General features: G+C 38.4%; 3 protein-coding genes across 5 annotated transcripts; all 3 read right to left on the reverse strand.

Moving 5' to 3' along the window:
* Nucleotides 1–7013: 7013 nt before the first annotated feature.
* Nucleotides 7014–38610, reverse strand: ANAPC4 (anaphase promoting complex subunit 4). Of its 2 annotated transcripts, XM_016218239.2 has the most exons (28): nucleotides 38467–38610; nucleotides 37269–37374; nucleotides 35459–35591; nucleotides 33796–33870; nucleotides 33629–33655; nucleotides 33491–33535; nucleotides 32752–32836; nucleotides 31918–32022; nucleotides 29475–29558; nucleotides 28293–28379; nucleotides 27816–27880; nucleotides 27013–27055; nucleotides 26838–26914; nucleotides 25315–25415; nucleotides 25184–25235; nucleotides 20892–20947; nucleotides 18423–18469; nucleotides 17271–17327; nucleotides 16870–16926; nucleotides 14888–14981; nucleotides 11204–11301; nucleotides 10701–10762; nucleotides 10580–10618; nucleotides 10385–10486; nucleotides 9545–9619; nucleotides 8543–8716; nucleotides 7736–7859; nucleotides 7014–7357 (listed from the first exon to the last, which is right to left on the reverse strand). In XM_016218239.2, exons 1-28 carry the CDS (start codon nucleotides 38593–38595, stop codon nucleotides 7133–7135), a joined length of 2424 nt encoding a protein of 807 aa, XP_016073725.2. In that variant the 5' UTR covers nucleotides 38596–38610; the 3' UTR covers nucleotides 7014–7132. The 2 variants fall into 2 exon arrangements, with proteins under 2 accessions (XP_016073725.2, XP_016073727.2); XM_016218241.2 differs by lacking the exon at nucleotides 33629–33655.
* A 9079-nt stretch (nucleotides 38611–47689) lies between these two features.
* Nucleotides 47690–89504, reverse strand: ZCCHC4 (zinc finger CCHC-type containing 4). The gene is given in 14 exon segments (XM_016218249.2): nucleotides 47690–48255; nucleotides 48257–48358; nucleotides 52464–52608; nucleotides 53122–53173; nucleotides 55691–55766; nucleotides 55991–56112; nucleotides 64625–64725; nucleotides 66083–66233; nucleotides 70043–70115; nucleotides 78549–78629; nucleotides 79046–79321; nucleotides 87788–87870; nucleotides 88561–88679; nucleotides 89378–89504. Coding segments are annotated over 14 exon segments (1539 nt in total). The 3' UTR covers nucleotides 47690–48224.
* An 8516-nt stretch (nucleotides 89505–98020) lies between these two features.
* Nucleotides 98021–125176, reverse strand: PI4K2B (phosphatidylinositol 4-kinase type 2 beta). Of its 2 annotated transcripts, none has more exons than XM_087827974.1 (10): nucleotides 124790–125176; nucleotides 118564–118735; nucleotides 116702–116902; nucleotides 115764–115895; nucleotides 114296–114449; nucleotides 112893–112954; nucleotides 110158–110257; nucleotides 106678–106811; nucleotides 106058–106117; nucleotides 98021–100261 (listed from the first exon to the last, which is right to left on the reverse strand). In XM_087827974.1, exons 1-10 carry the CDS (start codon nucleotides 125065–125067, stop codon nucleotides 100088–100090), a joined length of 1467 nt encoding a protein of 488 aa, XP_087684100.1. In that variant the 5' UTR covers nucleotides 125068–125176; the 3' UTR covers nucleotides 98021–100087. The 2 variants fall into 2 exon arrangements, with proteins under 2 accessions (XP_087684100.1, XP_087684096.1); XM_087827970.1 differs by having other exon boundaries at nucleotides 118564–118700; nucleotides 124776–125176.
* Nucleotides 125177–144179: the final 19003 nt, after the last annotated feature.

A 144179-nucleotide genomic window follows, 5' to 3' on the forward strand; every position in this document is an offset into this window, starting at 1 on the left:
CCTGGGAGAGCTTATGTTCTAGTGGGGAGCCAGGCAATTTACTGGTAAACAGTCACATCATATAACTGTAGGTGGAGGCCCATTCCAGGCAGAAACGCAAAGTAGGGGGTTGGGAGGTGTGACAAGGACAGGGGGAGACCAACACCTCATCCAGAGGATCCGGAGGCCTCTCTGGGGAAGTGACTTCTGAGCACAGAGGACATCTGAACACAGGGTGGGAGCCAGGCATGGAAACATCTGGGGGACAATGGATCCAAGGAGAGAAACCCACTTGGAGATGAGGCCGACCCTGATTTGAGCAGCACAAACAAGTGCGCTGCTGCCCCCTGCAGGGGGTTCCAACCATCCTTCAACTGGCAAGCAGGTAGCCCTCAGGAGCCCAGGAGCCCACAGGTCCCCCTCCCTGGGATGTCCTTCCCTGGCTGTGGAGCCTGGGAGAGTACTGCTGGGCAACTCAGCATCAGCCAGAAAGCCCATGTTGTGCCTGGGCTTTCTGGGTTGAGGAACGCCCTCAGGGCACCCTCAGAAAGCCACAAGGCTGCAGCCATGGGGGGCAGCTCCCTCCTACCTTGGGTGGCTCAGCTCTGCTGACCTGGCCTTGAGGGCTGGGAGCCTTCTGCAAAGGCCAGCTTGAGGCTGAAGTTAGACATCTTAGCCACCAGGGGCACCATGGCTTCCAAACAGGCTCCCAGACTCCGTCCATTTCACGGGTAGGGCTTCCTATAGGGCACAGAACTTCAGTGAGGCTTTACAACCAGACACCTCGGGGTGCCTGGCCTCAGAGTTCACGTGCCAGAAGGGAAATGTATACAATCCATAAGTAACGGGAGCAGGTGGTTACTGTCAGAGATGTACAGCATATTATAGAGAACTTGCCCCCCCACACACACACCAGCTGTGTGGCCTTGGGCAAGTTACCTAACCTCTCTGGGCCTCTCCATCCTCCTTGGTACGAAGGGACTGATAAGGCCTCCTTTCTTGTGGGCGATGGGGGGGCAGTTCAGAGAGTTAATACCCACAGAGCATTTATAAGCCCAGGTCCTCTGCGATAGTTAGTGCTCAGCAGACAGAATGGTTGTGGTGAGAATTCTGTTGCAGGCAGAGATGACAGCCAGCCTAGGGCGGAGGGGGTGGGGATGGGACGAGTGCAGGGAAGCTCTGAAACGCATCTGAGTTGGACTCAGGCAGATGCCGGGAAGGCAAGAGGCAAAATTCTTTAAGACACATTCCTTAGACTCCTTCCCCAGAATGGCACCACTTCTGTTTTGCTTCAAATCACGAAACATACTGACTTTGTTTTCTTTCCCAGTGATGCTGTGTAGTGTCATCTTCTCAACTGACTTCTGGCAGCAGACTATCACTCATCCCTCCAGCTTCTGGCAACGGGTTAAACCCGGTGGTGCGTGTCACATGCCTCTTGCACAGCCCAGAGCAAGAGTAGTTGTAAATTAGTGTTATATCTAAGGAAACACAGACAGTGCACTAAGTCTGGAACTAACGGGGAGGGGAAAGCACTAGTTTAGAAACCTGAGGAACTTAAGGGTCACGTTCTAATGGAATCGCTGAGCTGATTCGCAAATTCGTTCTGACTCCCATTTCTCAGATGGAAACTGCGTTATCACATTTCCTGCTCCACCCCAAGACCGTGACTCCCCATGAGGGCCCTTTCACGTGTTGGGTAAGTAACAGGATAATTGGCAGGTGATGCTCTGAGCTATTGTATAAAACCACAGACGTGACTGCTATTTTCTCAACACCGTGGTATCAGTTCCCAGCCCACAGGGAACAGGCCGCACGTGCCTCTCTAGTCTGGGTTGCCGGGAGTCATGTGGTCTTTCCTGCAGTGTTCACAACTCAACACTCTTGTGTTCTGAAGTTTCCAACTGCAAACTGAAAGTTTGCCCTCTGCTTGGCCAGTGTATCCACTCTGAAGATCATTTCTCTGCCTCTCCCCAAGCTCACCTGCTTTCAAATTTGGGGGGGGGGAGCTTTTACCCACTGGAAGTCTTCAGACCAATAAGCTGTCAAATACCCTGATCCCGGGGGTCAGACTTTGGAGTGCTGGTCCCATCTCCACCACATGCCATTCCCATGGGTGCAGAAAAGAAGCGTCGTTGCCTCACAGGCTTCCTCAGAGATAAGGGCAACTGTGCGTGAAGGAGCCCTGTGAAGAATGAAGCTCATCGCGTGTCATTATCGGAGCCACACAGACATTACAGTGGTCATGTCACTGCAGGAGGACTGCTTGGGGGGCAAGGAGGAAGTGCAGTAGAATGAAGCATACCCCAAAAAGGCACCACACGACTGCCTGGCTTCTTACCTCTGTCCTACCCTTGCTGCCTGTGTACAGGTTAGGAAATTGCCCCGTACCTCAGTTTCTTCCTCTGTGAAATGGAAGGATGCTAATAGCAGCACTTACCTCGTAGGATTGTGCTGAGGCCTAAATGAGTTAATGGTGGATGTGCTTACAATGGTGCCAGCTTGTTCCCCAGCCATAGCCCCGGACAGGCAGTTCTCCAAGGACAGGGCAGTTCCCCTTGAGGGATGCTTCAGACGCCCGAGGAGAGGCTCAGAACTGTGGCCACCCTGACCCAGAGCTGGGCAGGCCTGGACTATATCTCCTCTTCGGGGGCAAGACTGATGGTCCAGGTTGTGCTCCTCCAAGGCCAGAGCTGGGCCTCCGAGAGGCTCTCTCAAGCCCGCTCTCCTAAGCAGGTGCATCAGGCCACCTCCTCACTGCCACACACAACTGCTTCCAGGAACAGCAGTGCACTAAAAAGACAAATTAGCAGGACAGTAACCATAAACACACCCTTCCCAGAGCCAGGGGGAGAGCTGCCAAGTCCATCTTCAAAATCAAATCAGAACCGACCTGCACCCCCATGACGGCCTTTAGTCTATCTCCAGATGTAAGAAGTTCTAACCTATGGCTGGTACACAAACTAAACCACCACCCGTATGTTTTATCCCTCATACCTTCTGTAACAGCTGGGCAGGACAAAATCAGCGGTAGAAAGGAGGAAGTGATGTTATCAATGTTAGAAAGTCTCACAACATCACTTAAAATGTTGGCATCGCTGGTGTAGCTTACAGCAGCCATCTAGTTGGGATCCTAAATACCCAGCTCTACCACCAACAGTGGAACAAATGTAACTTGAAACTTAACAACACTCACTCTGCAACAGTAATCAGGAATACAGAAATGAATAAAAAGTCCCTAAAGTTTCCCGTCTGGTTGGGGGCATGTGAACATTGGAAGTTGGATAGCAGGCGGTACAAACTGTAAACTTGTCTTATTTTGACATTTAAAACATCTATCAAGTCAGTTCAGGTGTCCTTTAGTCATGCTGTGGGACACAGTACATTTCAGGTCTGGGTGTGCTGTGAGGTCAGTTCAACTGCATGCACCTGAGGAAAGGTGACGCTTATGAGCTGTAATGGCATATTCCCAACCCGCATGGCCCACGCACACCCGGCTGGGCCTCTGTCACTCAGCCAAACGTGACCTTCTGAAGGCTGAAGTGTGGCCCTGAGGTTCATGTCTACATGCCACGATGCACAGAGAACTGGGGTGCAATCTGCCCATCACACAGATTTACATGAGTGCGAGCATCTTGCATGTGAAATTAACTACCAGTTAAGGGACATTTTTAAAGAAAAAATACACCACTTTTCAATGCAGCTAAGGGAGCAACTTTTCACTTGCACAACTAAAAATGATAAACATCTAATTACTAAAAAATAACATCCATAAAAAATAATGGTTCTCGCCCTGGATGGTTTGGCTCAGTGGTTAGAGCGGTGGCCCATGGACCTGAGGGTCGCAGGTTTGATTCCCGGTCGAGGGAATGAACCTGGGTTGCAGGTTCGATCCCCAGCCCTGGTCGGGGAGATGTTGGAGTCAACCAATCGATATGTCTCTCTCACATCGATGTTTCTCTCTCTCTTCCCCCTCCCTCCCTTCCACTCTCTCTAAAAACCAATGGAAAAAGTATCCTTGGGTGATGATTAACCAAAAAAACCCAGTAATAATGGTTCTCAACCTCAGCGGGCGTAAGGTCGGTGAGCTGGTTTTTAAAATGCAGGCCGCGGCCCTACCTTCATATTCTGATTGAGGGCGCATGGGCTGCGCCCCCATCTGCATTTTTAATCACTGGCGCAGGCACTTTGATGAGACGGTGTGTGCTTCATGGGAAATCCTGTTCTAGTCACTGAAAGTGAAACACCGACTACCTACTACAGTAACAATTCATTTCTCAGAACCGCCCCTTATTAAAGGGCACTGAGAATTTCTGAACTGAATATTCCTCAGAAGAGTTCAAATACTATTTTCTTATGTAATCCACTCCCTGCTCTCACATTTGTGTGAACCTGACTTGATGGAATCTAAATACCATCAGCCTCTGCTCAGTGAGAACTAAAAATGATACGATAAACAGTCAAATGCAGATCTAATAAATGCAGACAGTCTGCAGATAATTGTCACGATTTCAAAGTGCCAAAGAAACTGGCTTGCCCCTGGTGACGTCACGCAAGCCGTGCTTTCGGTTACAGCATCCTCTAGAAGTACTTAGCACATGTCTGCTTGCTGAACTTCAAGAATGGGGACGTATTTAGATTAACTGAGATGTACATAGATTCCCAGAGTGGCATCATAAACTCGAGGCTACACCATAATAGTTTCTACACATTTATATTCAAATGCTCTAAAGACAGAATGTTCTAGCATTTTGCTGAGTATAAAATTTTTATTTTGGAAGAAAATCAATAACAAAACACCACCACTAGGAAGCCACAGAATTAGAAAGACTATTATTGTCATAGTCTTATTAAGTCTGGCACAAAAATAAAATGTTACATAAATTTCTAAAAAACCAACACAATTTATCCTGGAGAGCAGCAGAGAATATTGCAGTAAGTGCTAATCTTTACCAGGTGTCTCATATATGCCAGCCCCTGAGACAGGTACTTCATTATCCCCACTGAGCAGAGGTCAGGGCCCAGGTGCCCACACCTGTAGGTACCCGGGGGCGTCCCACTGCCAGGGTCCTCACCCTCGCTCTTCACTTTCTGTTCACTAAATTGAAAACACAAATCCAGCATCTGCTGCTAAATATCGTCTCTAATGATCAAACTGGTTCTAAATGTTAAAAGCAAGGTTTCTAATGGTGTAGAAACTATACAATGATAAAATTATCTGACCTACATTTAATTAAAACTTAAAAAAGAGATTCAGATACCAACTTAAAAAACTTTTTCACTTTGATATAATACAGGTCCAGTTCTTAAATATTTGATATATCATATATATTAAAAACATTAGTGAAATAACTATCTTCCTATAGTTAGGAATGATTCAAAATATTAATTCTCAGTGGTAAGGAAAAGCTAGGTGCAAGCCAGGTACATCAATATAACTATTTTTGATGCCTGGTTCAAGACAAGGGCTGAATCTGGAGTCTTGTTTTTTATTTACCCCTGTGCTGGAACCACAAATAGCAACCATGCACATATCAAAAAACCTTTATAAATTTAGTGCTGGAATCACATGACACAGATGACTGTCTAATAAAGAACAGGTTGATTATCGTGAAATTGGAATTCATTCTAAGAACAAGCTATAGTTATTTGTCTCCCAAATCCACTGAAGTTATTTACATGTGGTAAATTCTGCAATGCACTCTAAAATACTCCACATACCTACAACCTGTAATTTCTCCATATTGTCATCTGACAGTTCACCCTTCTCACTCACAAAAGCTAATTTAGACATTCTGCACTATGCCATGAACACCGACCAGCCATATAACCATTTATGTAAATTACATATTAATCATGTTTAAGGCCTGCTATGTGCAAGGCTGCATGGTCAGTCTCCTGCAGGTCCCAGATCTACATTCCCAAGTTCACCCACACAACAGTGGCTTCTCCGCAGCTTTCCCTTCAAAACCAGTAAAGATCAGACCAACTGAGGCACCTGGAGCACATACACAGTGATGTATCTATTTAGTCCAAGTGCAACAACTACCTATTAAAGAAGCAGACAAATGACACAGAGATACTGCAGTTACCCACTTACCTGGTTACAGTATATCTTCCTGCTCAAAGATACTCAAAGTTTTAAAAGTGTGGAGTCTTTCATTTATCAGTGAACCAATATTAGAATTCATATATAAAACGGAAACTCTTTGAAAGTCACATGAGAATACAATTCCACCTTAGGAACGAGCACTAATAAATCAAGAGTAGGTTGTGTGCACTAAACCTAAATTATGTTTACTTGATCCATATTTCTCACGTTCCCAAGGAGTTGACCGATGTCCTTGACCAATTCTAAAAAGAGGAAAAAGACACATAGAGCCCGGCTCAGTGGCTGAGTGTCAACCTATGAACCTGGGGGTCATGGTTTGATTCCCAGTCAGGGCACGTGCCCATGGGCTCGATCCCCAGTAGGGGTGTGCAGAAAGCAGCCAATCAATTGCTTTCTCATCATTGATGTTTCTATCTCTCTCTGCCTCTCCCTTCCGCTCTGAAATCAATAAAAACATATTTATAAAAAAAAAAAAGACACACAGAACCCTGCTGACTCAGAGCTCTAACACAGTACAGTGAGAAGAAATAATCATGTAGGTGTCAAGCAGTGTTTTGCTATTTAGATCATAAAGACAGTATCCATCTTTGGTTTATTTAGCATAATGGTAAATCAGTATATTTTGAAAACAAAATTTTGAAAGCATTCTAGAGATCTAAAATAAACTGGAAGAGGAAGATGGAAAAATAGGAACACATGTTGCCCATGTTTTTAAAATACTAAATGCATCAAAACTTTCAGTGAATGATTATTTAAATGTAATTTTTCCCTGATGTAGGAATGATTCCTGATACCTACTTTTTCCTTCACAATTTATGTTTTCTTTAAACACTAGTTCTGCACACAGTAATACAAAGAAATTTCAGCAAAAAGAAAGTCTATCACAGTGACTGTACCACTAAAAGATGAAGCAGAATGAGAATAAAATTTACTATTTATTTCTTTGTTACACAAAGAGATTAAAAGTGGTTCAAGACATCTTAGCCCATCTCCCATGTCCTTTCTGACATAATGAGAACATACAGCACGAGGACACCTGGCCTAGGAGTCCAGCTCAGGGCCCAGTTTTTCCACTGTGACGACTCCCTCCGGGGCCAAGGCAGAGGCACGGGCTGGCTGGCTCTCAGCCTCTGGCTCGGACAGCGCCTCCTCCTTTACTGTCACAGGCTTACTGGTCACCTCCTCGTCGTCGGAAGACTCGTCCAGCTCCCACTCATCGTCTATGTCCATTTCAAACACTCTCACGTGACGGAGGTTTGAGCTTAACTAAAGAAAACAGGCCAAAGACAGAATTTTTTAATTTAATGGCTTAACTTATACACTATATATAAGGAATCCGAAGTTCAAACAAAGAATGGTTTTATAGGAAAATTACTTATTTTCCCATCAATTTACAACAGAATCACTAAACTGAAGCCTTCAGTTTGCATAATGCATTACAACAGTAACAATTTCAGAATTAAAATGTAGAATTGTTATTAATTACTTAGTAAGCTTTCTCAGAACAAGAGAACTAAAGAGCTAAGGCTAGGAACAAGCTCATGATCAATAGAAGCAATTCATCACAAAATGCTTGCACTGGAAGGACCTCACAGATGCAGTCGCTTCCTCCTATAACTCTTAGTAACAATCTGTAACACTTACCACACAGGACACTTTTCGAAAACCATTCCCAGCAACATACTGGGCTTTCATACTTTCCAGCAATCTCCAGTGCTTCTCGAAATGCATGGTGCGTGTAGGAATAGCATCACACTGTTCATCTAGCCTAGAGGGAGAAAAACCAACCCACGAGTGAAACGGAGACCTTCTCCCTGATTTATCAGGGGGGGAGTCAGAGTCAACCACAGGCTCAATTTCTACCAATATTCCCATTTCCAATATAATTCTACCAGCCTCTGTATAAAAAAGCTGAGTACTATAGTCCATGAAAATATAATTACAAATAGGCAGAATATCATCTTAGTAAGGTTTTTTATTCCCTTTCAAGGAAAGCAAATGGACACATTTTTAAATTAGAGAAGGGATCTGCTTACTTAAATCTCTATAATGTAAAGCCATCTCTTGGAAATGGCCATTTACCCTCCATGTGGCTGCTGAGTTCCTAACTCAGGAAGGGAAACACTGAAGGCAATCTAGAATAATTCATTCTGCTACAAACTGCGGTTAACGCTACTCTTGAAAAAAGAACTAACAGAGTCCCATTCTCCACCCAAATAATTCTCAACCTTGTTCCAGCACATACTTATTGATTTTTTAATAAAGCAAAGGAACAAGAGAGCTGTTGAAGCCAGTATTTTTAAAATAAAAATAGTATTTCTGCTCAGTTGACTGTATGGTCATCCCTGGTAACTATTATCTAGCATACCTAAAGAACAGGAGTATATGACATACGTGAAAAACATTTTAACCGTTATATTAGAAAGATGAACTTACTAACGAGTTAGTTACCTTGTAGAGTAAGTCCCAGTGAACTGATATTCTGCAGAATCTTCACAGTTATATACTAAAGACAATGGCAACTGGACCAAGAGTCTATCTCTTCCCTCACGTCCTACAGTGTCCTTCAGAACTACCGTTACAGTTTCATCATCATAAAACTGTGCATCTAAACAACTGTAGGTGCTAGAATTGAAATAAGTTTTGTTATCTTAAGATGATCATAACTACTGAAACAATACTGTATGCATAACACACTTGTACCAAGCAAAACAAAACTGGTAATAAAATCAAGTGACATTCTGTACAATAACATTTAAAATATTTCATTAGTTTGCACTCAAGTCACAGTTACCTGATATACTGAATATTCAAACATAACTAGGCCCTAAAAATAGGTAATCGTGAAAAAAAATCTGTAAGGTTGGTTCACAGTCAGGCCTTAAGCCTGTTGAAAGTCCACAAATGATACCTTTTATGTATTTTGAGTTGACTAGACTGAAAGTAAAAATAAGATTTACATGTGAAGACACAACTTCAAAGACTTTATCATAAAATACTTTTATGTAAGAGGAGTGGGAAAAAGCTTGGCCTCTGAGTAGTGTCAATTCTGTCCCCTGCAAAGCCGCAGGGATGACTCAGGTATTGTTAACCTTTCGTATCCTTAAGAAAATCCCACTGCACTAAGAGTAATACCACCTCCCATTTCTGTTAGTCATAATGTGCTCCTTAGCCATCTGTCCCTGGAGCCACATTACTGTCTATTAACAGACAGGAACTCAGAGTATTAGTTACAGAGCCACGCTACATCAATTCCCACTGCAGGGTGGTAAGGTTCCAGTCAACTCTCTCTGTAAGCATACAACGTGTGACCAATCCTGCCCCCATGCTGTGAGCGAAGGGGGCCTTGCAGGTACATATCACTTAACTGAGTCCAGCCACATTCCTGTCATTTGCATGATTAAACATACACATACATATTTACAGATCATCCAAACAAAATTCAAGATTTACCTTCTTCTCACTTTCTCAGTCGTGGCATATGTAAAGCTCCCAAATTTAACAGCAATTAGTCCATTGCTTACAGATCTTGAAGAAAGAAGGGGGGAAAAGAGACTTGTGGATAACCTAGATAGCCAATAATCTAAATGCTTGAAAGAACATGATTGTCAGTGTCAGTACATTTGCCTAAACCCCAAATACCATTATGCTCACTCTAGAACACTGACAACTCATTTAAACACCTAGAGAGAAACCTAACATCAAAATTACAACTTGGTTTACAATCTTATAGTCACCAAAGTAGCTCAGTACCTTGTACAATTCAGGATATCTGAAACAACCAAATTATTTCACATCTTGGTCTCAAAATATGTCCTGAAATTCCAATTTAAAACCATTTAAATATGATTTACCTTCCAGAACTTTTCCCCTGGATTCTCAAAAGAATTTTCTGTAGGTGAGGCCTCTTGTTTAATGAAAGGCATACTTAACCTGAGGTGAAAGCCCTTTCTATAAGGAACCCAAAATACGGTTTTGAACTTTTACAAGTTCATGAGATGTAATCCTGAGTGTTCTGTTCTTGATTTTCCCTAAGCCTAAAAAACATCCTCCAGGTAACTGCTGTACACCAACACACAATTAGGTACTCTAGAGTCAGAGGGATCGCACAGCTTCCTAATTTGGCACTACCATCCAATGACATGGGACCTAAGACTGAGACCAGGTCAGCGACAAGCCTCAAGCCAAAAGGTAGCTTTAAGCAACACCTGAAGCAAAGGGGAGAGAAGCTGTATGTTTTATGGTTAAGAATAAAATCCTCTCTTCTGATTTGAACTTCACATGAATACTTACTGGGAAATATCAGTATGCCTCCTTAGGATGCACATTTTATGGAGCGAATCTTCTAACACAGTAAAAAGAAGGTAATGGAGATTTAAAGTCTTATTATTCCACCTAAGGAAAAAAATTTAATGTCAAACATGATACGCAGCTATCAACGCACAGAACAAAAGCATACTGTTCACAAACGGGAAGAAACACACTTACAGAAAAGGGAATTTGACCAATCTGCGTGTAGCGTCCTCACTGAAACAAAAGGGGGAAAAATCTTTAAGAGAAATTTAAATTGGCTGCTGAATTATACCACCCAAAAAGCAAACAGAGTTACCTTCTTGTATCTTTATATAATGGGATACAGATTGCTTGATTCATTGATTTTCCAATTACATCCTAAATAAAATGAGATTAAAAATATTATTAGAGTATTTACACAGTCTACAGAAAGTAAGGGGCATCACTGGGTAAGTCTAGTGAAAAGTCGTCTATGTCGTCAAACCTCTCACACAGCCCCCATCAGCCACCCTTCAGTAGTAAACAACAGATGCATCAGCTCTGTAACTAAGAACATTTATAACAAGTTTGTGCTGGGAACAAATACTAAAGATGCCAACACTTTCAATAATCTTTTTATTTTTAATTTATGTAAAAAACTAACAATAAGAGTAAATATCGGGTAAACCATATAAAACTGCCAGTTAGTCAAAACTGGCTGAATACAGCATTTTCATATGGTTCATCTTAATAACTATGACCATCTTAATAACTATGATCAATGAGCCACATCCTATAGATATACCTGCCCCTACATAAAGGCATGCATTTCAAACTTACTGCTGGCTTTTGCAAACATTGATCAATAATGTTCTCCATCCGCCTTTTCACAAAGTGCAATGATTTTCGAGGATAATAAGGGAACAGCAAAGGGCTTTCTGGTTTCAAACAAAAACAGAAACAAAAAAAGCTGTGGTCAACCAGATGATTAGAAGGACATGTTCTGCTATTAGCGCCAGCCCACAAGCTTACGTGATGGTGGAATTCTCCCCGGCCCCTTCATTACACCTCCACACAACCTCACTAAAAACAACCCACACTGGCTACCAGCTGAGTCCCATCAGCTTATTATTCTATATGCTATTTTCCCCACCAAAACCCAACAGTGTGAAGTCTGCTGGCTATAAGAAAAAAGGGAAGATTTGGGAACCATAAGACCTATGATGAAACAAAGTTCATTTTTCTCTCTTCTTAGCCACAATGGAGTGACAAAAGCTGTCCCGTGCTGGTTTGGAAGAGTATGATACTAAAAACAAAAACAGGAGACAAGGAACTAGTGCTATGAAGATAAGCTCTTTACTTGTAGAAAGGCTACTCTTTCAGTAAAAAGTAATATATCATTCAGCATTTACCAACACCAACTATGCTAGGTTCTTTTTGTATCTGTTATTTCTATTGCATCCAATAGTTGTACAAAGCAAGCATCATATTCTTCATTTTACAGATTTTTAAAAAAATGAGATGTAGCGGTTTAGGCAATTGCCAGCTATGAAGATGACCAAGTATCTTGGATCAAGCCCAAGTCCAACGCCCAAGCACATCCTGTTACATTGTGCGCTGTAGGCTCTCTCACTCCTTCCTCACAGCATCTCATGTGCCAGCTAAGCTGGATAAAACAAATGTTAATCATGTTAACATTTTTAACTTCCAACAGGTGACAGATGCTGTGTTATTGCAGGAAGATGTGTGCATTTTGTCCCTAGTTCCTGGCACACAGCTCCTAAAACCCTTGGAATTTCCTGAGTGATAATGCTGATATGATGAGGCCACAATGGCCAGGCCCCTAGATAGCTCCAGGATGGGGGCTGGACGCCATAGGGGCCATAAAGACCAAGCCTTGATTAAAAGCTTGAACTTTCAGCCCCATCCTCCATCCGGAAAGGGGATAGAAGCTCGAGTTAAGTTCAATCACCAGTGGTCAATCCCTTCATCGACCATTCCTACATAATGAAAACTCCATAAAACCCTCTCAACAGGATTCAGAGGACCACAGTAGGTGCACACCTTGAGGTTCTGGGAGAGCGCTGCACCTGGAGAGGGCTCCATGCCCCTCCCTCATTCTGTGCCCTGTGCATCATTTCTACTTGGCTGTTCCTTAGTTGTATCCCTTATAATAAACCACTAAACATAGGTGTTTTTCTGAATTTTGTGAGCCATTTTAGCAAATTATCAAACCTGAAGGGGGGGAGTTGAGGGAACCTGCAACTTTGTAGCTAAGTGGGACACAAACATGGGTAACTTGGGGTCCCAATACTTGCAAGTAAAGTTTGAAGTGGAGGCAGTCCTGTGGGACTGAGCCTTTACACCTATGTAGTCTGGTGCTAACTAAAGTAGTTAGTGCCAGGATTGAATTGTAGGACACCTACTTGTTGTCAAAATTGGTCTTGTGAGGAAAAACCCCTCTAATTTTGGTGTCCGATGTGTTCTGAGTAGAAACAGCTCAGATGCTAGCATACTGACTGCTTATGTGCTATGTGCCAGACACTATTCTAAGTGCTTTTCTCTAGATTAATTTAGTGAATCTTCATGACAGCTTTCCGAGGGAGGCACTATTATTATCCTTATTTTAAGATGAGAAAACTGGAGCACAGAGAGGTTAGGCCCCTGGCCACACTCCTGGGAAGTGGTAGAGTGAGATTCAATCCAGGCAGCCCAGCCCCTAGAACACCAACTTGGACCCATTATACAACACTGACTCTCCCACATGCCCTAACAAGGTACACGCACTGAGTATTTAGTACTTGATTTTTGCAAAGTGTTAGAAAGAAGTTTCATTAAAGTTTTCTTAATAGCTCCGCCATGACAAGTCAGTATTACTAGACTAAGAAGCTGGGGGATGAATGAGCTTGTCCAAATTCACTTACTAGCAAAACCTCAAGCATTTAAGAGATGGAATTAATCTGAAGTGTATCTTTGATCCACATGAGGCCTGTAGCTAAGATTAGGCCCTTCTATTCAGCCACAGAAGATGGAGGGAGGGGACAGGACCTCTTTTTAGCCCAATAATGTTTCCAGGATCAGTACTGGCCCAATATAGTGACATGGTCCAGGTGCCACCACTCCTGGCACACTGCCATCAGCCCTTCTCAGGCAGCCTTCCGAGAATGCCTGAGCTGAGTCAGCCGTGCCTTTATTCTCACTCCATTCAATAGCTAACTTGCATCAACGCACCTCTCTTCTCATCTTAAGACTCTCAAGCAATATGAAACACAGAGTTGTAGTATGTGAAACAGAGTTTATTTTTGTATTATGTATTAGTTATTGTATTATTTTCCATACAGACAACTGTAAACCTACTTTTGCCCCACCCTGTATGTGCTGCCCTGAAAAAGAATTTGGATTTCTAGGATTTTTTATCCTAGAAAAAATAAGCAAAGAGCAATAAGCAAAGTTCTGGACCTTAGAGAATTCCTTCCCTTCCTCCTCCTTCACTCATTCATTTGGAAAAGCAGCAACCAGATCAAAGTTTTTACTGAGCTCAGCTTAAAATTCAGGCTCTGTACTTAGCAGAATCCTAGCCTCATCACTTACTAGCTTGTGTGAGCCTGGGCCCTTCTAAGCTTCAGTTTCCTCATTAGCGAAATGGGGATAACAAGTACCTTCCTGACAGGTTCTTGTGAGAACTGAGGAGATAATATATGTATGTGGCCATTACCCTAAGGATCTAAGAAACAGCTAAACTGTGGTCAGATTACTCTTTCAGAGAGCAAAGAAATGCTTTAAAAATATTTTCATCTTGCCCAGCTGGGCGTGGCTCAGCAGTTGAGCATCGACCTAGGATCCAGGAGATAGTGGTTCGATTCCCCGTTAGGGGACATGTCTGGGTTGCAGGCTCGATCCCCAGTCAGGGACGTGTGGAAGGCAGCCAATCAATGACTCTCTCATCATTGATGTTTCTCTCTCTTTCTCTCTCCCTTCCTCTCTCTGAAATCAGTAAAGATGTATTTAAAAATATATATATTTTTTCATCTAAAATGGTGATGTTCTGACATATTGAATGGTTGCTATTTTGTGTTGCATCCCTAACAATGCTGGATAGGTCAAGTTTTACCACATCAACATTTTAAGACCCTAGCAAATGAAAGGCCTAATAAGTAAACAAAAAGCTACAACCTCAGGAGAATACACCGATACATCATTATACTTTTAGGAGTTAACAAACCGGAATTGGCCAAACAGACTCCTCTGACTAGTAGGTTCTTTAGTTTTCTTCACAACATCCTATTTCTTATAAAGTGCAAAACAGACAATTTAATACTTAAGAATAAGCAATCTTTCTATAGTGCAGTTAATAGTGTTTTGATCATGGTAATATCATACACTATTTGTTATTTTGCTGTTTCTCTAAATCAAATAAAATGGACACAGATAAGTACTCAGCAAGGGTTCCCCAAACCATCAGTGGATGTACTGGTCTCAAATAAATAAATGTACTATCCAAAATCTACTTGGTTCATGAAATACCTTTAAGGTGGCTGCTGTTTTGAAGAAAGTCATACCACTGGTTTCCTTCTGTGTTAGGGGGTGACACAAGATCGTCATCTTCATCTTTCAAGTACTAGAAATACAGAATTAAAAATGTAAATGTAGGAAACCAAAATACCAGGCTTCAAAATTATTTATATTGAACATTATTCTATTGAACAAGTTAGTCTGTTTCACTGCCAAGTCCTCTTAGAAAGTCCACTGCAGTTATTTCTAAGTGAGGTGACCAAAATCTGCTAAATACAAGCAACTAAAGAAACTGCTAACTACTAAAAGATTAGAACGCTGTAAACACAGAGACCATAAATTGAATTTAAATTTTGAGTTCCATTTTCATGAAGCATATTTTAAGCTTATACATGTAAATTCATGAATTAATTTGAAAAGTATCAACAGTCCATCTAATCTACGGCAGTTGTACTCAAAGTGTATGTAGTCCATGGACCCCTGGGAGTCCCCAAGATGCTTTCACGAATCAGTGAATTCAATACTATTTGTACAGTAATACCTAGATGTCATGTGCCCTTTCCACTGTAATGACATTTGCTCTGATGGTCACAAGCACAGGTTGGAAAATCTCTGGCACCATCACCAATAGTCATAGTGGTGGCACCAAACCTTACTAGCAGCCACTGTATTCCTCTTTGCCACACACTCAGTTCCACTAATCTCTGATGAAGCTATTAAAATTACTAATTTTATTAAAGCTCAACCACTGAGTACAAATCTTTTAAATGTCCTGTGTGACGGAACCGGGAAGCATACATAAAGAACATTTGTCGCACCCCAAAGCATGACGGTGACCATGAGGGGAAGCATTGATGACAATGTAGCTGTGACTGAAGCCAGGCACTTTTTTGATGTTAATGGAATTCCATTTTTACAGGAAAGAATGACTGGCAGAAAAACTATGATTATCCATCCTCGGGTATTGTGCAGATATTTTCTTGAAAATAAATAAAGTGAGCCTGTCATTTTAAGCAAAACAACTGCCAGTATTGGTTGCCAATGATAAAATTTAAGCATTTATGCAAAAATTAAAATTTTGAAAAACCAGTATCTGCCACTGTGAGCTTGACAGCTTCACAGGACTTAAAGACTGACAAGACAGGTGACGACTATAATGAAACCTGACTTTGGGATACTATATGAAGATCGGTGCTGGCATACGGAAGATCTGCATAACTCAGTGAATCCGTATTTTCCTAATGGCCAACACATGATATTACAAAATCACGCATGGGTAACAGGCCCATTCAAAGTGCCAGGCAGATGAATAGATTTTAATCTTATCAGAGTATGAAAAGTCCACCGATGCCATCCAGATTCCACATTGTAACTAAACTTAAAGATACTATCACTTGTCAGGATTGGTACAGTATAAAAGAATACCCACAAGTATCTAAAACGTTAAAATACTTCTCCCTTTCCAACCACACACCTGTATGAGGCCAGAAATTCTTTATATACATTAACCAAAACAACATATCACAAAAGATTAAATGCAGAAGCAGATATGTGAATCTAGCTGTCTAATAAGCCAGACATCAGAGACTTGTAAAATTATAAAACAATGTGACTCTCCACTAAGTTTTATTTCCTGAGATAGTTACTTTTTATTGAAATTATTTATATTAATGTGTAATGGAACTATTATTTTTAGTAATAATAGTTAATGTTATTTTTAAATGAATTAAGAAATATTTTATTGTTTAATTTCTAATTCCTAATATCTACCATTGATAGATACAAACCACGTAAAAGTTCTTTAGGGTCCTCAATAATTTTAAGAATGTAAAAGGATTCTGAGACCAAAAGTTTAAAAACTGCTACTCTTCTGTTATTTCACTAAAAGTTTTAGACAGGGCTACTATGTTAGCTGACCTTATATACTTTCCATAAACTTTTAAAATTAGTTTTTAAAAATTAAAAAAAAATTAAGTTAAATCCAAAGTCTATACCTGACCAACTTTTTCAACATTAAAGTATTTTCCTTTTCGATTATAAAGGTCTGGAGCCTAGAAAGAATAAATACAGTTTAGTTCATAAGTCAATTCATACACACACACACACGCACAGACAAAGTCTCATATTTAAAGCAAAAACTTTGAGAAGAGAGCTGTTAGTGGCAGTTATTCTTTTCCTTCATGGACTATAAGACACACATACAAACAGAAGTTCACCTTACAGGCTTTACGTTGAATAAATAAGCACTGCCATTAATTAGTTCAATATTTTGAAAAACATTAACTGCTAAGGACTTCAATTAAATTGGATTAAATTTGACCCCTTCTAACCACTGCCCAGGTTTACTGCAATTATTCAGAAGAAAAAACAGCATACAGAAATACCAATTTCCTACCTCATTGAAATGTTCAGTAAGAAATTCGGCAACAAATGTGATATCTTTTTGAGTCATCTATCGAAAACAAAGAGGAACAAAAGAGGACAAATCAAGACAAAAGTTTCCTAATAGAAGAAATGTCCTGTAATAATAAATGTAACCTTTTTACTATCTACTGAAAGCCACAGGACAAATATGCAAAGTTCCTTGGAAGAAATATCAATAGATTATGTAACTCTAAACGGGAAATCCCGGGGTCCTGAGAATCCTGTAATTAACCATTTGAACCCATTTTCCAATCAGAGACGCCAAGAGCTACAGAGCTCCTCGCGGCCTTAGGTTCCTTACCACGCTATACCTTCGCTGAGACCAGTGTGCAGTCCCTCCTTCGGGAGTGGGGACTGTAAGCCCAGATAAGTAACCCCAACCAGAGCTAAGGGCTGTGCTCAGCGTTGGCCTCTGCTTCTTGCAGTGACCCTTCCTTCACCTTACCCAGGTTCTTCAGCCCTCAAAAAGTACACATTTAGGTCCCTCCCAACAACTAACATATTTTATCTTCCAAAATAAAGGCAAGGGTGATGTCACAGAACAACTAACGTGAACTTTCCTGGTTTTCAAGTCTAGTCACCCACAGCACAAAACACCTACTTTGTGTTGAGTTGCAATCCCTTACTCCTTTACTCCACCAAGGCTAATTTTACTGCTCTCAGCTTTTCCAGGCTCAAAGTGACCTAATCGGTCTGAATCAGACAGTTTGGGCAGGGGTGAAGATGAGTGAGCCGCAGGAATCAAGTGGGAACTTTGCCCTATTCTGTAAAATCTTCCTGGAAAGAGATTGCATTGCTACTCATCACAATCCTTATAGTCGGAAAGAAACTGGGCTCACCAGGCATCAACATAGGTATGAATATCTAAGTACTATATTTCCCAGGAAAATAAAAGTGTGTTTAAGATTCAAAGAAGTTAAATCTTATAAAATTAGCCATGAAAGTATTCTGTGAGATAAAAAACAAAAGAATTATTAAGTTTTGCCTCATGTCTACAGCCTGACAATAATAATTAGTTATTATTAACTAATAACTTTATAATAAGAGCACCAAGATGACCAGCAAAGCTGAGCTCAACCAGGGCATAATTAACACATTAGAAAAATATACTATTATATACTACCTTATTCAGCTCAGGAAGCACGTGGTCTTCTGTCATTCTCAGCATTGCTGAAAATATAAATTTTAAAACTATCTTTAAAAAAAACCCCTACAAACATAATTTTAATTATAGATGCTTTTCCAAGACTAAATGTGTTTCACTGGACGAAATTTTCAATTTTCAACAGCTTCTTTTCATGAAGAAAAACTTGTTTTCTTCTAAAAACTACAAAGAAGGTAAAGGGGTCGAATATGGTGACGGAAGGAGACTTGGCTTTGGGGGATGAACACACAATGCAATATACAGATGATGTACTGTAGAATTGTACACTTGAAACTTACATAATCTTATTACCCAATGTCACACCAGTAAGTTTAAAAAATTTTTTAAAAACCCTCAAGGGTCAAGACTTTAAATTTGATTTATATTTTTAGATTCCAAACTGTTGGTCTAATCATCCTAAACTCTTATTTTTCATTTTCTCCTTCAACCCCACCCACTGCCACTCCACACCAATCTAACTGCTGCCTTGTGCTAAGACATTTGCTACGATTCCTCCTTCTAATCCGGTGATGTCTCTTAAAATCTGCAAGTAATTCTTTCCTCCAAAGGCCTTAGAATGCCAAAGAGATGTGTTTCTTTCACTTGGGCTTTTCACTACATAAAGATGTTTACAATAAAAGTTATGTGTGAATACATACATATGTTTATACAGTCTTTAATCTAGTATTTGTGGCTGACTCCTTCTGTGCCTTCCACAGGGCTGTCTTCATCAACACTGTTTTTTGTGTTACGTCCACCTAAGTAATGAATTATGCTGCAAGTGCTTTTGCAGTGTTTGAATGTGCTCCTTGTGTTTTGGTTAGGAAAAAGCATGTTGGAAATGCTTCTGCAAATACGGATTATTTTAAAAACCATTTTTAATTCATACTTCTTAATTATCGGCCATAATCTAGTTTCACTCATTCATTTATCCATCCAAAAATTACTTATTGACATTGTATAGGTGCAGGAACACAGCAGTATAAAAGAAGTCCCTGCCTTCACTAAGATGACATTTTACAAAAGAGCAAGCCAAGGTTACAGAGTTAATAGTGGCAGAGCCAGACTACAATGAGGTCTCCAGTACCCAATCCAGTGTGCTTTCTACAATGTCCTCCTCTAGAGATAAGGACTGAGCGGTAATTCATTTCTCTTCTAATCCCGCTTCTTATTACAGTTAGGACATGCAATAAGAATGTAAACTGCCTAAATTACCCCAATAATTGCAAGTAAAACCAAAGTCCTATTTCTGCAAAAGAAAATTATTTCTAGCTTTCTGGAGTGTATTCTAATTAACAACTCTGATCAATTAAGAGGCTGGCCTGAGAAACACTCTGGCTCCCCATTCTGGCTAGGATTGGTACAGTTTTGAGAAAAATCTTAAGAATTACAAAATGTCAACATTTGCAGACTGCATTCATTACTTTACCAAAAGTGATTATATTAGGCTGACAAGTATGAAGTCTGTTTTCAAAATATCAGAACTGAAGATTTGTGCATTTGTTTAAAGGATGCTAGCACAATACAGGTAATTTATTTTCTATTTTACTTTTTAGAATTTTAACAAATATGGGATAAACTCCATTTACAACTAAACTTTGCATATGTTGGAGGGAAATGTATGCTGGATTATTTCAAAGTTTTTAAGAGAGGCCACAAAAGTAATAGTACAAATGGACCTAAATAAAATACGCATCCACTGTAAAGCAAGCATTAAAATATTTAATAGCAAGTTAATAAGTATTTGTTAATTACCTACAAATGCAAAGATCCTGTGGAGATACAAAAAAAGGCCACAAGTGGTCGGCATTCTATTTAGCTATAGCAACACTGCTATCACTTCCAACAGAAGTGATAATGGAAATAAATGTTCTAGTTCTGTGCTGTCCAACATGGTAGTCCCTAACCACGTGCCTACTAAGCACTTCAAATGTGAATAAGGAACTGAATATATAATTTTATAAAACTTCAACTAATTCAAATAACCCGTGGCTACCATATGGACTGCATAGATCTAAAGACAGAAAACCAAAGTATAAAATAGGAAGCTACTCAGGGGCAGAGGCTGTGTCTTATTTTTTCCTCTCTCTATTAATTCTAACACCTACCAATGTCTAATACATAGTAGGGATTCAAAAATGTTATTTTAACCTAAGGAACATTACAAGGTAAAGGGTTAATTATTAGTGAGTGACAGAGACAACCAATTACATGTTATATCTGAGGGGAGGTGGGTATGGGTGGGTATATGGAAAAAATAAAGCGGGCCATGCTTTGAAAACAGTTGAAACTGGGTGAAGGGTAGAAGGGGGTTCATGTACAGTATTCTCTCTACTTTTATAGGTAATTTTGAAATTTTACTAGAGTAGTGAAATATTCTAAATTGATATTGCTAGAATTTTTTAGAAAGTGTTAAAATAACAAGAATGCTTTACTTAATTAACTTACCCACATAGAGCCACCGAAAAAATGCTTTGAAGTTTTTCATACTACTATCTATAACTCTAAAGAGATAAAAATAAATCAAAATGAAATTATTACATAGGTTCATGGAACATTTTTCAACTATGGAATATTATAATCCTTACTGTTCTGTTCTATCCTATGTGGATGACATGTAAGCCCTCAGAACAGATTTTACAAATCACACACACACTCACCTAAAATAAAATTTCAAAAGAGCAAATCCTGATTCTTTTCAAAAATAAAGCGAATAACTCCAATTCTAACTGGTCATAACAGCCTTGCCACAAATATAATAGTCTCTCCTAGCATTCAGTAAAAGTATGAAATCCTTTTCTAACTTTGCAAATCAAAGAAACCAGGAAAAAAGTTTTCAGAATTATTCTTTGTTTAAAAAAAAATACTGGTCAGTAAGAAAAAAGATCAACCCCACAGAAAATCATTATAAACTTGTACTATATCATGACCTTTGATATCACTGAACATTATTTTTGGAAGTCAATTTTTTGTCCTTATAACAAATTGCAAGAATTGAATTTCTTTGTGCTTAACACAAATGTACCCCCAAAATTAACTGTTACAAGTGGAAGTCATATTCATGATGATGGAATTGTTTCTGAATATATATATATATATCATTAAAAAAATCTAATCTTTAAGCTTACATCTGTAAGATAATTACTCTTAAGCAAATAATACCTGCACTTCCCATTCCTAAATCTCAGAGCCCCTTCCAAGCATTACGTTTCATAACTAGAGAGGATGGGTCACTATCATTAACCTTTCTGTGTCCAGTAAAACCTTTGACTTAAAAGACTGTCACATCTCTTATGTTACTAAGCAATATGATCAAAACTCTCTGGCAGCAAAAAGAAAAAAAGGAAAAAAAAGTTCCTTTGTGTCTTTCCCAATCGATACTTTTACCCTAACCCCAGGCAACCCTTGGCTAACATCAAAATTCTCACTGTCTCAGTTTTTCCATCTATAACATAATGCTTTATCTACTTGAAAGAAGTTAAATAATCATATGATTCATATTGAAAAGTGATCACAGAAAGCTTAATATTATATATTTACTCTCTGCAAATATGCTGAGCCAAAAAATAATTCAATATACACGAGAAGCAATGTCACCTTCCTCTCATTTTGTTTTCTGAGCATACGCATCTCTAACCTTTACCTTCTAAAACCCCATTAAAACGATAGCGATTGGTGGGCAAAAAATGTATGTGTTATAAACTCACACAAAGAGAGGGCAGGAGGAAAGAAATTAAATTTCAGAAACATCAAAAGCTTATGGACGACTGGTGGTGGGTGAAGCTCAAAAGAGGCAGCCACGTGCCAGACAATGCAGAGAGGTCAGCCAGGAGCCATGCACCCTGCAGAATCTCAAAGATGCTCAAATCTTCAGAAAAGTCAGGTTCAACAGAAGACATCAGGATATGCATGGGGCTGGACACACTGAAATGGAGTGGCCAATACGTTCTTTCCCAAAAAGCCTAGGGGTTTACCTTCCAGGCAAAGAACAAATACAGGGCTCTTCAAAGAAACAGAAAGAACTAGGAAGAGCCAAAGCAGTTCTGTATGGGCACTGGCTGCCCACAGCAAAGCTCTGCACACTCTGGCTCTCATGCTGGCTTTGGGCCAACCCCCACTCACGGATTCCAAGCAACTTCAACTTGCCTCATGAACAAAGACGAGTAAACCATCGGGCGTCAGCTATTGGAAGGAAGCTTGCAACAAGAGACTAAGCCAAAGAGAAGAGACCCAGGAAGTGAAAACTCAGGGAGCAGCAGACACTGTTAATTAATGTCCTTGAAGAGATTTGGGAAGGACACACCACTACTCTGGTCTTTCTGCCTCCCTAGTTTCCTTCGCTAGCTCCCCATCAAAACGATTTCTAAATGTTGGAATGACCACCACTCAGCTTCAGATCTCTCCTCTTCTCTAAGCACACTCATTACTTCCTCCAGGCTCATGGCTTGAAATAACAGCAATGTGCTGCTGGCTCCCAAATTTACATCTCCAGCCTGGACCCCTCCCTTGAATTTTAGTTTCATATCATCAACATGCACTGTATAGCTCCACCAGTTCATCTAACAGACACTTCAAATTTAATATGCCTAACACATTGACCAGGTGATCAAAATTAACATCACTCAAGAGAGGTAGACAGACATCATTTGCCTCTGGATGTGATACCTTGAGAGGGACACCAGCAATTTAGTACTCTGGCCTAGCTTGCACAGGCCTGAATCTAATCACGAAAATAATACCAGAAAAAAATATCAGATAAACCCAAATTGAAGAACATAAAATACATAACATATTTATATATACCCCCCTAAGTCTTCACCATTTCAGAAAGTCAATTCTACTCATCTATGTGCTCAGCACCTAAACTCATAATTATCCATGAATCCTCTATTTTACCATCCATTTATAGTCAATCAGTAAATTTTGTTATTTCTACTTTAAAAATATATCCAGATTCTAATCACTTCAGATTCTGACCACCATTTCTCCCTTGGCTTCTGTCCTTACCCTCCTATAATCTATTCACAACCCTAAGTAAATAACAAGAGGAATCTTGCCAAAATGTAACTCATATCCTGTCACTCCAATGCTCATAACTCCTGAAGAGCTTATTATACCCAGAATAAAAGTGAAAGTCCTTACAACTGCCTACAGGCTCCACACAACCTGGACCACCCTCCATGATCTCTCTCAGTTCACACTTTGTCATTCAATTCACTTTAGTTATGGTGCCTCCTTGAAGTCCCTCAAACGCATCAGAGAAGCTCCAAACTCAGGCCTTTACACTTGCTCTCTTTTGCCCTCAAATACCAACAAGGCTCCCTCCCTCCTATCCCTCTCCAACATCACCTTTTCAGTGAGGCCTTCCCTGACCACCTGTGTAAAATTGCACCCCGATCCCTAGCATACCCGAGGTCCTCCTTCCCTGCTTGGTTTTTCTCACCATTACCTATCAATATCTCACACACTAGATATTTTAATTATTTATTTTTTTACTGTCTCATCACATTATAATTTAACACCAGGAAGGCAAGAATTTTTATCAGTTTGCTCACTGCTATATCCTCAGGATCTAGCACAGTGTTTATAACACAGTTAAATGCTCAGCAAATGTTTATTGATGAATGATAGTGTTGGATAATTAAGCCAAGAAAATCTCTTGCAAAACGGAAAAGACAAAAGTATGAAAAATACGAGAGAAAAAAATTTTCACTTCTTTGTCTTTTTATAGAAGATGAATCCATGAAGTCTATTATCTGACCAATTAGATTTCTAGAACAAAAATCCAGTAAAAGAAAAGACAGTAGAAAAGAGGAAATTATCAAAATAATAATACAGTAGAATTCAGGTTGAAAATGGCCATTTTCTTATTATCAGCACAATGAATGAAAAGATCCACGTCTAAAAGTGCTACTGTGAAATTTCAAGAATAAATTTAGAGAGCCAAAGGAGTGAGAATCTGAAGCACCAGGACTTCATTTGCAACAGAACATACAGGATACAATGGAGCAGCACCTTCAAAGTTCATGAGAAAATGATCTCCCCTTCAAACTCCGAGACCAGTGGGTGCGATCAATCACGTGTGAAGGCGGAAGAAGACACACAAAGGACACAGAAAGCTTACCTCCCACACCCGCACTCCGAGCTACTGGAGGATGCTTTCCAGCAAAGTAATTAAATAACCAAGAAACACAGGAAATCCCGGCAGTGTGGATCTAACCCATGGAAGCAATGAAGTAGATGCCTGGGGGTGGATGGCAAGGAAGCTGGACCACAGCATCCAGACTGGAGCTGGGGATGGAAGGCTGAGGAGGCACCAGATGCAGAGGAGATCCTGGGGGTATATGATACTACCCTTGAGACAGGGAAAGAACCTAAGACGATGTGATAAGCACAGATGTGTAAAAACAAAAAGGATAATTTCTAAAAATTGACGAATAAAAGAAATGCAGTAGTCATACAATTTGGAAATAGGGAGGTAAGTTACAAAAGAACTAAAAATAAAAACAGTTACAGAGTGAAAAGGTCCTAGAGACGGGGCCTGGGATAAGGGTAGAGGGACAGGAAAATACTGCCTCATGTCATGAAACTACTGTGCTATTGGCTGGTTTTAATCAAGGTATTTTGACAAAACCTTTAAAACTCATTTTAAGAAAATCGTGACAATTTGCTACGTTCTTACTTGTAAGTGAAAGGGAAATACTCTCAAGTCAGTGACTCTAAGTGTCCCCAGTACTTACTGAAGAAGTTCATTTGCCTTGAGTATGAAAGAACCCACAGCAGTAATAGCATCTAAAAGGAAATAAATAAATATCATGTGTACATAAGTAAAGCGTGCTTAATGTACTCCATTGAAAAATAAAAGCAATACCTTCAATTCCTACAGCATCTAATCCAAGAGGTTCATATTTTTGCTTCCATGAAGCCATTCCTTTCAGCTCACTTAGATGGTACAATAGAGACTCTGAGCCACTAAAACAGAGCAGAAACAAATTAGCATCCTTACCATGAGCAAGGTGGCAGGCACCTACTACCTTGCCTAAACATTCCTAAATTTTCAGAAATAAAAACTGAAAGTAATTTTTTTCTATGAGAAATAATTATTTCTCAACATTATCTCCCAAAACTGCAGCAGAATCATTTGGTCATCAACTACTGAGATGAGTACATGACCACATGATTAAATTTTGTATGAAAATCAAATTATGTTCTCTAGTTAGTCACGGCACTTTTAAGACAGTCATATGGTCATCTTGTTCTCCCAACAGCTATGTAGTTAACATTCAACAAACATTTGCTACACTCCAGATTAGATCAGGCACTGTGCTTGATACTGGGAACACAGTGGTGAAGAAAACAAAAGGGTCCCTGGCAATCTAATGGGGAAGATGGTCAGTCATAACCACACAATCAGACATCCCATCATTCTAACGACCTTGAAGGAAACGCACAGGGTACAGGTATAACAGAAGAGACTACTCTAATCTGGGGGATTAGGGAAGGCCTCTCTGAACAAGTGATACTTGAGCTGAGAGCTAAAGAGTGCAGGTGAAGAGCAGGGTGGGGGTGTTACAGAAGGTGAGTGGGACGCATAGAAGCATTAGATAGGAGAAAAACGTCAAGTCTGAGAAGATCACCAGTATGGGTGACACAGAGGCAGGTGTGCTAAAGGCCATGCAAAGGTCTTGGGAATGAGAAGGTACTGGAAGTTTTTAAGCAAGAGTAGCATGATCAGAGCCACTGTGAAGAAGACATTTGAGGGGCACAGTTAGAACTGGGGAAAAACAGTCCAAAACTAACTGCAGTGATCCAAGGGAAAAGTGATGAAGACCTAGGGGAATCAGCGTAACGGGATTTATCAAAATTTAAGTCAAGCGCTGAGCTCATCCACCTGCCAACTGCTTCACTGAGGTAGCTGTGGAGAGCAACAGCATGAGACTTGAAGATCGGGGAGCGACTCTGGGCCAGACATATGACTATTCTGAACTTCAGTTTCTTCGTATGCAAAATGAGGATAATCATAACCAACACCTTTCCAAGGTATTAAATGCAAAAGTACATAACATGCTGAAAACTTAAAATGATACACAAACATACTTAAATTCACTGCTCAGAAAAGGGCATATGCCCTATTCAAAATATCCTTAATGTTGAGTGAGAAAAAAGCCCAGCAGAGCCTAGCCTGGTAAAATGTTGGAAAACAAGTTCATAAAGTAGAAATACAGGACTGATTTCTTATATCTTAGGTACTCCAAGATTCCCCTCAAATGCCAATGCAATAATTTTTGCTAGAAAGGCTCAAAAAGAGAATGAAGGGAAGGCTGTAGAAGAAGACCAATGCCCAGCCCAGTACATGCAAATGCAATACCGAAAAATTCTACATCGCCTTCATACCTCTGTAAGTGACTTATAACCAATTTTTGTATACTGGAATACGATGACTCTATAGACTGGCCAAGCTTTTTTAAGCCCTAATTAAGGGAAGAAAACATATTTAATATGCAAGTAAGATACTATATGAACTGTGTTCATAGCCACTGAAATACAAAGACACTTTAACCACACACACCTTCACTGTTAACTGGTTCATTAAGAGGGTCTGAAGTTCAGCACTACAATGAAAAAGAAAGCATTTTTAGCCTCCTCTATTCAAAATCTGAATGAATTAGGGGAAAAAGGGGATATCTGTAATACTTTCAACAATAAAGATAAATTAAATAATAAATCTAAATCACTTAAAACTTTTAAATTTCAAATTAAAAACAAGATTTTTAAACAAAAAGAAATAGCCCAACAAAAGTCAAGAGTCTGTTGTACTCACAAAGGAAACAATAAAGTCCAGAAACAGACTGAAGCATATATGAGGATGTACTGTATGCTAAAAGGCATTTCAAATCAGTGAGGAGAGGGTACAATACTCAATAAACTATACTAGGCAATTATCTAAACACTTTGGGAAAAAAGTTAGTCTTCCACAGCATATAACCAAATGAATCACATCCGGGACATGTAAATGAAATAAAAAATAAACAGAAGAAAATACGGATCAACCTTTGAATACTCTTAAGATGGGAAAGTCTTTTTTAAGAATAACACTGACAGATACTATTAAAGAAAAACATTTGGCTATATAAAAATTGTTAAATTTTATACATTTAAAAATACATATATAATACATATTATACACATACAAAATGATCACATTTGCATAAAAAATGTGTATGTGCATAGAAAAGCCCAGAAAGATATATACTATTTTTGTTGTTGTTATGTATCAGAATTTTAAAATTTTCTTACAATGAATAACTTTTGAAATAAAAAATTACTTTAAAAAAGAAGGAAAAGCAAAAGTGCCTAACATGAGGTTATTACCTAGCTTTCCCCCACAACAGCAAGTGCATGAATTCATCCTGCACTGACGTGGTTGTGTTCTTTTCCTAAACAAAATGGATAAAATTATACGTATCTTTTAAATTATAAGCATATTTATTCAAAATTACAGGAGCACAGCGCCCTTTCTTTTCCTTCCCTTCCCTCAAATCCGTATTTAAATTGATCATGTACATATCACTTACTAGGAAGCATCCAGGCAGCTCTTCCAACATCTGTCCTTATTCCCCAAGCCCCACCTTGCCCCACTTCACGATCCTGACCCCACTTAAGTTGTGCCAATGGAAAGAGAGTCCTTTCTCTTTGAGAAAATGGTCTGGTCTGAGGTTAAACCACAGCCTTTGAAAGAGATCCTGATATTAGCTTTTTTCAAATCAGACCGATTTTTCCCATGTACCTCATAATGTAAATAAGGACATCGTGCATTCTTCAATGGGTAGGAAAGCTCAGGTACATTACCTGCACAAACTTGGTGAGACGAGAGTCCATCTGCATCAGTATTTCCTCCCATGCTTCACACATACATGTTAGTGACAAATTTACATACTAACAACAAAAAGAAGGAAACATTAACATGGGGGGAAATGTTTAAATCAATATGCTAACTATATATGTGCTTCTTAGTGTCAATTGTCTCAGAGAAATCCAGAATTTACTTTCAATCACTTTTAACTCAGTTAAGCCCAAGGAAGAGAAGACCATAGCTAACACTTGAGAATCACTTAACTATCAAACATCCCTAAATTAAGTTTTTACCTGGTAAAACATATCCTTCAGCTTTTGACATATATGTTTTATGTACACAAACTGTCAAAATGCTGGTTTGGTCAGCTACTCAATTTTCAAACAGGATCTTTAAAAAGATTCTGATCCCCAGAAATCTTTGACATCAAGTAAATTAGTGACTGTGGTAGACTGGGGGGAAAAAGGCCACAATTCCATGTAGCAACTCTATCCAGACACAGGGTGGATTTCCCCATTCCCTGAATCTGGGCTGGCCTTGTGTCTTGCTATGACCAAAACAAAACAGAAGTGACACCATGGGTCCAAGGCCTTAAAGGGCTTTGTTCACGCCTACTTGTACTCTTGACAAGCCTGCCTCTGCCACCACTTCATGAACAAGCTAGCCCACTGGGAGATGAGAAGGGGAAGCCATCACAGCTAAGGAACACCTAGTTCAACCAGCCGACTACCCATGCATGACCAAGCCCAGCTGCAACAAGCTGAACCTGGTCCTGGTCAACAGAATCTTCCAGCTGAGCCCAGACCGAACAGTTGACTAAGATACAGAATCATGGCTAATTGGGATGGGTTTATTAAGCACAAAAGCTAACTGATAAGATGACTGTTTTCCATAATACTTTCTTTACAATAAAACTTTAAAATTCCAAATTATTATTTTATTTGTGGGAACTTTTAAAAAGACTTAAACTACTTTTTTCTCTCTTTTTTGGAGAAATAGACATGAGTGGGAGCTGACTGTCAATTAAATTTCTTTTGCTTACTTTAATGGACACTAAGATTATCTATCAGACTAGACACCTTTATGACAGATAACTTTACAAAATAAAATTTTCAAGTTTATTTATAGAACATTAGAAACTTATAAACATTCACATAAAACAAACTATAAATAAATACCTGTAAAAGAGCTGAAATGTGAGTAAACTTCCTGGCCATCCGAGTTACTTCAGGTAAGAAAGAGTACAATAGATTGGTTTCAAGCTATAAAATCATAATAATAAAGTGAGTCACAATTAGACACTCTTAACTTTTTTAACTTTCAAAAAATTTTGCAATTACAGCTGACATTCAATATTACATTAGTTTCAGGTGTACAACATAGTGGTTAGACATTTATATAACTTATGAAGTAATCACCCCAAGTCTAGTACTCACCTGGCATCATACACAGTTATTACAATATTACTGACTATATCCTATGCTGTACTTTACATCCCCATGACTATTTTTAAACGGCCAATTTGTACTTTTTAATCCCTTTACCTTTTTCATACTTACTTCTTTTAAAAGGTAAATCAGTCCTTCCCTGGTACAAACTTCCAGTTATAAAATAAATCAATCACAGGGACTTAATGTATAGCATGTTGACTATAGTCAATAATACTGTAATGAAAGAAAGTAAATCTTAAAAGCTCTCACCACACGACAAAAAACATATGCAGCCTGGCCGGGCGTGGCTCAGCAGTTGAGCATCGACCTAGGATCCAGATGATCGGGGTTCGATTCCCGGTCAGGGAACGTGCTCGGGTTGCGGGCTCGATCCTCAGTTGGGGACGTGCAGAAGGCAGCCAATCAATGACTCTCTCATTATTGATTTTTCTATCTCTCTCTCCCTCTCCCTCTCCTTTCCTCTCTCTGAAATCAATAAAGATGTATTTATAAAATAAAATAAAAAATGTAACTTTGTATAAGAATAGATAGTAACTAGACTTATTGTGATGATCATTTCCCAGGGTATACAAAAATCACATTATTACACTGTACACCTGAAACTAATGCTATATGCCAATTTTACCACAATAAAAAAATTTTTTAAACTTTTTAAAAATAAAGCAGTCCCTCCCAGTTCAAAGAACAAAATCCTATAATTCAGAAGAGTCAAGGTCAAATTCTGTATCACCAAAAAAACTATGTGAAAATTCTGATCCTTTTGAGCACAACAGTTTTTGAGACTAACAAAACCAAACCTTAGGATTTTCTACTCTGCCACATTTAACTGTGCACAGCTCACCTTTCCTAGGTTTAGCAATCCCCTCTACATAGCTAGAATAGCTGTAATAACCTATTTTGTAACACTATTATGAGGAATTTAAAGAATCATCATGAATATATGTAAAAATTTTTAAATAAATTATAGGCTATTGATAAAAACTGAATATTACAATGGTATGAGAAGTATATCTCAATAAAGCTGTTATTAAAAAATATTTATGACAAACTTCAAAGAAATAGTGAATCATTTTGTTACAGCACCAAATGTAATCCTGGAAATCATATTTCCACAGAACCTTAAGAGAAAGAGCAAATATTAACAACTGTTCAGGGAATTTTCTGGTGCTCTGAATACAACAAATGTTGGAAGGCTCACACATAGTATCTTGCCGCTCTTTTGTTCTACTTTTGTTTGAGAGCTCATGCATACTTTGGCTAATCGGCTGGGTTACTTGAGATGAAAATTTGGGGAAGATTTTCTTGAAGGCAAGACTAAATCTAAATACCCTACAGGAGCCCAGTCAGTTTCCACAATCTACAAACGGCACACAATAAAACAGTTTTTCCTGCCCTGGCCGGTGTGGCTCAGTTGGTTGAGCATTGTCCCGTGCACTGAAAAGCCGCAGGTTCGATTCCCAGTCAGGGCACACTCCCAGGTTTTGGGTTCAATTCCCAGTCAGGGTGCCTGTAGGAGGAAGCCAATCAATGTTTCTCACATTGATGTTTCCCACATTGATGTTTCTCTCTCTCTCTCCCTCTCCCTTCCTCTCTCTCTAAAATCAATAAAAAAAATTTTTTTAAAAAAGGTTTTTCCCAACATTAACATCATCTTACACCAGAGGGAATGTGCTAATTAAGAGCATCAACTCTGAAGCTAAACTGCCCAGCACCCCTTTAATTCTGTGACCGCCAGCAAGTTGCACAGTTACTCTGTGCACCCATTTACTCATCTCTAAAATGGGAACAACAGTACCTACCTATTAGGCTGCTACGAGGACTCAAATGAGTTATACTGAATTACTCAGTACTTGGCACATATTAAACGACAAATATTAGCTTTTACTATTTTTAGGGTCAGAGCTCTAAGAAAACACTGTACAAAGATGAACTGATATAGCAACCAATTAATATGGTCATTTATAAACCATCAAAACACTGTTTTTATGAAACTATCCTGGGCCATGGGAATAAGAATAAGGTATTCACCATAAGAAGATTCTACATGTAAGATTTAGAAGCCCCAAGTAAATTTGTTGCTTTTTGTTTTAATAACCATTAGTAAGATATGGACAATAAAACCCTATAAAACCTTCTAAAAATACATTTACTTTCTGCTATCAATACTCACCTGAAAGTATGAAACCTCTGAAGCACCTGTGGCAGATACCTCTGTGACCACGGATAATGATTTCAAGTCACTTGATAAACACAAGGCAAGACAAGTGCCAACAATCTGTAAGACAGTCAAATCCCCCCGTATATTTAGTATTACCACTAGACTGCATCTGCTTACAACACAGGATGCAAAAATTCACAGAGGTCTAAAATCAGAAGCACACTGCCTGGCTCCTGCCTCGCATGTGCAGCCAGCCGATGAAGGTATGCGTCCGCCCAGCTGCAAGAACTAGGACGGACACAACACATGGCCCCGCACATACCCATATGAAGGGTCCCAAGTTAGTGTTGAAGAACCAACATGTTCCACAGAGTCTACAATACTTTCTAGCCCTCTAAGGAAGAATAAGACAATTAAACTATGGAGGGGACAAAGCTAAAGACAGAGACTTAGAAACCATGGCACCGTGGAGACTCAGCACTGAGCGGAAAATAGCTTCTGATGGCATGCATCACATTCCTGTCACAAACTCTTACCCACCACAAGTCTGCAACAACATTAAATCACCACCAAGGGTATCCTATCAACCTTTTTGTTAAAAAGAAAAACTTGACTAATTCCACGAACAGTTCCAGATCTTCATAGACATCATAACACTATTTTTATCTTAGTAAGAAAATCATCCTCTTAACATTTAAGAACAATTCCAATAATTGAAACTGAGAAAAGAAGTGTTTTATTCTTGTTTCATATATCAGCTGCTGTATTCTAAGATAAAGAATATAGAAAATAATGTTAAAAATGCAAAAAAAAAAAGAACATAGCAACTATTAAAGGGAAACTTACCCCTGTGACTCGGGCAATTTTGAACATTCCGTAAGCATAAAGTTCAATAAAACCAGAGCTTCCTCCAAGGACAAGAATATTAAGCCTAATTAAAAATAATGCAACAAGCTGAGGACAACAGTGGAGACAGAGTTCCTAAACCAAGACAGTTTACTGTTCCTGTTCTCATACAATCTGCATGCTAAAGCTCCCCTGCAGGGGAAATGAAACACTGAACAAATTCACTAATACTCAATATTCAATCACATCAGCCTTATGGCATTTTTTCAAAAGAACAACATCAATTTTCTCTAGCCTAGAAAACCATCAGTTTACAGTAAAATGAGAATATATTATTTTGACGATTGCATTTATATACTCTCAATAACAAAACAACCCTTTTTCCAACTAATACAGGCACCACCAGTTGTATCATGGCTCTGATGCTAAGTGTATTAAACGGGCTTAAAGACCCTGAATATTTAAATTTATATTTTAGAAACTAGTACTTCAATCCTCCTTTACGTCTTATTGAAAAAAACAAAAGTACATTATAACATCATTAAGCTTGACATAATCAAAGATCATACAATAAAAACAAGTAAATAATACATATTAATAAAGGTATATTGTTCAGAGGTATTTGTTACCAATAAAGTAATATGACAAATAAAGTAATTGCCCTTGAAACTCTGAAAACTGCCTCAAATACCAAATATCAACTTTAATAAATTAGACTTAAGATACATGCAAAATTTACCTGACATCTCCCAAAAGCTTAATAATTTCATCAGAATTTTCTTCACTAAAATATAAAAACAAATGGGTTATTTTTCAACTATATCCTTCAAATAATAAAAAGATTATCTTACTTGAAAACAAAAAAGGCATACCTTACCTAAATATTTTTGAGGTGTTGCTATAACTAGAGAAAAACAGAGACTGGGGTAAAAAATACTCTTAATAGAAATATATTTTTTAAATAAATGAGAAAATTGTCATGGTGTTAAAAGTAAAGAGAAATCCGCAAGATGAATTTCAATAAAATTAAACTCTGATACTCACTTTTTTGGCAATGTAGGTAGCTTAGGTAAGAGAAGATTAGATTCATCTTCAGCATTATAAAAAGATGTTAGAACACTGAAAAACAAAACAAAACTAGCATTATAAAGACAACAAAGATTTTGCTTCTCTTTCCATTTAAAACTATACTCGTTTTTTTAAATGCCCAGTTTTATACATTATACATTACCAAGTAAACAGTTGCCACACATATTTTATCATTGCAAAATAGTCCTAACAATCACAAACAAGAAACAGAAGAGTAGAAAATTTGTAGGAAAGTCTTCATTTACAAAAGGGTTTATTTCTGCAAAAAAATCAGCCTGCCCACTTTACATTTAGTGGGACAAATATTAAAAAACAATGATCTCAGCAAATAAAATATACTCATATGTATTTAGTATTAGATACTGAGAATTTTTGATTTCTTAACTCTCATCTAAGAACCATCATTAAACCTGAGTACAAGAGTAATTTTAAAGAACACTGCAATTATTTTATCATTTAATTATGAGTTCTATGGCTTACATACATTTGGAGATTTGACAACCCACCAGGTATATCAGAAAACATGATGCATTTTGAAACAGTCTTATTTCCCCCCTTTCCCCTCAATTCTACCTCCAAATAAGGTTGGAAATAAATGAGTGAGAAGGTAAAAAAGTGCTAAGTTGGCAAGAAATTTTTCCCCACATTAACACAAACGAGGTATCCTGAAAGACCCTGGAATTTCCACAGTACATTTCAAAACTAGTTGTAGAAAGTGTGTTAGAAATACACTTAGCAGCTAACTAGACTGGGATAGAAATTACATAGTATACTCTGCTCCTCTAACCTCCTACAAACCCACATGGCCATTTACACTCTTGATTATCTGATGATGGATTAATCACTGTTGTATCTACAGTGAATTTTGAACCCCAGGCTAGATCCTTGGTATCCAATTCTTTACAAGTGTCCCCTAGGAAAGTTGTCAATTAATATTCAGATTTTACAAATTCATTTGATATAGTTTAAAACTTAATTAGAAAGGAAAAGCTAATGGAAAGAAAATTATCACATTTACACAAAAAACAAACTTTTATTTTCATTATTTCCTAAATCCACTGATCCTTTGGGCCATTTACTGAAAACCTGGAATACTACTTGACTACAAAGACTAAGGCAAAATTATTTTCATAAAATAAGGAAACTACCAGGACTATGGACACAGAAAGAAGCTGTGTAGCATCAAAACAGAATGCTCCATTTAGCATTCTTCAAACTCTAAGAATATTTACTACGGAACAAAAAAACAAAGCTTTAGACAAAATAAATGGTGAAAAGAAAAACAGAACCTCAATTTGTGAACCAGTAATTTTAATTAGTATTACTTGAAAGTATAAATCAATGATACAAACTACAAAAATGAATGAAAAGAACAATCTTGGACATTCAGATATTACTGCTCCATAAAAAACAGATATTTTCAGAAGAAAAAAAATCTAACAAAACATAAAATATTTTTATCTTGATAAACTTAAAACCGAAAGTTAAATGCCACGTACACATACTTAACACAGAGATACCCCTAGGAACTCATTTAAAAAATGAAAATTTCTTTAACGTCATCTTATTGTGACAACTGGGATTTTTCTTCCCTTTTTTTTTTTTTTTTTAACTCTACCTGCTTTCTGCAGTCACTTCCATCCAATGCATACAAGAAACCGGAGCCTCCACAGAAAAGGAGTGTAAGCTTTCAGGTTTTTCTACATCACACAAAACTATTTTCTTGGTGTCAGCAAGAGCAAAGGCCAAAACTAAAACAAGAAGATATAATCAGAATTAATTAGTGTAACCTTTCAGAAAAATAAATGGGTATTTCACTTCTTACTAGTTTTACTATTTTAACTACATTGTGATCACAGAAATCCTTAAATTTAAAAATCCTTCCTTTAAATAGCATTTTAAAACCTAAAAGATATCTTCACACATAGTTATGCTATTATCTAAGTTTACCTTCAAATGCTCAAACTTTCATGAATAATCTACCACTTTCTCATGTACTGTACTTAACATTTTACACATCAAAGCTCTAGACTGGAACCCAGCTGCCAGGCAGAAAATACAAAACAAGTCTCAACAGACTAACAAAAATATTGTATCACCAAGACATATTGGTCCCATAAACAGGCCTAAAAGGCAAGAAGTAATTCCATCTGCTTGGTTCTTGGAAAGTTTTTTATTCCCCTTGTTTCTAAACCCTAATGGAAAACAAGGCCATTACTGTGACTGAATTATCAAGTATAGTTTCTCTACCTAAGTCATTAACATCTTCCTAATATATCAACTTTAAGAATTTCTAAATAGCGGACTAAGCGTTTCACTGTATACCAACACACACAACTTGGCTAGATGTGAGGTAATGCAGGTTTCTTCTTCAAAACTATTTAAGACAATCTTGAAATAACCAATACCTAACAAAACGTTTTTTAGTGTCAAAAAACACAAGACATATGTTTTCAATGATAAAAATATCATCTACTTAAATACATTTTGACACACTGACTTTCATGATTTATTTTTGAGATCCTGATATTTTTGGCTAAATGCTGCAAGATATCAAGATGTTACTTACAAAAGTTCTCTAATTTTACGTATACTTAAAAAAAAGATAAAAAAAAGAGCTGAGCTAAATGAATACAGATAAAAATAGTTATCTGTAAGTGATGGGCTTTCATGGCATTTTTACATATTTACATTTATCTAGAAAAAAATTAAGCAATAAAGAGTACATAACAAAAACAGCTTTGTTTTTTCTTAAAGTGCCAATGATACAGATGAACTTCAAGTTATGATTTACAGCATTTTACTGTACTGACTGTATGTGTACAACAGTTCAAATAATAACTGTCATTGTAAAAACTACACATGGAAGAGGAGAGTTGTCCTCAGAGCCATAACCAGCTACAATATAACAAACTACAAAATAAAGGACACCAGGAGGAGAAAAATCGTACAGAAATGGAAGAAATGAGGTCAGAGCTGACAGTCCTTCAGGTGAGACAAGTATATGCACAGACCGAATACTTATGAGCCATACATTTAATGCTAAGAAACATTTTTGGAAGAAAAGAGCCATGATGATGAACTGACCAGGAAGTGGTAGGTGAAGTTTGGGCCAAATTGTGTAGGACAAGACAGCAAAAAGAATAAAACCAAAGTACTTGGTATATTCCACCAGATTTTCATTTTAGAGTTATCTTCACCAAGAAGTCAGATTCTATTTTGGGGATATCTTTGCCCGGAAACAAGATGATAGAATTAATTTGAGTTCTATGAAAACACTTTAAAGCATTCTAAAAAACAAAGTTCCCAAACTGGTATTTAAAATTCTGGTATATAATGAGAACAATAAATTCTTTCAGGAAATAGGCTTTCTTTTAAAGAATACTCTGTGAATAACAAAAACCTATTTTTTATAATACTATCATTACGTTTGCCATCTGGTCTCCAAGCTAGGCAAGTCACTTCCTTTCCTGTATTTTCATTTGGTGGGAAACTCCAAACTCTATGAAAACTTGCAAGTCGATGAAGTAAAACCTAGGACAAAACAGATATAATGGCAGAAAATAAGAATCCATTTCCAAAAACAAAATAAACCTAGTCCACTTGCCTTGCCAGCTTTTTAATACCTCCCCTTTCTTCTCAAACTTCCAATATTTTCTTCTCCATCCTCACTCCTAGACAGCGCCCTTTCTTCTCAGAGGCGATGGAAGCAGCAAGCGCCCCCTATTGCATCTACCCATCTTACCGCACTGGCGCCCCTAAAACCTCCCTTCCCCCATACTGGTGTGGCTGTACTATCTGCACTCCTTTCTAGAGCAATGACAAAGTCCCAAAGCACTCTGGCAGAGAAGGGAGACTAGGTTTCATGGAGGTCCTTGAGAAAGCAGACATCAGTACGCCGGTGACATGGGCAGGGCGGTCAACACAATGATGCGCACGACCCAGCCCTCACCTGGCCAGGCAACTATCAGGAAACCTGCCGAAAGGCCAAAGGCGGAAAGATGCCAAGGTGAAGGTTTCCTTACAAAATGGCTGCCAGAGAATAAGCCCTCAGCACAAAGTTTGGTGCAACCAGGACGCAGCTCCTAATATACTGTGACCTAGAAATGCTGATTGTTAGCGCTCATGCACACTCCATCAGGAATCCAGTGAAACATCGCTCCCTGGTCCTGAAGGACAAGGGACGGTGGTTACCCAGCACGTAATACCCAACTGGACAACATAACACAGATGCTTAAGCACACCCTGGGTGGAGGTGCGCGCATGCGCATTTGCAGCTCAAGTTTGGCAGTAACTCCCCTCCCCCGCTACAAACATGCAAACTAGGGCAGGGTCTGTGGATCTGCTGCCAAGTCTAGCGCACGGGTGACACGTGCCGGGCTCTTCCAAAGCCCATTTAACAAATAACTGACTAAAAGAGACGCGGATGCAGGGCTGTGAAGTGGGTGAAAACCTGTTTTCGCCGTAAAATACGTAAAGGGAGCATATAAATTCTCTGTCCCGCATATGGTCCCTTCCACTTTCACCTGAAGTTTTCGGGCGGCCTGGGAGGGAGGGGCGGGGGAGACAGGTGGCCCGCCCAGTCCGCAGGGGGGAAGCTGAGGCCGGGGCGGTCCGCTCACTCACCTCGCCCGCGGTGTTGGCCAAGGCGATGAGATCCCGCTTGGGTGACCAGGCCAGGAAAATGATCTCCTGCGGCAGCTGCTTCTCTCCCACCACCCGGAAGGACGGGAAACAGGTCGGAAACCGCAACATGGGGGCGACTCTGCAACGACACCTCAGTCGGGGGCCCGCAGGGGCCGCCCGCGTCCCCGGCGCCCTCGCGCGCGGCCCTTCCCGGAGAACCCCGACCGCGGCCGCACCTGCGAGAGGCCCTCGGAGGCCCAGCGGCCCGGGCGACCCCACCTCCCGCTGCCCGCTGCCCGCTGCCCGCTGCCCGCTGCCCGCTGCCCCCTGCGCGCCGGCGCCTCCGCGCAGCACCGCGGCCGCGCGCTCAGGGCACTTCCGGCGCCCGGACTTCCTCGCGAGAGGAAGAGGCGGCGTGGGCGCGGGACTGGGCGCGGGGGGCGCGCCGCCGCACCGCCACACGCGGGGCTGGAGGAGGGCCGGGACCCTGGGAGCCCGGAGTGCGCGGGGGGCTGGACCCGGACGCGGGGCGGGAGGGGGCGGGGCAATGGGGGGCAACGAAGGGGGGGCAATGGGCGGGAGGGGCGGGGCGATGGGCGGGGCGCGCCCCCGAGACCTGCCGCCAGCCTGGGTGAGGCTGGGACGCACGTGTGTGCGCGCCCGCAGGTCCCGTCGGGTCCGCGGGAATGCTTGCTGCCGGTGAACGGACAGTGAGGGTGACGGGCGAGGCCCCCCGGGGAAGAGGAGCCCCCCCGGGGAAGAGGAGCCCCCCCGGGGAAGAGGAGCCCCCCCGGGGAAGAGGAGCCCCCCAGGGGAAGAGGAGCCCAGGAGGAGCCGAGCTCTCGGTGCTGAGCGGAGGGAGCCGCCTCGGACAGCTTCCGAGCCGCGCGCAGCCCGCCTTGCTCAGCGGAATCGCCCGGGGAGACTTGAGCCCCCTCCGGCGTCCAGGCAGTACCCCGACCAACTAGAGGGGAGTAAGGGAGGGACCCAGTGTTTATTAAAACTGCCTAGGTGTTCCCAGTTTGCAGCCAAGGCGGAAGGGCCCGCCTCTAAGGTCGCTGACATAGGCAAGTGTCTTGATTCTTTTCCCACTGGAGCCTCACCACTTAGCGGTAGCGGTGGTAGCCCCACCATGGCACACGAGGGCTGTGGGCTCGCCTGGGATTTATCCCGTCGCTGCTTGAGCGTCTACTGTGGAGAATCCTGGGCTACACGAGTGGGCCGAGACGTGGGCTCTGCAGGACCCACCCGATGCTTCTGTATGCAGGACACTTCCAAATGTTCCGAAGTTCCCGCCACTTGCAGCCGGTGAAGAGAACGGGACAGTATCATCCTGTGACTCTTGAATTTAAAACCTACGGTAGAAAGCCATCTGCCTTTCAGTTCTTTCACTATTCAAAGGAGAGAAAGGTGGCAGATCTTCAGCTTTCAACAAGCCCCATCTCCTTGCCCTCTATCTGGATCTAGCCTTGTGGGAAGGAGTTGATAGAGGCAGACCAATTCATTCAGCAACAAATATTCGAGGCACTATTTTAGGCCAGACACTGTTCTTAACGTTTTTAAACTTTTTTTTTATTATTCAGAGAGAGGAAAGGAGAGAAACATAGATTTGTTGTTCTACTTATTTATGCGCTCATTGGTTGATTCTTACATGTGCTCTAGGCCCTTGGCATATTGGGCCGAAGCTCTAACCAGCTGAGCTACTCACTTGATACTAACCCTGCTCCCTCTCAGAGATGGGTTTTTTTCCTTGCCAAATAATTTAGCATGTCCCCCATTTCTAAAGTGAGAATGGACTTGCCTTTGTTATTCATAAAATGTGTTTTCAGGTGTTAGATGTTCTGGGGTGGCAATAATGGATAATCTGCATGGTGGGGATCCAATAAAATATCTGCTTAATGTTCCTATGGAAACTGAATGTCCATTTTCCTAAAACTTAACCTGAATATGAACCCTCATACAACACATGAACTGGTAGAGGTATACACAGTGCCACGGGACATAGGAGAGTAACTACCTGCACATTATGAAGCCCTCACTGAAGACTGAATTTCCCAGAAGGTATTACAGCACCAGGAACAGCATGGGTGTGGAGTTCCAGATGTGGCCAGGAAACAGCCAATCATTTCATGTGGCCATAGCAGTGCCTCATGTGTCAACGTTTATGGGAGTGGGGGGCAGGGATTGTTACTGGAAATGGTCCAAAGTAGCCACAGGACAAGAGCTTTATTAACAGTGTTCCCAGCCTTTTCTTTTTCCCATTGCCCCATAAAAGGGATTTTGGCTTTAGCCTCTTCATTTCTTTGCCTTTCCCATTCTCTAAGGAAAACATTGCTTTGTTAAATTGGCTTATTTGTATTCTGTAGCACAGAATCAAGCAGAAAGGGGGAAAGGCCAGGGATCAGGGATTGGTGCTTTGTTAAGGAGGCAATGGCAGGAGATAGTAAAATATGGAGAGTGGGGAGGGAGGAGGGAAATGTAAGAGAAAATACACTTTAAGAAGAATTTCCATGCTCTGCATATCCTCTTCATAGTGCTTGAAAAAAAGAATGCAAGAACCAGTTTTTTGAAATAACTTTTTGGTAGCTAGGCGGTTTCTTTGACACTACACCCCTTAGGCTAGCTCATGCTGTCATCTTTCCAGGTGTTATAATGGCCTGGGGTTGAATTCTGAAGGGCCAGGCAGCTCCCAACAGATTCATTGGGGGGGGGGGGGGGGGGAGATGTATTGTTGATGGCATCACACTCCTTTGGTTATTCAGGATCTTAATTCTGTGACAAGGGTCATGATGCTTTACAAAGAGGTGTAAAGGTGGCAGGAAGACAAGTTGGGTGTCAAGGAGGATATTCCAGAGACATTTCTGAAGTAGAGTAACAAGAACTGATTATTGATTAGATTGGCGGAATGAAAGTCAAGGCTGAGGCTGGGATATTTGGGTGCAGTTTCAGGGAATAGAGAACTGGTTGTTGTTGGGTTAGGGGTGGGGATATGAGGGAAGTGAGGGGGAAGGAAGGGAAAGTAGCCCAGAGCAAGAGTTCCGTGAGGACTACATTCAGGTGGAGGTGTGGTGTGAAAATCTGTGATGGCCAATGGACAGCTGGAAAGGCAGGTTTGACGGGGAAAGGCCAGGGCTTGAGCAAAGATGTGGGAATCACTGTGTATAGGGATGTGTGATGGAGTTGTGTGGGGTGGTTCAACTAGCCATGTGAAGCTGTTATTTTGAGAGGCCTATTTTGAAGTCGTAAAATAAGCAAATTGACAGAATTTGCTGGAAAGAGAAATAAATGTGTAGGTTGGTGTTAGAACCTCTCTGCCCTACTACCGTTTCATTCACTAGGCAGTAAAAAAACAAAAAAAAACACACACCAGACTCAAAGTGGCACAGGTAATAACAAGAATGTACTGGCTCATATGAATAGCAAGTCCAGCAATAGGGCCAGCTTCAGGGAAGCTAACCCAGCAAGTTCGTATCACTAGGGACCCAGCTCTGGTTGTGTCATCATGAGGCTGGCTCTCCATGTGGTCACTGCAACACTGCTAACAGCCATTGGATATATAAGCTCTGCACTTGGAGAACAAACACCTCGTCACCAGTCACAAGATCAAAGTCCTGAGCCTTGTGATTAGACCAGCCCATCATGAGCTTAATGGAAATCAGTCACAGGTTAAGGGGAATGGAAATATGCCACATAAAAAGCCCTCCCCAAGAGCTGAAGAGGATGTCAGGCATCCCTCCCCCAAATCCCAAGGCAGGCACACAGTGGGGAAGGTGGGAATGATGCTGCCGAAACAACCAGTCAACAATGTTCAATATGACAATCCTAACTACTCGAATAGTAGTTTTAAGTATGAAGTGCACTTGGAAAATGTTCCATCCTGATGCATGAATGGTATCAATTCATGGTGGTGTTCATCTCCTGCAACCATTTCAGTTCTGGGAAAGAAGTTCAGAGACCTACTCATGTGCCTCTCACCTGGAGAAAGAAGTTTTAATAAAAGCCACAGAACCGGTATTTGTATGGATAGAAATTTATCCCCATAAGATTTGGTTATAAATATGTTCATCATAGGGTCCTTTACAATAGTGAAAAAATGCAAACAACTTAGATGCTCAACCATAGGAGACTGATTTTCTTTAAATACAGTACATGCATACAGAACATGTTTATGAAAACAGAGCATCACAGAATAGTATGTATTTACAATTCCATTTTGGGGGGAGAAACTTGAGTGCCTGCCTATATAGCTATTTATACAAGAATCTGTCCCTGGAAGAACATACACAGAAGCTGTGACTGATTATTTCTGGGGGGCAGGATTAGAGTTGCTTTTCATTTTCTTGGACTTACCTGGCCCATGTCTTATAAAGTTAACAGGCAGGAACCTTTGTTTCCTCTGTCCTCTAAGCATGTAGAATGTTTAGGCTGGGTATGCTAGTCTCTCCCATTCCTCACCTCCACATTTGCAGATGGAGAAACTGGCCCATCTATTCAGGCTTAGTTTCTTAGAGACCACTGGATGTTACACTTCTAGTCTGCAGGGCTATGAAGCAACTAAACAGCGTGAGAATCTTGACTGTCCCGCTAATGGGATAAAACTGACCTCAGAGATCTGCTTGCTCAGTTTTGGTGCTTTTTCCTCAGTCTTGCTGAGTTAACACTCATACTAAATCACCTAAAATCAAATAGTAGAGATCTTATCTTCACTTTATTGATTGCAGTAACCTTAGCTGACCCTCAAGTAATTTAACCCATGTCCTAATGTTCCAATTAAAATTGTTTCAAATAAGTAAAATTGGATTTTCCTTTGCATTTTACACAGGCTTTCCTTACCTACGCAGCTCTGAGCACATTAGCTTCTTACTCATGTAGCAGTTAGGGTTCTGAGGCCTAAAGCGGTACATTAAATGGCATTTCTACTCACTCAGTGTGTATGTATGAGCAGCTACTACTTGAACGGTGAAGAGGGTGTTAGCCTGGCCATGTGCTTCCCAAGGCTGTGGGGAAGACTGGCGATCACACGTGCTGCAGTCGCTGTCTGACAGCACCGCGTACACGAACAGCTCTGGGAGCCAGTGAGCACAGAGGCGTCCACAGGCCCCTGCCATCCATGAGCTGATCTGTACAAGGAAAACAAGTGCAAACAGCCATTCTAACACAGGGATGAGTAAGCACCTCAGAAGAAGTATCAATGAAAAGACCCACAAGCACACGTTTTTATTTCACCAGCAGGAAATGTACTATTTCACTAGAGATACCAACAAGGACACTGTGAAGGAGGTGGCATCAGATAGGACCTTCCTGCAGGCTGTGATTTTATATTTAAAAATTAGTCAAACTTCTCTCAGATTTTTGGTATTTTATAGATTACTTTGAAGGGGCCAGGCATCAACTTAAGTGTTTTTCTTAAAATAACCTTGAAAACAGAATTATTTTAAGTTTAAAGACTTCCAGATAAGGCTGTCAATCTTGCTCACACAGCACATCCCAACATTTAAACGCTCAGTGTTAGGATAGTCCTCCTGGAATTTAGAGACTCAATTCGTCCCAATATTGTTTAGGTCTGTTTTCCTTTTTCAGGTCTTTATAAGAAAAAAGAGCAAGTTCTTTCTGTATCTTAGGCATGCCTACTGTTATGGACTGAATTGTGCTCCCAGAAATTCCTATGTTGAAGCCCTAACCCCCAGTACCTCAGAATGGGACTGTATCTGGAGACAGGGCCTTTAAAAAGGAGATCAAGGTAAAATCAAGTAAGGGTGGGCCCAAATCCAATCTGACTGGTATCCTTATAAGAAGAGGAAATTTGGACACAAAAAGACGCCAGGGATGTGTGCAAATAGAAGACCATGTGAGGACACAATGAGAAGGTAGCCATCCGCAAGCCAAGGAGAGAGGCCTCAGATCCCTGCCAGCACCTTGATGTTGGACTCTCAGCCTCCCGAACGGTGAGAAATAAATTATTGAAGCCACCCAGTCCGTGACAGTTTGTTATGGCAGCCCTAGAAAACTAATACACCTACCATCTGAAAACCTCTAGAAAATCCCATGCTTTCATCAAATTTTTATTGAGTACCAACAATGCATGAGAGAGAAAAAAGTGTATAAAATGGTTACTGACATTAACTAAAATCTTTGGGGAAATAGAACCTGTAAATAGAATCATGTAAGAATAATACATGAAAAGTGCCTCAAATGTGCAGAACACCAAGGAGTTAAGACAGGAAGGTATTCGTTGGTATTAGGGACTCATGCAAGACTTCCCAGAAGAGGAAGAGACTCGGGCCAGGACCTGAAGGCTCCATAAGATTTATACTAGATAGTCCTGTGGAGGAAAATATTCCAAACAGATAGAAGACAATGGGATGAAAAGACTGAGGCATTGTGGAGAAATAAATTAGTCTAAATATTAGACTAAATGTAGGAAAATAACAAAACTGATCATTCAGGGCCCACAAAGTGACTCTATTTCATTAATTTTTTTTCTGTGTTGGAATTTTTTTTTTTAATTTTATTATTGTTTAAAATATTACAGATGTCCCTTTTTCTCCCCAATGACCCGTTCCACCCCATTCCTTCCCCCTCCCCAGTCCCTCTCCCCACCATTGTCCATGTCCTTGGGTTGTGTATATATGCACATAAATTCTTTGGTTACTCTCTCCCCCTCCACCCACCCACTATCCTCCATCCCTCCGACATTCGTCAGTCCCATCTATGCTTCCATGTCATTGAATCTATTCTATTCATCAGTTTATTAAAGTTCCTTAGATTCCATGTATAAGCGAGATCATGTGATATTTGTCTTTCACTGCCTGGCTTATTTCACTTAGCATAATATTCTCCAGGTCCATCCATACTGTCCCAAAGGGTACGAGATTCTTCTTCTTTACAGCTGCGTAGCATTCCATATTTCATTAAATTTTATAAGCAAGAAGCAGAATGAAATTTAGCTGTAACTGTTTAAGAAAAATGTCCTTCTGAAAACAAAGTTTTATCTGTAAAATTTTAGCAATTTTTTGTTGTTGCTGTTCTGGGTAGGTATCTTAAGCTCAGATTTACAAATTTCCTATTAGAACAAATGACCTCATCTCCCATCACACTTTACCTCCCAGAGACATTTTTACATCCAATTAGCTTATGTTTAGAAAAGAAAGACATTAAGTCCTAAAAATTAGTATTAATTGAACATAAGAACAGAATCAACAGTTACCCTATTTTTAACTTTCTAAGAAGGTAACAAAGTTTTAAAGTACATAATTCCTGATTATAAGTAATACCCTATTTCCTCAATTCTAAGATGTACTTTTTTCACATTTCAATATTTCTGAAATAAGACACATCTAAAATTTAGTATGTACAATTAATGAATTACTGAGTTTTTCCCTGTGAAAAGCTATGATTACAACAATACTGCATTTTATAATTGATGGATTGTAAATATGGTGATAAGAACCACTGTCCATCAAGACCCAATTCTGCAGTAGTCATGGTCCCTCAGGTGTCTGTGTTTCAGGGGAGGTATCAATAGATTTTATCATATCATGGATACCACGAAAGTAAGGCAATGTCCATATCCATGCCTGAATTAGAGAGGGGAACCCTCACAGTGATTCTACAGGTTCATATTTCACGGTACTAATCCTATCACCATAGCAACCCATGTAGAAAAGAGGGCAAGAGAAGAGTTTCCTGATGCCTATTAAGTCCAGGAGCTTAGCTTACCATTTGATGTCCCCTGATGTCCACACTACCACTGCATTGACCAAGGCCCTGCTTGAGTATCCCATATCGGGCAACAAACAGTGTTAACTTAAATACCAGATGGAATTTCAATACCAGATGGAGTGCAGTTCTGCCATTACTCACTGGGCCCTAGCGAAGCCCCAGCAAAGAGGCCTCCAGACTCACTCTAAAACAGGTGTCTGGGAATGAGAAAAGTCATTATGCAAATGTAAGCCATTCAAAACTCTTCAGTTTTCAGGAGATAATGTCAGACGTCTAGCAGAGAAATGGGGAGATGAACTTGGAGTTTGTTCTCAGAATTCAAACTACACCATTCGTACAGTGCTGTGATGCTAGACCACCAGATGATCAACATCAGGGCTCCAGAGCAACCTTCACTGCTAACACTTCTCACCAGTACCAGGACTGACTGAGCCAGGTGCACATGAATTTCATCACAAAGACAAACCTGAGGTGTAACTATTATTATCCCCATTATGAGAATGAAGAAATAGGGGCTTCTAAAGAGGGACTAACCTGCCTCTCTCCCTCTCTCCAGAGAAAAGGCTGTCTGAGGACACAGCAAGAAGGCGCCATCAACAAGCCAGAAAAAAGGTCTCACCAAAAAATGTATCTGCCAGTCCCTTGATCTGGGTCTTCAAGCCTCCAAAATGATTCCTGTGAAACTAATGATCCTTGGAGAACCTACATGAAGTGCCTTGCAACAAGCAAGTGCCTGAGATATATTAGAAACTTTGTGCATAATCAAGACAGTATAAAATTAAATCAGGAACAAAGGATAGACTATTTGCCGCAAGCATCCTGCCTGCAGTAGGGAAACACTGATAAGTGATGATAAGACAGAGGTGGTCTCTAAGCCAGGCCCTCCAAACAAATCTCTTTCCTCAATCAGGTTATCTGAATTCTATCTGCAAGGCCCAGCACGACCTTCATCCCAGGTCACGCACAAACTTCTACAGAGAGATCAGAAATACAGCACCAAGGAACATTTACTGAAAGTCTGTCTCTAATTTCTATCCAAGATCTAGTAACTGTGTCTCCTTTTTATTGCTAAGGATCAGCCCCATTTTCCCCCTAATTTCTTTACGAAGAAATTATGACTGTAAATAGCAAAATCTCTGTAGGTAGATTCTTGTGCTGACGTCTGAAGTCAGCCACTTTTACCAACTTTCCAAAGTATGAGAATATTACTTTATATATTCAATGTCCTCAACTGTGAAAAGTGGATATTAATAATATCCATCTTGAAGGAAAATAAATAAATAAAAAGTAAGTAACCTGGCAAGGACATAATGATGCCAGGAAGTGTTAGTCGAAAGAGGAATACGGAGATTTAATCACCGAACTATTCTACCTTCTACACTACTTTTACACAGAGAAACTTACCGCTTAGGTTAATGGAGCAAGTCCTAATTCTAAATACTTCATTCATTCAACAAGCATTTGGGTGATTCTATACCATCAAAGGACCAATTGCAAAAAGTACTTGAAAAAACATATTTAATACTGTAACCATAATTATAATCTTTATAGCTTTAGACTGCCTTTGTCAAAATTCTTTCCATCATTTTCAGATTGTCTAAAAATAACTGTACATTGTACTTCTCTTAATAAGTGGGGTTTAAGCCATTGTACAATATTTTAATATTTAATTTAAAACATTTATCTTAATATATCCTTATATAAACAAAACCTCAGATTTTCATTTTCTTCTGACTGCAAAAGAATACTCTACACCCACTTTTCAGATAAAAGAGACTAAAATAATATGATTGGAAGGAATTTAAACAGAGAAAAAAGAGACAGAGCTATAAACCAGCTAGTGGTGGAACAACTCACCAGGTCTCCTGAGACACTGATGAGGGGTCTACAAACCAGCAAATGCCACCTGCCTATTATCTAGCTTAGAAAGGTGCACACCTTTGAAAGTGACAGAATTTAAGTCCAGCATGGCACTTGCAGAAAATGGCATCAAAGGTTGGACTATAAATCTTTCTTATTCTCAAGTCACTGGACATTTAAGAGCAACGATATTGATGGGCTCTCTCTCCTCTTCTTCTGCCTTGTAACAGATGTATGATTCATGGATTGTCCTTTAGTGGTCTCCATTTTCATCTTATTACTTTTTCTTTGCTTCTGCTTTCTGACAGCTCTGAAAAACAAGGTGCTAAATTATTTCATAGAATGAGCACAGTGAATAATGTACTTAGGCTGAAGTTTAATTAACTAGCTAACCAAATAAGAAAACAGAAGGGAAAGAATTTACTGTATTATAAGCATAAATCTTCAGAATCCTAAACCATAATAACAAGGAGATCGTCAGAGGGCTGACCAAACAAAATAGAGAAAAGAAATTTCTTTGAGAGATGGTTACTACAGATTTAGAACAATCTATTCAGGACAAACACACAACAGGTAAATAATCAAGCCAAGGGGTTGGGAGTTTTTTTTAGTTGGGGTTTATTTTTCATTTTTTTTACATCTCTACCGCTCAACTCAGCACTTCAATCTCCAAATCCCTGAATTACATTTTTCAGAAAAAGGACAGATATATTCTGGCAGTTAGCAGGGGTGGGAAAATGAAATAGGACAACAGAAAAAACTGACAACACATAAAGAGGCTCATCTTTTAAATGCTACGGCTAATTTTCCTTGCCTCAGTAGATCTAAAAGTCCTGACAAGTGCCATGCAGGATGTCCACATTTTGCGGTCTCTGTCTTCTTGAAGACTAGCTTCAAAATGAACAAGCTGGAACTCACCCTCTAAAAACACTAAACCACACCAGAAAAAAAACAGATTCTTTGTTTCTGGTACTCTCTGAACTAACTTACAGGCAATCTATAGCTGAGAAAGATTGCCAGTCTGTTCATTCTCTTTCTCCAAGCCAGCAGAATCATGCCATTTATCGTATCACGAACCACGGAATGAGCTGGAGCCCCCAGCTCTGGCAAACTGGAACCTTCCCATGGCTACACAGCAATATCACTCATTAGATTCATCCTCCTAAACCATAACAAGCCCCAGGGAAAAGCTTACTCTTGATCTTCCCAGGACCAAAACCTGGGAAAGGAGCTTCATAAACAGTATATAATCCCCCAGTGAACTGAACTCTGGCTTCACTTTTGTTCACTCAGCATATATATGCTAAGTGTTGGGAATACAAAAATGAATGGGCATAATCTTTGACTTCAAGGAGCTGGGAGACTGAGACAAGGTAGATGGCACCTTCCCTTTCCTTCCCAACTTTTTTGGGGAAGAAACTGAGCTATGAAGTCATCCAGTAAGGAAGTGGCGGAACGAGCTTGATTACAGAACCTGTGCTCTTAATTACTTTGATATGGTAATTAGCAGTCCTCTACTATAAATTATTTAGGTGTGTAGAAGGCTAACCATATAGTAATCACTAAATAAATATTAGCTATTATTAGTAGCTCCGTATGACTATTACTCAGAATTTTGCTTGACAACTTCAAGTTTTTCATATTTAGATTTTGCACTATGCACTGGGGTATCCTACCAGTTTATAAAACAAATAATCATATTTTTACTGTTCTGTGCATGTTATATAAATCTCCTTTCCCTCCAGCCATTTAAAAGTAGGATAATGTCCTGATAAGTGATGATTTTGCAAATTTAATGAAGTATAACCTCTTAATGGCAAAGTCAATGAAGCTATGCATGCCTGTATACAAAATTTAAACAAATTTGCTTTGGCTTATCCACTTACAAGAACTAAATACAAACCAGGTTTAACTAAAGGATACAGTAAATAAAAACAAAATATTAACTTGTAATATAAATAAACAAAATTTTCTAGACATAAAGTTTTTCAACAGTGATGAAGTGATTAAGTGTAAATCAATTAATTATTTTATTTTGCCTTAAAATGAAATTGACCTAGTATTCGTCCTCTAAATTATCAGGAATTTATATAACTGATAAAATGAGCTTTAACCACAAGAGGGAGCCAGCATCATTCCAGTTCACAACCAAAGGAAAATTAATACTAAGGGAAAGCCAATTAATATGAGAGAGCTATAAAATACATAAGATGAAAAGATATTTTATGCCATATATGCTAAGAAGGCTATTAAAATTATTTTTTATATTTAAAAAAAATGTTTTACATTTTCAGTTTCATTATAAAATTTTTTTAAAAGCAATAGCTTAAGATAACTGTTAATAGGACTTTAGCAGTTTTCTCTGAGAGAAGTTAAGTACCACATCTTAAGAGATTTGCTCTTTAAACTAAACTTGATAAAATCTAGTATGAAAACATATGAGATGGTTTCCCTCAATGAAAACAACATATTACTACCAAATAGACTAGCAAGGGCTATTTAAGAACCATTGAAGAGCCTGCAATATAGTACCAAAATGCACATTCAGTTCCCATGTATCATAAGATCACAGAATCAAAGGCTAAGCATGTTACTAACTTCTGTTTGAAACCAGAACTACACTGTAAATAGTGCAAAAATCCCAGACTAATAGTTTATTAGGTTGTGTTCTATTCTGGAAGGTTTCTAAGGAAAAATATTTTGTAAGATTCTTCAATACCCCTCTTTAATTAATTTTAAAAATACCACAGCCCTGGCCAGTGTGGTGCAGTTGGTTAGAGCGTTGTCCCATGAACAAATGAGTCACGGGTTCAACTGCCAGTCAGGGCATATACCCAGGTTTCGGGTTTGATCCCCAGTAAGGGCACATACAGGACGCAACCAATAGATTTTTTTTCCCTCTCTCTCTCTTTCTCTCTCTCTCCCTCTCCCTCTCTCTAAAAATCAATGAAAATCATATCCTTGGGTAAGGATTAAAAAAAAAAAGTACCACTTCTATCCTGGACTTAGTGGAAATAATTATTTATAAGCATTTTTTAAAAATATATCTTTATTGATTTCGAAAGAGGAAAGGAGAGGGAGAGATAGAAACATCAATGATGAGAGAGTCATTGATCGAGCCCGCAACCCGGGCACATGCCCTGACCGGAAATCGAACCCGTATTGCCTGGATCCTAGGTCGATGCTCAACCGCTGAGCCACGCCCAGCCGGGCGGAAATAATTATTTAAAGTAAATTTGATAAAAAGTAATGGAAAAGGCAGTTTAAATAGTAGGCAGAATTCAAATGGCTGGAAAACAATGGAACAAAATAATTTCCACTGATGAATGAATAAATAATAAATGAAGGAATGAGTAAGAATTCTAACGTAACCATGAACAGCCCCACAGAATCGGGTTCCTCCATCACTAACAGATTGTTTTCTTCTTTTAATCCTCATCCAAGGACATGCTTTTACTGATTTTTAGAGAGAGAGGAGGAGAGAGACAGACAGACAGACACTGATTTGAGACAGAAGCATCGACGGGTTGCCTCCTGCAGGAGCCTTGGCCAGGATGGAACTGCCACCTGGAATGTGCCCGCCCGGGAACCGGGCCTGCACCCCTGGCTACGGGACGAAGCTCCAGCCAGCTGGGCCACCTGCCCAGGGCAATAGGTATTTTTTTAATCACGAGTGATAATGTAGCTCAAAATTTGATCCTGATCTCGATTTTCGTGTAATGTTAAACTTGGCTATCTGGTTTTCATATCCAAAAAACAAGAGGACTCATTACCCATCGCCCCTGTTTTAAAAAAAGGATAATCATTCAAGTTAGCCCAGTTGAAATAGCAATGGATTTTCTAAATATGCTCTCATTGGTATAACTCTGTTCTGAGTTAGAAGCAATACCAAATGTTGGTGAGAGAAGGGAAATGCCAGAAAAAAGGTAAAAATTAAAACTTTAAATATTTAAATATTAAATGTCTAAATATTTTCTTGAAGTCTGATATAACTTAAAGAAATAACTTCATTTTCCAATGTGTCCACTGTAGAATTACACATTTCACTCACTATATCTGAGATACCTTCTCCAGCCTTACCCACTATCATGAGTCTACATCCAATCTGTCCTGACTTAAACATCCTGTCCTTCAATAAAGCCTAACTCTCACCCCACAAATTATAATTTCACACTAACCACAGGAGATATAAAGTTAGTCACTTCCACTTTATATTTTGGTTATTTTCATGTCTTTCCTATAAAATTCTAAGCTCTTGGACTCATCTTCATATCCTCCCTCCCCCCATCCATGCAAACAATGCAACAATTAATTTAGCATTTCCAAATCCTCTAACTATTGACACTTTTGTGGATTATTCTGTACAAATCACACATGGAAACTTTTTTTCAAGTAAGTAAAAGAATTCAACTAACTTGTTAACTTTTTTCGCAGTAGAGATGTTAGGGCAAGCACTGCGTTTATGATCTAATTCACCACAAATGAAGCAGCCTTCTTTAGGGCCCTCGCAAGAATGATCTGGAAGAGCACAGTGATTGCAAATGCTACAGTGGATCCAGGCTGTAAAATAAAAATTGAGTTTTAGAAGAGGTTCATTTAATATAGTTTTTCATTTGATTAACCTTTATGATAGGGAAGCATGAAAAGTGTTTACTTCAATTACTGTGATGGGTTTGCATAGCTGGTTATAATCTGACTAAAGAGCCCAAAGTTAAGATGCTGGAATCCCTGTGAACCAGCTAACTTCCTTCTGGGACACAGCAGCAAATTTGGCCCTTCTCTAGTGAGTTGTGATTGTAGAGCCACTGACACACTGGGGCTCACTGAGTGACACGAAACCCTATTAAAATAAGCCAAACCCTACGCCACACTAACCATGCCAGGTTAGCAGTCATGTCTCTCTATGAAGCAGAGAACACACATTTTGGTAATTATAAAAATTAAAAGCAAGTAAATTAATACAGGTCTCTATGTTAATTTTTTTCATAAATCCAGTTAAATACAAATCCTATATAGATAAAGAAAAACTGAAATGTTTTCACAAAATCTCAAACACTAAGTCTAAATACTTACAAGGCTTCACACACTTTTTGCAGAGAAAGCAATGGTTCCATTTCCTGCCATCCTACAAAAGCAAATATTAAATTACATTTAATTTGTCATTAAAAATCAAGTTCCACAATTAAAAATTAAAATGTCTTATTAAAATCTGTGTAAATTATTAATTCCTATTTCTCACTTTCCTGGGCTTCAAAATTACATACTTTGATTTTAATTTATGAATTTCTCCACTCAACTCAATGCCTCATTGGTGGGCCCCAATTTCCTTAACTCTAAAACTGGGGGAGGGTTACCTAAATGATCTTGAACATCCACTCCAGATCAAGCAACTCAATCTGAATGAGGAAGGACTCAATGAAAATTTCAAGAGAATTAATGATTCATAATTTTTAATAAAATTCATATTTGAAAACTATGTAATTTAGAAAGATAGAAATGATAGTTACTACTTGGGTACTTTCAAAACTGTGAAGTAAAACATACCTAGAAAAGTACATAAGACGCATATGTCCAGTTTGATGAAAATGCAAAGTAAAAAGTGATGAACCCAACAGGTCAGGAAAGAGACTAGCACCAGCCCTGGACACTGCCTCACATGCCCCTCCCGACCCCAGCTTCCTGCCCCCATGGAGTGGCGCCTACTCTGGTTTCCATGATGGTCATGTCCTTGCTTTTGTTTACTCTTACCACATGTGTGCACCTCTAAATAACAAAGCTTGACTTTCCACATTTTGAACTTTTATGTTCTGGGCATCATTTATTTAAATATATCTTTGTTGATTTCAGAGAGAGGAAAGGAGAGGGAGAGAGAGAGATAGAAACATCAATGATGAAAGAGTCATTGATCGAGCCTGAAACCTGGGCATGTGCCCTGACCAGGAATCGAACCCCGATCGCCTGGATCCTAGGTCGATGCTCAACCGCTGAGCCACGCCGGGCCGGGCTGGGCATCATTTATTAAAGTGAAGAATACAAATAATTTCTAAGTGAACTGAAAATATATGTAATCAGATATGTTAACATAATTAAAAGCTAATATAACCAGTAATAAAATTATAAAGCTATGAAAAATGTACTTTCTAATAGTTATGAAAATACACCCTTTCCTTTGAAGAATAATATGTGCTTATCGGCCAAACTAAACTTCACATCTTCTTTCTGAGTGGATTTATTTAAAATAACAGAGCAGCCCGGCCAAGTGTGGCTCAGTGGTTAAGCGTCGACCTAGGATCCAGGCGATCGGGGTTCGATTCCCGGTCAGGGCACATGCCCGGGTTGTGGGCTTGATAAATGACTCTCTCATCATTGATGTTTCTCTCTCTCTCTCCCTCTCCTTTCCTCTCTCTGAAATCAATAAAGATATATTTTTTAAAAATAAATAAATAAAAAATAAATAAAATAAAATAAAATAAAATAAATAAAATAAAATAAATAATAAAATAAAATAATAAAATAAATAAAATAAAATAAAATAAAATAAAATAAAATAAAATAAAATAAAATAACAGAGCAGCCAGCCGGGCGTGGATCAGCAGTTGAGCGTCGACCTAAGATCCAGGCGATCAGGGTTGGATTCCTGGTCAGGGCACATGCCCGGGTTGCGGGCTAGGCAGCCGATCAATGACTCTCTCATCATAGATGTTTCTATCTCTCTCTCTCCCTCTCCTTTCCTCTCTCTGAAATCAATAAAGATGTATTTTTAAAAAAATAAAAAATAAAAATAAAATAACAGAGCAACTTAAGGGTGATCCCACCTTCCTAAAAAATAAAGGAGGTCTGTCCCATGGAGTCCTTCCTCATCTGTAAAAAGCCAGGAGTATCTGTACCTATCTACAAGGGCTACTGTGAGCAGTAAATGACTTAGTCCATGGACAGCACTTAGGAAAGGGCCTGGCACGTAAGTGCACAGGACATGTCATTAATTATGATTTCACCAGAACAGTGATGGTCTCTAATATTTCAATGCCTTATTTGAAACATTGTAATTCTGTGCCCAACAAAATTCAGTGCCTTATTTAAAACACTAATAATTTTAACAGTCATACAGTACGATATAAAAATGACTTCAAATAATTATTAATGATGATGAAGCCAACTGTGTTCCGTGCCGTTGAGTTGGCTCCACTCCTGGCGACCCCATGAATGAGTGATGTCCACAATGTCCTGTCCTCAATAGCCCTGCTCAGCTCCTGTAGACTCATGCCTATGGCTTACTTTATGGAGTCAATTCATCCCATATTTGACCTTCCTCTTTTTCTGCTCCCTTATTTTCCCAGCATTATTGTCTTTCCACAGAACCCTGCCTTCTCAGTAGGACAGCTTCAATTTTTTAATTTGTGCCTCCAGCAATGTTTCAGGCTTAATTTGCTCTAGGACCCTCTTATTTGCCTAAGTATTTTTAAAAAGCCTGTTGTACTTTATAATTAGAAATAAAACACTGTATTAAAGTATAATTAATAAATGATAACATATTAGTACAAATTCTATTAACAAAATAACATTAAACAAATGTAATGAAAGTGAGTAAACTAAAATAAAACTAATATATTTGAATAAAAACATACTCTAAAGAAACCTATACCTTGGACGTGCACAAATTACAGTGCTCACAGTGCTGATTCTCTGGAGAAACATATCGTTGACACAGAGGGCAAAACCTAAGAAGGAAAGAAAGACTTATAGAGATTCACAGGGTAGATAAAAGTTTGCAAGGCACTCATTACAAAAACTGGGTGTAATCCAAATTTAATTCAATAAAAAATTATGGGCCACAGTTAAAAGTAATGGAACTGCATGAGTCAATATTAAAAGCATTTTAACATTAGATATATGGAACTATATTTTCAGTGATGTGAATTTTAAGGTCCCACTGTGATCGTACCTGTACCCTTCTTCAACAGGAAGGATTATTTTGTTGGGTGGAATATTGGTGAAAACACGCACAGGAGACTGTTTCCGACCTGTCTTTCCATGTTTATAAAGTGCATGATTATCGTAATCTACCTAGAAAGTTTAAAGAAAATGAAAAAGAAAATGTACTCAACTGAGTCAATACTCTGTAAGATTCTTCAACCAGCAAATGAACAAGCTGATGCCAAGATACAAGTTAAGCTGAAGTATTTAATAAGAAATTCTTACAAGCAAGTTTACTTACTAATTAGCAGCCTCAGAAAGGCCTCTACGGCAGTGAAATTTCATTATAAAAACGGTAAAATTTGTTATGACAAATTCACATTGAGAATAACTCTGACCTTTTATCCAATACAACAGACTTTACAAGAAAGGCTATTATGTAATTAAGAATTTAGATTTTGTAAGAAGTACAAATTGGTAGTCACAAAATAGTCATGGGGATGTAAAGTACAGCATAGGGAATATAGACCATAATATTCTGATAACCATGTATGGTGCCAGGTGGGCACTGGAAATATCGGGGTGGGGGGACACTATGTAAAGTATATGATTGTCTAACCACCATGCTGTACACCTAAAACCAATATAAAATAATAATAAAGACTGTAAACTGTAATGGAAAAACAAACAAAAAAAATTTTTTTGAAAAAGAATTTAGCTTTTGGCATTAAAAAAATTCCACCTTTGAAGGTATGTGCCAGCTTGATTGGGGGTTTTCATTTTTTGTGTGTGAAATTCATTACATGTCCATTTTCAGCTCAGCATTCTCAGTACGGCATCCACCAATCTCTATCTGACAGATCACGGATTTGGAGGCCAGACAGTGGCTCTGCTGCTCACTTGTTATGTGTAATTTTCACCTTGGCGATGCTGTGCAGGTTAAATGAGGTAATGTATGTAAAACACTGAGTTCAGGGAGTGGCATATGGTGGAGAGACAGAAAGATGGCAATGAAGAGAGAGATTCTAAACTACAGTTCTCCCCACAATCACTATTTCAAACATCTACCTCTCTTCTCAAGACCCCTAACTCGACTTTCAGTTCCAGCAGATTATCTTGAAAGTCAACTGAAACCAACAAGCATGATTTCTATTATCTATTAGCTTCTTGCTCCCATCCTCCCCCAACCTATTATCCACATACATTTTTAATTTGGTTTAAACCTGCTATGGATCTACCTGGTCACTTAGTCCATCTTTCTTTAGATCAGAAATTCTCAGTGTGGTGTCTGGATCAGCATCATCACCTGGGATCTTGTTAGGAATGCAAATTCTCACCCAATTCGGAGCTCATGAAACAGAAACTCTGGGGGTGGGGCCCAGCAATCTATTTTTAACAAGTCCCTGCACACTACAGTTTGAGAACTACTACTTTAGATTATCCACAAGAAGACCATGAGATTTTTATGAGGTCAATGCTGGTAGGTCACAACTTTTAAGTAAGCTGTAATGAATTGTTTAGATTCTACACAAGAATACACTTAAGAATTTACAACAGAACTGGCTTGGAAACTAGCTATTTAACAAGCAAATCACAACAATGTAAGGAATTAATGACAATGGAAAGAGAGGCCTTTAAAGGGAGAGCCCTAAGCTCTTTCTGTGGCCCTGCCATCGCCTACTAGGTTTACAGGGGAAGAGATTTAGGAAGACTAAAATAAGCCCAGGATGAGAAGGCCCAGCTGTGTTGTATACTGTATTGTACACTGTGTTGTATACGGCGCAGTATACAACAAAGCCCTGGGGGGTTCTGTAGGCTGTCAGTATGGTGGGCCCACAGTCTAGCATAACTGTAAAAGCTGGCACAGTCTCCCAGCTGGAAAGGAAAGCAAGGAAAGGAGTTAGATCACAGCTGAAGCCCCACATTCAATCTACTACATTTTAAAAGAGACATTAATAAAACCAGCTCATTTCCATTGAAAGTAATGGAAATGAACAGGATTTAGAGTTTAACATACTGGGGGTGTTTATTCAGAAAAGAGAAGACTGGGAGGATCTGATAGCTACTTTATAACTGAAGGGGTGTCATGTGGAATAGAAATTAGCCTTATCCCTTATTGCTCTGGGGAGCAGAAGTAGGACCAATGATTAGAAGTTAATGGAGAGCATATTTTATCTCAATATGAGAAAATTTTCTAACAATTAGAGCTATTAAATAAATTGAGGTGCCTTGTAAGGCTGTAGGACTTTGCTCACTGAAAGCATTCAAGTGAGGACAGATGACTACATGTCATGAATTCAGTGGAGAGGATTATTACGCTGGGAAGTTAGCCTACGTTACCTCCATGTTTCTTTACAACTTTAAAATTCTATTAATATATGTTACCTATTAGAGGCTAAGATACAAAAGTAGATTTTACTTTCAAATCATCCTAAAATAGTACCTTCAGTAGTTTTCTTTTAAAATGATTTAAATTCATAATTTTCCCCATTGTACTCCTCTTCGTACTCAATAAATATATGGCACCTTTTTAAATTCAACAAAGGTATTGTGAACATTTATGAGCATCATAAGAAAAAAAATTTTTCCCAAGAGAATCTTATAAAGATTTTCAAATGTTGAAAAAGAGTATCTAGAACAATTTCTAGCAAATGGAATATTCCATGCAATATAATAGATAGCAGATGGGAGAGAAGGAAAAAAAAGAACAATTTCTTTATGGTTACCCAAGGAGTCAGAGAATGTATGTGTCAGGAAGGTGGTTGATTGCTTGATTTTGCATAACCTAATTGAGATTATTATTATTTTTAAATGCGGGTTTGTTGTGCTAATTAACTATAAACATATGGTATGTAAAATGCATGCTGCTAGGGTAAATTAATGTACCTCTAACATACATCCATATTTCATAGCTTCATCCACACAAATAAACCTCCTATGGAAGCACTGAAAAGCAAACACAATTTTGCAAATTGCATATCACTAGTAGTAGAGCTGATACACCATTTTCCCATCATTATCCCTGACATTTCACTCACAATGATGATGAGAGGCATTTTCAAACAGAAAATTTCTCCCATGGAACTGATTAATGTGATGAAGTACTGTATAGAAATGAGGGGAAGCACAAAATCTCTGCACTTCCTAACTTTTAATTTCATCTCTACGCAAATTTCTTCTGTAACATGAGACTGAAACTAGTTATACAGGAACCAAGACATTCAAGTTCGCAAACATTTATTTCGCACCTACTATGCTCCAGGTGTCATGCTGGGAAACAAAGATTAAATAAAACAGAGTACTTGTATTTTCATAACTCCCTAAGGACTGGGTTCTATTTAATTTCAGTATATTGAAAAGATCGCACGTGAACTAACTCTTCAGCTCCATCAACCAACTTCTATCAGGCTGCAGCAAGGTCTTTTACTCACGTTCTCCACATCCCATGTAACCTCATTTAAAATTACTACACACAGCATGGGGTAAAAGTAGGTTTACAGTTGTTCATATGGAAAATAATACAATAATTAAGAAATAAGAATAAGAATAAACTGTTTCATGTACTCACAACTGTAAATCTACTTTTGCCACTCCAAACCCGTTACGTTTTACTGCATATAGCGTCTTAAGAATTTCAGTTGCTATCTTTTAATTTACAATTGTACCTCAGAGATTCTTCATATACCTCAAAATATCTTCATTTCTAAACATGTTACTAGACTCACACACAGTTTTCTATATGGGATGATTTTTTTTTAAAAGATAGCCTTAAAAAAAAAAAGCAAAGAGCTCTACTTTTAACAATCCAGGCAAATGTCCCAGATTAAGCAGAAATAAGAGAACATATAGCATGTTCCAGGTAGAAGGTAAGTGAGATAATCTCGTTCAGATATGTTAAATGCAAGACCTGAATGTCATCAGTACCAGTGCCTGACCCTGACCCTGGAACAGACATCACTCATCAGCCACACTACTCTCTACCACTGAGCCTGGTATTCTCAACAAATTCTCCAATTAATTTAGCAGGCTTAGAGCTAAACGTGAAATTTATCTGCCATCCCTTTTCTGGGTCAATCATTTTATTTTATTTATTTTTAAAATATATTTTTATTGATTTCAGAGAAAGGAAGGGAGGAGAGAGAGACACATCAATGATGAGAGCCATTGATCAGCCACCTCCTGCACACCCCCTGCTGGGGACTGAGCGCGCAACCAGAACTTCGATCTCCTGGATCATAGGTTGACCCTCAACCACTGAGCCACGCCAACCAGGCTCATCTTATTTTATTTTATAGGTAAGGAAACAGATCTAGAGAGATAAAGTGACTTCTCCCAACATTAAATAGTCTCTAAAAAGTACTAGGACTCAAACTTCTGACTCTAAATCAGGATTTCTTTTCATTATCACACTCTTCCTTTCTAATCTACCTTTAATAAAACCTTAGTTTCCCAGGTCTTTGATAACTATTTTACCCTGCACTCATCAAGTGCTTTATCACGGAAGAGTCTACATAATTTATATTTTATGAAGATGTGCAGCATCTCTGCCTTCCTCTCACCTGAAAAATATCTCAAAAAAAGATTTAGTGATATTTGGTTTTTTGCTGCACTGTGGTTTGGGGGCCTATAATCATCTCAGGCAATGTCAGAAAGGCCTAATCAAGACCTACGGGAAAAGATCTGTGAAGGAGGAGAGGAGACTCTCAAATTTTATTTGATAAAGGTGGCTGACACAAAAGAAAAATTACCAGGAAATGAGGCTAAAGTAGCGAAAGGAAGAAAAGAAAGCAGAGGGCCCAGAAGGAGGAGGAGGAGGAGGAGGAGCAGGAGGAAGAGGAATAGGAGGAGGAGGAGGGTGAGGAGGAGGAGGAGGATGATGAGGGTGAGGAGGAGCAGGAGGAGGAGGAGGGTGAAGAGGAGGGGGAGGAGGGAGAGGAAGAGGAGGACAAGGAGGAAGAGGAGGACAAGGAGGAGGAGGAGGACGAGGAGGAGGACCAGGAAGAGGAGGAGGACGAGGAGGAGGAGCAGGAGCAGGAGGAAGAGGAATAGGAGGAGGAGTATGAGGAGGGTGAGGAGGAGGAGGAGGATGATGATGAGAAGGAGGGTGAGGAGGAGGAGGAGGAGGAAGAGGAGGATGATGAGGAGGGGGAGGAAGAGGAGGATATGGAGGAGGAAGAGGAGGAAGAGGACGAGGAGGAGGAGGAGGAGGACAAGGAGGAGGAAGAGGAGGAGGAGGATGAGGACAAGGAGGACAAGGAGGTGGAGGTGGAGGATGTGGAGGAAGAGGAGGAGGATGTGGAGGAGGAAGAGGAGGAAGAGGAAGAGGAGGAGGAGGGGGAGGAGGATTATGATGGTAATAATAATGTTAAGTCCAGATAAATTTTCAGAAACAAAGGTAAAAATCATGAAAGGGGAGGTACAACAAATAAGCTTAAATCCACCAAGACAGCGATTTTCAGCCGGTGAGCCACAGGGATTTTAAAACATGCGATAGCTGACTATTTAGTCAGGGCACTGACCTCTTTTCCCTTAAGATGGTCAACCAAAAAATATGAGAACAGCCAACACAACAATAGCTGCCTGGTGTGAGTGAATCAAAATTACACCTATATTTTTTTGTCAGATCAGCTAAAAATATAATATATTTTTTGGTGTGCAACAGAATTTTAGTAATTAGTTTATGTGCGCCATGAGATGGAAACGGTTGAAAATCGCTGCTCCAAGAGACAAGGTGAAATCAGTCTCCCCAATGAGCATGTCATGAGCAGTGGTGTTCCTATCTTCAATAGAAATCATGAAAAACAAGTATTTGTTTTGTTTTACAGATATTATTCTAATTTTTCTTTTTACAAGTAGCCTTTCTCTTTATTGAAGATTGCTTTTCACCTTGTCCAATACCCATGACCTAATTAGAACCTATTTTTATAATACACTAAATTATTTATTATAATCCAATAATCCTGAAGCTTGAAACTATTTCTCGAAACTAAAACTCCAATATTTGCAAAAGTTCTTTCCTAATAAAATAGGCTGTCTAACCAATGATAATGGATTACTTTACATTAACCTTTCTCATCGCTTTATTCCAGATCTGCAGTTGCCTTCTCACCATTTCAAACTCTTGTCCACAATAAATGGATCAGTTTTCTGAGGGACCTTGTATTTTGCAATTTTAATGTCTCAGAGTCTGTACAAAAAAGGTCCTGAGGAGAGTTTTACCCCCACCTTGGGACTATCTGAATGACAATAGTGATGATTATGACAATGCTGATAGCAATAACCTTTACTCTACATTTGCTGTGTTCTAGGGCCTAGGCTAAGCCTTTTCAATGTACTGTCTCATATAATTCTTAAAACCCTGACACAGATACAGTATTACTATCCTCATTTGACAGGTAAGATGAGCTCAGAGTTAGATAAAATGTGCCTCGCTAGTGAGTGGCAGAACCAGGATTAAAGCTCAGTTCCTTTCGAATACAGAATTCATGCTAACTTTTTAATTAAGTTTTGGTTCAACATGTAGGGCACCTACTATGTGCCAAGCATTGTACTAGATAATAATTCACTGTCAAAGGCAGCACATGCTCCTGGAAACAGGAACTAGTTTACTTAGTTAACATCTTTAGGATATGCCAGCTACCTCTGCATTGCAAATGTCAATATTAGAAGCATCCCGCAGACAAGAAACAGAAAACTGGGTGCCTGAAAAAGGAAAGAAAACCACCTCTAAGAAGAATTATGATGTGGATTTTGTCTAAAGCAGAGCTCAGAGAGTCAAGGTTAAAATGGCATGTGTTAAATACTTTTGGGAAGGAACCAGTTAATATGGTCCAACAGTCATCAAACTGTCCATTAAATTTGATAATGTAATTTTTAGAATTCTATTTTAGTTTTGGAATTTGAAGGAAGTTATGTAAAACATGGGAGAAAATTATATGAATAAAAGATGTTTATGGTAGGGTTATTTATAGGACCTTAAAAGTAGAAGCAACCTGTAAGTCCAAAAAGAAGAGAATGGTAACACAGCCTGTCAATGAAATAAATCAGTTATTAAAAGCATAATAATTATGTAGCTACATTAAAAAATGTACATTTATATAAGACACAGTGAAGAAAACAGAATTCTAATTCATCAGCTATGATTACAAATATGTAAAACTGCTTTTAAAATTAAGAGACTGGAAGTAAATACTGCAAAATTGTATTTGCTATTTGGGGTGAAATCACAGGCATGGACTGTCCCCTCATTTTCAGTAACATCACTCCTTTCAGAACTCCTAAATAATTTTCGTAATGGAATATCCTCAAGACTAGAAAGATTAGAAACTACTGCTGGCTTGGAATAACTAGTGAAGACATTTACAGTTATAGGGACGAAGAGCCTTCATCAGAGGATAGTCAATTGCTCAGAAAACTAAAATAGAAAAATATAATTACAAAGAGGAAGCAGTGCCCACTGGGTGACCACACACAGTTATAGCAACATGGGGTTAACTTCAGAACTCAAGGACAGGAACACAGCAAAATGGACATTAAAGCAGAAAACCGGGTTGAAAGGCAGGGTCCCCATGGCCTCTGGTGTCTCTTCTCACCTAAGGCAGGTTCCCAGGGCCTTGGGCAGAGATGTGAAGGTCTAGTCAATTCCACCCTGAATCAGCACACTCACGCTCACATTCACAGACCTCAGCATCTCTGCTCTCTGATGCCCCATGACCTGAGGCACACCTCGCCTTAGAGCTCCTAGAACCCTCAGAGTTGCACAATAAAGTGTTCATGGCAGTCTACGGACCAGAAGAAGCTATTTACTTCTCTACAACCTCTAAACAGAGAAAACCTGTTGCATTACCTGGGGTGCTATAAAATCTTCTGGTGATGATAAAAGACTAGACTAGTTGGTCTAAAACCCAGCTGCATTTCAAAATCACCTAGGAAGCTTAGTAAAATATTTTTTGTGGGGCTCCACCCTCTGATTTTGATTAGTAGGTTTATTTTGGTACCTAAGAATATACTTTTATTTTATTTTTAAAATTTTTTAAAAAATGTATCTTTACTGATTTCAGAGAGAGGAAGGGAGAAGGAGAGAGAGAGAGAGAAACATCAATGGATGAGAGAGTCATTGATCGGCTGCCTCCTGCATGCCCCCCACTGGGGATCAAGCCCACAACCTAGGCATGTGCCCTGACCGGGAACTGAACTGTGATCTCCTGGATCATAGGTCGATGCTCAACTGCTGAGCCACACCGGCCAGGCTAAGAATATATATATATATATATGTTTTAAAATATATCTTTATTGATTTCAGAGAGAGGAAGGAAGAGAGATGGGAATCATTGATGTTTCTATTCTCTCTCCCTCTCCCTTGATCGAGCCCACAACCCGGGCATGTACTCTGACCAGGAATGGAACCCCAATTGCCTGGATCCTAGGCCGATGCTCAACCACTGAGCCACGCCCAGCCGGGCAAGAATATATTTTTTAATAAGCACCATAAGGATAACAGACATTTGAGTACCACTCGACTAAGCTACATATGGTATTTTAGTGTTTATCACAGTTTATAGTATTTTCATTTACTAAAACTGACAGAGAGTCTTATCAGAATATTTATTTAAGCTAAATATACATTCCCCAACCATGCAAAAAGACAGAATATTTACCATACCTGATAGTCCAGCATGCGGAAGCTTGGAAAAAACTGACAAATTCGGGATTCAAAAAAATAAGGGAAAATCCAGAAAATGGGTAATTCTTTGTGATTGTTATCTAATGGATCACAAAAAGGGGGGAAAGGTAAGAAATTGATATTAAAGAAAAAATAAAACAGCTATAACTAGAAAGCTTCTGATATCAGAAGAAACTATAATCATTCAATACATTTAAACCATTCAAAAGGAAGGAATGTCCTTTTGAGCGCCATTTACAACGAGACCTTTCCCAAAGGCAATGGAAATGTTCTTTTGTATCTAAACACAGCTATAAAGGTATGTGAAGTAATCCTTACATGCATATCACAATAGTATTTGTAAAGGCAGAGACGTTATAAAAAAAAGTGGGAAATATATTAATTTTTACAAGTGGCAGGAACACAGCTATTATTTACAAAGCACCTAATAATAGGCTGAGCACAATGCTAGGTACTTTCTATATATTATCTGCATATAATAACTTACAGAGTTAGATAAAACAGTCCCATTTTACATAAGGGGAAAATGAAGTCACGAGATTTAAGTAATTGGTTCAAGTTCATGCAACAGATAAGTGGCAGAACTGGAATTCAAGCCCATGAAGCTCTCTATTGCTTCCCCAATAACATACACTTTATCCACTCTGATAAAGTGACTTGAGAACTGAAAATAAGTGGAATACTTAAAACTATGAGTCATATTTTAGATTTTGTTTGCATTCTGTTCCAAAACACACTATGTAGCACAATTGATGGAGAAACTTGATCACAAACTCCTGACACTTAAAATTTATCAACTTGGTGAGCTGGAAACTAAAAAATTACTGTACAGACCAATTAAATGACTATATGAAATACTTGGAAGTCCCAAGGCACTTGAAATAATGGAGTAACAACCCTCAGCCAAATACTCTGCCTCTAGGACCTATCTGTGTGTCACTGATAACCACTGTCAGGCCACTGGATATGACTTTCTCACCCAAATTGTGGCAGTTTAGCATTCTGGACCAGAGGTCAGGTGCCATCTTAGAGTTCTGGGCAAGACTTTAGGAACAGGAAATGTCAAGTCCATGACGACAGAGCTATGTGGCTGTCTTGTTTACTACTCTAAGTCTAGCACCTAAACAGTACCTAGTTCATAGCGGCCTTTCATTGAAAAAATGGCAATTCACTGCTATTCTTCATAAAGTCCCTTTATGCCCCTCCCCAAAATTTTTTACGTACGAGCCATTTTAAAAACACATGATTAAGACAATACAAAGTGTATCATGATGATAAAATATGCTCCATTATCAAATAAGCCTGTTTTATAAAAAGCCCAGAACCCAAGGCATGCATATTTTATCAGTGCCCTGATTCACTGAGATCTGCTAACATTTGACAGAAAGCATATATATAGATACATGTTTATTTTGCAGTATGTAATAAATTACACACCTTGGCTTTGACCTTTTTTCCACATAGCAATTAACTTCTTGAATGTAACAGCCAGAGGTTCAACCAAGCCACCAAAAGGAGGATCTGTCACCATAATGACTCCTTCACCTCTATCTTCCTGTAAAAATGTTCTGCATACTTCAAGGGCAACCTGGAACAAATAAAAATTCATTTCTGTATTAGGACCAGAAGGAGGCACTTCGTCCTATTTGGAGGAGAATGCACTGGGCTCGGTCTCACTCTTTGTACTGAAATTTCACCCATCTGCCACCCCAGAGTCCCTCACCGACATCCTCCTGCCTCTCTCATTCAGCCCCTGTGAGATTTTATCTTTGGGTTACTTGATAAGCAGATTTTTAAATTGCAAATTCAAATACCATCACTATCAGAGGCCTACACATTTCAAATGGTTAAATTAAAAAACTAAATTTAGTAACCTAAAAGAGAGAAACTCATTACCCATGAACACTATCTACAACGAGAAATTCAATTCAACAAACAGAAGCAGGGACTGTGCCAAACACTGGGGACACAAAGACAAGACATATTTCTTTCCTATCTGGTTTGTCCACTGCCATGTGTTCAGTTTAATAAGAGCTACAATTACCAGTTAAACATGCTCATGTTTTTGAGTACCAGGTAAGTGACAGACACATCCATCCGAACATGCACAGTAAATAAATAAACGAAGGGACAGTCACAAACAATAACACTTATCCAGGCCATGAAACCAGGCTAGTAACACATTTTCCTAGCAAACTGGTTGAAGTATGTTTAGTAATTGCAAAGTTAACATTAACCACTGTCAAGGATGTGTATAATTTTTTGCTTTGGGAGAAGTACATCTATAATAACTCCAGTCAACTGACTTTGTAATAGTTTTCAAGTATGTACTCATCTATAAAAGCCAATCAACAGTGAACAACATACTAAGTGGCATATCCTTTTAAAGTTTAATGGTATTTTAAACTTTAATAAACCTATATTTACTTTATAATAAAATACATATTGTTCTACTACTAAATCAGTTTAGAAGACCCAACCGATGAGAGGAAAAAGCACCACATTCCAATCCCTTTCCTAGGAGAGTCTTTATTAGCTTCCTACTGGAGGTCCTACAGCAAAGGATAGTGTGTCGAGAAGGTTAATCATTTTTCAAGTGCTGCCTGGCACTTTCTTAACCTGCCTACATGAATAAGGACCTAAAGCACAGATGATGTTACTAAAAAACCTTCAGATTCCTTAGAGTTAAAAGCAGAAAAAAGAAAATAAACACGTAAACTAGGCCTAAACTCTTAACCAAATTTAAAAAACATTAAGACAATCCTTCCAGGTAAGAATCTGGGTTCCTAAGTTGCCAAGGATCCTAATGTTGACACCTTTGGAAACAGATGCTCCCTTTTGCCACCGACACAGACTGTAACTTAACTCTTTTCTTCATCTCGGCTATCACTAAAAAGTGCTAGGCATTTTAAATGCCACACTCTAGACATACTTTAAACCCCTTTACCATTAACTCATATGACACTTTTTGTCATCCAAATACTCTATTGTTTGCTATGAAAAATCCTGTGCAGGAAATGCCTGCATTTAACCCAGTGGACTACAAAGTGCTGGGTGGGGGGACAGAGGCTTCTATCCCCAAAGTGCCCTGCACACCTTCACAGGCACCTCGTGGACCCCAAATACTTAGTGACTGATTAGAAGATGGTCATCTTCACTGAAAACCTTGACTCAGGAAGCAGACAGAAAAAGGGCAGAGTGTAAAACATTAAAATAGTTTTCTGTAGATCAATCTCTACAGTTACAGGGCTACTTAGAGGCTGTTCCTAAAATAGAGAGAGGAAAGTCTGAGCTAGACGACTGTTTTCCACTGGGAAAGATAAAGTGGAGCTCAGTCTTGGCAGCTTATTCTAAACGTTGTTCTAGAAACTCATAAGGTAATTCTATAAACTTTCAATCGAAGTTACATAGAATTTCCTAAAAAAGGTTAATTGCATGTTACTTTCTTAAAGTATATGAAATTGCTAGCCAACTTATTAGGTATTTAAATGTAATTTTACTCTAATCTTGTCATTATTATTCAAAATAAGAAGCAAAATCACGGCATGGTATTAAAAAGAAATAACCAACCCCTGACCCACTCCTGCAGCATTGTCGGGCAGTAATATAAACTCGGTTACTTCCTCATCTCTGTCACCAGTCTGAGGTCAAGGCTCCACAGTTTGAAGAGGCCACACTGGATGCTTCCACATCAATACACCGCCAGCCCCACAAACTCAACATTTCCAAACCTCACTTCTGAACTTCTCTGCCCTGTGTTCTGATGAAATAAGAGTCCAGGTCACACCAAGTCATCTTTGACTTCCCAAAAACACTTATCACCAAGTCTTTTTTTTAAAAATCGAGGTACTGCTTTTTAAATTTCAACTGTACAACATGACTACAACCATGTCTTCTTGTTTCCATCTGTGAAATGCCTATAGAATCCACATCTTTCCTCTTTTTCCCACTGCCACTGTCCTAGTTGAGAAGTCCCTCATCACTTGTTGTCACGTGATTTTTCAACCCCTCGCTCCTTCACATGAATCAGTCCTCAAATCCTAGTGATGAACCACTAAACCCTTTGGGAAACAGTAAAATGCATCTAATTCTGTTATTTATTTCAACACTTGCTTTTCATGCTATCACGGCTAAAAAATAGATCTATCCCAATGCCAAACTGATTCTGATGGGAGGCTGTACTTACTAAATTAAGAGACTCATTTTCAATCCCAACCTACAACTCAGAATTTATTTTCATTTCCTAAATGCTTAGTTTTTCAGTCTTGCTTTGTTTTCATTCTGTCATTAGCTAGTATCTTAAAGCACAATATATACTAAAGCATAGCGCATGCGCACAAACACAAAGACACACACACTCAGAGATATGCTTCAAGTAGTCTTGATAATTCCAAAACATTTTCAGATTTATAACCTCCTGTCAGGTGTGACTACTTGGTTGGCTGTGGTTTTATTTTTTATTTTGTAATAAGACTGACAAAGAGCTCAAACTAGGAGTGGGAGGATCAGCTCTGCTGTGCTGTTTGTTCACAGTGACACTATTAACATCATGTTGAAAGCTCTGTTTTAAGCCACTATCTTTTTTCTAAGACTATTTTTTGGGCGCAGTTTTAGGTTCACAGAAAAATTGAGAAGGTACAGAGATATCCCACATGCCCAGTCTCCCCATTATTAACATTCCCCACCAGAGGGGTATATTTGTTACAACTGATCAACCTACGTTGACACATCTTCATTACACAGAGTCCATAGTTTACATTAGGGTGCACTCTTGATACTACTTTTTAAGGATTAATCTAATGAAACCACAAATCTCCTTAACTGGGACGTGAAATTTACCAAGGAGGTATATACCAAACTACCACAGAACTATTTAACTATCAAAACTCTCTGAAGGAGAACTTGACCTTGCCTGGGGCTCAAGGGAGACTGGAGAAAGTGACTTAGAACAGAGCTTTGAAGCATGAGGTCAAGTTAAGGAGGCAAAAAGCGAGTAGAAGGCAGAGGAAACAACATGGGCAAAAAGACCCTGTGGTGAAAAGGCCAGTTACAGATGGAAGTTCAAGATGAAAATCATGTGCCCTGAACACAAACAGCAGAGCAGGAGCAGGGAGAGGAGAGGCTCAAGAGTGGCAGGGGTCAGACACACAGAGCCACATGGGCCTTGGAAAGAAAGTGGGTCTTTACTCAAAAAGCAGTGAATAGTCATGAAAGAGAACTAATTAGATCAATTCTAGAAGCTCAGTACATACACAGTTAATGAATAAAATATCTCTATCAGTAAATGGTGGAACAGGCACAATTTGCTCTTAAGGGACTTTGGAAAAATAACAAAGGAGATACTCTTGAATTTGTTCTTCCACAAGAGAAGAAAGAGATAATGGTTATAATTCTTACCTCTCCATCAAAGAAGTGATGGTTAAACATGTTATAATGGCAAAAGCTATCTTCCATATAAAACTGCGAATACCTGTAAAATAATTTGCTTATTACCGGAGTTACTTGTCTAGTCATAGTTATACAATAAATAAATATAAACTAAAATTTAAAACTATGAAATCTCACCTTTAATAAAAGCTATTTCATCATGCTTTAAGTGTTTTCAAGTAAAGAATACTTTCTCAAAATCTCAGCCGGTAACAGTGGATGATAACAAACTTAAATTATCTTTCCAAGTTTAAGAAAGCAGTGATAAAACTATGGAACGCTTATATATAAAATATATATGTTCTTATGGGCCAGAAGAGCATACATAAACAATCAGGTTACTGGTAGATTATTATGCAGTTTAAGCTTGAGATAGGTTGGCAATTAAAAGACATCTATCACAGTTAATAATTTTAAGGAAAATACTAAATCAACATTTCTGCTCAATAGCTGTTAATTACTGTATTTTCTTCTGTGATTCACACAAAAAAAGTACTTAATGCAAAGGTTTTCTTGTCTAGTGCATATTTGCTTTATAAAATATGCTTTCCAATACATTAAAAAAAGAATGTGCATTTCCTATTTACTGAATTAATGCCAGGAAAGAGGGATATTTATTTACTGATTGAATCACTTTATTCTTCTAACATGCTACTTTATTTAAAGAAATTTTTCATTTAATTAAAAAATTTTTTGCAGTTACAGTTGACATGTAATATTAGTTTCAAGTGTAGTAACACACTACTTTAAAATGCCATCAGCAATGAATGAGAATACCAGCATTGGGTATTAACATTTTATAAATTTTTGCTAATTTACTAGGTAAAATTCATACCACATAATGGTCTGAATTTGCTTTTATTTGATTTCTTATAAGACTGAGATTTCTTCTTTCCTTCGGTGTATTTGTACTGTCTGTCTCTGTTTTCTCCATTTATGTATATGGGTCTTAATGTCTGTCTTGCTGATTTCTGAGTTTTTCATATATTATAGAAACCTCATTTTTATCTCAGTAGGATTTTGAACTTTGACAATTTTGTTTTAAACAATTCACATATGAATTGCATCATCCTTCTACAGAATGCATAACCTAGTGGAAAGACTGAAAAAAAAATCAGGGACACATCCTCACTTATACGACTTCTTCAATGAGATCACGACAGCAGCGCTTCGTGTGTCTACTCCTGTTCTCAGTGACCCATCACTGTCTACGCCTGATTCACTAACCATAGTATTATAATGGGCAACCCTGGCTTGCCCTCTGCCTTTTACACTGTGACTAAAAGCACAGGCTCTATAGTCAGATGGTCTGGTTTCAAACTCTGGGTCTCACTTATTAGCAGTGTAACTTTAGTGAGTTATTTAACCTATCTGAGCCCCAGTTTCCTCATCTACAAAATGAGAAACATAGTAGTTTCCACATCATAGGCCTTGGTAAGAATAAATAAGAAAATGTATGTAAAGTGCTTAACACAGTGCCAGCTACACAGCATATACTGAAATGTTAGGTATCATTATTTTAATAAACACCAGCTATAAAGATCTATGTCTTAATGCCCTACTATTAGGGAATTATGTTTACATCTAACCAAAATCTCCACTCCTATAATCTAAACCACTTCTTCTTGTTCTGGAGATGAAGACAGCTGTTCACCATTCTCAATATGTTATCCCATAATATTATTTAAGATACTGTCAGTACATCTGCTAATTTCATAAAACAAATTTGCATTGAAGAAACAAACAAAAGGTTTGGATAACTGAAAAATATTTTAACTATATACTGTAACTTAATGAACATTCCAAACAGTGTGGAACAATGTCAATTACCATTAATAAACAAATGTCTTCCTCTTTAATTAAATTCCAAATAGCTGATAATATATATATATATCCCAGTTATTTAAATAATATGTATCTATCAATATTAGTACAGCTGTGAGTAAACTATCATTTGAGAGTTTTTTCTTCTCTCTTGCATTGCTTTGTGTAAACAAAACAAAAAAAATACAACCCCTTTTTAAATATATTTCTACCACCTCTCTCTCCATTTTTCACTGCTTTACAATGACACAATAGTCATTTTTTTTAATTAAAAAAAATTTTTATTTACATAAAATTCAACACAGCACAGCTGCCCAAAACTTTCTGGGCAGCAGTGGGCAGAGCCAGAGAAAGAAAAAAGCCTAGATTTCAGCTCTAAGTTTCACCGAATACAAACAAGGGAGCATAATTATTCATATTTTAAATTATGAAAAATCACTCAACATTACCCTCTTAAAATGAAATTGGCCACAAAGACTTATTCTCTCCACTCAATAAGGCAAACAAAACCAATCAGAAATGCATGCACTTGAAAAATGCTCAAAAGGACATTCATTTAATTTGGCCATTCATTCTCTTTAAATGAGTCAGTTACCAAGTGTGAAACATGCTCTACACACAGGAAATGTAATCAAGAGCTGAATAAAATCAGTTCATGAAATGAACCCAAGAAATCCATTTTTTTGATATAACTTTATTTGGATGATAGTTTGCCAAATAGAGTTTCACATCTCTAATGCTAAAATTAGAGCATATAGAAATCCATCTTAGTAAATGTTAACTTCATATCTTAAACCCCCTAAAAAGGGTATTTATAGCACATCTACATAAAACGCTGGAGTTGAGGCAGTTCTCTGCAGCCTTGACAGACCTTTTGCAGGGCAACAACAAACCAAAGTCAAAATGACAACAGTAACTATTTACTGCCATTCTATATCACACAGGAATTTTTTCCTGATTTAATTGTGACAATTCTGAACCAACCACACACTCCACCATACTGTAAATACAGGCAGCAGACTGAATTCATTCTGGCTACTCCTGTGTTTCAATAGACCAGCTCTCTCTTAACACTCAATATTGACCTTTTGTAGAATTCACTCAGTAAGAGAGTACAGGATCAAAGAAACTAAGCTAGGATATTCTTAATACAACACCTTGACTTTTGTTTGCAACACACACAGAGGTTTAGAGAGATGAAAAAAAAGTATCAGTGTATTCCATTAGTTATAAAAATAACTTTACCCACATACCCTACTCCCTACTCTAACCAAGAGATTGCAACTCCAGGCTCAAGAAAGGTAAAATCACAAGGTATGGCATTTAAGGCAAAAGAGTTATGGGGCCATTTAAATCTTTCAAATTAAAATTAAGTCAGGTAAGATTAAAAGAAATCTGGAGAATGGATGCACAAATGATGTAAATGTACTTTACTTACTTAACATTACCAAATAGTACATTTGAAATGGTTAACATGGTAAATCTCATGCTATGTATATTTTGTCACAATTTTGTTTTTCTTAAAAAGTAAATCAAGGAAATGGCAATGAATAATACAAAATGAAATTAAAGAAAACAATTTACAATAACAAAAAGAACAAAATATTTAGGAATAAATTTAACAAAGGAAGTGCAAGACTTATACACTGAAAACCACAAAATATCATTTACAGAAGACCTAAGTAAATGGAAAGACTCTCATGTTTATGGACTGGAAGACTTAATATTAAGATGGTAATACTCACCAAAATGACCTACAAATTTAATGAAATCTCTATAAAAAAATCAGAGCTGGCTTTTTTGTAGAAATTTACAAGCTGATCCTAAAATTCACATAGAATGCAAGGAACCCAAAAGAGCCAAAACAATCTTGAAAAAGAATAAAGTTGGAAGACTCACATTTCCTAATTTCAAAACTTACTACAAAGCAACAATAAGCAAGATTGTGTGAAACACAGATTAATAGACTAGAATTTAGACTCCAAAAATAAACCCATACATTTATGGTCATTTGGTTTTCAATACGGCACCAAGACAATTCAATGGAAGAAGAATCATTTCAACAAATGATTCCAAGGCAACTATGCAAAAGAATGAAGTGGACCCCTACCTAACTCCATATATAAAAATTAACTCAAAATAAATCAATAATCTAAATACAAGAACTAAAATAAAAAGCTCTTAGAAGAAAACGGGTATAAATATTCATAACCTTGTACTAGGCAATAGTTTCTTAGATATGATATATAAAACACAAGCAACCAAAGAAAAAAGAAGTGGACTTCATCAAAAATAAAAAGACAACCAACAGAATGAAAGAAATTATTTGCAAACCATATATCCAATAAGGGTTTAGTATCCATAATATATTAAGAACTTTTTCAATTCAACAATAAAAAGACAACCAATTAAAAATGGGCAAAGGATTGAATAAACATTTCTCCAAAAAGATAAACAAATGGCCCACAAGCACATGAAAAGATGCTCAACATCATAAGCCATCAATAAAATGCAGTTAACTGCATTTTGGCAGTTCCTCAACAAGTTAAATACAGAATTATCATATGACCCAGCAATTCTACTCCTAGGTAGACACCTGTTATGGCCTTAACTGTGTCCCTCAAAATTCGTATGTTAAAACCCTAACCCCAAGTACCTCAAAATATAATTGTATTTGGAGATAGGTCCTTTAAAGGAGTGATTAAGTTAAAATGAGGTCCCTAGGATGAGCCCTAATGAATATGACTGGTGTCCTTGCAAGAAGAGGAAATATGCACACACTAAGACAGCAGGATGTGCACACACAGAGGAAAGATGATGTGAGGACACAGTAAGAAGGCTGCCATCTGCAAGCTAAGAAGAGAGGTCTTAGAAGAAATCAAACCTACCAACACCTTGATCTTGGACTTCTACCCTCTAAAACTATGAGAAAATAAGTTTCTGTTGTTTAACCCACCAGTCTATGGTATTCTGTAATGGCAGCTCTAGCAAATTAATACCCAAGAGACATGAAAACAAAACTGTACACAAATGTTCATAGCAGCATTATTCATAATAGCCAAAAAGTGAAAGCAACCCAAATGCCCATCAACTGATAAACAAAATTTGGTATATCCATACAATATAATATTATTCAGCCATAAAGAGGAATGAAATACTGATGCATACTACAACATGGATGAACCTTGAAAATATTATGGAAAGAAGCCAGACACTAAAGGCCGCATATTATATGATTCCATTTATATGAAATATCCAGAAGAGGCAGAAAGTAGATTAGTGGTGGCCAAGGGTTAGGGGAGGGGGAAAATGAAGAGACACTGCTTATTGGAAGTGTTTCTTTCAAAGGTGATGGAAATGTCCTGGAATAAGACAATGGTGATGACTGCATAGTCTTGTGAATACTACTAAAAATGTATGTAAAATATATCTCAATTTTTTAAAATGTGCCTAAAATACAGCAAGTGAAAAAAAAGACTATAAGTTATGAATCTACTTTTTAAAAATTTTAAAGGCATAAAAAAGGTCTAAAAGCCAAAATCCAAAATGCTTGGGGTGAAAACATTAAAGATCATGTTTCCTTCAAAATGAAAAAAAGTAAACCAGAGATCCTTGGAAAATGAACAAGTTCTTTGAGATGAAACACTATGATTTTTTCCAGTTCTTTTGTGTATAAGCCACAACTAGCTTGGAAAAAGCTTGTCTTTAATGAAATCACATTCATTATATAATTTAATTTCAAGAAACCATACTATTGGAAAGACAACACTACCATTTTCACTGAAGTGACGAAGTAGGGATTTTAGTGCTGCTGACAACTGATACCTATTGCATTAAAGAATTCATCTGTGGACATAGGATTTCGTTTGTTTCTCCAGCACCTATGCCTCCCTGTTTCCCATGGAGAACCCACTTCATGTGGTTGGTCAGGGGCAGGCCAGAGCACTCTATCTGTCAGGCCACAGTGATGATTCTGGAATGGGCACATGACCCCAGGCAAGCTAAGTGGAGGACTCCCTGGAGTTTTGCTGCTAGAGCACTCAGGAAAGACAGCTTCTTCCTCCTGGGCAGTTAAGTTGAGACTACGTAAGCTAAAGCTACTGCCCAGCAAAGTCCCTGGCAGTATGAAGGAAGCTGTCTGTAGAATAAAACCCACCCACAGAGAAAGACAGATGAGAAGTAGAGAGAGAAAGACAGACCCCTAACAACATCGTGTGAGGCCCAGGATCTTGACTGAACTAAAGCCTGCTATATCACAGACTCCAGTAATGTGATCCAATGCAGTTTCTTTGATATAAATGAATTTTTAGGAATCTAATGAAAGAAAGATTCCAGACTAATATGAATGCCTTATTTTGAATATATGAATAATCTGGAAACCAGTTATTGACTCATTTGAAAACCACTGTGGAACTAGGCAGGGGGATAGAGGCAGAAAAGGAAAGACAGGAGGATGACAAGAGAGAAATGGACTATATGAGGAAGGCTTATGTATAATTTCAAAAGCAAAGCTATATCCAGAGGCTAACTTATTTTGGAACCAGACTGACTGGGTTTGAATCCTGACTTGGCAACTTTTAAATTGTGACTTTGGTTGTTATTTAACTTCTTTGCACCTCAGTTTTTCCATCTGTAAAGTGAGGACAACAGCATCTATCGTATAGGGCTACTGTAAGGACCAAATGATTTAGAACAGGGCTTGACACATGACAAGCACTCAATAAATACCAGTTATTATTAATATTGTTACAATAAAGAATCCAAAAGTTAAACTTCTACCTTTAAAATAAACATTTATAATTACTTAACAACCTATTACTTTAGGAAAAAACATGGTAGTTAAAAAAAGAAATTAATATATCTATATACAAAGGGACATTACACAGCCATAAAACAAATGAAGTACTGTTATATGCTATGACGTGGATAAACCTTGAAAACATGCTAAGTGAAAGAATCAGGCACAAAAGGTCACACATTGTATGATCCTATTTATATAAAACACTCAGACAAATCCATGGAGACAGAAAGCAGATCAGTGGTTGTCAGGGGAATGGGTAAGGAGTTTTTTTTCAGTATTCTGGAATTAAATAGTGATGGTGGTTACAAGACATAGTGAATATACCAAAAACTGCAGAAATATATACTTTAAAATGGTAAATTTTAAGTAAATTCTCTCTCAATTTAGAAAAAGAAACTGAGTCTATCTTTAAAGACTCTGTGTTGTCAGTTATGGAATTCCATTTTGCCAAGATCACTCATGTCAAGCGGATATTCCTAAACTGTTAGTCCTATTAACAAGAAATGGATGGTTCAGAAACTGTGGGTTATTCCTGAGAAAAGTAGCTGCTTATTTTATTTATTTATCTATTTTTAATCCTCATTGGAGGGTGTTTTTTCCCATTGCTTTTCAGAGAGAATGGAAGGGGAGAGAGAAAGAAAGAAACATTGATGTGAAAGAGACACATCGACTGGTTGCCTCCCGCACGCACCCCAGCCAGGGCTGGGGACTGAGCCTACAACCGAGGTATGGGCCCTTGACCGGAATTGAACCTGGGACCCTTCAGTCTGGGCCAATGCTCTAACCACTGAGCCAAACTGGCTAGGGCAATAGCTGCTTATATTTAGATAACCCAAATGTGACTTGGAAACCTAAGTAAAAATAAATTATAAAAGCCATACTTTTTTGTGTGACTTTTTCACTTTAAATATCTGTGTGCCTTGTTTTTAGTGAGAAAAAGTATATGTAATTTCATAGATTTTCTCCAACAAATATTGGAATATTAGCCAAACAGACTCTAACATATTAAATAAAAAGAAACACAAAGCCTGATTCCTTCAATATATTCAAGATACTAAATCACAGTTTCTTATAGACTCACCACAAACTCCAGGAATTTAAATAATTACAGCAACTAGAAGAGTACTTCAAATTTACCGAATTTATATAGACTGTGCATAAACATATTTGCCATGTAGTGTTATAAATCAAAAGGCTGTATCATCTAAATTACTGCCAGAGGGGAGAGTCAAGGTGTGGTCCTCTTTCTGTCTCAAATCCGTCTGTCCCCACCTATTACTCTGAAGCTCTCCGTAGGCTAGTCCTCAGCCTTGGGGTCTGTCTGCTCCCCAGGTTGACGTCCTTCACTTAGGCTAGGTCCAGTGAAAGACAACAACATGCCCATCATCTGGTAAAAATATTAAATGTCTTATCCTACTTAAAACATGATGAAACAAACTCCTGGAGGAAACTCAGGGTGATCACTGAAAACAAGTATATGAGAGGAAACTTCACTCAATAGGAATTTATCTCTAAATTATAAGCCAAAGATAGCTAGGCACATTCATGGAGAAAATTTAGGAAGCACACTAGGGAAAAGAGAAATTCACTTTACCAGAGGAAAGGGGAGTGGGGGGAGGTAGGAGAGGGTAAAGTAGGGGAAAAGAAAGGAAAAAAAAGAGAAATTCACTGCCTCTGTTTGAAATATAGAAGATTACATATGGACTTTATATGACTAAAAAATGCCTTATAACCTATTACTTCTAAATGTTAACTAGGATTATTATAATGGGTAATAAACAATTAAAAAGAGGAAAACATTAAAAACAGGAGACAATGAATGAGAATAAATATTATACTTTATAAACCTACCGAAAGTCAATATCCAATAAAAGGCTTTTAAGGTTAGACTTCTTGTCACCTGATGCTTTCAACCTGATCAGCTCATGCAACCTAAAGCAATCGGTGAAAGCAGATTTAAGAAGAAGTTACAAGTAATATATAAACCAAAAAATTTTCAATGTTCTCTTAATATTTCTAATATTTTAATAAAACACTGAAGAGAATTTGGCAGATAAAACCAAAGTTTCAGTTTTGCAAATATTTTTAGAAAGGCAGAACTTCTCTGAGAGAAGTCTAAAATAATAAACAATTTAAGAATCAAATCAGAAAGAATCTCCTATCGTATATCAGAAATCGATAAAGATTTCTCTCAAATGGAATACAGACTGCAAACTTCTTTAGAGGGACTAAGCTTTATACTACTTTGTATACTCAAAGCTTTATGCTATATCCTGGAACTTGATAATTTCTTCTTACAGTTTAAATAGTGGTGCTAGGTAAAGTCTTTAAAAAATCACATAACATACCTTGGTGTTCCAACACACAGCACTCTCCTGAACCCAAGGGTTGAAAGTAAGTCTATCAAGAACTGACAGCTCCTATCGGCAAACAAATACTGAGCATTCGTCTTCTTGTTTTCCAGCGGAGAAAGGAGCTGACTGGGCCTTTTTAACTGGGCGACAGATATATCACCTAGGACCTGATGCTCACGATGTTTCTCCCAGTCGTCTGGCAAGAGCAGCTGCTGACATCTTTGACAAAACTTTCTCTGAGACAATGGCAACTCAACAAACTTCAAGTACCTTCAAGACACAACAGAACACAAAGGAATATATTTTAGGTTTGTTGTTTTAAAGACAATTTACTTTTGCTATTTTTAGTATGCAAAAAGTATTATTTCCTAAAGACTACTGCATAAAGAAGCAGAGGTAAGAAAAATCTGTGGACTGTTGGCTAGAATTTATGTCTGGCTGCACGCCTACAAAGTGGAAGAGAATCAGCAATTTCATGAGAATTGAGATGCTCCAATTCGGTCACTGAATGAAGATCAATACCCATTTAAAATGTGAACATAATATACTACTCAAACAACTTAGTAGTAATGGAGACCACTATCACGTTTAAATTTATTGACAAATCCATGTGCTCTAACTTCGAAGTGTTAAACAGTCTGGCTCAGTACGACAGTCATTTTAAAATGAGAAATTAAGATCATTCTTCAAGTTCTTATGGCATACTTAGCGAGAAAAATTACCTCCTAAAAGAACAAATGTTCCTACAAAGTTCCTCTATTCTTAGCAATACTGATGGAGGCAGTTCTGAGAAGCTCATCCCCCAAACAGCCAGTTGAAGTTCAAAGCCTTAAAAAATATTAGAATCCCATTTGAAAGATAGAATCCAATCTTTCAAGTCATCTTTATATCTGATTTCAAAGTCACCACCTTGGCCTTTTGTTTTCTTTTTTCTTCTTATTTGGGATGAGTAAAGAGAGAAAATCATCACGGTCAGTATGTTTTAAAAACTGCTGACTTTGTATATGCTATGCCAGCTATGAAATGAGAGGAAGAAAAACAAAAGACAAATAAATAAGCTTATCGAGGCTCATAGAGGGTCAGGAATGTCCAAATCTAAGCGTGTCAAATAGTGCACTAAAGGATTCTTCTAGTCTGAGAAGAGTCACACGGTTTCAATTGAACTAAACTCTGGAACTTCACTGGAAAAAATAACTTAATGTAGAATCAAAGTGGGTTTTAAAACATTTTATTTCTAAGCACAGTTTCATTTCAAAGCACCCAAGGCAGTAACAAATAGATATTCTGAATGGCTACAGCAAGAAATAAGCTTATCATGCCAATATTTAAATGTTTCTATTTCTGTGATAACTGTTCTTTTGACAGCTTTATCTATGACTGGAAAGAAAAAGGACAGCAATATTAGAAGAAACTTTTATAGTAATTCACAGAAAGAATGTTAGTAAAGAAAAGGGCCCCTAACACATGAAATGCAAGTGGAAAGAACCAGTACGTTGCAGCCACAGAAGCATTAAATTTACTGCTGTTACCTTTCATTATTAAATGTTGTGTCGAAGATGCCCACATCCAGCCATGATACAGTAACAGAGGCCAGATTTTCCATCCTGGCCCTCAAAAATTTTCTAAACAGACAAAATACATGAAGCCACAGTTTTAAGGTATTGGACAACTGACAGCCCAGTGAATGATAAGAGAAGGAAACAGATGAGTGAGTGGTACAGCTGTTATTATATGGTTATAATAATGCAAACACTAAATTTTGAACCTAACCAAATTCATGATATAACCATATAAGACTAAGGTGTAAAAAGTATGGGATGGGGGAGGTTGGAGGAGAGAGAGCAGAGAGAGGTGGGAAAGATAAACCCTCATCTTCCATATGAAAAAAAACAGACAATTCCCAAAACTGATAAATCAAGAAGTATAAGCCAAGCATGTTTGGTATTCTACAGATAGGAAGGTGAATTCTAAAAGGATTAGCCAGGAGAGCTGACTGTGCCTGCTTCTGGGGAGGGGGAAATGCATGGGTGGAGACAGGCGTATTGCTCTTTGTAAAACCTCACAGAACTATTTGATTCTATCACCACAAACAGGTCTCTTTACTGAAATTTAATTCACATACCACACAATCACTCTTTTAAAGTGTACAATTCAGTGGTTTTTAGGCACAACTGCCACAATATAACTGCAGAACATTTTTATCACCTCTAAAAGAAACCTGGTACCCATCAGCAGTCACCCCACAATTCCCGCCACCCCTGGCCTCTAAAAACCACTAATACTCTGTCTCTATAGATTTGCCTATTCTGGACAGCTCATATCAATGGAATCATATAATAGCCACATATAAGTTTTTATTTAAATTTTTTTATTAATAAAATTTTTATTTAAAAAATAAAAATTGCTAGATGAATTTCAGCAGCATAGGAGATGAGCGCTGGAAGAGATATTCAAAGGTGCATTAACCCTAAAAGGAAACAATCAAATAAAATCAGCCAGTGACTGAGAAAGAGACAGGAAGAAACATACTAGGTTCATCATTTCTCATTTTTAGATGAATGATAAAAAGTAAATGGGTTGAATACGCCACAGGAAGTCACAAAAGCAACCATAACAACAAAAACATGGAAGTGTACATTAAAACAAACAAAGCAAACGCAGACCATATACAATGAAAGAGAACCAAAAGAAGAAATAAAAACAGAAAGCATAAAATACAGCAACACTAAGACCAAGCCTATTTATTATATCCACTATGAAAATGGGCTAAATCCACCCATTAAAAGAAAGCCTGTCAGACTGGATCACAAAGCAAAAACCAACCACACTATTTCCTCACTTCCAAGAAACCTATTTTTTCACATTTTAGCATGTAGGACATTGACATAAGATTTATAATTGTTGTCAGCCAGACAGAGGCCAGGCATGGCAGGGAGTGTCCACCCACGTGCAAACTTGGTCCTGGCTCTTCACGCTGTCATCTCTTGGATGCAGTACTGAGCACTGCTGAAGCTACAGGTGGGTGTCACCACCATCAGCCTATGACTCAGTCCTGAAACAGTTTATAGGCAGCCAGGCACCAAAACTGAGCAACAGAGCAAACGTTTGATATGGTTGAAAGAAGGACAACAATCAAGGGCTTTATAGGGAAAAAAACAAGGAGGATCCCCAAGTGGATGAAGTTGCGTCAGGTTCTGTGATGCCAACTAAAGGTGGAAGCTGCAAAATCAGGAGAGAGAGGTGAAATAAAGTCCAAGGCAACGAGGGGCCAGTGTGACAGTTCACTCACTATATAGGACTACCTTAAGGCACTTAAGGCACTAAGTTCAATTATGTTTAAAAGAAGACCACTGTTGCCCTAGCCAGTTTTGCTCAATGGTTAGAGCCCCAGCCCACAAACTAAAGGGTCCTGGGTTTGATTCTGGCCAAAGGCACATACCTCGGTTGCAGGCTCGATCTCTGGCCCTGGTCAGGGAGCGTGCGGGAAGCAACCAATCGATGTGTCTCTCTCACACTGATGTCTCTCTCTCTCTCTCTCCTCTCCACTCTCTCTGAAAAGCAATGGAAAAAATATCCTCGGGTGATAATAAATTTAAAATTTATTAAATTTTAAATTTAATAAATGAGGGTGAAAAGAAATTTTAAAATAAAATAATAAATAATAAATAGAAGAACACTGTTAAATATCCTCCATTTATATATCTTTGTGCCTTGTCAGAGTTGTCCTTCAGAAAGCTTTATTGCTTATCAACCAATAAGATAAAAGATAAACTGAGATACTGTGCATATTTCTCTCTATTCCAAATCACATCATAATCATTCAACCATACTGCTTTAAATTTAACATTCAGACAGGAGGTTTTTTTACTTTTATTTTTTTGTTATTAGACCATATTTTTTAATTTTACTTTTCAATTACAGCTTACATTCAATATTATTTTACTAAGTGTTTCCCCTAATATTTCCAGTACTCACCCAGCACCACACATAATTATTACAATATTACTGACTATACTTCCTATGCTATACTACACATCCCCATGACTACTTGGTAACTACCAATCTATACTTCTTAATCCCTTCACCTTTTTCATCCAATGGCCCAACACCCCTCCCCTCTGGAAACCATCAGACACAAGATTTTTTTTTTAAGTTTGGTAGCAAGAACATGAAACCATGAAGAGTTAAGGATTACTCAGTGCTCTCTCCTTATTTGTACTTACTACATATACCCCAGGGGGAAAAGAAATTCATTCTGCCACATGGCTCAGCATGATTCACAAATTGCAGGCTAGCGTTTTGAAATGTCATTTTTATTGATCTCCATTTGATGTTCCATTTGCCTTTCCTGGAGTAGACAAATTATGTTTATGGCATTTCCCTAATAGCAGACCTTGAAAATCTGAGTTTAAATGAGCTCTGAAAAAAAATAACAAAATAAAATATCAACTAGATAAAACTATCTGAATGCAAATAAATTAATGCTGATTCTAGCATAAAATGTATCTTCCCTAAGACTTCACAGGTCACGATAAAGGTGCCAACGTACTACATAATAGAATAACACATTTCAGCACATTAACAGGAAGCTAGAAACTATAAGGAAAGTCAAATCTCAGGCACAAAATGTAAATCTGTCAACTGAGCACATGAAATATAAAGGATGGTTCAGAGTGAGATTAGGAAAATGAATATCAAGTCCTAGTCTGTAAAACCTAGAAGTCTGTACAGCACTGCCAGTTCTGTAATCAAAATCAAGTAACAAGGTCAGTTTATCTTGCTAGCTACCATCACTCCTTTCTAACAATTTCAAAAATCAGTCAATGGAAAGCTACTGTTACTATAACAGGTGAAGTTTGCTTTATAGAATAGGTATAATGTTTAAATGTACTTTACTACTTTCAAATACAGTAGCTATTTAATAAGATAACATGACTTGCATAAAGTTTTATTAGAAAGCAACTACAATCTCAAGCAATGGTTCATCATCCTTAGGTCCATTTACACACAAGAATGCACTGCTAGCCCGGCCAGCGTGGCTCAGTGGTTGAGAGTCAACCTATGAACCAGGAGGTCACGGTTCAATTCCCAGTCAGGGCACATGCCTGGGATGCGGGCTTGATCCCCAGTAGGTTATGTGCAGGAGGCAGCCGATCAATGACTCTCTCATCATTGGTATTTCTCTCTCTCTCCCTCTCCCTTCCTCTCTCTGAAATCCATAAAAAGACATGTTTTTAAAAAAAGAATGAACTGCTAGTCTTAAGTTGAAGACACACTAACAGAATGGGTAGTTAATAACAGAGAATAGATAATTTAGTAAGCCTTTGATTTTAAAAGCGAAAATTTAAGTTGTTAGAGGAATGACTGATTTTGAACCTTTTACTTGATAGAAAGCATGTAAGAAATCATAAGGGCAAATTACAAAGCGATGCAGTGAAATCAAAGACATTATATTTCAAAAAGCTTACACTTCTACTCATCTTCCAAAACCTCTTCAAACTCCAGGTCCTTCAACTATGTTGATCGCTAAGGCACAAGTAAGCTGCAGCACTCTGACTATAGGGCACTAGTCTTTCCTCTGAGTAGCGTCGGCACTCTTCTACACACCGTGTAATTTCTGAATACATCTCGACTTCACTGCTAGCACATTAAGTTCTTTTTCAGCCCTCAACAAAGAATGAACAAATGGTTGAATGGATAGATGGTTGGATGGTGGGTTGGGCAACAAAATCCAAGGTTATGGGTCACAGATGATTTAAGATGTTGAAAATTATTTTAAGACATGCTCTCAAGAATCAGCACTAGATAACTGATGAAATCGTCTTACTGAACCTATACATTCTTTTTCTCTTTTAAATAATTCCGAGTCCATGAGGTCAATAACCTCTATAAGCAGGAAAAACAACCTTGTAAAATTCTTAAATACTTCATATTCTGGCCAGTGTTTTTATATTCTAACAAGCATGAAATATAAATTTCAAAAATTCTTTATTATCAAAAAACCGTACTCCGGCAGTATCAAGACAAGAACAGTGTTTCAGCTGCAGACTAAAGTTTTATTATGCAGGGATTATGCAGGGAAACAAGAGCACCTAGATTTTCTTATAGAGCTTAACTGAATCATCAATGTCTTTATGTAATAACAAGAACAACATGCTTATCAGACAAAAGTAAGTGATAAGGCAAAGTACAAAACTACGTACACATTATGACTACAACCTTGTAAAACAAACCTTGGCAGAGGAAAAACAGCAGGCCCGGAGGAAATGTAACAAATGGACCAAGGTGAGGGATGCAAAGGGAGAAAGCATGGGCGATGTTTTCCTACTTTCCACATCTCATTCTATCTCATTGTGATAATCTCGTTATGATATATCTCTATATAACTCCTCATGTTTTATCTCCTGATGTCTCCTTAAATTGAATCACTACACATCATATATTAATTACTATCTGCTTTTATATTTAAAAATACAGTCACTTTCCCGGCCAGGTGTGGCTCATCGGCTGAGCGTCGACCTAGGATCCAGGCAATCAGGGTTCGATTCCCGGTCAGGGCACATGCCTGGGTTGCGGGCTCGATCCCCAGTCGGGGGCGTGCAGGAGGCAGCCGATCAATGACTCATCATTGATGTTTCTATCTCTCTCTCTCCCCCTCCTTTCCTCTCTCTGAAATCAATAAAGATATATTTAAAAAAAATAAAAATAAAAAATAAATAAAAATACAGTCACTCTAGTAGTATGAATCTGATGAAGTTACTTAACTTCTCCAAACCTCGATTTTCTCATCTAAGTAAACCAACTCAGCAGGATTAAAAAATATCTCATGTAAAACATTTAGTTTAGTGCCTAGCTCACAGTAGTGCTCAATTTATATTACTTCCCCTTTCAACATTTTTTGTTATCGACTGAATTCCTATAAATTAAGTAGACATCACTGATTAATTACTCTGGTTAAGAGGAATCCATTTATCTTAAGAAAAGCCTCCTCCTTCAAAGGACTTTAAAATCTACTAAGCAGCTTAGGAAGACATTTTTAATAGATCCCAGTAATCCTTTCCACTTAACCTGGATAAGACCTCAGAATCCTTCAAAACACAGCAGCCCAGGTAGCCACAAGGAGTAGCCATGAGAGTGAAAACCTATTAGTCAACAGCAACCCAGAACAAGGGATTCATAAGGAGTTTCTCCCAGCACAGAGGCCTATGACACAGGAGAGGAATGAATTCTTTTCACAGGTTTGCTAAAGAATTAAATCTATGACACAATTCCAGTTCACCCAATAAAACATTTTAGCAGTGGAGATATTTAAAAACAGGTGTTTATTGCTTTTTAAAAAAATTAGTTCGTTTAGTATTTTAAAAAAGAAACATTACAGGAAATCTTCATGGCTTTGGATTTAGCAATGAATTCAAAAGCACAAGCAACAAAAGGAAAATGTGATAAATTGGACTTTATCAAAGTTATAAACTCTGTATCAAAGGACATCATCAAGAAAATGAAAAGATAATCTAAAGAATAGAAGAAAATATTCACAAATCATCTGATAAGAATGAGCATATAAATGTATAAAGAACATATAAAGAGCCTGGCCGGGTGTGGCTCAGTGGTTAAGCATTGACCTAGGATCCAGGCGATCGGGGTTCGATTCCCGGTCAGGGCACATGCCCAGGTTGTGGGCTTGATCAATGACTCTCTCATCATTGATGTTTCTCTCTCTCTGCCCCCCTCTCCTTTCCTCTCTCTGAAATCAATAAAGATATATTTAAAAAAAGAACATATAAAGAACTCCTGTGACTCAACAACAAAAAGAAAACTGTATTAAAAATTGACAGAAGAATTGAATAGACATTTCTCCAAAGCATATAAGCAAATAGCCAAAAAAAAAAAAACACATGGAAAGATGATCAACATTATGAGTATCAGGAGATAAAAAATTAAAACCAAAATGACAAACCACTTCACAATTGCTGGGATGACTATAATTAAAAAAAAAAAGAAAATAAGTGTCAACAAGGATGTGGAGAAATTGGAACCCTCATACACTGCTAGTGGGAATGTAAAATGGTGCAACCACTGTGGAAAGCAGTTTGGTGGTTTCTCCAAAAACTAAAATTGTATTACCACATGATCTAGTAATTCCACTCCTAGGTATATATGAAAAGAACTGAAAACAGGCACTCAAACAGATATTTATACACCAATGTGTATTGTGGCACTATTAAAACAGCCAAACTGTGGGAACAACCCAGGTGTCCACTGACGGGTGAATGAACAAAGCGTCGTATACATACGACAGCACAGTACGCAGCTGTAAAAAGGATGAGATCCTAACACATGTTACAATGTGGAGAAGCCTTGAAAATACTACTACGCTAGGTGCAATAAGCCAGACATAAAAGGACAAATATTGATGATTTCACTCATCTGAGGTACTTACAATAGTCAAATTCATGGAGACAAATGGTAGATCAGAGGTTACCAGGGACTGGAGGGAGGTGGAATGGGAGTTATTGCTTAATGGTGTCAGTTTCTGTTTGGAGTGATGAAAAATTTTTGGAAATAATGGTGATGGTTGCACAACACTGTGAATGTAATTAATACTAGTGAATTGGCAGATTTTGTTATATATATATATTTACCACAATAAAAATAAGTTAATTAATTAAACTTAAAGGCACAGGTAAAAAAAACAAAAAACAGACAGGATAAGTAAAAATGACACCACATAAGTACCTTTGCACACACTGCATTCTGGATAGAGGAGGCTGACATCTTCGGTTATGAGCTTCTCGGGCAGCAAGTCTAGCTCCTGACAACTGAGAGCACAAAATCCACTTAGTGTACTTGTTACCATGCTAGAGAAACTGGTATCACATCCTGACATCAAGAAGCCAGAAATTCAAGCAGCTCAAAATTGTAAACAAATATTCATTTCAGGAGGGAAAAAAATAAAACATTAAACTGGAAAAATTCTAGAGTAGTTTGAAGCAGTACCCAAAAGCAGTGAGATCAACGCACATGTGGTGATCTTAACAGGTCTGCAGAAGACTGTTTTCTAAGAAACCTAACAAAGCTGAAAATATTCTAGTTAAAACCTTCAGAAACTTTAACTGGAGCTGAGCCCAAGAGGATACTCAGCTCAGAACTATTTCAGTAAGTGCCTTCATCAGTCATCCAGTAGCTGTATAAAGGATGTTCAATGCAAATGTTCAAAATAAGTGTTTTTCTAAAACACTTTCTGGAATGATCATGACCTAGACTCATTAGGGAGAAATCTACACTTGCAAACCCAGTACTAACGCCTCAGAAGGTCTTAATGGGAACTAAGTCTTTGAGACAGTAGTTTAAGACATCAATGATCAAAGTAAGTTCAGAGTAAGTACGAAACTCCATTATCTCTAAGAAAAAAACATGGCATCTTCAGCTCTTAAAAGATTTATTTCATACATTCTCCAAAATGTCACATACATCAAAAATAGATACATATATCCAAAAAGTTAATATACCTTTTCATTTTCCCATTGAAAAAAATTACAATCTTTTCTATCTCTACAGGCCGAGCAGGCATAAAACCTCCGTGTTTCTTCTTTCCCTTGGTTCACCTTTACAAACAAAAGAGTGGGTCCTAGGTTCAGAACAGGAAAAACACACGTCAAACAAGAGTCCTCTACATCAAGTTCCCAGTTTTCACCACCCTTAAATAAAACTTTTTAATTTTATGCACGACTTATCATAATTAAACCCACTACTTTAGTAATTTACTTAAGACATCAATTTTGAAAACCGGTCTCTCCAGCAATAAAGCGCTCTTGTTAGCGGAGCCGCAGCTACGTGGCGAATGGCCTGGGTCCTGGGAACCGCGCGCTCCGCCGCCTCCGTCCACTCGGCCGAAACCTGAGCCTTTGGAACTGGACACACCCCCCGTCCGCCACAATTCCTTCCGCCGTTCCCCCTAACTAACCCTTTTTTACTGAAAAGACAGCAAACCAACCAATGACATCTCCAAGTACTTGGCAATGGGAATTGCTCGGTAACACGCATCCCCTTTGCCTAGCCTCTGCCTCTTTCGTTAAAAAGGAAAAAGAAAAAAAAAAAAGATGTAACAGCCTTGGGGCCAAAACCACAACAGCGGGGACTTTTTATGACGGTTTCTTAGTTAAGTTGAAAACCACAACTTCCCGAGGAAGGGGCGTTTTCTAGGTATCACCCAAGGTGGGGCAGAGAGGCTGGTAAAAGTCGGGGAGCACTAAAAGCCCATGGAGACTCAGGTTAACCCTCGCGCCTAGGCGCCCGGCAGCCAGGCTGAGCCCAAACACGACCCACCGTGAGGGCACAGCGGGGCGGGCGGGGCGGGATCGGAGGAAAGCACCAGCTCCACTCCCGAGCTCCCCCGGCTGCTCGGGCTCCCCTCAGCCTCCACGGCTCCCGGCCCGTCCCACAGGGTCGCCATCTTCCCGCCGCGGTCCCGACAGCCTCAGTCCGACCAATAAGGAGGCTGAGAAAGAGCGCCGCCACCACCCGCAGATACTCACAGCGCCCCCGCGCGCCTAGGAGGAGCTGCGGCCACTGAAACGCAGGCGCCGCCGGCCCAGGGCTGCCCCTAAGCAGTCCTTGGCACAGTGGGGCACGACTCGTTGGACCTGTGCAATGAACTCACCTATTTATTGCCTCCCCCTCCGCACCTGTAAGTACTCTCATCTCATAAGAATACAGGCAGGAGATGAGGTGAGTCTTTGGAGCAAAGATTTCGTTGGGTTTAAGTCCAAAAGGCAGCATCACCACCAGCAGCAGTTGACAACAGACATAGCTGAAGCCTCTGCGCTTGGTGAAACCACCTCTTTTCAAAGTTGGAGGCACAGTGTCATCTTCTACCTTCTGGACAATGTTTATAGTTACATGTTATAGTCACATATCCATTGACATTTATATACTGTAAAGAAATAAAACTGTCCCTATTTGCATCTGACATGATTGTCTACATAGAAAATCCCAAGGAATCTACAAAGAGAACACTAGTTTAAACTGAGTTCAGCAAGGTTGCAGGATACCAGATAAACATACAAAACTCTACTGTACTTCTATATACTAGCAAAGATCACGGGAACACAAAAATTAAAAATAGAATACCACTTACCACCACTCAAATAAATGAAATACTTAGGTTTTACGTACATCTGACAAAACACGTACACAGGACCTGTGTGCTGAAAACTACAAAATGTTGATGAAAAAAATCAAAGAAGATCTAAATAAATGTAAAGACATACTGTGTTTGTGGATCAGAAGACTCAATGTAGTAAACATGTCCGTTCTCACTAAGTTTAGAGGAGATACAGGTTTAGCTCCATTTCTATCAAAATCTCAGTCAGATTTTTGTAGCTATAGACCATATTATTCTGAAATTTATATGAAAAGGCAAGGGATCTAGAATGACTAAAACAATTTTGAAAAATAATAATAAAGTGGGAGGAATCAATCTATCCAAATTCAGGACTTACATAGCTGCAGCAAACACACACGTATGGTTGTAGATGAAATAAATAGATCTCCTTAAAGTAAAGAATCAATAGTACTTGGACATATTCAAACTCACATTTACTACTATGGTATATCAATTCAGAAATATTGCTCTTTCCCAAGCACACTTTATGCAATGATTTCACTCAAATCCTTCACCTGCACCTGTCGCACCTGGTCTTTGGCATAACAATTCCCCTTTTCAAGTCATCCAGCACAAGTTATTGGCATGTCTCCATCTTTAGAATAGGAAATATTCTGGACCCATGTTTAATGATACAAGTTTAGCCCATGTAGCTTAAGAGGTACAAAGAACCATAAGGACTAGTTTGGGTTTGGGCAGATGACTTGGGGAAAAGCTGGAATGTCTAAAAAAACAGCTGTAATAGATTTTGTCATCTCAGTGGCATCCATAATACTGATTTATCATGTGCCTGAGGGGTTCAGTTCTTCAGTCTTTTCTGGGCTAGGTCTTGCATCTAGTGGTGGGCTAGTCCAGGTTCACCTTGGCTGGGATAACTCAGTTCTGCTCCTTGTATCTCTCATCCTCCTTGCAATGGACTCAATGTTTGGGTCCCCCTCAAATTCACATGTTGAAATCCTTAACCCCCAAAGATGACAGTATTAGTAAGTAGAGCCTTTGAGAGGTGCTTAGGTCATGAGGGTAGAGGCTTTATGAATAGGATTAGTGCCCTTATAAGAGTCCCCAGAAAGCTCCCTACTCCCTTCTGCCATGTGGGGGTACAAGGAAGTCTATGACCCAGAGAGAGCCCTCACCCAATCTTGCTGGCACTCTGATCTTGGACTTCCAGCCTCCAGAACTGTGAGCAATAAATTTCTGTGATGTTTAAGTTCCCCAGTCTGTGGTGTTTTGTTATAGCAGCCCTAATGAACTAAGACACTCCTCCTGGGGGTCAGCCTGGGCATGTCTTTCTCATAGAGATGGCAGAAGCAGAGGAGAGCTAGGAGACACAGTCAAACTTCTGGAGGCCTAAGTTTGGAGCTGCCACTATCATTTCTACCTCCTTCTTTTGGCTTCCAAGCACTGCAAAGATACATAGCAGAGGGAATGGGTCAGAAAGGGGTGAAGAATTAGAACCAATGACACAATCTATCACAGAAGCATTCTTCACTGGGATGACCAAGTGGCTGGTGGCAGTGTTTCCAAAAACTTCAGAAGCCCTTGCCTTAGCAAGAAGTCACTAAGAAGGAAACAGAACTAGAAGACAGGAATGTGTGATACCATGTGAACACCTAGATCCAGCCATGCCTCCTGTTTTCAGTTATGAGTCATGAATTCCTTTATCTCCTTAAGCCAGTTTGAGATGGGGTTAGTTCTATTGTTATTGGTGGGGAGCTCTCCTCATCCTCACCAGCTGCTGGTGGGAGTGGGCTTCTTACAACAGCATGAGAAAAAGAATTTTCTGAGACTCCCGTGGAAGAATAAGTGATTTTTATTTAAGTAGAATTAAATCCCTGAGTTTCCAAGGTCCACTTTTCCTTTGTCCCGTCACAGAAGTGTAGCTGGGGCTTCAGCAGAGCTAGGATTAAAGACATTGCCCTGAGTTTCCTTTCCGTGTCTGCGCAGTCTAATCCAGCATCAGGCTAGCTTGTGTTTCCTGATGCAGTCCATCAGTACATTGTGTGAGGGGTCCATGGGACCACATAACTATGGAGGAAACGTGGGTGAATGCAAAAGAGCCACAAAAGCTCAGAGCCAAGAGCACCAAGAGAGTGAGCTTCCTTCTCTATGGGATTACCTATTCCCAAATTTCTGTGGGCTTGCATTGGCCCTGTCCCCTCTAGCCAGTTCATGGTTCCCCAGGCTAGATTGAGAGGCAAGTACCTTCCCTACATCACCCCAACTTTACTGCCCATCTCCCCCTTTGTCCAATCCTTTCCCCCAGTGTTTTTCAGGGAATGGACCGGTGGTTCTCCAGGGAGTGCAAAGTTGCAATTTCCTGGTGAAGCTGCCCAAATTACCATACATATAATGTCCGGCCTTCCTTTTCTTCCTTCCCTGTTATTAATAACTAGCTAATTACAACAGTATCACTATCAGTCACAACCAAGAATGGCAACTAACGTTCTACGGCTGCAGCCACAATATTAGATGCATGAATGTCTATTAATATGTCACAAAGCTCTTTCCCAGCAAGACCAGCTAACCCTTCTCTTCACTCTCCCTGCCACAATGCCTGTCAATCATCCTGCTACCCTTCCCTCCATCGTTTTCCCCACGAAGCCATCTCGGGCTTTCCTGCTGAGGCCATTTAAATTACACTAACAAAAGACAGATTAACAGAGAAAAACGGAAGTTAATTAACTGCCCATCAAGCACACATATGGAGCACTTAGAGGTGAGTAACCCAAAGGGTGATTAGAACTTGGGCTTATATAGCATCTTAACAAAAATAAATAAAATTTTAGAGACATGATACGACAAAGAGGAGGACTTTGAGCGTCTAGGCCTGGCAAATTGTGGCAAGGCAAATACATGGGGAAACTAATGGTAGATAAAGGTTAGTGGTAGCAAACGTTGTTGGGTAGATGCCTCTGGTGCTCTCTCTGGATGGTTGAGGGTCTAGAATGATCACTGATTAACTTCTCTCCTTACAGGTAGAGAGGGGAGGGGGCAGGCATCTTTACAAATCATGTCCTGCTTTTAGGCAAACAGGAGAAGGCAGAGAGCTTTTCTCGTATGTGCTTCTTTTTAATTGCCTTCAACTTGAAATAATCCTTATGCCAAAGTGGCTGTTTGAGAGTGGCTTATTCCGTTACCCCTCCTCCATCTCTTCATTCAGAGTCAAAAGCTTTTCTACTGCATTCCATATACGCCAAGTTCCGCGTCAGGGACAACTTGACCTCTCTGAGCCACACTCTTTCAAAACGTAAAGGTAATAATTCCCCTCAAAAAATATTACGGTGGATGCTGTCCAGTAGATGAGCAGCATTTTAGCTGGATTCAGAGGACTCTGCCTTTCCAACGCCTCACTGATAGTACTGATAGCAAGTGGAGCTAGAAGTCACATTGCTTAGAAACTTCCAGGGCAGCGGCGACCTTGGTTTAAACCAGTACACACTTGGTTTAAATGTAGTTCCCGATTACCTTCAAGTATGTACTGCAATTTACGACAAACACTTGAAGGGTAGGATAGCTTTCTGGATTGTTCCCAAAGTCACACTGAGATAAAAGGCAGTTTTATTCACCTCGGCAGGAGGTCAGGCCTAGGTGTCACTGAATCTGGTTAAGCCAGTTCCCGCACCAGGGACCAGCCCAGAGATGTTTGTACAACTCGGGAAGGGGAGGCTCTCTGATTTTTCTCTGGTTTCAGCAGGCCTCGATGGTGTCCAAGGCCTGAAGCTGCCAGGCAGAAATAGTGTAACCAGAGCTGAGAAGCGGCCAGGCTGCCTGGAGTCAAAGGAAAAATAAACACATCTCTTTGCTTACAGAGCACATTGGCTGCTTTTGCTTTTTTAAAATATCACATGCTTTCCATTTCCTGGTCTAAAAAAACCCACCGGACAGAGGGAGGCACAGTCACCGGCTGCCAGGTTAGCATTTCACAAGCTGGACCCTGGTGTCAGGATTTGGAACAAAAAAAACTTTTGAAATGTTGCTTAGTTTCCCAGGGAGTCTCTTACTATCACCTGGGGACCTAAGGTGCCTTTTCCTCTCAACTACAAATCAACCCGTGTCACAAGACAGAATGCTTTAAAATGGCCTTTTGATTCCAAATCTGTCACCACGCTCCAGGAAAGACGATATCAAATCTAGAAATTTGCGTGTACACGGGCCCCCTTTCCGCAATAATCCAAACCCAGAAACACGGATGCATGCCTTATTTCACCATTTAACCCGAAACTCCAAGCGTGCCATTAACACACACAGACAGCTTCTCGGGTGGAAATCGAATCTAGGAGTAACAGAATTTGCACTGCACTCTTCACAAAATATACCTTGTTCGGTCCTCGTTACAAATCTCGTTACCATCAGCTCGTGTATTTTACACGTAGACCGCAAGATCTGACCAAGGACACGGAGCTAATACGGGCAGAACCAGGACTTACATGCAGGTCTATTCCATTTATTGAAGATAGCAATATCAGAACATAAGGATGTTTACAGTATTCTGAATTGACAAAAGTTAAATCTATTGCATTACTTGGTGGTAGAATAAAAACTTTAAAGCTTACGGATTTATTTTTCTCAAAGAACTCTTTACACGAATTCTGGAGCAGGTAAAAACTGACTAAAATGATGCTGATTAATTATGCCATTTGCTGGGGCGATGGGCACACGATGCAGTGTGCAGATGACGTTTTATTGAGTTGTACACTTGAAACCTGTGTGGTTTGGTGAACCCAATAAATTCAATGAAAAAATAATGCAATTTGCTTAGATAAATGCATTTTTGTTATATACATAAACTATGTGATCCATGGGCCAAGAGGCTGAATGAGTCATACCCTCCACAATCCAAGAGAAATCTAGACATTGAAAATACGCTTCTATAAAAAGAAAAATGTTGAGAGCTCAAGTCAAAGGCAGTCAAGCATTTAGTTTACAAAGCATTTGCTTTCCCTCTCTTGTATGCAAGGAATTTACAATCTAAGAGGCAAATAGAAATGTGCCAGTGTAGGACACATAATCAAAGATTAGGAAGGACATTAGTCCTTAAAAAACATTTGATTTTAGATCTATTACCATTTTCAGGTTTTCCTTCTCCCTTTGAACAGCATTTGAAGAGTAAATCCAAGAGCTGAAATTGCATCCTACTGATTTTTGTATTCCTACTACCTTTTGGAGAATCTGGCATACAGTGAGTACCTAATAAGCGTGTTGAATTCAATGAGAGATTTATATCGATCACACCAACTGTGATCCATTCAGGAGTTGGGATTTTATAAAGGAAATGAAAAATAGCTAAAGCAAATTCATGTATCTGCCACAACTGAGAAATGAGAGGTTCTGGTTTACAATTACGTAGAACAGAACCCAGAGCCCAGCAGTAAGCAAGACATTTATCCCTGTAGACAAAATAATTATTATAAATCCAGGTTGAAAAGCTCCTGCACAGTATTAAGAAGAAAAACTCTGACTTCACTTCAGAAAATATTTACAGTGGGTGTTCCTATGCTCTGTCTTCCATTAGGAACATGACTCAGAAGGTGGCTGGACTGCAATATTGGCTAAGGTAGAGGCTGATCTCGCCCACATTAGGGACTAATGCATATGTAGGTGCCTAAGTTTCCTACTTTGGGTGGTGTTATGGACTGACATGAGTCCTCCCCAAAATTCACGTTGAGGCCTAACCCCCAAGGTGACTATTTGGAGACAGGGCCTTTAAAGAGGTAATTAAGGATAAATGAGGTCATATGGGTGGGTGCTAATCCTATAGGGCTGGTGTCTTTATAAGAACAGGAAAAGACACCAGGGGTGTGAGTGCACAGAGCAAAGGCCATGTAAGGACGCAATGAGGAGGCTTTCTGGACCAAGAAGGCAGGTCAAACCAACCCTGCTGGCACTTTGACCTTGGACTCCCAGGCTCCAGCCTCTGAGAAAACAAATTTCTGTTTAAGCCACTCAGTCTGTGCTATTTTGTTATGGCAGCCCCAGCAAACTAATAAAGGTGGCAAATAAAACATTCATGTAAACATGCTCCCATATAAAGGTTTATTCTTTTAATGAAATAATCGAAACATGGAAAATAACAGAGAATATAAAAAACACTCACCTACCGCTCAGATTTTAATAAATGTGGGCATCTTGTCACATTTGCTGCAGTTTTCTCAGTACTTTGTTTTGGTATAGGGATCTTGCACGTCTCCGGTTGGACTCACGCCTAGGCACCTGATGTTTTGTTGCTCCTATAAATGGTATCTTTAACTTTTTTTTTCTAATGTTGCTGGTATATAAACCTTACAAAATTCAATTATTAATTTTAATAGTTATTGGTAGGCTCTTTTGAATTTTCTACATGCATAATTATATCATCTGTAAATAATGATAGTTTTCTTACTTTCTGACCCTCATACCTTTTACCTCTTTCCTGCCCTTACTGCACTGGCCGGGCTCTACAGTCCAATACTGAATAGGACAATGTCATGTAACTGATCTCAGCCGGTTTTTTAGAGCATATTGTTCGATGTGGTCATGTTTAAGTGACATGGGTTTTCCTACATTTTTCCTCCTATACTCTTCAAAGATTCCTACGTAGGAGGTGAGGTGAGCCAGGACAGTATCCCAGTTTTGTGGCTCTAGGGTTCTCTTCTGTAGTTACTGAACTGTATTGGGTAATACGGTTTTCTGTGCACTCTGTACTTTGACTTCTGTCTTGGTTGGTCCTCTGTTCTATTGAGTGCCTGAACCTTCTCTTCTTTACCCCCAGCATCCTTCCCTTGTCCATCTGTGTTCTATATCCAATGTTTTTGCCCGGTGCAGGCCTATATGCTCTCTCACTGGCTACTTCTGAGAACCCTGAGGACCAGGTTGCCCTAGCACCCTCATACCTTTCTGTAGGCTCCTTTTACTCCCAGTCATTGCTGGGCAGCCCTCTCCCAACTGTGACTGTGGTTTTTGGATCCACTGGCTGAGCTTGCCACTACTGTGGACTCCTCCTTTGGGGCTGAGGACACAGTGGCAAATTCTGGGTTCTTTGGCTCATACAAACTTCACAAGCTCTCCTTTACTTTCTCTCTGCTTGCTCCTCCAAGCTGTTGCTCCCATGTGATCTTGTTGCTGTTGATGGTTTTAGCCCAAACTGCTCAGATTCTGGGGTTCTTGGAGACTATCACCTAATTTTAGTGAAGATGGTGTCACTGTTTTTGCTTTTGCTCCATGGGGATAGCTCTATGGGGATTTGGGGAGATTGAAAAACTACCCACTGCTGCTGCCACCCTGCTTCCTATACCATATTTTATTTCTAAATGATTTATATTTTTCTATTTACATTATAATGGCCAGTATAGGACAGCTTATGCTTTAGTAATGAATAAATTCAAAAGTTTCATGACCAAACAAAACATTTATTTCTTGCTCATGTCATAGTCCAATGAAGTCAGCGGGATCTCCTTTCCAAGCAGTGCCTCACGGGCCTTGGCTGCTTCCGTTTTGCAAACTGTGTTTACAGCCAAACAAGAATACAGGAGACTGTGTTCAATCACGACCACTGATTGTGATGGCAGAGCTTTACTGTTGGATCTGGAAGTCACACTTATCACTTTTCCCACATCTCACTGTCCAGAACTCCGTTGCACGGTCCCAAACTGACTGTAACGTAGGCTTGAAAACATAGGGTAGACTGAGAATCTCCGCCAAAACTCCACACAGGTGCCCAAGCAACTCCGGGAAAGAAGGTAGACTATAAAACATAAGACACTGCCTGTCTTTTCATATATCTGTAAAAGACCTAAGAAGTAATCTGATCAAAGAACAGGTCACCAGCATTTTCAAATAAATTTTTAATTCTATTAGTATAGTATTTAAAATTTTTAAAAAATAAACTGTGAATCAAGTTTTCAAGTCTGCAAAATGCCATGTTTCCAGTCTTCAATTGCTGACAAATTGGGGGAGAATAAGGCAGCATGTAATTAAATAAAATTTAAATGTCTCCAATTAAGGTTTTTAGTTAAATATATCTTTTGGAATTATAAAGCATTAAACTATATCTTTATGATATGAAATAAGAAAATGGTGGTTTGGCATCATTTATAAACATAAATATTCACCATGCATACATACTCCAGGAGAAATCAAGCCTTAAGACAATGGTTTTTTAGTACCTTTAGTCTACCATGTGACATTACAATATACTTGCTGAAAAAATTAACATAATATTTAAATAACTATTAAGTTCATGAAAATTTACAAAATATAACTGATGTACTCTGACTTGTAATCACATCTTAAATACTTCAACTTAACTTTTCTGGCCTGGTAAGACCACTAAAAAGTAGTTCCACACTATTTTAATTTTAGAATATAAAGCAGTAGAAATTTACAAGGTTTCCATTATAAAAATTAAATAGCAGTTCTCAAAATACTGAAAGAAACTGTTTAATGAAAGCAGTACCCACATCACAACAGCTTAGTTCTTTCAGAACACATCCTCAAAGGCACATTTCAATGACTAGTATTTATCTACAGCTAGTAGCTTGAGCTTTAAGCTTCCAGTTTTCCATCATCTCAGCACTAGGATGGCGAAGGGCCGGGGGAGGTAGGAGAGCACTTCTACTTGGACAGCAGTGTGCTCTCTCGTCACGGCCAAGACCACAAACTACCCAGTTTAGTCCGAGTGGTGGTGGTATTTGTTTGGAGCATGAAGAAGAGAATGAAACTCCTGCTTCTTTGGAATCACATTTCATATTGGGTTCACCTCAATTTAAATCACTTAGTGAGTTAAAAGTGCTACAAGTTCCCAAGATGTCAGACATACTGATATTCAAAATCAAATATAAATGATTTTATGGTTATGTTGGTTATGGTCTGCTTTAATTAGGACTGATATTCTAAAGTTGACTGTAATTATAATAACATTGGGAATTTCAAGTTTCTTAAAACACTACTGTTATTTTTAAGTTTATGTCCTAGGACCCCAAAATATAATCCAATATGCAATTTGATGTGTGGTTTAATTTTCAGTGAAGTTTAATACTAACCAAAGTACTAAACTGAACAAGATTAGTACCTCTGGAGCACTAACTGATTATGTAATTGATCCCATGCAAGGAAAGGGAATTTTTAATGCTATTTTGGAATTTCAAAAACATTTAGAATCTACTATAATTTTACATAATTCTCCTCAAGTCTCAGTTGAGTGTTTCCATTTTTAAGAAAGGAAGTGTCTTTAGATTTTTTTCATCACTTTAACAAAATAATTGACCAAAAATATTCTGAAGTACAAAAAAGAAAGTGGTCATCTATTACTTAACCAAGATATAATTTTCTGGTCCCTCATAATGGTCACTTTAGGGGCACTTATTCACGTTCTAAAACAGCAGCGCTTTAAATTAAGGCAGCATTGTTTTATTCTTACCTGTTTTTCTATTAACTAGTTGGTTAGAGTTCATAAGAGCAGTTTTACACTCAAAGGCCTTTTATAATGTAAGAAGAGTTAACCTTCTTAATGTTTAAAAAGTATATAAAAAGTTATTTTATTCAAAGTCAATAAATACCTTACTTTTGTATTTGGAATTCTGAAGTAATTATGGTCATTTCAGAATGTGTAAACCATGAAATTACCTTTTAAACTAACATCAACAACATAAAGTACAATTTTTCTATAAAAATACTATATAGAAGATACATTGCTTCTTCCCTGAAGTAGGAATTTACTATTTGGACAAAAACTGTAAACTTTTGATTACATTCAACACATAACCTTTTAAAGACATGTTATTTGAGGTTTTGGCAACTGGAGCTCTTATTAATAGCAGATTTACATCACTGTAATGTAAATACATTTACATTTTAACAACACAAGAATGCCACACAGATTGTTTCTCTTGCATCTGCTACCAGGAGGAAAAAAATGGCTTCCTGCAGTGGAAAGTCTGGGTGAAGGAACTGCCGAGGTTGGCTTTCCGACCCTGAGTTTTCCCTGGACTGTGCTCCACAATTACACAGGGCATTTGTACCAGCTGGACAGGACTCTTCCTGTCTCTCAAAGCCTGAGTAAGATTTAAGATCTGTGAAAAGAAGAGATATTGTCACCAGTTCAAAAAAGACAAAGTTCCTTCAGTTTACTAACATTAGTTTAACCATTTATTCATAATTACAGTTTTTATTTCATCCACTTATGCCCAATAGACTGTGATGAGGAGTAACTGCTATAAATACATATTATATGGGTGTATTTATGTTGACACATACACACATATATACACACAAATGCACAAAAGTAGAATTAAATAACTTAGGCCAACCGGTACCTTTAAAATATTCTAGAATGCACCTATGTCCAATAGAAATGAAACCAGAGACTGAATAAAGTGAATGGTTCCACGTACTCTATTTGACATAGAAGCTAAACAAATACTGGTCTAAATAGTCTGGTTTTAACTAAATAATTGCCTTATCCATTCATTCAACAAATATATTTATTGCAAGCAAACTACACGCTAGGCTCTGTTCTAGTGCTGAGATAAAACACTGAAAAAAACAAACCAAATTCCTGCCTTCACAGAGCTTAATTTCAGCAGGGGGAGGAGTCAATAAACATTATGAATAAGTAAATTGTACCATGTACTAGAAGGCAGAAGTGCCATGAAAAAGCATGATGTATGGCCAGTGGGCAAGTGGGTTACAGAATTTGGGAAGGTAGCCATTTAAAATAAAGTTTTATTTCAGAGCTAACTCTTAAATAGGAAACATAAACTAGGAAAAGTAAAATATTACATTCCATGCTTACATATTCTTAGAATTGCTACTTGAGCATAAAAATAAGGTTATGAAACTCAATACATAGATTGCAGCCTATTCTACTCTGTTCAGATAAAATAAAATTTTAATAATTCATTTCCCCCCTAAATATCAGGTAAAAAAATACCGTTATGCATGTACTTTAGAAATAGGAATGTCTCCTTCAAGTATTTGGAAATAAATATCTAATATATAGATAGTATGCACTATTAAGACTAATAGTGATAAGCATAAAGGTTTCAACACAAAGCCATACTAATAAATATACTTCATAATACTTTAAATAGTATAAACTAGATGTTTTCAATTTTAGGAGATTTAAAGTATTTAACACATCAGGGAATTATTTCTAGCAACAGTATATACTCATTGCATCTATGTTTGGGGATCCCTTTTTAAGTTCTTCCCTTAAAATCTTCTAGACTGGCCATATCTGAATAACAAGACATAAAGAATTTATAAAATTTACCCTCATAAGCATTGTTCTTACCATGAAATAAAAAGTGGGCACCAGCACAGTCTAAGGAATGAATGTTCTCATTAGTTCCCTCTACTGGTTTTAAAAATTCTGTTCTAAAAATGTTAGTCTAAAAACACTAATTTAAGCAACAGCTAATATTTTCCTGTCTCTAAAAACAATACATAACAGTTGTAGAGACTCTGGAAAACAGAATGGTACGAAGAAAATAAAAAGTCATTCTACAGAATTAACAATTTTCAAATATATACTAATAGCAAAAATTATTCTATCTTAAAGCTATCCTAAGTATTATAATTTTTTTGGGAGTTGAGAAGACACTCTATAACTCTGCATTTACTAAAGAAACATTTACTGAGCACATACTGTGTTGGGGAGGAGAGCCCTAAAATACCCACATTCTAGAAACAACAGCCGCATGAACAAATAATGGCAATGTTGTGTAATAGACACTTAACAATAGAAGAAGACCTATGCCCTTACTTTAAAATCTGTTCCTCTTTCCTACCTACCACCATTTTTTCATTTCTCAAAGAATAAGCAAATCTATTTACATTTTTCCATGAGAACTGAGCAGAGTCCAGTCAAGTTAGAGCTACCTGCAGCACTCATGTATTATTATATGCTTAAATCAGAGAAGATAATTTTCAGAAATAGACTAAACATTGCAGGCAAGGTGAAACACTTCAGAATTCTCCATCTATGCCACATTTGATAATTTGGTAGGGACTGACAGTTATGTCAAGGGCAGATGGTATAAACTCACAGATTTCTTTCCTTTTGACTAGTCATTTCACTGGTCCTCAAATTTTAGTGGGCACAAGAATTACTGTATCTCCTTAAGGACACATATATTCTACTTTACGGTTGATTTTAAGTTACTTTTTAATAGTATAATGTGCCCAATATGCTGATGTTTACATCAAATTTCTGAGTAAAATGGACAGCAGTGGATTCCCAGAGTGCTGTGGAAATGAGAACTCCCTGGGTAGCAGGAGGAGTCTAGGAAGACAAAGCTGGAGCTTGAAGGAAGGTGTCCTCCAAAGTAAGAGAAGGCAAGGAGGAGAGATGGCACCACTGGGAAAAGAAAACGACAAGGACAAGCACTTAAGAGTGGCCAGGCTTAGGGGAAGCTGCAAATGACAGAGATAAAAGCAGGTGGACTGGCTGGAGGCAGACTGTGAAAGGTCTTGTTGACTGTGCTCGAGGCCCAGACTTGAGCTTGTACGCACTGACGAATCACAGGCATTTTTTGTCACGAAAGGTAGGATCAGATTTGCTCTGAGGGAGACCATTCTGGTCTAGTGTGGAAAAGAGGTAAGGACACCACTTAGAAGAGCGTTAGACCAGAGAAGAGATGATAAAGTCCCCAGGAAGAGGGAATGCTTACTGCTGCAGATTTGCCAGGCTGAGAGAGACCCCCGTATTTTACAGATGTTATAACCCCTTTAAACCAAGTTTCCTCCATAGAAAATGCAGATAACTATGGAGAGCTGTTATGAGGATAAATGATAAGAAACTTACAAATAGTAAAAGGTCAAGTACTCAGGAGCTACTAAAGTGTTAAGTTCATTTTCTTAACATCAATCATTTCTGAATCTACAAATGACTGTGTGGTTTACAAATCACTGAATACAAGTTCACTATGTACTGATAAAGCAGTTTTATTATTTCTTTTTTTCAAAATTTTTACTTATTGATGGGGGAGGGGGAAGACAGAGAGAGAGAGAGAGAGGGAGGGAGGGAGGGAGAAAGGGAGGGAGGGAGGGAAAGAGATATTTTGTTGTTCCACTTATGTATGCATTCATTGGTTGCTTCCCGTATGTGTCCTGACGGGGGCTGAACTTGCAACCTTGGCGTACTGGGTCAGCACTCTAACCCACTGAGCTCCCGTCCAGGGCTTATTTATTATTTCTGCCATTTTTTTTTAGATCACGTATAAAATATATTTCACATTGCCCATAAATATTTTCTGAGGCCTAGTGTTCCAAACTGGCACAGGGAGAAAGGGATATGAATGAGTTTTTGAACCTCATTTTGACCTACAGCTATTTAATGTAAAATTCAAAACATGGTTTATCTTTAATTCTCATAAACATTACAGCCGAGATTTTAAAAGAAATGCCTTCCTATTAGTTTCAAGTTCCATTCCACATCTTTATGTGAAGAATCAGAGCATGACACTGATTGTGTGTAAAACTGAAGACTTAGTATAAACAAGGGCAAAAGACTTGGTTGTACAAAGCACAAATCATAAAGTTAATTGGCAAAATTGGAGAGAAGAGGGATTTAAGGGATAATTATAAATGATGGAAATAGCACAAGTAATTTGACTCAATTAAGGAACTAGCTAAATGATGATTCTATTGTTTGGAACATAGGTTTTTGTTTGCTAAGTCTCTATTTCATTAAGCACTGATTTACTTTGGAATATAAATTACTACCTGATTTTTTACACCAGATTTTTAAAAATGTCATTAAAACTAGAGAGCTACATAATCATGTACATGGTCAGGCACTCTACTCTTTCTGGCTATCAGAAAGGTCAAAGCTAAAATTAAAAAAAAATAATAAAATAAAATTAAACATACAGAAAAGGTATTGTTTCATTTTATTTTCCCCCAGATCTTGATCCTGTCAGTTTTCTACTTTATTATATACACCTATATAATACTTTAACTCCTTTGTGAGTGAGATAGGATATGAATAAATAAAGCTAAAATGGCAGATAAGTACTGGTATATCTTTGTAACAGACCTCACTCAGTAGTACACTATCTCTATATCTTTTCAGATAAGCATTTTTACATTTAAATTTCCATGTACTAACTTTAATCAACAACAAAAGTTTACAAAATTATTTACAGCCTTTATTTTAAAAAATTATTTCTAAGATAAAGATATATACTTAGGGATAATTCCAGAAGATGGAGCATATTGATAAGTTAATTTGTTTCAAGCAAAAAGGTGAGGTTAGAGGGTAATTATCAATGCCTGAAAATTTAGCTCTAATATATTTGGAATGGTAACACTCTGCATTGCAATATAATTACAATCACTGATCATCTAAAATTCCAGGGGTGGGGAGCCATTTTTTCCTGCCAAGGGCCATTTGGATATTTCCAACATCATTTGCAGGCCATACAAAATTATCAATTTAAAAATTAGCTATGAAAAAGCTCCTAGAGTTACTGAATTTCGAGTCTTGCCTGCGGTTGCCTTGGCAGGGCCAGACCAAATGATTTTCTGGCCCAAGGGCCGGACGTTCCCCACCCCTGATCTAAACCCTTCATTCATGCCTGAATTATGGAAAACACATCCCCAAGAGGCTCTAGACTCCTCTTCCATTAAGTAAACCTGAACCCCACTGTCCAGCCTAACCTTCTACAGTGGTTCTTAATCTTTGTTGGGATAGGGATCCCTTTTGCTGAGATGGAAATCCTATGGTTTCCCGCCATGCCCAGAACACACTTATATGTGGAATTTGGCGCACAGTTTCAAGGAGATCAGAGCAGAAACTCAGGATGAGATTTCCTCCAAAATGTCAGTCTCACCAAAGCCCCTTTTAATGCTAAATCTTTAACTGATCCAATCCCTTCTGTGTGAAATCTATATTCTGGTACCTAAGGCCCTTTACGATCTGGGTCTATACTAGTGCCCCAGCCATTTCCCTTCCTATTTAAAACTTAGGACTCCAGCAAAGCACTGCATAGGCAATGGAGCAGAGATGTACAAGCTGGTAGCCGTCCCCTTTCCCTGAGCTCCATGAGAAGAGGAACTGGGTTTTACTGACTGCTTTATCTCAATGACTAGAACAATTTCTGGCACTAGTTCTGACAATAAACATTTGGTGAATAAATGATTATCTAATTTAATTATATTTATTTGTTAAAGTTATATAATAGTGCAAAATCTAGACTTGTCTTTTTTGCTACAAGGATGCAGCAAACAGCTACCTTAAATTAAGTGTATATTTTAGGAAGAAAAGGTTAGTAACTCACTAAAATACAGTATTTACAGTATAATTTATTTTCATTTCAAGTCTTCCTTTTGGAATCTAAATACTATTAAGAGTGGAAGAACCAGATGTCATCTACAGGGCAGCCCAGCCTCCCGGCCCACGCCAGCAGACCTAATACCTTGTATCTATGAGGTGAGAAGCGGTGAGAGGACTGAGTTACAATTATTACTTTTATGCCCCATGGTGACATGGTTATTTACTGACTGCTCTTGCAAAGGCCAAACACGTTCTAGTAGGTAAACAATCAATAGGCAACAGTCCATCTAAGCACGTGAAATTCGGAGGAAAAATCTAGTATGAATCAGGAAAACAGTTACCAAAATGAGGACAAAGAATTCACAGTACATGGAAACTAACACAACCAAGTCAGGGATATCTAATTTATAAGCCAATAGAGGAAAGATACTATTGAAATCAACTTCATGTCTAATCATCTGAGCTATTTTGGTTCAGCATAAAGACAGTATCCAGAATTGCATCTTTGGGTCACAATGGAGAAAAAAGTTGGTAAGTATTTCAAAGAGATTGTTTTTTTTTCTTAGCAAGGCATAAAAAGGTGACCTACCTGACCCCTCATCACAGACATCTGACTTTCAAAAGTAGTTCTGTTAAATCTTTTGTCAGTCTATCACAGAAAGGAAAAAAACATCATTATGATTCCAAAAATCAAGATACTTGAAACAAATATTTGAAAACAAACTCTTTCAACTTAGCAATAAGGCCATTAGAAAGCTTTCCTAATTGATAAAATAACATGAAAAAGTATTTTTACTTGAGGTATTTTTGTACACACCTAAAATGATAAAAAGTTTATTTATACTCCAACTTGTTCCAGAAAAGATTAAAATGGCACTCCATCCAATGAGTTTAGGCTTTTTTGAGAGAAGTAAATTATAATAGGTCACCAAACAGTTGTTATAATTTTTAGTCATTATGTAAATATTCAACTTTTGAAGACAACAATTTCTCCAGTTTTAAATTTCACTTCAAAGAATACTATAGTAAGTGTAACATCACAAATTGATGCTCTGTAGAGTAAAACTGCTAATTCCTTTCTGTTATGTCAAGCTGCACTGCAAGAAGTGATACCAAAAGCCAGTAAATTAAAAAGTATCTCTACTAAGAAAATCTCTTCTATTTTAAGATTTCATTTTCTATAATAATTAAAACTAAAGATTTATTTACCTTAAAAAGTTTACGAAGATCTTCACATAAATCTTGCACAAAGTTCATGTCAGAAATATATGGTAGAATCAAGTTTCTTGTTTCTTCAGAAAAAGGAACTTTTGCTTGAGGAAGCCAAGCCCAATGAAATGGATCTAACACAAAAAGTGGTCTAATCAGTGAAGGAAAGGGTTTATTTTGACCCATGTTTATCCCAGTTCTTTTCCTACAATTCCCAGGTTCTCAAAAAACAAGCAAAAAACAGGCAGGAGAAAAAAGTTATCAGAAAACAATTATCCTTTTCTACTTAATTTATTCAAATTCCAAGTTTGGATGTTCAATTCAGACGGTGAAACACAGTAAGGTTTTACCTGAACTAGTTAGGATTCTGAGTTTTAAAGAGTAAGAGTTTTGATAATGAGTCTATTTCAAACAGTCCTATATAAAAACATATTATCTGAATCTGGTTCCTAAGTTTGGAAATGAAGAGATAGCTATAATTTGTTCATAGCCCCAGATCAAAAACATCTTGGCTGAGGTCTCCCTGCCCTTCCAGCCACAAATGATCAGGAATTGGACACACTCATGATCTTCTAAAATTTTAAATAATTAGTAGGTAAATAGGTGAGTTGGTTTTAAGGGATAAAAGACCCATCACTCCAGGCTAACTGTAGTTTTCTCCCAAGAGGACCATAATCTACACAGTGCTAGGACTAGAAGGATTTGTAAAGCAGTGAAATATTCTAGAGAGAGTGCATGTTCAGTTTCCTACACCAATGTATACAGCTTATGACAAAGCCATCACCCATAGAACTACTGCGGGTACATCAAATGAGAACCTCCAGCTTTAATGGCTCCTACCATTTAGAAAGCCCTGAGGAAGAAATCTGCCTTTAGAGTCATTCCTTCTTACTTTCATCTATCTCTTTGTACACTGCGGGAAGTACACAGTCCATTCCAAAGAAAGCTTTTCCACTGGCCCACATCTCCCTGAAGCTATATCCAGTTTCCTTTTTACCTTTCCCTGATCAATTACATAAAAGAAAAGCCTTTATTCTAATTCCTGACTCTACTTCCAATCTCTACGCCGCACCTTTACTATCACTCTCTCCCCTAAGACCACCAGTGACGGCATTAGAGTCTCTCCAAAGGCCCATTTTCAGCCCGCATCTACTTAATGGCTCTGTATCACTATCACGCAGCACTGTTTTCTGTCATCTCCTCCTCCTCTCCTACGTGGCTTTGGAGATACCACTCTCGAAGCTCACCTCCTGTCTTTCAAGCCACTTCTCTAGTATGCTGGCTTTTCTTCCCCAGTCCATCCTTACTTCTTTTTCTCATTCGTCTACTAAACATTCATGGAACACTAAGTACTTATGTGCTTTGAATTATCCTAGTGATGGTATTTGTTCACCATGATTTCCATGGGAGATAGCAAACACCACCATGGTTCCACTACCAAGGTGAGAGTTTAAAAACTATATCCTTAATACCATTTCCTCTTTCAAGTTCAAGACACTCAATCCCCACTGTGTGTTTGGTAAAATTTCCCAGATGTATTGTAAGCAACTTAAACTTAACACTTTTAAAGTGCAATTTGCATACAGATCATTAGAGGAAAAAGAAATGAAACAATCACATCTCAAGTCATTTCAATAAAGGTAGGAAAGGAAAAAAAGAAATAATTGGAATTTATGGTAAAGAGAAATAAACTAGATGGCAGTAAGAATTCAAACAAACTACTACTTTATTGAGACAAACTACAGAGTTAAGTTTACCTATTAAAAGAATCTCAGGCTAGGTAAAAAAAAATCTAGGTAAGTGATGTTTATAAGTCATACTTAAAATGATGGAAGTTAAAAATAATAGTATAGAATCATGCCAGGTAAATGCTAATAAAAAGAAATAAGATGCACCAATGTTACAAGACAGAAGAAGGAAAAGAATAAAACATTGGGATGGATAAAGTAGTATATATTTCGCATTGATAAAAGAACAAGCCACCAGCAAGATAAAATGCTGGGCCTTTAGGAATATGAAATACAAAGCAAAAAATAGAAATGTAAGAAATAGACAAAATTGCAATCATAGTGAACTTTAACTTTCTCTAAAAAATCAGCAGATCAAATGGCCAAAAAATAAGACTATGATTTGACTAACAATTAACAAGCATTAATTAGTAGACAGATATAGAACTTTGTGCCCAAACACATTCTTTTCAAATACAGTCCTTCAAGTTCGCCATATATCAGATTACACAGGAATTGCTAACAAGTGTCAAAAAGCAGATCTCACACAATCACTTTCACAGATCACAAAGCAAGAAAATTTGAAAATAACAATGGACAAGGTTTTTAGAAAATCAACTGATTTAGAAATTTTACAATCAAAACAAAATACTTCTAAATTACTCTTGACAAAAAGAAAATCTGAAAGTATAAATCTATAAAGCAGAATAAGAGAGCAAGCATGCCCAATCTATAGCTTAGCCAAAATGGTACCTAGAGGAAAACATTTAGGAAAACAATACAGGATGATACAGAAGAAAATAATAATGATGGAAAACATAAATTATCAATGAAAAAGCAAAAGCAAATAAATAAACTGAAAATCTGATAAAACAAGGTCAACTAGCTGAATAGCACACAAAAAATATAAAGAGGCCAATGTTATATAATAGACAAATCTTTGGCAACTCTAATAAAAAAGGCTACCAATGCACAGTAGGAATTTAAAAGTGGCATAGTCACAGATGCAGAGATTACTTTTAAAATTTATTAAACATATTTCAAAAACATATACAAAAATTAAAAAACCAGTACATATTCTGAATAACCTAATTCAATTATTCCCAAATTTTTACAAAATTGGTTTTATCTATCCCTGTTTTCTCTCCCTAAGTATTTTAAGGCAAATTTCACCCCTAAATACTTAATATACATAGAGGGAAATTTCTTATTTATAAGAGAATTCTATAAAAAACTTTATACCCATAAATCTACAACTCAAGGACAATTTTAAACAAAATAAAAACGTCTAAAATTGGCTTATACCAGACCTTTAAGACTAAGAAACAAACCAGTAGAGATAGGTAAGGCAGTTAAAGCACCACTCACTAAAAAGAGGTGGCGGGTAGGGGGAGGCTTACATTGTTTTATCAGTGAATATTACCCAAAACATTTAAATAAAGCTCTACCAAAATATTAAATTGATAATCCCCAAGTTATATATATATTTAAAATTGGAAAGCTATTAAACTTACTTTACAACGTTAATACAAGCTAAAAATAAAAATCAGACACAGTCATCCAAAGATAAGTGAATATATACACGGCAAAACCCATATAGTACACATCTCTGGATTTCGTATCTGGAACAGAGACTAATGAATGATACTTCATCTCGTTTTTCTTCTGCTAGTTTAATGACCATGAGTTCCGTTCCCTTCCTTTTCTGGAAAAGGGATAATTATAGAACTTATAAAAGGTTCTAAATACTCACATGTTCTCCACTCATCAGGATGTTTAAAAGGAAATGCTAGACCATTATCAATTGCAGCTATTTTAATAAGGGGTTCTCTATCATCAATCCATTTTGCTTCCTAAAAAGGAGAAAAATAGTCTGTTGATAAAAAAAAATGTATATAAATATTTTTAACAGATAAAGTAGTTAAGAAATTATTGAGGTTTAAAGACATTTTATCTGAAGAGCCTATAAAAATAAAAAATAAGTTCCCAGAAAGTACAAATTTATCATTAAAGGGTAGAGACTGTCTTAAAAATCAGCAAGAATTTCAAATCACTACTTTAAAAAAATTTGATATTATAAATTCATGTAGTAACGGTTTCTTTTTAATTCCCCCTCTTTGGGGAAGAGGGCTTGAAATTATTAAGACTTAAAGTGTTATCCTGGATAATTTATTGCTAGATGCATTGCATAAATGTATGAAAGTTACAAAATATGGACATTTTTAACAACTCAACAAGCTATCTTATTAAAATCTAGTCTTTTCTAGGGTCCCATAGAAATAAATCATTTTAAATACAAAATGTTTCTAAATAAAACTTGCCAAAGATCATAGCTAAGTATAATAAGGTCCAGTAGAAGGAAATTCAAGAAACTCTTGGTTACAGAATCTAGGCCATTGCTAACTTCTACATTCTTCTATAGCAGAAACAAAGACCTCAGGAGCAAGAAGGTTTTCATGTTAAAGAGTGCTTCCTATTATTTAAAGATAGACAGTTGCCATTATGAAGTGGCCTAGATAAAATAATAAAAGATGAATTTGACAGTTTTTTAAATTAAAAGTAGATGAGTGGATAAAAAAGAACTATGGTACATTAACACAATGGAATACTACTTGGCTGTAAAAAGGAAGGCAATCTTACCTTTTTCGACAGCATGGATGGACCTGGAGAGTGTTATGCTAAGTGAAATAAGCCAGTAAAAGAAAGACAAGTACTCTATAATTTCACTTATATGTGGCATCTAGTGAACAAAATAAACAAACAAACAAAATAGAAACAGACACATAGATAGAGAACAACTGACAGCTGTCAGAGGGGAGGGGGGGCCTGGGTAAAAAAGGTGAAGGGGTTAAGCAAAAAAGCAAAACAACAAAAAACCCCCAAACAAACAAAAAACAAAACAAACCCCTCACAGACACAGACAACACAGAGGGAAAGGGGAAGCCGGGGAGGTGGGAGAGGGTAAAGGGGGAATAAATGGTGACAGAAGGAAACTTGACTTGGGGTGGCGAACACACAATACAATATACAGATGATTTATTATACAATTGAACACCTGAAACTTATATAATTTTATTGATCAATGTCATCCTAATAAATTCAATAAAAATTTTTTTTAAATTAATAAAAAATTTAAAAGAATTAAAAGTATTAAAGGCTTGTGTGATATATGCCAGGTTTATTTCCTTTAGTTTATTATCAAGTATCTCCATGAAAATGCACAAAATACTTAAGAGCAAAATAATGAAGTTTTCAGTAAAATCTAATTGCTCAAGATATACCAATAAAATATATTTAGAAATTACTAAAAATATGTATATTTAAGTATGTATTTTAAACACATTTCTGCTATAACTGGCATTTATTTTTTTATTTCTATCTTTTCTATTTACAACTTTATTGAGGTGTAATTCACACACAATAAGCTTCACATATTAAAGAATACAATTTGATAAGCATAGATAGATGTGAAACCTTCACCCAAAAGTTTCTTGTGTCCCTTTGTAGTCCTGCCTTCCCTCTTCTCCCTCCCCCCCAGGCAACCACAGTCTGCTTCCTGTCATAGGGCTTAGTTTGTACTTTTTGGAGGTTTGTATAACTAGAATCAGAGAGTGTGTTCCCTTTGTGTGCAGCTTCTTTCACTGCTTCTTTCATTCAGTAGGATTTTGAGATTTGTCCACATTACTGCCTATATTGAGTTTGTTCTTTTTTACTGGTAAGTATTATGAACATGAAGTTTTAAACTTCTTTGATAAACAACGAAAAGTACAGACTTTCTAAAGTGATGCTACAGCTTTAAGTGATGAGAACACACAGACGATAAGTATCGGAGAAATTATATCTTTAACTAGTTAAATCTTTCCCAAATGTGTAGACTGTTTTAAACCAGTAGAACTATTTTGAAAATATCTCTTATATAAATATTTAAAAATCTGAACTTGGGGTAGTCAAAGTTGACAAAAACTGATCTAAAATCTATCATTCTGATGGTGTTATGGGTCTATGCAGCCCATTATATGTGCATTAAACACAGCTTCTCATATAAGTAGAACATTTTTTTAAACTTCAATATATATGATTCACAGGTAAAGTGCACGTTTCCTAATACTGAGTCAAAGGACTCAGAAAGAAGTGAATTAGTAATATGTAAACATGACCAAAAATATCAGAAGCTTTTATTACATGAAAGCAAAATAAATCTGGTGGTTCTACAAAAATTTCCCAAGCTCTATAAAAAGTACCAAGCTGGTATCACTCTTCTATTTTAATGCAACATAAAAAATAAAGCTTCATGGAGATTGTTTTAAAAATAGAATTAAAAAATGTAAACATGGGAAGGAAAGAAAAAAGATTAGAAAAACAGAAAAAGGAGATAAAAACCAAGAATCTGAGTGAAGGAAATGAGAAAAGAATGAAGACTAACTTCAAGGAATCTTTTACAGAAATTGTGTGTATGTACAACACACAGATCCTTTTTAATTTCCTTACCTTAATTTCCTTTCCATGTTTCTGCTTTTCATATTTGATTAACCAATTATCATTTCCTCTGTCTTTCAAAATAGAAAAAAAAAAAAATCTGTTACTTTGTTGTTTTTTTTATGGAAATAATAGCTTAATATCAAGGAGAAAAATCTAGTCACCTCTTGCTTTTCAAGACTTTCATTGGTTATTTGAGACACATATTTACATATTAAAGGCTCCAATTTAACATAAATAAACTAAAAAATACTTATAAATATTAGCTAACATTTATGAGCATTTACTCTGTGCCAGACATTGTTGTAAGTGCTTAACACATATTAATTCATTTAATCCTCATAACTACTCTGTGAGGTAGTATATGATTGTCAACAACTATTAAATCAAGGTTATTAAAATTAAGAGTAATTTCTCTTCACCTTAGAAAAAGCATCTAACCCTAGAGTATTCTAGACTTTACACTAATTTTAACATTAAACTAAGACCATATTAATTAAGATGGTAAATCTAGAAAAGTATATATAGTGCTTGTTGTGAAACCAATATAAATGAGTGAAAATTTGAACTTATGGCTCTCAAACTTCTGAGTGCAGCAGAATTACCTGAAGGATGTTTTAAAACACAAACTGCTGGCCCCCACATGCAGTTCTGCATCAGTAGCTCTGGGATGGGCTAATAAAAGATGCTTGTGTAACAAGTCCCCACGTAACACTGACCTGATAAGCCAGGAACCATGTTTGGAAACCACTGTGTTACATTACCTGTATCATTGCTCCCTTCCAGCTCATAAAAAATTAAAAGTTTAATGTATTTATAGACCACAATAAGTTACCTACAGTTAAAATAAGCATCTAAAATAATTTATACAATGGGTTTTAATTACTCATGTTATGCAGATAACATTTCTGATAACTGGTTTTGTCCTGCTGCTACGAAGAAACCCAGTAGGAATAAGAACTGATCATGATCACCACGGCAGAAGCCTGTTAGGAGTCAGGCTCTCCAATTCTGCCAGGAGGGTTAGGACTGTACCTGTTTTCTAAGGCAGGTAGAGAAAAAGTGGCCTCAAGACTTCTGCATCAAAACTTTACGTCTTTGCCTGGCTGGTGTGGTTCAGTGCTTGAGCATCAACCTATGAACCAGGAAGTGACAGTTCGATTCCTGGTCAGGGCATATGCCCAGGTTGCTGGCTCAATCCTCAGTGGGGAGTATGCAGGAGGCAGTCGATCAATGACTCTCTCTCATCATTAATGCTTCTCTCTCCCTCTTTCCCTTCCTCTCTTTGATATCAATTTTTAAAAATGTATCTAAATTAAATTAAAAAACCCTTTGCCTTTGATTTGGATAATAGGAGTTGTATACAGTTTGAAAACTACCAAGATTTGAGTGAACAAATGAGAGAGCTTCAATACCTGTATTTCTGATGATGTAATCCAAAACCACTAATCTTTCAAACTGCGACTGAAATTGTTTTCTAATATTCTCAGGCAAAGGGTCAGCTTCAAATTTCCTAAGCCAAAATTCAGCATTCTTGTAACCTTCAACAAATAACTGAAAGGAACCAATCTATAATTTTAAGCATATAGTTAGAGAAGAAAGTACAAGAACAAAGGAATTATTTTTTTAATTTCTTAGCAGTATCATCATAAAGTATATAAACACAATAAGAAAAATAGAAGAGTTAACACTAACTTAGATAAGCCACATTTGTCAAGAACACTATTTTTACACACCAATGTTAAATAATCAAAAAGAAGACATAGCAAATAAAAAATGCTCAACCTTAGACTTCCAAGGAGCATAACAGCTATTTTAGGATAAAAGTCACTTCTATCACTAAAATTACTGGTTGTTAACATTGAAAAGTTATTAAAGGAAATACAAATTTAAAAAGCACCTGACACACAGATAATGGGTAACCTAGTTGGCCTCATAAATACAAACAAATGACAAAGGAAATCTATTTCTTATCTTTCTTAACAATTTATGTTGTGTTACTGGCATGAAATTTTAATGATTTCCTAACGGTTTTCTCTAAAGCACTTATAATTAAGTCCTAGTAGTCGTAAATATAAAAATAATATCCTTTTTCAGTCACACTTATTTCAGCATATCCAAGGAGTAACAGGCCTTATAAAAATTTTTCTAACCCTTTGCTTACTTCAAGTACAATTTTAAAAACAAGTTAGACTGACCATTAATTTCTACTCAAATTATTTTATCTAGATAAATGCACGGCTACAACACAACAAAATGGCAGGTCAAATAAATATATATTTTTAAAAAGCCTAGAGCTTTTTCTAAAATACCTTTCCCATGAACCCTCCCTACCCTTGCTTAGCTAGCTGCTAATCAATCATCCCTTAGTTTCATTTAAAAGTGGTAAGAAAAAACAAAATCTAATATATAGTGAGTAAACAAAGCTAGTACCATTTACTTTTCTATGTGCTAGGACTGTACCAAGTACTTGACCTACATTTCATTTTACCCTCACAACCCTAAGAGGTAGTTTCGATTATTCTCGTTTTATTGAAGCTGGGGCTTGGCGACTAGCCCAAGGTCTCAGAGCTAACCAGAAGAGAGGATGGGAGTGAAACCTAAGTGTGATTCTGGACCTGTGCTTTTAGCCATTATTTTATAAAGATTTAGATGCAACTTCCTCTTACAAACATTCCCTAGCCCTCTCGGAGTTCTTGGCACTTAACCATCCTAACAATGTTACATTGCATAGAGATTGCTTCTTTACTGTAAGCATTTTGAAGATGAAAAATTGTTTTCATTACTGTTATGTCCACAGCACACAGCACACTGCCTAGCACATGGAGCTCAGTTAATAGGGGCTGAATTGCCCCCCAAATAAAGCTTATCACAGTAACTTACCTTAGGAGGGAGTCCTATCCGATGAAATTTTCTACCTACTTTTGGCACTTTCTGTAAAGCATACTTTTTGCCTTTAGCTTTTGCACGGTCAATTGTATTGTAGTTAAATGTTTTACTGACAAGCCAAACCACCTAGAAACATATGGTTTAGAAAAATGGTTATTAGAATTTGCATGAAAGTATTTATATTCATATACATTATGAAACTTGAATACTGTAAATTAGCAAAGTCTAATCCTACACGAAATGCCTCAGAGAATCTAAAATAGAAAAGCTAAGGGATTTTGAAGTCAGTTAAACGGCACATCTTTCTCTCTGAGAGAGGCTCCCTAAATTAGCCAGTGGAAGAAAGAAGTAATTTGTACAATCAGGAATAAATATGTTGAGGAAGTCTTCGAGTAAAAATGTATAAAGGAAAAAAAGTCTTTTGAGCACATTGGTTATCTATACCTTCAACAGAATTTCTAGATCCCTGACCTTTATCTGCTTTCTAAAAGCTAGCTCTGCCCGGCCAGGCATGGCTCAGCAGTTGAGCGTCGACCTAGGATCCAGGAGATCGGGGTTCGATTCCTGGGCCAGGGCACATGCCTGGGTTGCAGGCCAGGCAGTTGATCAATGACTCTCTCATCATTGATGTTTCTATCTCTCTCTCTCCCCCTCCTTTCCTCTCTCTGAAATCAATGAAGATGTATTTAAAAAATAAATAAATAAAAATAAAAGCTAGTTCTTTTTCCTTTTTGTTAGCATCATCTCAGCCCATGTGTGCAAGACATTCCCTTGGGTACTCTGTTGATCTATACTAGAATCAATTTGTTAGTCATGCATGACTGGATTACCAAAAAAAGGGGGCTCAATTTTAGGCTCTGTCATTAGAAATGTGTTAACAGAGAAGTAGGCTACAAGTCAACATCCATGCTTAAAAACTAATTCTCCTTTACCCTTGTTTTTGGTACAACGCCCAGGTGAAGCTTTTCATCCACCAGGGAGGCAGCAGCTTCAGAAAGGTATCCCTGGTTAGGAACCAAGCAGCCTCTGCCAAAGCAGCAAGGGCAGCAGACCTTATGAACATATTTGGTCCATTTGGGATTCAGTTGGCCATAAGGCTCTTCCGATTTGGGTTTAAACACACCAATAATTTTCTATAGGGGAAAAAAGAAGAAATTGTATTAGACTTTTAATATAGAGATAATAAGCCATAAAATTCATTCTGATAAATCTTCCCACCATAGACTTGAACATAACCCTTAAACATTAAGGGATTTAGTTCCAATCACATTTTTATGTTTCTTCTTATTCAACAGTCTAAAATCAATAATCCTTTGGGCTAGTGGTTTTCAAATTGTGCTATGAGCAACCGTAGGGAAGGTGAGAGGGGAGGTGAGAGCAGGGCTCTAAGACATCATGCCACTTAACAAGATAGACTTTGATTCCACCTGTTTGATATTACTAGACTTCCAACTAATTAAAGGATTCCACTGATTTCAAAATGTACGAAAACCACTGCTCTAGATCAAACAGTTATTATTCAGTATCTGTTAAATATCCAAATTATATGTTTATTTGTTCATTGTCAACTTTCCCCACTCAATGTATATTCTAAAAGGGCATGAACTTTCTTAGGACTTTATTCCAAGTACTCAGAAAAGTACTTAACACATGGCAGTCATTCCAGCATGTTAAATTGATAATTCCAATGACAAACAGTGTTCTCTATACAGATAACGATGAAGCTAAAATATAAAGGTAATGACAAGGTATAGTAAATATCTATGTTGTCAGATTCTCTGACCCTAATCTTTTTTCCAAATTTTTTTTTACGAACCAATTTTAAATAAATTTTCTCCTCTTAAAAAAAAAAAAAATGTTTGCTCATGGATGTCTAATAGTCCATAATCTTTACTACTGGTTTGATAGAATATATTCATATTAAATTTAGGGACTGAATTATCTGTAGACAAGAAATAAAAATCTTATTATAATTTTAAGTATATAATTGCTTTATAATGCCAAAAGCCTGAACCACTAACATGAAAGTCAACAAGAACAAACTGAGAAATCAACTTGGAGTAAAGATTACTTATATACTTAAAACTTCAGAAAAGACTATGTTTTAAAAATATAATTTCTTTGGAAAAAAATATCTGGATGAAATTACAATCTCTTTTCTTCCTGAAAAAGGAACTTCTGGCTATGCAACATTCAGAAAGCTTTTACAAATGATCACGTCGATATTTGAAAAATTATAGACTGAGTGGAACAAAGTCCCATATCAGCTTCTCTTTTCTGCCCTGGAATTATACTTTGGTTCATTTCATTTTGTCACATTCCAGGGCCTTCAAACTTCAAACTTCCCAGGCTCCTTCTCTGGGGTAATGCAGGGAAAAAATATTCCTACAGTAAAATAAATCTTTGAAAAAAAATCAAGCAATTTGGAAACGACATTAAACAGGTTTTGAAAGTTTAAACTTCTACTTTGCTTGGCTAATATGGTTATAGACTACTGTGAGGTAAGGACTTAGGATAAACTCAACAAAGCTACAGCTGAAAGTGAGTATTCAATAAATGCTTGAAACCAAATATTAAAATAATAGGATAGCAAACTATAATTTCAAATGAATAGCTCTACTTCTAAGTAGTAGTGCTTTAGTAAACAACAACAAAAAACTGACCTTTATTTCTAAAAAGACAGTGCAATCAGATTTATTAGGAAAATATCTTCAAAAACTCACAATGACTTCACATTTAAATTAGTGTTTTCCAAAAATTTCTGTTATATACAGTAGGTCTGTGAAATTCTTACCCTCTTAGGATCCTTCACAAAGTAACTTCCACTTGAACCTTGACGAATTCTTTCTGGAAAAACTCCAAATTCTATTGCTTGCTCTGCTTTCAATATAGTATCAGCAAACCCTGGATCATCCAAGAATATATTCAACTCTGAAGAACCAAGAATTATTGCATTAAGAAAATCAATGTTAAGACAGCACATGAAGCAGCAGAAAGACCAGCTATGACAATGTTCGTGATATGAACCTGTAATATTAGATCAGGTTAATAACATTAGGACATGAAAGTATAAAAATATGATCAAGTACTATATGGGATGCTTTGACCCCGCTACCCCTATTTCTCTTTAAGCTTCAAGTAATGACACATGGAACACAAGATCCCTACTTGTCGATATACTCACACTACTATGCACATTACTTTGAACTCCTCTCTTCCAGTGATTTTATTTTCCATTCTACTTAAGTCTCCAACTGCAAGGTCATACCTCAGATCTGTTATTACCAATACCTGTAATCTCTCCATACTTAGAATTTCAAGTACTTTATATCTTCCTAATTTCCTCCCTCTGGCATCCTGAGCCCCCATATTCTTCCATCTCACTGGGGCCTACAAAGCACTGATCTATCATGTTGTCACTGAGCTTCACCTCCTTTGTGCCCTCATTTCCCTCCTTGATCAGCTTAAATTAGGGTCAATCATCAAATAATCAATCTCTTCCTCTCTCCCCTCATCATGGTCACCTGGAAAAATCCCAATTCTGGTTAAACCCAATAGTCAGCTGACTGTGCCTAGGCTTGGACAGCTAAATTTGACAAGAGAAACACACACAAACACAATGCCTGGTCTCACTTTAAACCCATCACCACAAACTTCAGGTGGGCTTCATGTTGCCCAGGACACATGCTAAATTCCAGTTTGGGACTGAATGTTTGTCTCCCCCCAAATATGCTAAAGAATCCCCAATGTTATTGTATCAGAAGATGGGTCTTTCAGAGGTAATTTGGTTTAGATGAGGTGATGAAGATAGGGCCTCCATAAGGAGATTAGTGCCCAGAGTGAGCTCTCTCTCTCCCTCTCTCCATCTGCCATGTGAGGACACAATGAGAAGGTGGCCATCTGCAAGCCAGGGAGAGAGCCCTCACCAGAATATAACTATGCTGCCTCCTTAATCTTGGTCTTCCCAGATTCCAGAACTGAGAGAAATAAATGTCTGTTGGTTAAGTCACCCAGTTTGTGGCATTTTGTTATAGCAGCCTAAACTAAGACAACTCCCCTGGTCCACAGACTCTCCCACTCTTCTGAACAACTACCTCAAACTCTCTCCTCTCCTCAAATTCCCTACACCTCCTCTCTCTAAGCAGTTGACCTAGTTTCCAATTTCACTAAGAAAAGAGGGGCAATCAGAAAAAAACTAGCATTAGCTCTCAGCACCAAGTCTACCCCCCACTCCTATCCATTCCATCACTATAGATCAGGGGTGGGGAACGTCCAGCCTGTGGGCCAAAATCATTTGGTCTGGCTCTGCCAAGGCCTCACCAAAGAGAAGCAGTTCCAGCCATCACATTAGGGGTGAGTTAATTAAATGTTTAACCAAATATAGCAGGCTAATTTTTAAGCCGATAATTTTGTTTGGCCTGCAAGTGACATTATAAATATCCAAAAGGCCCTTGGCAGAAAAAAGGTTCCCCATCCCTGCTATAGATGACCTGTCCAAGCTCTACGATCAACTCTTCCTCTATGTGTACTAAACCCTATCTTAGGGACTACTCCAGGGCATTTCTTCAGTAATTTGTCCCTGCATCAAAACTTCTCTCTCTACTGGATCATTTCTCTCACCCCCCACATCCAATCCATCAACAAGTTGAGTGGCTCTGCCTTAAATATCCAGAATCCAACCACCTCTCAGCATCTCCATTTCTGCCACAGGAATCAAGCCACTATCACCTAGGTTATTACAAGTCTCCTAACTGCTCTTTTACCCGTGCCCTTTCTATATTCAACAGAAAAGCTATAGGAGTCCTTTGAAAATAGATCAGATCATGTCACTCCTTTGTACAAAACAGCACAAGTTTCCCGTTTCATTTGAAAAAAAAAAAATAAAAGTCCTTATAATGGTCCCCAAGACCCTACCCAATTTCCCCTAACCTCCATTTTAATTTTCTGTTTAGCATTTTATCACCTAACATACAACTAACATATCTTTGTGAGCTCCAAGAAGACAAGTATTCTTTCACTGATGTATGCCCAGAACTTTTAAAGTTCCTGGAAAATAACAAGCACTCAATAAACACTTGCAGAATGAATTAATAGTCATTTAAAGTGAAATTTAAAAAATGAAGTGGTAGACATGCAAAAAATTACTTACTTTGGAAGGTTATTTAAATACTATTACATGCATCCAATATTACAAATATTCAAAACATAAAGTTTCTGTAATTTAAAATTTGCCTTAATTCAGACAGAAATAAAATCGCTATTTACTAATTTTTAAATGTTTGTGCTAAGAGAAATACTACAAAAAGGCCTACTGGGTGTATTTAACTACTTAAAAGAATAAATTTTCTTAAGTATTTTAGTCATGGCTATACAGTTAATATGCTAATTCCAAATCATTCTTATCTACCCCATGAAAATCCTTACAAATGAAGGAAGAAACTTTGTCTTGATTGTTCACTGTGTATCCCTAACACCTGGAAGAGGGCGGCACTTAATACTGAATTGAATAAATGTATTATTTAGATGCTAGAGTGTGCCAGTAATCATTACTAGTCAAATATTCCTTCTAGGTCAGGGCTCTAAAACAAGAAAGAACTTGAAAAGTTATTTATTTCAACCTTGCTCCCAGTACTGGTGTACTTTCCACAATATATCACCAGCAGGTAGTCTTTGGGTCAATGTTTAAACACTTTCAAAGAGAGATCACTCTTTTTTTCATGCTCCTATTGTTTGCTTGAAAACATATATAAACTTCTTCCTTTTCCAGAAGTAAGTCTCCTGTAGTTTCACCTAATATCCTAGACATGTCATCTGTAGCAAAACAAAAGTCTACCTACTCCTTTCTCACCAGGGATAGTCCTTCAAACAGTTGAAGATCATTTCCTTTTCCCCTAAGTCTATTTTCTGCCTCCTTCCATATGGAAGTGTTTTCAGGCTTTTCAGCATCTGAGTCACTTTTGTTTCACACCTCAATTTTTCAATGTGCCTCCTTAAAATAAGGTCTCTAGAACTGAGCAACCTATTGCAGAGAATAGAGACATCTCTCAGTCTCATTGACACCACATCAAAATAAGCACTCTAGCATTACATTTGTTGTTTAGGAGTCCTGTCATACTTCTAATTCAAAATGAAATGGCTAAATTCTTAGACTACTCTTGGTCTCTCCCATCCTGTACTTGAATAGTTCTTTTGGAAACTATGTGCGGACTTTGACACTATTACTATTAAATGTATATAAAATTGTTTTATGGGTTAAGCTTTATGAATTGTTCATAGAAACTGTCTTTGCTGCTCTCATGGAGCCCAAGATCATACTCTGAATATTTAATTCAGTTTCAACCAAAATCAGATGAACAGAAGCATTTCTATAAATCAGCCAGCATATTCTTAATCCCTTTTTCTCTAATCTGTCCCTCACTGAGCAACAATCTTGGTTAAGTGAGATAATCTGCCCCCATGAAAATGGACATTCTTTGAGACAGCCTGAATTAATCGTCACAGTCTAGAAAGGCACTTAAAAGACAACTGGTCCTACTATCTAATTACTGCCAGGAGAAGAGGCTACATATCAATTATTCTAAAATCAAAGTAATTGTTTTTTAGATAATTTTTCTTTAACTGAGACTCATAACTCATATTCTACAACTTTCTGCACTTCAGTTACTTAAATGTACATTTGTCAATGAGTTTAACTTGGAAGACACCCCCAAAAGTTATGCTTCAAGCTATATATGCTAGGAGATTTGGCTTGAAGGTTTACTGTCATTGTCTGGTTTGATTTGTAATAGCTGAAGACATGGTTAGCTATATTTTCTTTAAATTTTTTTCAGTTAAAATTACTATCACTTCTTTTAAGGAATAAACTATGGGGTTTTAATAAAGTCTCTGTATCAAAGAATATTCAGATTTCCCGAGGAGAATCTCTGTGTATTCCCTTTGGGTCTCCTCTAAAATGACACAGTGATCTTTTAGTCAAGTTCCAATCCTATTCAAGCTTCTCACTTTCACAAGATGTCCACCCCACCCTCTGAAGCATTACCCCTGGTGTTCCCATGTATTTGCCAAGCTTCCTCTCCATGGCTAATTCTTTAAAAAAACCCCACAAAACTTTATTGATTTCAGAGAGAGGAAAAGAGAGGGAGAGAGAGAGAGAGAAACATCAATGCTGAGAGAGTCATTGATCGGCTGCCTCCTGCATGTCCCCGACTGGGGATGGAGCCTGCAACCTGGGCATGTGCCCTGACTGGGAATCAAACCCCGATCGCCTGGATCCTAGGTCGATGCTCAACTGCTAAGCCACGCCTGGCCGGGCTCCATGGCTAATTCTTACTCATCCTTTGACTCCATCTGATCACCTGCAATGCTATAACAAATGACTTAAGTTCCAGCAGTACAGAGATCTTTGTTTTGTTCTTTGATATATCCCAAGTACCTAAAACATTACTGGGCACAGGTAGACTTTCAAGAAATCTGAGCTAACAAATTATCCTCTTAACCACACTTAAGGGTTATTACTGGTCCTTTAGTAAGTAGAAGTTGAAAATGGAATAAGAGAACCCATTGTATAACTACTTTTAGTTATAAAGTATGCATAATAACTTATCAAGTTCTCATTTTAAGTAAATCAATCAAATGTGGCAAGCTAGCCACACTGATCTTAGTTACTTCACAGACTGATTCTAGGTAGTATATATCCAAACTATTAAGGTAGCTAGGTGAATGTGGGTCCATTTGTGATGTGGTTCCAACTTCTTGTTTGTTTGTTCTGTTAAATGTTGTGATGTCCATTAGCTAACATCATAATGGTCAGTCAACTTGCATGTCTGACTGGTCTGCTAAAACTTTATTATTGGTGAAATACTTGAATAGGAAAGTCTGCCTCTTAGGCCTCTCTGACTTATTTACTCTAGATTTTACTCTGACTTGTTTAGTTCAACTACAACTTAAATAACCTATCTAAAATTCTTTATAATGTAAAAGGCCCATTAGCATACTAGTAGCAGCAGAGGTAAAATCTAACTCCAGAAAAACTAAGCAGTATTAATAAAAACATTTCGTGTGTATGTGTTTAAGCTATCCTGTATGAAGTGATACTTCAGGCAAAGTGCACACACCATCTTATTTAAACCATCCTAACCATTAGCAAACGGTGTTATCCCAATTTTACAAACTAGCTGGTCTCATCTCTAGCTAGGACTCTTACAAGTCTACTCTATTTTACGACCAAATTAGACGAACTCCACTTGACATGCCAAAAAACTAGCTTTATTAATATCCATGCCTGCAGTAGCATGCCTACATTTTACTAACCTTCAACATCATTTCAATTACCTTCTCTTTCACCTGAGGCTATCAGTTTGCTTAATCATGAAAAAAAAATTTTTTTTCTTTTTAAAGTATAATAGAGAAACAACGCAAGAAACAACTTTGCAGGAGAGAGAGCAGGAACAGAAAGTCAACTGCCTCTGCCCCCTCGGGCCAACGTCACAATGACAACATTTAACAGCAGAAGTTTTCGAAACGTGTCCCAGCGGCAACTGGATATTCTTACTGTACCCTTGCAGATTCACCGCTCGGGGAACTTTGATAGTTCAGGGTTCTTAACCCAAAACTCAAGTTCAAACTTAAGCAAACAACTTAGGTCATTTTCCAGTGTTAAGTTTTCTTCAGTGTCTGATTCTAAAAGTTCAGGCTCACTCTGAGGGGAGGGAGGCTCGGGAACAGTTTAGCCGTGACAACCGCAGGCCCAGGTGAAGCGCCCACAGCCCCTGGGAAAGGGGCAGACACGCGGGGCAGGGAGGGGAAGGAAGGCGTCCGAGGTCCGAGCAGCGGCCGCGCCCCGGGGCTCCGGGCGGGGTGCCTGGCGGACTGCCTCTCCTACCAGCCGAGTGCTAGTGCGAGACGGAGAAGGGAGCCGGCGGCAGGGCGGGGAGCCCCGGGCCGGGGGCCGCGAGGGGCGGGAGTGGGGGGCTGAGCGGCGAGGAGACGGGAAGCGCCAGGTCGCACCTGAAACCATGCAGCGGTCGGTGGGCGAGCTCTGCGGGTGCCCCGCGCCCCGGGAGGGACAGCGGGGCGAGTCACTGGGGCGGATCAGCAGTTCCTGGTCGTCCGCCCGGCGAGCGGAGGCCGCGCCCTTCTGCCGGGCAGCCTCCAGCAGCCTCACGGCGGTCCCCGGGGCGCTCTTCCGCGGCTGGGCCCAGGCGATCCGCGGCAGCAGCGGCTCCCGCTCCTCGTCCTCCCCGTCCAGGCTCTCGCCGCCCGCGGCCGCCCGCCTCCCGGACCCGGGGGACTCCGCCATGGCCTCGTCCGTGCTTTCCGCGCTGACACGGGCTCAGAGAGGCGAGGTGTCCGGGTCTGGTCTCGGCATCGCGGGAAAAACCGGGCAGCTGGGTCAGACCGAAGCCACCTCACTAGCGCGCGGCCGCGCTTGGTTCCCGCCCACTGGTTGCCCCGCCCCGCCTCGCCCGCCGCCCGCCGCGCCCCGCGCCCCGCGCCCCGCGCCTGCGCCAAAGAGCCCGGGCGTCGGTGGGCGGGGCACGGCCAGCGACTCGACGCCGCCACCTGTCTCCGAACTTCGCGGAAGGCGCGTGGGGCAGGCGGGTGCCGCTCTTCGTGGGCCGCTTGGGTCCGAGTTAGGTTACTCGGAATACCCTCGCCGTTCTGTATCGGCCTCTCTGCACTGCAGATGTCTCTCCTGTTAGTTACCACAGTCCACCTATACATTTCCTTGCACGACAGTTTAACATTTATTTCCCGCGCTAGAAATCCACGAGGCAGGGACCTTGTCTTTTGTTCAGATATTCCTGATACTGGTAGATGGTATTTTCTTTTTCCTCTGACTAATCTAGCTAGAAGTTTATCAATTTTTTTAATCTTCTAAAAAACCTACCTCTTATACCATTGGTTTTCTGGTTCCTTAACTTTGTCTCTATTTATTTCATCCTATTAATTGGGATTTGATTTCCTCTTGTTTTTCTAGCTGCTTAGTGTAGAAGATTGCATTATTAACTTTTTAAAATTTTATTTATTGATTTTTAGAGGGAGGGAGAGAGAAACATCAATTCGTTGCTCCACCCACCCATGCATTCATTGGCTGATTCCTGCAGGTGCCCCTATGGTCAGCTGGCAACGCTGGCTTATCAGGATGTTGTTCCAGCCAACTGAGCTACGTGGCCGGGGCTGCATTATTAATTCTTCACCTTTCTATTTTTAATGTTTTTTAATAAGCTTTCTATTTTTAAATAAAGCTATGCATTTTCCTTTAAGCACTCCTTTATGTGCATTCCACAATTTTTGATATGCTTTCATTTTCATTCAGTTCAAAATAGTTTTTGTTTCCCTTATTTCTTCTTTGCCTCACTTTTTTGAAGTGTGTTTAATTTCCAAATATTTAGGCGCCTTCCTAGATACTATTTTTGATTTCTAATTTCTGTTGTGCCAAGAAGATACACTAAGATTTCAACCTTTGAAATCTATTGAGACTTATTTAATAACCCAGCATATTATTTACGTTGGTGAAGGTTTGCTTTAAAAAGAATGTGTATTTTGCTGATTGAGTGGTTCTGAAAGTATCAATTGTTTCTATAAATATCAATTCAGTTCAGTGTTGATAATGTTCAGACCACTTATATCTTTATAGATTTTTAAATTTAGTTGTTCTAGCCCAGTAGGGCGTGGCTCAGCGATTGAGCATCGACCTGGGATCCAGGCAATCCGGGTTCCATTCCGGGTCAGGGCACATGCCTGGGTTGTGGGCATGATCAATGACTCTCTCATCATTGATGTTTCTCTCTCTCTCCCTCTCCTTTCCTTTTTCTGAAATCAATAAAGATATTAAAAAAAAAACACAACTAAATTAGTTGTTCTATTGTTCACTGAGAGGGTACTACAATCTATGCTTGAGAATTTGTCTATTCTTTTAGTTTTGTGTGTTTTTGCTTTATGTATTTTGAAGTTGTTATTAGGTACATGCATAGCCAGGATTTTTATTTCTTCCTGATAATTTGATCTTCTCTCTCTCTCTCCTCTCTCTCTCTTTCTCAAGAACTATTCTTCCTTATCTCTCTTAATGCTCCAGGCTTGAAGTATATATTATTTGATAATATAACAACTCTACCTTTCTTAGGCTTACTGCTCACTTGGTAAATCTTTTTCCATCCTTTCCTTTCAATCTATTTGTGACTTTATATTTAATATGTATGTATCTCTTGTAGATAGCTTATAGTTGGTTTCTGATTTTTAAAAAGTCCAGTCTAATAACTTCTGCCTTTTAATTGGAGTTTTTAGTCTATTTACATTTAATGTAATATTGGTGTGGTAGGATTTAGATCTATTGTTTTTCTATTTGTATTCTGTTTGTTTCACTATTTTTTGTTCCTGTTTCTCCTTTTCTGCTTTCTTTTCAGTTAATCAGTATCTCTTCATATTTCATTTTAATTTTTCTATTGGCCTTTTGCTAAAATTATTTACATTAATTTTTAGTGCTTACGTTGGCATTTAGTGTATATTTCCTTAAATTATTTCAATGTACTTAAGCCCCATATTTTACTACTTAATGTAAAATATAAGAATCTTGTAAAAGCGCAGTTCTATTTATCCCTCATTATTGTTGTAGTATATATTAAACCCACATATGTTTAAATACAGTGAATAATTCTTGCCTTAAACAATTACATGTCTTTAAAAGAAAGACAATAATGAATAGTCTTTTATATTTACCTACATATTTCCAGTGCCCTTCAATCCTTCCCGTAGATCTAAGTTTCTGTCTACTATTATTTCCCTTCTCTCTGAAGAATTTTTAAAAAGTATTTCTTAGAATGCAGATCTGCTGGTGATAAATTCTAAGCTTTCATTTATCTGAAATTATCTGTATTTCACCATTATTTTCAAAGGATATTTTCCCTAGATATATAATTCTGGATTAATGGTAAACCCCTTCCCCACTCCAAGTTCAACTCCAAAAGTGTAATTCTGTTGTTCCCTAGCCTTTATTGTTTCTGAATCACATCCATTCACCCACCAGCCCACTTTGTATTATGTTCATTTTCTCTAGCTGCCTTTAAGATTTTCCCTCTCTTTTGTTTTCAATAGTTTGACCATGATTTTCTTGGTATGAATTTCTATGTATATATATTCAGCTTGACTTTTTCTGGACTTCTTGAATCTGTAAATTTATGTAGTCCACCAAAATTGGGGAAATCTCAGCCATTATTTTTTCAAGTATTTTTTTTCTGTCCCATTCTCTCTTTCCTTTCTTTCTGGCATTCCTAATACATGTGCGTTAGACTCTTTGATATTGTCCTAAAGGTCAGTAGGAATCTATTCATTTTTTTCAATAGTTTCTATCTCTGTTTTTCAGATTGGATAATTTCTTTTCACTTGTTTTCAAATTCACCAACTCTTCAGACATTTCCAATTAGCTGTTAAACCCACCCGGTGGATTTTTCATTTCAAATTTTGTAGTTTTCAGTTCTAGAACTTTCATTTGGTTCTTTTTTAAGAGTTTCTGCATCTCTGCTATTTTCCATCTGTTAATTCATTATGACCACTTATTTTTTTAAATTCTTGAGTATATGTATAATAATTGTTTAAAATAACTGTTGTTAATTCTTATATCTGAGTCATCTTGGAGTCAGTTTCTATTGACTACTTTTTCTCTGGACTATGAATCAAATTTTCCTGTTCCTTTACATATCCATTAATTTTTACCTTTTACTGGATATTGTGGATAATATTTAGAGCCTCTAGATTCTGTTACATTCCTCTGATGAGTGTTGATGTTTCCTAGTAGGTAAGTTAACTCAATTAGAGTAAAATTCTAACTATTTCTGATCATTTCTTTTAGCTGTTGTTTTTTTCTGAACTCTTTGAAATATCCCCCCATGCACACAAAGTTCAAGAGTCAACCAAGGATTTAGGCAGAGTATATGTATAGATTTGGGAATTCTCTCCCTCTATTACTCCCTCCTTTTCAGGATTTCTCGCCTCGATTTCTAGCTGTTGTGGAAGCCTCAGACTTCATCCTTTTATTCCTTAAGCCGTTAAGACTGTGGCTTTCTAGTTGAGTTCCAGCTGCGTTCTATAGTGCAAGCTGAGTAGTGCTTTCAGATGAGAAGATGTATGAGCATAAATCACACTCATTATATTTCAGTTCTTTGAAGAGTGGCCACCCCTTCAATTACTGCCAGCTGGATTTTGGTTACTTTCCAGTATCTTCAAATGTAGGCATGCACCACTTACCAACGGGGATATGTTCTGACAAATGCATCATTAGGTGATTTTATTATTGTGTGAACACCATAGAGGTACTTACACAAACCCAGATGGTATAGCATACTACACACCTAGGCTAGATGGCTTATCCTATTGCTCCAAGGCTGTATGCCTGTACAGCATGTTACTGTACTGAATACTGTAGGCAGTTGTAATGAGTTGCACTATGATGTTGAAACCACTGTGACATCACTAGGTAACAGAATTTTTCAGCTCCATCATAATCTTATGGGATCACTGTCATATATATGGTCCATCATTGACGAAAACATCGTTATGTGGCGCATGACTGTAATTGTTCTTATATTTTATCCAAAGTTTATAATTTTATCCATAAAAGGTTAGTCTGATATAACCTATGACCTGTTTTATTGACATATCTTTTGATGAGATGCATGGTGCTACACTTTTGTCAGTAGTTCACATGTTAGCAGAGGAATATTAGTTATTGCTAGGTAAGACAGGATTCGTCATCAGTTTTATTCATGGTGTGTTTTTGTAGACATAAACACTGAGAAAATCTGTCCAAATAGGTAAATATGGAAAACATTTCTTAATAGCAGTGTCACTCAAATCTTTAATCTCCTTCCAAGATCTATGCTAAACATCACATAGTCCTCTACCACTAAGCAATTTTTTATGACTTATCATCAGGCACCTCACTTAGGTCTTCTCTGAGTTATTCACTTTCTCAGTTTCTGGGAAGTATACCAAAAAGGCTTGTAAAAGTCAGCAAATCATTAGTAATTGACTGTAACTCTTTCGTTTCAAGGCACCTTATTTTTTAACTCAGAGTTGAGAAAATAAAGATATTAACATTTCTACAAACCTTTTGCCAATATAATATTATTTATTAAAATTATCTTATCATGAGCTTTAAGTATATATATATATTTAAAACCCTAGAACTGCAGATTTGGCTCATTCATTGCATGTAAAACTTATAACTTAAAAGTTAATTGGCAAAGCCAGACTTCATTATCAAATCAACCAGCCAAAACAGACTTTTTTCAGTTCACACGGACATGTTAAAATATACCCCTGCGTCAACATCTCGGTTTTGAATTTTAAGGCTCTGCTGCCTTTATTATTTCTCACACTTTCTTTACTTTGTTCCCATGGAATATTCCTTAGGAGTGTATTCTTTGATAGTACTCAGGGTTTAGAAAAGGCAAAACCTTTAAATGAAACTTGTCATCACTCTTTCAACCTCACTCTACAATAGCTATATGTATTCAGAACATCCTAACACAGGCTTAAATGCACCATGTCCAGTATCACCATCACCTTTAAAATAATGCTCCTTTAATAAGAAAAGACATGAAGCACTGCTCCTCCTTATGGGGCCTCTGTTAAAGGAGGCTTTGCCAATACCTGTATTTCAAATCCAGTTTTTGTTGGGAGCCTCGGGTTTTATGCACCCTGGAGAAAGGAGCCACTGTAAGATTCAGTATAGGCATTCCAACACCAACTAGTGTCATACAATTCAATTCTGGCACTAACCACCCAGAGTTAGCACAGATCCCACAAGTTAAGAGGTCAGTTATCCATAAGACTGCTGTCACTTCAGATGTCAGCCACAAATTAGTGGTCTCCAGGCCACCCCATTTATGACCGGCTGTCCATGAATTTGGGGGACCCATGATCCCCTCAGGTTCTGTAATTTGCTAGAACAACTTACAGAACTCAGCAAAGATCTCAAGGATTTTGCTCTCATGGAGATCATGCTGAGATGGAACTTACAGATGAATAAACAGGCAGGTACAATACAATATGCTGAGAACTATGTGGAGGAAGTACAGGCTGCTAAGAGAGCAATTAAAGGTGCTAAGATCAGACCGGCTGGCGTGGCTCAGCAGTTGAGCATTGCCCTATGATCCAGGAAATCTCGGTTCCATTCCTGGTCAGGGCACATGCCCAGGTTGCAGGCTCGATCCCCAGTAGGGGGCGTGCAGGAGGCAGCTGATAAATGACTCATCATTGATGTTTCTCTCTCTCTCTCTCTCTCTCTCTCTGTCTCTCTGTGTCTCTCTCTCTTCCTCCCTCTCCCTCTCTCTGAAATTAACAAAGACATATATTTTTTTAAAAAGGTGCTAAGATCAGGAAAGGGGGTTATAAAAGAGAATATAGGGGTAGGGGAGAGACTTGGCTGATGTAAAATCTCACCTGAAAATTTTAATCATTTTTTTAAACAATCCAGCTGTTGCTTTTTGCTGGGCAAGTAGAAGATCAGAGAAGGTCTCACAGGGTAGATGACATTTAGGTACAGACTTGAGTGATGAGGAGGAGCTGTTTATGGAAAGAATGGAGGAAGGAGCAATCCTGTCAGAGGAGACAGCTTGAGCAAAGGCCCTGAGGTGCACATTAAGCACTAGAGATCTCTGGGGCTGAACACAAAGTGGAGAATGGGGGTTGTGAGAGGGTGAAGCAAGACACTGGGTCCAAAAGGTGGTCCAGGGCCTCACTGTGCTGCTTTTCAGTACAAATATCATGCCAATATTTTCAGTCCTTTTGCTGAAGGCCCTGACCACCCGGCTGTTCTCTGTCTAAAATCCACAGGGTGGACAATGACACAAAATGAGATTAGAGATTTAGGGGATTTATGAAACTGGACTGCATGGGTTAAGCAGAGTTTGGACTTAATTAGAAATTCAGTGAGTTCATAGCCATCCCAAAAGGATAAGAACTTTTGCTTAGATTTTATTTATTTTTAAATATGGTTTTTAAAAATTGATTTTAGAGAGGAAGGTACAGGGAGAGAGACATTGATCGGCTGCCTCCTGCACACACCCCTGCTGGGCATCAAGCCCGAAACCTGGGCATGTGCCCAGACCGGGAATCAAACCAGTGACCTCCCAGTACATGGGGCGACACTCATCTAACTGAGCTACACCGGCCAGGGCTAAAGAGACATTAAACAAATGTGTGATTCCCCTTATAAATGAACTGAGATAATCCTATTATACTGTTAAAGGTTAATCTCAATCTTAGATGCATATACATGCACTGAATGTTTGGGGAAATATACAGAGAAATGTGGTAACAGTGGTGGCCTCTAGAGAGGGATTGGAAGATGAGAACATGGGGTGGGCATGAGATATGCTTTTCTCTCGATGCAATGGCAGGACCATGGGGTGGCTATTGCTACCGGTTGTGTACCATCAGCAAACCTCTTCCCCCTAAGGCATCCCAAATGAATACACGGTCTAAATAGAAAACCATGCTTGCCAAGCAAGCACAGATTCAAGAATGTTTCCTAATTCCTCCATTCATTCATTCATTCAACAATAAACTGTGCCAGGTGCTGTTCTAGTGCTGAGGAGAGGAGTAAACACATCTCTGTCCTCAGGAAGCTTCCATTCTCATTAGGGGAGACAAACAATAACGTGCAATTAATAGAATATTAGAATGTGAAATGATGACAAATGCTACAGGGATAATGCAGGGTGAGGAGCACAGAATTATGGTGGTGTGAATGGGTGGTTGCTAGTTTATATAAGGTGATTATAGTGGGTTGAATAGTGGTTCCCCCAAAAGATATGTCCACACCAAATCCCCAAAACCTGTGAATATTATCTTGTTTGGAAAAATGTTCTTTGCAGATGTAATTACGTTAAAGATCTTGGGGTGGGATCATCCCAGATTATCTTGGTTGGCACCAAATCCAATGACAAGTTGTTCTTGTAAAAGAAAGGTGGAAGCCTGGCTGGTTTGGTTCAGTGGTTAGAGCATCAACCTGAGGACTAAAGGGTCAAAGGTCCGATTCCCAGTCAAGGGCACATGCCTTGGTTGCAGGTTCGATCCTAGGCCCCAGGTGGGGGTGGGGAGGTAACCAATCGATGTGCCTCTCTTGTGTCGATGTTTCTTTCTTGCTCACTCTCTCTCTCTTCTTCCTCCTCCCTCCCTTCCACTCTTTCTAAAATCAATGGAAAAAATATCCTCAGGTCATGATTTAAAAAAGAAAAAAAGAAAAAAAGGCAGACAGGTTTAAAACAGAAGAGGAGAGGACACACATGGAGACGTGTGAAGGTGAGGCACAGACAGAATGATGTGGCCACAAGCTGAGGAGGCCAAGGGATACCAGCATATACAAGAAACTAATATTTACGTTAGTCAAACACTCAAAGAGAGTCTTGATGGAACTGAAGGTGACAGTGATGGCTATAGGCTACCTGGGAGCGGGATGTTCCAAATATATAGTTCTAAATCCCTTCTTTGTGGAAGTTCTGGAGCTCCTACTTCTGTACACGTTTTTGATCTGTTTAAGGTGGGTTTTTTTAACCAAAAAATTACATTAAAAATTATTTTAGTGCATTACAAGGTTTTTATAGCAATGGAAAAAAGAAACAAGAACTACTTGACTGAGGTGAAATCTTAATTAAATGTGGATTTTTAGGGTTATGATTCATCTGATTAGCAATCAGTATGCACGGAAAACAGAGAGAGCACTAGCCTTTGAGTGAATCAGATAATGGCCACTGGGTTGATGATCTGCATTGGCTTTGGTTAGCTCACTGCAGTGGACTTCTGCTTCCTGGGCATCTATTATTACCTTGAAGAAACACAGAGATCCTCCAGATGAGCCCTCCAATCTTTGTATTCTGCTCCATTTCAATATTTACATGTATATGTTGTGATTTGAATACAGCTATATTTAGGGAAAAATTAATTCCCACTTCTCTGTCATTCCTAAAATTCATTTTATACTAATACTGGATCTTGCTTTAACCAGAACTGTTCCCAAAAACCTACGTGCAAATAAAACGCTCATGAAACAAATGCTGCTTTAGTGCAGTAATAAGGCTACAGGCTATTGAGGGCAGATGCTATTCCATGGGCCTTGAGTTTATTAGAATAGACACCTTCACAACAACCCATTGAGGCATGGGGTTCTTATTAGCCTCTCTTTACACATGGAGAAACGAAGGCATATAAAAGTTAAGTAACTTGTCCCAGATCACCCAGATACAAGTGGCAGAGTTAGAGTCAGAATGCAGGTGGTCTGGTGCCATCCTCTTAGGCATTCTATTATGCAGCCTCTCTTCGCTTAGGAAACCAGGGGAAGCTTCTTTCTAAACCACAATTCTGATCACTGGCACTAACTTCTAATGTTATTCCATTGTTCACCAAAAAAAACAAAACCCAAAACGAAACCCTAAAAATTTCCTGTGGAATGGACTTCCTCCCACAAACTGGGCTCTAACCTCTAACATAAGCTTTGTTTCACCTCATTCCAGCTGCAGCCATCCTGAACTCCTCCCTACTTCTAGAACCAGTTATTTCAGGCCTCTATGTCTTTATTCTTACAATCGGGATATCCTTACCCTCTTCTCGAATTGACCAACATCTACCTGGCCACTAACTCCTAGTTTAATGTCAATTCCTTTGGAACACTGTCCCCAGTTTCCTAAGCAGAGATAACATGTCTCTGGCCTGTGCTCTCCCCAAATTCTTACTCTGACCTCCGCTGCAGCCCTTTCCCACTGAAGTTTATTCAAAAATGCCATGAAACTGTGAGCCCCTTGCAAAGAGGGATATGCTGTTCTCTTCTATTTCTCTCTCAGTTCCTCCAGTTCCTAGTGTGTGCTTGACAAGAGTTATAAATTAATAAACAATAAATGAATAAAATCATATCTAAAAGAGTTCTGTAGTGAAAGCCATCAACCCTCAACTTTTTTTTTTTTTTAAATATATCTTTATTGATTTCAGAGAGAGGAAAGGAGAGGGAGAGACAGAAACATGGATGATGAGAGTCACTGATTGAGCCCACAACCCAGGCATGTGCCCTGACTGGGAATCGAACCCCCATTGCCTGGATCCTAGGTCGACGCTCAATGGCTGAGCCACGCCCAGCCGGGCCAGATCTGATTTTTTAAGAAAAGTCGTAAGTCTAGATTTTTTTTTTTTTTAAACATGAAATTCCCTAGTTGGCAGTTGAGAATTGATCTCAATAGAGATGGTTGAATTTTTTGAAAACACATTTCCAGTTTACGACCTCTGATTTATAGAATGTTTACTCCGGGCCTGGATCCTAGGTCGATGCTCGACCGCTGAGCCACGCCTGGCTGGGCGGAAATAATTATTTAAAGTAAATTTGATAAAAAGTAATGGAAAAGGCAGTTTAAATAGTAGGCAGTAAGGTTTTGTGTTTTTAAGTATACACACGATGACAGGAAGCTCACATGAAAGGAACTGCCCTCCAGCAGAGCCTGTGGAAACCTGACCAGGAACTAGGCTCTCTCCTTGCCTCTCAGCAGCCAGTAATCCCCGGTGTCCTGCCATCATGCTGACTCAGCTCTGCTCCATCTCCTCTGCTCTGCTTTTCCTGCTACCGCCCACCAACAGCCAGTCTGTTCATGCCTTCGTAACTCCTATGAGGAAAGTGGACTCACTCAAACCTTCCCTTTGAAAGTTTTCAGTGTCTCTGCCACCCAATGGACTCTCTTCATATTTTCCAAATCTAGTTTCTGACCAAGGCATTCTGGTTCGCTTCTTTTTTACTGCCTTTCCTGCTTGGATAGAGCTTTTCATGCTTGTTTTTTGTTTGTTTTACATAGATTTTATTTTTCAGAGCAGTATTAAGTTCACAGCAACGTTGACCAGAAGGTACAGAGGTTTATTATATACCACCTGCCCCCACGCATCAGAGCCTCCCCACTGTCAACATCCCACACCAAGAAGATACATTTGTTATAATCCCTGAACTTAATGACCTGTCATTGTCACCCAAAGCCCATCGTTTACATTGGGGTTCACTCTTGGTGTTATACATTCAATGGGCTTGGACAAATGTATAATGATACGTTTCCACCACCTGGTATCAGAGAGAGTATTTTCATTGTCCTAAAAACCCTCTATGCTCCATTAATTTATTCCTTCTTCTTCCCTAACCCCTGGTAACCACTGGTTCTTTTAGTCTGCATAGTTTTGCCTTTTCCAGAAGGTCACACAGTATGTACCCTTTTCAGACTTCATGCCTGGTTTTCATGTCTTCACAGGTTAGTGCACGAACTGGCTGTTTTTAGGTCCAATCGGCTGTGATAGAGAGGGGTCCAGAGGCAGACAGATCACAGGAGAGAGGCATTTATTTTCTCTTCTGGTGACTGAGAGTGAGGCAGGTACCATCACTGACCTAACATGCAGAAAAAAGATGACTAGAGTTTTTGGGTAACAGTCCAAAGTGTTATTTCATGGCAAGGTATAGTAGTATTTTAAAGAGGCTCAGGCTTCCTCATTTCTGGCATATGGTGGCTCTAAGTTTTCCTTTTCAGGTTAAGAGGCTGGGAATAAAACATGCTGGGGACAGTGTGAAGAAAATGGGGGGAAATGAATAATGGGAAGAAGTAAAATAACCCTGAGATTATAACAGTCTTTGACTTGGACAATAACAAGTGAATTTAAATGAAGCTAGATCTCAAAGTGATTTCTATGAAAACAGACAACTAAGTTTTATTTTTCTTCCTTCCCTTTTTTAAAAAAAAGATTTTAATGAAATCTGGTAGAGTAGAAGAAAATAACTCAATGTTCTGAAAATAAATTTCCCAGAGGAAGCTATTACGGCAGCCCTCTTGTTTCCTGTCATACTCTGAATCAGTTACAAGGACAAACTCTATTTGTTTGGGTACATTAATTTTGCTCAATGGCCTTTCTATAAAATGAGCATCAAATTGATGGGACCGGACCTCAGCAAAGAAGAAGTTCCAATTTTCTCTGGATGGATTGTCCTGGACGTGCAGTGGAAAATTATTATTAATAGTGATTCATGTTTACTATCCAGTGAGCACGAGAGGAAGATGGAGTTTAGAAATGCAGCTGTATCCAAGTAGGCACTGAGCATCATAGGACAAATCACTAGGGAGCGATGACCCCAATCTCTGGTTCCTGTGTCTGTCTGTGCCACATTTGGCATGTTGAATCATGGGTTTTCTCTGACTGTGCCTTGGTTTAGGAACTTCAGGGAAGCAAGACAGATTTTTGATCTGATCTTGTCATTTGAGTTGTCTTCTTGCAGGTACCACGTGGTGCTTATGCCCTGGATGTATCCATGTGTTTATTTCAATCATTCAACTGTGCGCATGGAGAGGATCTGAACAGACACGTTCCCTTCCCTCATGGAGCTGGTATTCCAGTGATTAAATCTGGTTCCTAGGTTTTCTGATTCTGACTCAGCCTTCAAAGGTCAAACCAAAACAAAGCATATGGTAGCTCTAGATTGTCCTTTTCAGGTTAAGGGGCTGGGGGATAGAGTATGCTGGAAGGAGACATGAAGAAGGAAATAGAAAAAGGTAAAACAACTTCATCTCCTGGGGCTTAATCAGAAACCAGCTGGTCCCTGTGGTCAGTGGGGTATGGAGAGTTACTATAATGCTTATTTTTCATAAACATACATTCCTTTGTCATTGAATTCTGTGTGCTAAGCTAATTCCTAAGTTCATTTCTCTTTCTCTTCTGTGGGAATAAATGAAGACCGACCAAATGAGAACGGGCAAGGTGTCTTTATTTAGAGCTTGCTGTACTTAGGGAGTCAGCCACTATCACTTGCGTTTTGGCAGAGACTCCCAAGGCAGGCAGAGGAGTGGAAAAGTTTTAGCGTGAAACAAAGGGAACGCTTTGGGTGTGCCCGATTAGGGGTCACTGGCCTGGGGGAGCTGGAGGTGGGCTAACTAGAAGCAGGTCATTTATGTGATTAGTTAGGGGTGTATATGGGGCTCTGACTGGTTGGTCCTAAATTTGAAGTAGGGACAAAAATTAGGGAAGCTCAGTTATTAATCAAGTCCTGGCTGTTTGGGGTCAGTTGTTACCGAGATCACTGTTTAGCTTCCTGAGCTGGTTGATGGAGATAGTGGTCTGACTTATAGATAGAAGATTGGCTTCCTATGCTGGTTACTCTAGGTAATAGGTTGGTTTCCCAGGCTGGTTGCTGCAGGTTGTGGGTCAGAGTTCTGTTTTTATATATGGTCTAGCCATTGTCTGTTTGTATATTTAGTCTCTCACTTCTTATTTTACCTACATTGCTTCATCTATTTTAACTTTTAAATCCTTTATCTCAATCATATCTATTAATAGCCATCAATTCTGCAACATACACGGTACATTTAAAAAACTTTTAATTATAAAAATAGTGCATTTTTATTGATAAAGAAGTCTTTGGAGCTAAGCAAAAGGAAAAGTAAACCACATCCCTACTGACAATTTGTTGTTCTATGCCCATATATCAATGTAATCCCATAGCACTTTGTACATTCACAACTCTTTCATAAATAGTTGGTATGTGCTTTCCCGCTGGGAGTGCGCAGAGATGGAGAGTATTTCTTATTTAATCCTTACCCCACCAACCTCGTGTAGTGCATTGGACATGGTAGCATGTTCAATAAGTATTAATTGAATATTTTATATTGAATTATATGTAGTTGCCTTTCTTCTAAGTCAAAAGTAGCTAAATAATGGCATTTTCATGTGGTTAAACCTAGTGGATGGATAGATGTGTGGATGGATGGATGGACAGACAGACAATGAATGGATGAATTGTAATGACTTTTACCACTCTCCATTCTATTCCACATAACTAAAGATTTAAGCATCAAAATTCTGGATGACTGTGTCGTGGTCTCTTGACATTGATGGGGAAAATTCTGACTTCTGCTCTCAACTTCGTTATTTCTTCCATTTGTTTACGACTGTTATTTAGCCAATTACCAAATGGCATTGTCAACCCTTTTCATCCATATGTGCATTCAACATTTTTATAAGACTGCAATCTCCCTGTCATGAGTAGATGGATCGTTTTCATTTTTCAATTATTTGAGCTTCAGTTTAGGACTTTGGTTAATGGTTTTTGCAAGACACTGATTATAGAGGTCCTTTTCTTTCCTGATTAAAAGCATGTATGATATCTTCTCTCTAGCTCTCCTTTATTTGTATCTAGTAATTGCAGATCTAAATATATGACTATGGTAATCTGTCATATACTCTATTATATGAATTTTTCAGGAAGCAAAATGATTTTGTTGTTTTTTTTAAAAATCATTTCAGAAGGTTGTCATTAGTCAGACTAAGGATTTTGGAAGTAAATCTTAAGTAAAATGAATTGCTTCAATAGAACGCTATAATAGCAAATCACTGCTGCCAACTCCTCTTCAATATTCCTCCCATTATACTATCTGTGTATCATATCTAGAGAAGGTTTTCACATAAATTATCTCTAAGGCTGTTGTCCTTAGGGCTTGATCTTTAAAAACTACAACCAGTTGGTACTTCAGTATGCTGGGTAGGAGCAAGGTTGGCTGTCCTGAGTTGTCTTTCCTTCCAGTTTTGTCTCTTATAAGTTCTGTTATCTTGGGCATATATCTTCCCTCTTGGAGTCTCAGTTACCTCCTCTGTAAAATGATGCTATAGACTGAATGTTTGTGCCCCCCCCCCAATTTCTATGCTAAATCCTAACCATTAATGTGACGGTATTAGGAAGTGGGGCCTTGGGAGGTGATTAGGTGACAAGGGAGGAGCCCCCGTGAATGGGATTAGTGACCTTATAAAGATGACCCCAGAGAGATCTCCCATCTCTTCTGTCATGTGAGGTTACATAGAGAAGACTGTTGTCTATGAACCAGAACCTCTGGCAGACACTGAATCTTCAGGCACCTTGATCTTGAACTTCCCAGCCTCCAGAGCAGAGAGAAATAAATGCCTGTTTATAAGCCATTTAGTCTATAGTATTTTATTATAGCAGCCGAAAGGACTAAGACAAATGGGGGCAATGTTATCTTGGAGGATATAGTCATTCACTCTTTCATTAAATATCTACTTACGTGCCCAGGCCTGTCCTCAGCAGTATTATTGGGTGGCATAATTTCATGCATAATACAGACACAAAGTATGTTCACTTTGCTTTCCAGGTTCTGAAGATGAAATGGGAAAAAAGGCAGGCAAGATATTTTTTAAATTTTTTGTCATAGTTCAACATCACTGATGACTAAAAGATATGTCAGTTCTCAAAAAGAACTTTATAGTTGGAGAAAGGAGTACTTGGGTTCAAGTTTGCTGTTGTTTGATCTTGGGAAACTTCTGAACGCTTCCCTCTCAATTCCCTCCTGGACAAAATGTAAATAATGGTTTCTGCCTACTTTCCTCCCAGAAGTGTCTAGGCAGTTACACCTCTTAACAGTGTACATGCAGTTCAATGAGATCATCAAATGAGATTATCTCCATGAGTGCCCTCTGTAAACTGTAAATATAGGAGTGGTGATTAAAATTCTTACTAAAAAACCAACCAAACAAAAAAACCCCAAAAAACACCTCCAGTTGTTTGAGGAAAACAGCTTTTCCGGTTTTTTGGTTAGGAAGTTAAACTTTCCAAGAGGCAGTTTGGAACTCTTGCCTGCACCTGACTTAGAGAATTCACCCACAGCATCACCCAGAGGCATCACTCTCCACCCTGGTAACAAGCATTAACTGGGAAATATCTTAAAAATACCCCTGCCTGAGCCTCACCCCAAGCAACTGAATTCTGATCTCTGGGGGCTGGACATTATTAAAAACTTCCCCAGGTGATTCTAACGTGCAGCCTGGGCTGAGAAGCACAGCCTCAAGAAATACTTTGCTAATCTAACATCTTTGGTTTTGCCAGAAAAACTCTCAAGCATTATAATTGCTCTGAGTGGGTGGGTGGTGTGTGCTCAGCTTCCCTCTCACCTTCCAAAGGCGGCAGCCAAGGCAAAACTTGAGCCTTTGGGTGGTTGGATAAGAGGATCTGCCCTCTGCCCTGACAAATGGCATTGCCAGCACTCACTGTTTCACAATAGTAATACAACACTTTTATAACTGAAGCGCTTCAAGGGTTACAGTGTGCTTTCAAATGCATCATCTCATTGAACTAAGTTTTTTTTTTTTCAGATATAAAGACACATACTCATCATAGGAATCTTAGAAAATATAGAAAAGTGAAAGAAGACATCAAAAAAATCTCCCAAATCCCATTATCCAAAGATAAGCATTGGTAACATTTTATAAATTTTCTTCCAGTTGTTTTCAATGAATTAAAATTTTTATTATAAAATTATGCATATTCATTGTAAAAAAAGTCAAATACAGAGTTTATAAAGCAAAAAAGGAAAGTCCTTGTCTGCTTCCTACTGGTCCCCCCCCAACTCTACAACCGCCTTGCTGAGTCATTCTTCAGAGGCAGACCGATAATGGTCTTCACCTGCAAACAATTCAGGCCTTTTCTGTCTTCAGGCATCAGTTAACATTTTTTTTTCATGGTTGTATTCTTAAAGTATTTGCAATTTCAGTTCCATTTTACCCCATTGAACATTATATCATCAGCTTTCTTGAGCATAATTTTTAATGGCTGCATAAAATTATATTGAATATGTGTATTATAATTTGCTTAATTCTATGCTGTTGAATAATTAGGTTGTTTCCAGTTTTTTACTAATTTAAATTCTGCACTATCTTTATACATAAAGTCTTTCTGCTCTACTTAGGCACTTTCTATAGAAAAATACACACTCCAGGAGAGTATTACTGAGTCACATCACCCCAGGAGATTCCCTCATGCCTTTTCCCCCTCAATAACCACCCCCTTGCCCCAAAGGCAACCCCTGACTTCTATCACCATGGATTAGCTTTTCCTGTCCTTGAACTTTATTGAAATCAAGTAGTATGTAGTCTTGTGTGTATGGTGTTCTTGGTGAATATTATATCTGTGAGATTTATCTATGCTAATGTGAGTATCAATAGTCTGTTCTTTTATATTGTTGTATAGTATTGCAATATATGAATATTCCAACATTTATTTGTCCATTATCCTGTTTAAGGACTTTTGTGTTGTTTCCAGTGTGGAGCTATTATAAGAATGTCTCTACATGTCTATGGTGGACACAAACACTCATTTCTTTTGTATATACACCTAGGAGTGGTACTGCTGGGTCATAGAGCTTTGATGTAGCTTTGATAGATACTTTACTTATCTTCTATGATGACAAATTTGGAAAGTCAAAATCATTCATTTATTCATTCAGTAAATGTTTGTTAAGTGTCTAATATTTACCAGGCACTGTTCTAAGTTTTGAGGTAGAGGGCTTCCAGGGTTAGTTAAATGAGAAGTTCAAGGATGTCATTAAGGACCACTTTTCCTTTTCACCATTTTTAGACTGTTTTAGAGCACTTAACTTCATCTTCAGGTTGGTATCCTCATAGTATCAAGGAGGCTGCTGCAGCTCCAGGTATCACATCATCATAAGACCTCATCCAGAAACAAAAAGTAGGGGGAAAGAAGGCCCTTCTTATGTGAGTATATTTTATTTTATTTTTTAATCAAGGAGAAAACTTTCCTAAAAATCCACAGCAGCTTTCCCTCAGGCCCCATTGGCTAGATTGGGTCACAGGCTCATGCTCTAGGCAGCAGAGAACTCTGGGATAAAATGTATTCAGCATTTTCAACTTCTTTAATGAGAAGGATGTTCAACCGGCAAAGAAGGAGAAGGAAAATAGTTATGTATGAGCAACTAACTGTCTCCCATATCTATTTCATAGCTGTTTAAACTTGGGTAAACTTGGGTAACACCTGCTCTAAGGGTCAGGGTCAGTATTAAATAAAATAAAATAACATGTGATGTGATAGGCACATAATAGGTACCAAATAAATGTTAATATCCTCCCTTTACATTATTCTTATACCCATGCCATTCAATTTTTGTGGAGATTTCATCAAGAATTGTTAAACTATAACACCAATTGAGAAAGACGAAGAGGAGAAACAAAGAGAACGTATTTCATGTTATAAGTCTATGTGATTTATAAATCACATGGCTAGAGAAATTTAGCTTATTATTTTCGGAGGTGAAGGAGAAAGTAGAAATCTGAATCAGTTACAAAATGTACTGCAGTTAACCAAATTTTGTCGCTTCACAAATACATGAAAAAATATGATCATGTGAAGGATATTGTATACCAAATAGGCTTTATTTTTAACTGTTTGTTTTAATAGCTCATGAAAATATGGTGGTGTTTTTTATAGCTGTAATGAATTTTAGGGATATGAAACTTCACTGCAGCTAGTGCTAAATCTTTTTTAGTAGAGAGATAAGATACTCAATGTACTGGTGTCTCTCCATGCATCCTGGTGGCCAATTCCTCCTTCTGTTGCTATTCATGCTTTTCTAAAAATTGCAGGCTGTGAGTATGGGAATAAGGGGTAATAATTTCAGGAGTTGGTGCCTAGGAAATTGGTATGTTCACCCATGAACATCATTTGCCTACCTTGGGTTTATTCCCAATTCTTAGATACAAACTGTTCTCTGTTCCTGTGTAAGGCATTTAGTGGCTTCTTTGGCATTGGAACTTTAAAAGGGGGAAGAATATATGGATGTGATAAGATTCTTAGATTTTAATATCAGAAATTTAGCTTACTTCTTAGCCAAGAAAAAATATTGATTGGCTTACATAACTGAAAAGTATAGGCCATACTGACCTCAGTTATGGCTGGATCCAGGTGCTCGAATGTTGTCAAAGGGTTGGTTTGCATCTTGTGTCTTTCCTGCTTTCCTCTATAGTGATTCCATTTTCAGATAGGCTGATCTCTAGTGGTGAGAGGACAGCTACCAACATCTGTCTTCTTAGCAAAACCAGCAGAAAAAAAGCCATATTCTTTCCTCATTAGTTCCAGGAAAAGATGTCCACTCTGGAGGATGAGGGGTAAGGACACAGTGCTACTGAGCCAGATAGCATCCATACAGGTGGGACAACAATTTATAGTTGCCATCAGATTGGGCAGCGTCTATCCTGCACCTGTTGTTGAACCTTTTGAAGTAAGGAGAAGTGGCCAAGAGTTATCCCTATTGTACCTTTTACAGCCTTTATTTCATTTCATTCATCTTCATCTTTATTTTTCCTTCATCTCCTTCTTTGCTCCACTAAAGTCTTAAGAAGTAGGTGGGCAGGATTTGACCCTAGTGTGATACAGCAGTAGTGGTGGTGATCATGTGATTGGGGAATGTGGCCTGATTATTCCAGTCCCTGTTTTCTACCACAAATCCCTTTGTTCAAGAAGAAAGGAAAAACTTCAGCTTCACTTGACACGAACCTAATGTCTCATTCACCATAATACATGAAGTAGAGAAAACAAAACTGAAGAAT

Source organism: Miniopterus natalensis, chromosome 1, assembly GCF_054644295.1.
Source record: "Miniopterus natalensis isolate mMinNat1 chromosome 1, mMinNat1.hap1, whole genome shotgun sequence".
NCBI lineage: Eukaryota > Metazoa > Chordata > Mammalia > Chiroptera > Miniopteridae > Miniopterus > Miniopterus natalensis.

Bases quoted from the DNA above. Each gene is read 5' to 3' on its own strand.
- PI4K2B (XM_087827974.1), bottom strand. From the start codon at position 125,067: ATGGCGGAGTCCCCCGGGTCCGGGAGGCGGGCGGCCGCGGGCGGCGAG. The intron at 114,450-115,763 runs GTAAGTTACTGT...TTAAAATTATAG, and splicing joins GGATAGGACTCCCTCCTAAG to ATTGGTTCCTTTCAGTTATT. The intron at 106,118-106,677 runs GTAAATAAATCT...TTTCTGTGATAG, and splicing joins ATCTTCGTAAACTTTTTAAG to ACTGACAAAAGATTTAACAG.
- ANAPC4 (XM_016218239.2), bottom strand. From the start codon at position 38,595: ATGTTGCGGTTTCCGACCTGTTTCCCGTCCTTCCGGGTGGTGGGAGAG. The intron at 32,023-32,751 runs GTAAGTTTCCCT...ACTGTCTTACAG, and splicing joins AAATTGCCCGAGTCACAGGG to ATTGTTGGCACTTGTCTTGC. The intron at 7,860-8,542 runs GTAACTAACTCG...TTCTCCCTCTAG, and splicing joins ACTGGGACTTACTCTACAAG to GCTAGATGAACAGTGTGATG.